The 144,179-nt window shown below is 39.9% G+C and overlaps 3 protein-coding genes across 3 annotated transcripts in view; all 3 read right to left on the minus strand.

Moving 5' to 3' along the window:
* Window positions 1-8,843: 8,843 nt before the first annotated feature.
* Window positions 8,844-89,098, minus strand: dysf (dysferlin, limb girdle muscular dystrophy 2B (autosomal recessive)). Its single transcript, XM_054601739.1, has 56 exons — window positions 88,901-89,098; window positions 83,603-83,658; window positions 83,004-83,095; window positions 81,920-82,025; window positions 76,902-77,028; window positions 76,540-76,796; window positions 75,131-75,259; window positions 74,978-75,040; window positions 74,840-74,890; window positions 74,184-74,214; window positions 73,908-74,023; window positions 72,908-73,034; window positions 72,728-72,831; window positions 72,562-72,630; window positions 72,400-72,443; window positions 71,589-71,671; window positions 69,870-69,985; window positions 68,930-69,043; window positions 68,658-68,835; window positions 67,618-67,742; window positions 67,389-67,492; window positions 66,254-66,449; window positions 65,569-65,715; window positions 65,158-65,289; window positions 64,636-64,802; window positions 63,677-63,791; window positions 63,483-63,588; window positions 62,787-62,929; window positions 62,008-62,181; window positions 61,489-61,573; window positions 61,230-61,307; window positions 57,514-57,695; window positions 57,046-57,186; window positions 56,712-56,741; window positions 56,550-56,585; window positions 55,804-55,845; window positions 55,046-55,147; window positions 54,147-54,308; window positions 49,576-49,750; window positions 49,407-49,480; window positions 41,455-41,514; window positions 32,572-32,670; window positions 25,246-25,374; window positions 24,501-24,656; window positions 24,166-24,257; window positions 21,865-22,035; window positions 21,538-21,680; window positions 17,787-17,926; window positions 17,562-17,650; window positions 16,692-16,787; window positions 16,454-16,595; window positions 11,996-12,095; window positions 9,848-10,020; window positions 9,644-9,753; window positions 9,399-9,546; window positions 8,844-9,187 (listed from the first exon to the last, which is right to left on the minus strand). The coding sequence occupies exons 1-56, from the start codon at window positions 88,971-88,973 to the stop codon at window positions 9,131-9,133; spliced, it is 6,357 nt and encodes a 2,118-aa protein (XP_054457714.1). The 5' UTR covers window positions 88,974-89,098; the 3' UTR covers window positions 8,844-9,130.
* Window positions 89,099-99,933: 10,835 nt separating this feature from the next.
* On the minus strand, window positions 99,934-125,820 carry LOC129093146 (uncharacterized). The gene is given in 36 exon segments (XM_054601064.1): window positions 99,934-100,415; window positions 100,516-100,637; window positions 100,741-100,857; window positions 100,987-101,310; window positions 101,424-101,537; window positions 101,724-101,832; window positions 101,956-105,333; window positions 105,622-105,684; window positions 106,205-106,715; window positions 107,655-107,678; window positions 107,827-107,918; window positions 108,460-108,600; window positions 108,693-108,731; window positions 109,019-109,153; window positions 109,253-109,411; window positions 110,416-110,450; window positions 110,580-110,750; window positions 111,329-111,458; window positions 111,579-111,704; window positions 112,052-112,090; window positions 112,418-112,546; window positions 112,811-112,963; window positions 113,432-113,466; window positions 113,557-113,661; window positions 113,901-114,625; window positions 114,941-114,978; window positions 115,323-115,421; window positions 115,934-116,068; window positions 116,629-116,807; window positions 117,399-117,664; window positions 117,813-118,022; window positions 118,438-118,470; window positions 118,694-118,755; window positions 120,843-121,549; window positions 121,552-123,215; window positions 125,753-125,820. Coding segments are annotated over 35 exon segments (10,149 nt in total). The 5' UTR covers window positions 122,921-123,215; window positions 125,753-125,820; the 3' UTR covers window positions 99,934-100,340.
* Window positions 125,821-141,045: 15,225 nt separating this feature from the next.
* The window catches only part of LOC129093334 (type I phosphatidylinositol 4,5-bisphosphate 4-phosphatase-A-like), an 8,736-nt gene continuing 5,602 nt past the window's right edge, over window positions 141,046-144,179 (minus strand). The window contains exon 7 of the mRNA XM_054601332.1: window positions 141,046-143,532. Within this exon, the coding sequence (XP_054457307.1) occupies window positions 143,389-143,532 (144 nt within the window). The 3' untranslated portion in view covers window positions 141,046-143,388. The remainder of the gene's footprint in view (window positions 143,533-144,179) is intronic.

A 144,179-nucleotide genomic window follows, 5' to 3' on the forward strand; every position in this document is an offset into this window, starting at 1 on the left:
GAACCAGGAGGATGAGGTAAAGATCAGACCCCCCCCCCCTCCTCCTCTACCTGCAGCTACACACACGGTGACTAAACACCTCAGCAATCTGGTGATTAGCATCTTGTTAAATTATATTGCTTTTTCCACTGAGCTGTTCAACTGCATTCCTTGCTGCTAGTTAACAGAGGGACTAATGAGAGGAGCATGGCGTGTAAAATGAGTTTACTGCCGTGTGTTGGTGGTATATGGACTGTAGAAAACAAACAACTGCGCCGATGCTCACACACACACACACACACACACACACACACACACACACACACACACACACACACACACACACACACACACACACACAAGAAGAAAGCTGTGCAGTATGTGGACGATGCAGATTCAAGATGATAAGGACAAACGAGCGTGTAAAATAAGTTCAATTGTGTTGTGTAAACGTAAAGAAAATTGACTTATTAATTAAAACTGAGTTTCTATACAAAAGCTACACTTTAAATATTGCAATTAACAGAGATGTGCTCGGAGGTTTCTTGGAAATAAGTAATTTAGCTTGAAAAAAAACAAATAATCGACTCAAGAAATCTTATTCAACTCAGACCAAAAGGCCAATTAGTCGACTAGTCGACAGCCCGAGAAGACACAATGGAGTCTGATGCTGTTGGGACCATTGTATTACATTCAACACAATGCAAACAAAAACATATTTTTCTACACATGAACCTTGACTAGATTATTCTTTTTATTTTTTTAAATGTATTTAAACAAAAAAAAAAAAAAAAATCACATGAAATCTGAATTATGAGATGTATTTTTAACTGTTTCACTAATGCAATAAATGCACAAAAATTTCCATAAAAAGCTTTAAAATCTGGAATGCATTACCAACTTAAATCAAATTTATTCCAGCTATAAAGTCCTTTACAATGAAGGTTTAGTGCTTGGTAAAAAACAAACCACAGCTGTGCCTCATTTTTAACTAATTGTCCTGTGACTTACCAACATGTAATGGTTTATATAGTTTGTGTATATTGGTGTGTGATTTTTTTATTTATTTTATATTTGGAGTGTATTGTGGTTTCATGAAATAGAAAGCTGTATATTTTAAATACACTGTTCATGTAAAAGCCCAATTAGTGAGTTGAAAATTAGTTTCATGCCCTCAAATGGAACTATGAAATTAAAATAAATTAATTTCAATGTCATTCTAACTATGAACTAATTGACAGTGATATTGAAGCTTTATCATAGACGTTTGAGTTTAACAGCGACAGTGACGTCAAATACCAACAACTACCGTGACGTCACATGTTCCTCGCTTAAAGGCCAACCGTTTACATTAGCCTTAAACTCTTTAAACATAAAAAACCTGAGTATTTATTTTGTGCTAAACAATAATGAGGTTGTAAATAACGTGTCCACAAGTTTTCATCGCTTTGTGGAGAGGAATGAATTACCTGGAGAGGTATCAGGAGACCAGCAGCACACCTGTAGCTGAGGGGAGGAGTCATTGGAGGCATTACCAACAGATCAACGCACGATTAAACCGCACAGAGGACGATCTACTGTCTGCCCTGGCTGCTTAAAGGTCTTAAAGGTCTTGTAAGAAAGGGAGTCTTGCTTTTTTTGAAGCCACTAGTTTGTCTACTCTTTTCACTTTCAAAATATTATTGCAATAATCCAGATGATTGGCGTTCTCAGACATTGATTTTGATTAATTTCAGTATTCTATATGCCATATTTTTCATTCACATTTTCTTACGTCATTTAGTTTGTACCTTTTACCTTCTTATTGAGTTGTCTACTCAACTCACTTATTTTACTAAACAACAGAAAAAATAATAGGCTATCTGAAAATGTGTTTATATATATATATATATATATATATATAGCCTAACCTATATATTATATATACTATGAAGATATATTGCCCAAATATTTTACAAAAAATAACTTTCATTTGGAAATGGAAGTTTTTTTCAAAAGAACATATTAATAATAAGAGCATATTGACACGCTGTCCTGAAACAAAAGAAAACTATCACTAGACACTAGATGCTGAGGGGCATTCACCAAGAGGCACTAGTTTATGAGTTGGGAGTAAGAATTTGTTTACGATATCATTATCCCAATATTCATCAAAATATGCTTAAAACTCTTAAAATGCCACAAAAACACACTGAAATCTCAGTTCTCGTGTTATTTAACGGCATATTTACGTTACGGCGCGCTAGCAACACTTCAATGGCGTTCTGTCGACAGTAGCAGGCCATTTTGTCTGTTCTGTTGCATTCTCTCCAACATAATGGGACTTTATGGGAAAAGCGGGGAAAAAAAACGTGACTCTTTCCAGAAAGATAATCCACAGCATGTTTCACGTTGGAACTTTTTTCGTTCTCCCAACCTACTTTTACTTGTAGAGTAGTTTCACAGCGTGTATTCGTACTTTAGTAAAATATCTGAGTACTCTAAACACAATGAAGTCATTTATTTTTCCTGCATTTCATCCCACAAAAATACACTTAACCCGAGTTAGAGGCGGTGAACATCAGCGCTCACTGACAGACAGCTTCATCGAGTCGAAAGGGATCTGGGCCGTGGACGACCTCAGATGTGTCAGTGCTTAACGAACATCTGTGCACATGTGAGCATTTGAGTGGGTGTATGTGTGTGCGGTGAGTGTTTGCAAGCTGATATCATATGTCTGTGTGTGTGTGTGTGTGTGTGTGTGTGTGTGTGTGTGTGTGTGTGTGTGTGTGTGTGTGTGTGTGTGTGTGTGAGAGAGTCTGTAAGCCGATATCAGCGGACTGAACTTTGGCAGTGTGAAGGATAGACTCACAGGTACAGATGGGGCTACTGTGGTTTTACTCGCTGCAAGTGTTTGATGTTGTAGGCCTCCTCGCCGCTACACATGTGTGTGTGTGCGTGCGTGTGTGTGTGTGTGTGTGTGTGTGTGTGTGTGTGTGTGTGTGTGTGTGTGTGTGTGAGGTGATAATGAAACAACTAGAATCCTGTTTGCCAGGCTGCCCCTCGGGTCATTTTCCATCACGTCTGGTGAATGAGGTGCACTTTGACCCTGTCCATGTTCAAAGCAGCCCTAAACACACACACACACACACACACACAAACACACACACACACACACACACACACACACACACACACACACACACACACACACACACACACACACACACACACACACACACACACACACACATAACATACCTTTGTAGGTTGGCTGTAAAAACAAAACAACAAAACATTTATTTCATCAGTGGGTCAAATTAACATAGCAGTGAGATGAGGCAACAGGATGAGGAGACGTTAGGAGGAGGGTGGGAAAGGCTGGTGATGGAGAGGTGGATGTGATGGAGGCTTCAGGGCACAGAAGGATTTGGGTGGAAGAAAACGAAAGAAAAAAAGAAAAGGAAAGCTGATTCTACGGATGTATTCTCACTAAAATGCTGCTACATAATGAGACCAGAAAACAAGTGCAACATGAAGCAGAAGAAACAGTCCCAAAATGAATAAAAAAAAGAAACAAATAAGTAATAATAGTAGAGAGATTCCTGATAAGAGTTGCATTAAAGCGCAACACTGTTATCAACCTTTATGTTTCACAAGGTTTTATTCACAAGGATATCTATATATCTATAAGAACAGCTCCAGTTAGTCTCATTAACTTTCACATCAACATTTTGTGAGAAAAAATTGTTGGCAATGTACGTTTCTGCAAACCTTTGATACGTTAAATGAACCAAATATACGTTTCATGAATACGTTTCATATCAACCTTAATATCAAGCTTGCAGTAACGCACGATGCTACGTGGATAATGTTGTGTTAGGCATGAAAACGATTAAACAATAATGTAACAACGTAAAATATCGATGTAACAAATTATCTTAACTTATGTAACAAGCGTAAAGTCAACATTTACTTTTGGTGTCACATGGGACACAAACACTGGTCTCCTGGGTGAAAGTCCTGCAACCCCTTGGTGGACTTTTTTGATATTTAAAAATATTACTATACAACCTATCATCTTTCATTAACCATCGCTCCATATACTATGTCACTTGCTCCAACTGAATGTAAAAAAGCGTTATTATACTTACCTTTGTGCAATGCCAACATTTTATGGTTGCGACTGGGCTTTTCACATTCTAGCTGGGACACAAATAACGGAAATATAACACTGATCGATAATAAATGTTTCACTGTTTTTGTCTCTTGAACTCATCATACAATATAAAGATATTTTTTAAAATCTAAATACAACTGCACCACCACTTCCACTGTTTATTATGCACTAAATTATTAATTGTTATTATTGTTAAGCCAAACAATGGTGTATAAAAACACAAAGAAACAGTTCAAAACCTTTCTCAAAGTAACTTTAATGTTTTATTCAGATTTAAACGCAGCTTTGCAGATTAGAAACTATCCAAACTTTCAGGGAAATAAATACATATGGGACACTTTCAGCTGCAGTGTGAACAACGCCAAAGAATACAACATGAGCAATTTGTGTTACGGAGGAAGTAATAAGCAGCAAAAAAAAATACCGGAGGAGCTGAAAACGGAGGGATGAGGAGGAGAAGGAGAGGGAGGTCAGGGCGGGGTGAGGAGGAGGTAGACGGCGAAGGTCAAAGAGAATGAGAGAGAGAGAGAGAGAGAGAGAGAGAGAGAGAGAGAAGACAGACCACCCACACTGCGAAAGACTCAACACACTCTGTGGTCAGAAAGTTCACCTGCAGTTCACGTTGACCATAACAACACCCCTGAGAGAGAGAGAGAGAGAGAGAGAGAGAGAGAAAGAGAGAGAGAGGTTACCGGACGGAGCGACGTGGTATCAGGAGTAACGGACGGGAGGAAGGAGCAGATGGAGGGAGGAGAGGTGGGAAAGCAAAAGCAGTAATTTAAGGTTGCGGGAACTCGAGAGAGGAATCCGTCAGAGCGAGTTTTCAGTCAAACTTCTGTCGACGCTGCAAGTTCGCTCCAAGGTCACGGAGCTTATCCCACTCGTCTTACATTTTAATCCTCTTACTTTCCTACTGCACTGTTAATACTCAGGAAACATACCTTGAACACACACAGACGGGCTGCATCAGCGATGTATCTTGGCCAAAAACCCATAACCGACAAAACCAAAATGAATGATCGTACAACAATAGTTCAATTTGACCTTGAAGATAATTTCCATATAAAAAGAAACTTGAGTTCTAAGAGTTTTTTATTGGGAGTTCAAGCCTCTGATTGGCTGGGGAGCTTGCATTATTTTCCGATAACCACGCAGCTCCGACGCAATGACCTCACAGATGTCGTTCCTTATTGTTTTACTGTAAATATTTGACCAAATACAAAAAAAGGAAAAGGAGACAGAAAATAATCCCAACTAAAAATAAATGTGGCAAGCAAAGATGGGGCTTAAAACAGTCCAACCGCCAGAAAAAAATGATTTAATCGTACTTTTCTACTTATTAAACGTACATTGAATGTAGACATTTTTGCATTCCGTCTGAGCAAATAACGTAGTGTATGTGGGGAGTGTTATTCAAAGTAACGGTGGCATAATAACGAGCATAAACAGCTAAAAACTCCACTGAGTGGCGATGGGACTTTCACCTAGGAGACCTCTGTTAGTGTCTCGTGTGAAACCGAAAGTTATTTATACTTGTTGTAACGTACTACTTTATATTTTTTACGTTTGTTGCATAAAGTTACATAAGAAAGTCTGCTAAGGGCGGTTTACTTTTATTCATAGTATATATTTTCACATTTTTGGTTCAGAAACGTGGACATTCAAAGTGTCCTGCTTACGTATAAGTGGCAAGATGTTTTCGGGCAACCTGGTTAGCTGTTCAACATGCAGATACTGTGAAGTTTGAACTCAGGAAACTAAAATATATGAATTTACACCTACTGATAACTACCTTATATGTGACATAAAGAAACACTCACACTGATCAGAATTGCAGTTTTATTGATAATATTGACATAATGCAGTGCACACAGTATTGCTTTTTGTAGATATGAGTTCAAATACACGTCATGTTTTGGAATACATTCAGTCCGTTTCTCCCAGAATACATTAAAATATCATCAATACTGTCGATCATGTTTAACCACCTTTTACAGTTAGAACAGCAGGGTTTTTTATGGCGCGAAAACTGGAAACAAAACCAGTTTTTGTATCAAGTCTCTACATGTCATTGCTCTGCAGCGTGCATCCAGTTAAGCATTCTGTTTCAACAACTTTATTAACAGAAATAATGAGCTTTAATCTTTCTTTCTTTCTGCTTTCATATTTCAGTGTCTAGTCTAACTTTAAGCATTAAAAAAAAACACTTTAAGATGAGCAAACATGCATTTTTTTGCAGATTTAAAGCTGAATTTGGAGATTTTCCTTTTTCTTCAGAGGGACTACATTTTCTCATCTTCTAGAGAAAAGTTTGACATTTTGTCAAATAAACCGATCCTGTCCAGAGGTAACATATTCAACTCATCACTACTTCTATAACTCAATAATTAACATTGTAAATATGGCTTGATGAATACATTTAAAGCTGCAGGCGTGAAGATATCAAGTTATGCTAAGCTAACAGGAGCTCAATATTTATGAAAGTGGGATCGATCCTCGATCCAACTTTTATAAAATTCAGCGAATAAGTGTATTTTCCAAAATGTCAAACTATTCCTTTGAGAGTAATTTACACAATTTAAACTTCATATCATCGCTTGGATAGCAACGACCTTAATAAAGGCAACTGGAAGTCGGAACTAATAAAAAAAGCCCATTTCAGTTGATTGAGGTCTCTGCTGAGGCACGAGTTAGTATTATCGTATGTCAGGACAGCAAAGCTAAAGGCTAAAGGCACGTTGCATTTACTGACAGGAATAACATCGGGAAAATACAGTCCAGAGTTAACGCTTTAAAGACAAAACTTTGTGGTATTATGGCATCATAATGAGCTAGTAATAAAAGAATCAAGACCATTTCAACAAAAATGGCAGGATTGTCAAATAAATGTTTTCAATGTCGAGGCTCGTGGATTTATAACAGCATTACATTTAAAGCTCTTTTAAATACATGACGATATTTGTAGATACTAACAGAAGTAATACACAAAATCATTTTTTCCAGGCAAACAACCTGACATAACTCTAAATATAATTATATATCTGGTGCTTTCATTCACTTGGCTTTCATTTAAGTGCAGCGTGCAAATGTCTCGACCAGGCGGAACCACTTTCAATTCAAATTGTCACCTTTTTGTATCATCTAAAGTGAAGACGAACAAACGTATGATTTCTTGTTTGTGCCTTGACTTTGAGGACACATTTTCAGCAGGACAACATCCAACTTCAAGGTCATTTTTTTCTTTTCATGTAAACACTTCTTTTTTGGTGATGATAACCTGAACCAAAGGACGCCAAACAGAAAAAAAAACCCAACCATAACCCAACAACAGCTTAAATTCCTGAGGTTCTAACACGAATAATACTGATGGTGCAATGAAAGCAGAGGCTATCAAACACTTCCCACAAGAACTAGTTTTACAGTTTACGGGTACAAGGAGACAAATGACATCTGATAGCGAGCGAGTCCCTCGTGTCTGGAGAGCCGAGCAGAAACGAGCTGGATTGCGGAGTAAAAGTTTGGACCGGAGCTCACGTTTAGACGTTTTTGCGATGTGATTTTTAAAGGTTAATCACCGTGATATAAATGCAGAACTGCTAAACCCTCTCAGACCTGGCAGGGCGAGCCGAACTCCGTCCAACAAAATGAGCTGCTTGTGAGTCCGTGTGACTGTTTGTTTACAAGGCCTGGTTGACTCGTAATTTGGTTGGTGTGAACAAAAAAAAAAAAAAAAACAGGAACCAAATGGGACAAAGTCAGCTTTTCCACTCCGGTGCGGACCAAAGAAAACTAACCGAACATGTGATCGCGCCCAACATTTGAGCTTTAGAAAGTAAAAAAAAAACACTGAGAAGAGTAATAAATAAGAGAAGAAGAGAGTGGAGTTCAACATTGTGTGTGTGTGTGATGCAGGAGGATGCAAAGAGATGAGGAGAAAAGGGAAGGTGGGAAGAAGAGGAGGCGAAAGAAGTGTAGAAGGAGAAGCAAGAAGAACCAGGAAGTCAAGGAGACGCAGAGGAAATAAGGAGGAGGAGAAGGAAAGATGGAGGATGATGAAGAGCATAATGAGAAAAAAGGGGGGGTCGAATGAGGAGAACAAAGGAGATGAGAAGGATGAAAAAGGGAAAGAGGAAGAACAGGAGGGAAAGAAAGTGCTGTCAGAGGAGGGAGGAGGAAATGAGGAGGAAGGAGGAACATCAATAAATGAAGACGAGGCTGAGGAGGAAGTGGAGAAGAAGGAAGCAAATATATAAAAAGGCAGGTTAACACCACTTTTCCAATAATACAGCTTTGATTTCTGATTGCACTTGAAGGCAGCACGCGTGGCAAAGAGAGTGTTTCTTTGAGCTTCTGAATTTTTAAAGAAGCTAAAAGTTTGACGGTTTGAAGATGTTCGGTCTCCGCCGCCTGACCCGAATTTGCCGCAACGACTCCGCCGCCGGGGGAAACAGCAGGCGGTAAACACACACTCACACACACACACACACACACACACACACACACACACACACACACACACACACACACACACACACACACACACACTGGTGTCAGAGCCGCTTGTGAACCTCAGAGCGCTATTGCTAATCAGGTCTATCCGTACAAAAAGAGGATAAACTTATCTGGACACACACACACACACACACACACACACGGACACACACACACACACAGACACACACACACACACACACACACACACACACACACACACACACACACACACACACACACACACAGAGTCAGATGAAGTTCATCACTGAAGTTATCACTCACAACTTTAACAAGATGACAGAATGCGTTCAAAGACTCAAGAAGAAGAAGAAGAAGAAGAAGAAGAAGAAGAAGAAGAAGAAGCAAAAGAAAAAGAAGAAGAACATCATTTAACATCATCCTCGTTTCACTTTTAGAAACTGGATGTGTTCTGTAACTTGTCTCTGTTTTCTTTCCACTTTCCTCGTCTCTCCATCATCATCATCATCATCATCATCTTCACTCTGCTTCCTTCACTGGCCCGAAAGGTTTCACCCACTTCATGGCTAAGTAGTTCTGGAGGACACACAGAAAGATGGATGCCGGAATGTTACTATTTGATCACTTCTCTTTTCTTCAGGCTAACGACAAAGATTTCCATTGGATGTCTCACTCTCTGTCTTGATCAACCACGTACTATCTTCTTTATATGAGAATATGCCAAAAAAAAATCTTTAAATGACAGGCTTAAATTGAAGCAATTCAAACACTTTTAAAATAAACTTGCCGGGAAGGAGTAGAGGAAGACGCATGCGAAGAGGACGAGGATGAAGACGAGGAGGAGGAGGAGGATGAGCCACTTGTACCGCCTCCAAAGGATGAACTTGAGGGTCTTAAAGGGGGAGGAGAACCACAGGAAGGAGGTCTCTGGACGCCTGGGAGGAGAGAGGAGGATGAGAGGCCGTGTGTGTGTGTTTAAGTGTGTGTGTGTGTGTGTGTGTGTGTGTGTGTGTGTGTGTGTGTGACACTCACTGAGGCTCCTCCAGGTGAGGGTTCATGTTGGGTTCGTCCCTGCCGAGGCCCGCCGGTCTCTCGTCGTGCTCCTGCTCCGTCATGATCTCCAGAGACATCTCCACCTTCCCCTGAGGGAGAGACGACAGCGTTTATAGTCCAAACAGGAAGTAGCTGCTAACACACGAGCCATCCCAAAGTGCTTTTTGGGGTTTTTTTTCTCACCGCGATGATCTTCTCTCCGTTTTGCTCACAGGTGCAGGGCCACCAGCCTTTCACCGTCTTCTGTTCGAACAGAGACACCAGTTTGTCCGTCGGCTGGTCCAGCATCTGAAGGTCACACTTCTCTGGAGACTTGGACGGACGCAGCATTTTGTTCAGGTCCATCACCAGGTGACCTAAAGAAACATTTAGGGTGCATTTCACAGGGTTGGAAGCATAAAAAAACCCATCAATAAACATATTTTCTGTATGAAAAACTGTCTTAATCCAACTTAGTGTGTTGTTCAGTGTTTCCTAAACTGTATCAGCACAAGTTGGAGGGGAGAATTAGTGATCCCTCTCTGTTTTTGGAGGGAAAAAATCTGCTTTGGTAAGTGCAAACATAATAAATATAAATAGACTGGCCTATTTAGGGTTGGTAGAGCAAATCTCTTTAATTATAGTGGAAGCGTAGTGTTGCATTAGCCGCCAATGGTCCGCAGGCGTTCGAAGTAGCCTTTGGGAGTAATTATTTTTATTCCAAACAAACATGGAATGAATCAGATCTGGATGGATGCTGTTCCCATGGACACAACCGTGAATGTCAAAGCTTTAATGAATGAATACTTCCTGAAACTGGACGTTGAGATCTTTAAAAATGTTAAAATTTGCTACTTTTTGACAAATTGGTTTAAATATGATTTGTTAACGGAAAGAATATCAAACTACTAGTTTGTAGGTTAAACTATGATGCTTTTGGGAAACACGTCTTAAGCTTAAGTAGGTTTGAATGATGGATATCACTTTAAGAAGCCAGTTTTCCTCCCTTTCTAATTACAGAGTGTGCTGTGAGTGAATAATGGCCGATCCAGTGGCGACGGGTCGTTAGTAGAGTTTTGATCCTCGTTGACACTAAGTACGGAGGGATTGTGGGTTGACAAATGGCCGCCGGGGAGACTAGATGTCCACTGGAAGTGTTTTTCCAGAGAGTTTGACAGTGCGGCGGTATAGGAAAAATAAAAAAAACGGCTCGTGTCTGACCCTCACACACCGTGCAGGAAGATTAACAGTCAGCGGTCTGTGCTGACGAGCTGGAGACAGGCAGGAATGGAAGAAATGCTTTGAGGTGGCCACACACCCGCAGAATAAAGTCAAAGGGAGGAAGAAAAAAAAAAAAAAAAAGATGGTGACAGACAGGAAGAGATCTGGATTCCTCATCCTCCTCCTCCTCCTCTCGCACCGCAGACGGACATTCAGCCTAAAGACCATCATCCACCCTTCCTTAGCAAAGTTGAAACGAAGCAGGAGATGGAGGGGGAGTGAAAGAGGAGAGGAGTTATTTCAAGGTGACGAGGGGGTGGGGGGGGGGGGGAGCGTCAAGGGTGAAGGAAAAGGCAGAATTTTGACAGCTTGACTTCTCGAGAAGCAAAAATAAAAACTGCCCTTTCCTTCTCCCTGAAATGTGCCAACACAGTGGAAATGGAAGAGCGTTAATTCTAAAGATAAATGTTATCGCAGTCGTTTGTCCGTACGCACATGTGGAGGCCTGGATGGATTTACCGCCCGAGGCCTCGGCCCAGAAACTGTTTAAACGTCAGCTCACCCCCAAATGAATTAAGTGTATTTGTACAACCAAAAGGCGTGTACTGTATGTGTCGGGATTGCTTATACGGTAAGCCTTTAAGAGAGGGATGCATTTGAATATCTTCTGTCAGTCCTTTAAGAGCAAATAAAAGCAAAGTTTGATCATTTAAGTATGTTTTTGTTGAAGATTTAACTGGATGATTAAAAAAAAAAAGCCAACATTGTGCTTAAAATATATTTTTATGGGAAATACTATCAATAAATGTGTAAAAGTACATTATATTAGCCATGTTTGTGCTCATTTATCATGAAAAGAAGCATTAAAAGCTAAAGATTAGATGAAAGAAGTGTATAAAAATGTGATTGGCTCAAAAAAATCATGAAAAAACATACAAACTTTATAAAAAATAAGAAAGCGACGCTATGCCCATCGTCACCAAATCAATAACCAGTGGAAACACACACACACACACACACACACACACACACACACACACACACACACACACACACACACACACACACACACACACACACACACACACACACACAGACACACACACACACACAGACAGCCGTGTGTTTTACCGAGGTAGTCGTCGAAGGAGAACTTGTCGTTGTCCCAGATCTGGATGGTCAGTTTAGGAGCCAGTTTAGTCTCGGCTTTATCAATACTCCAGAAATGTTCCTGCAGAAACACACAGAGACCAGAGGGAAATAAAAGACTACAATTTTCCAATACATTTTGTTTTTCTATGACTTATATTCAATCCATTTGCGTTTCCAATGCCTTAATATTTGTTATATTTAAAGTAACACTTTTATTCTGAACGAGAAGTAGATTTTTTGATATACTGTGTATAACAGGGGCATCCTGAGGAATTCTTTAAAATGAGCATGACAAGTTGAAATACAAAAGTTGTGCATGAGAAGAAGAAAAAAAAGTCCCCATCTAGAAACAATTAAGGAGGGAGAAACAGAAAGAATAATTTGTCTTATTAGCCTTTAAATTCAATCCTGATATAATCAGTTTTATTATATTTTTAATGTCACGTCTTGTCAATTTTATTTCCAAAAGCCTTGACAATCTGCACAGCATACGACACCATTTCTTCCAAGTTAATCTTGACCAAAGTTTTAACATATAAGGTTAAAAAAATGTGTTTAAACTGGGTAAACTTTCATCTCAAAAGACTGCTAAAGATACTTTAAATTGGAGTAGATTTTTATCTGTAGATAAAAAGTATTTTTCTTGTCCTCAATCCTTCATCACGCGTTTATTCAGACAAAAACATTCTGTTTCCTGCAGCTTTTTCTAAAATTTCGTCTGAAACCATTTGTTCATCTCTTCTTCTACTGTTTATGTCAACCTGGTGCTACAATACTATAATAAATAATTATACATTTTATTAAAAAACTTTGAACAAAACTGTGCTGGATGATGAGACAGAAGAGAGACGCTCTAGCAGACATGATGGAAGGCTCCCTTCCGTTTGGAGAAGCACTCCATCGACACATCTCTCACCACTCACCACTTCCACACTGGTGCACTTTCTATCTGCACACACACACACACACACACACACACACACACACACACACACTCGTCTCGCTGTGTGTGTGTGTATTATACCTATTATCGCCTCTGGTAAATTCACACTGAACTGCCAGACAGTATCTGATCCCGTCTCACCTCTGTGCTAATGGGCTTCACTCTGCAGCTGGTGCACGCAGAGTTTCCTCCCGTTCTCTTTCCATTTCCTCACTCGCTCTTTTTTTAATCTCTGCGTGTGACACTTTGGCTGTTGTAATGTCGATAAAAAAAAAAAAAAAAAAAAAAAAAAAAGAAGGTGCTTTTCACACCTGAAATAAACCTCGGCCCCCTGTGATACGCAGCAAATGTCAGGGATTTTCCACAAACTTCACAGAGTTCTGGATTTTATAGACTTTACTAATAAGCAGGACAGGTGATGATCGATTTAAAGCAAAGTGAGGAGAGAGAGAGGCTTTAGGCAGGACTTTAAAAAGTGAGTTTCCGATTCTTTTTACAGCCTCTGTTCTTCGTAAGAATCTTCATTGGATCTAATCCTGCACACTATAAACTTTAGATCTGTGAAGACCCTATTGTCTGAAAGGACTTTCACCCAGGAGACCGCTGTTAGTGTGAAACAAAAGAAATAAAGGTTGACTTTCCATTTGTTGCGCAATGTTACGAGGGAAAGTCCTTTAAAGGTGTTTGTTCTTTATTAACGCTAGCTACGTTGTTAGGTTACACTATTACGTTGTTTTTGTTATTATTTGAACACAAACCGCGATCTAACCCCGAAAAAACCTTCTCTAACCTTCACAAATGAGGTTTTAGTTGTTGCCTAAACTTAACCAAACATTGTGCGTTTCTGCAAGCTTATGAATTAAACAAACTTATGAAACATATTTTTGGTTCAGAACGTCAGCATTGCAAAAATAATTCTGGTTTCTTGGTTCCAATGCCACGTTGTATGTCATTTATTTCTGTCAAATCGTTGCCATGTATTTAGTGTCTGTTACAGTGGTATACATTGGTGTATGTGTGTACTGTATTCTAGGGGAATTACTGTAAATGTGCAATTGATTGACATATCCATAGTTTGGTTTCTTGAATGAAGACAAACTTGGTCGTTAATACAAGACATTAAGTGAATGCAGTGAACTAAATTAACAACCATCATTTTACTTTGTCGACGGACTTTTGCTTAAATTAAATGTTTTTTTTTATTGTTATATTGTTATCTAAAATGCAGAGGTGATTGAAACCCAGTGGTAAGTATACATAACGATGTGATTCTATGATAAACTTACTGTTTGATAGAGATGTTTTCATTTATTTGCACTATGTAAGACCGTAGTCTAGACACTAATAATGTGACAGATGTTATATGCTGAGCCACAGCTGGAAATATTGTAACTTCAGGTGTGAAATCAAGTGAAAAAACAGCACTTTCTATTATTTTTAAACTATTCCTGTTATGTGTGATTCTCTGGATAAACCCGATAATTTAACCTCCCAATTTAGACTTTTTCCTCAGAGGTCTGGGACTCAAGTCTCTCCTGATCTTCCTCTGAATATTATGCTCACAATGTCAGCGATGCTTGGCTTTGAAAAAAGTGGGCAAACAGTGAAGTGTTTCTGATTTTTGCATTAAAAAAGATTTTTCTCTCAGTGTCTGTGTGTTTAAATGACTCCTCTCTGCTGTCTGTGTTATGACTTCACACCCACTCTCTAAATCAGAGTCCAAATCCACATCATGCGCTCACACTTCATAACAACACACACAAACACTGAGAGTAAACACACTACACCCTGAGTGTGTGTGCGTGTGTGTGTCTGACTTTATCCCCAAACTCTGTCCAAGTACATTAAGTTATCACTCCACAGCTGTCAAAAGCAGGGGTGGGACGCTGTACACGAGTGTGTGTGTGTGTGTGTGTGTGTGTGTGTGTGTGTGTGTGTGTGTGTGTGTGTGTGTGTGTGTGTGTGTGTGTGTGTGTGTGTGTGTGTGTGTGTGTGTGACTGCTCTCTGCAATATCTAACAACATCAATCAGCTTCCTTTTTGTTGCCAGACTGCTAAGTACAGAGTCTTGTTCAGACTTCTCCCTCATTTCCTTCATCCCTCTTTCACACTCTATCTCTTCTCATAAACTCTATTAAGTAGTTTTATTGCCAAAGATAAATTATATTCAGTTTGATTAAATACATTTTGATTTTTAGCAAGTTTAGCAATCACAAGGAAAGAATTATTCTCAGATTATTTGCGGCGTTTTCTGATGGATTGTGTAATAAAATATGTTTTACTCAATCCCAGCAGCTTAATCACATAATTAAACATATATGTCATGAAAAAAATAACAAAAGTGACTTTAAAAAAAGTTTTAAATGTTAGAATGTTTTTATCGAATTTGCACTTAAATTGAGAGCACAGTTTCATCTTGTATTTTGTTTAGTTTCACTTGTTTGTTTAGGGAAAATGCACTGAAATCTAGCCAATATATATATATATATATATATATATATATATATATATATATATATATATATATATATATATATATATATATATATATATATATATATATATATATATATATGCGTGGATGGTGTTGCTCATCAGCCCTCTGACTCACTGATTATATCACCAACCGCTGAAGTTTCTGGCTTCATGAACTACATTTCTGGCTCCAGCTCTGTTTTGGAATGAAAGCTCTCCACCCAGTCGTGATTTTTTTTTTTTTTAATACAATTTAAAACTCCCTCTTGTCTTTTCAGCTGCTCGCTGATTGAGGATGCTGCTCCGAGCGAGCGAACGCCGTCGTAAAACATGTCGGCCGCGGACGGCTAAAGAGGCCTCGGCGCTCTCGCCAAGTAAAGCAAACGACAGCCGTGTTGTTATTCCAGTTGTTGCAGCGTGCTGTTATTGTAGCGCGCTTCGCTGGATGTTTCTGTTGAGTCTCAGTGATTCAGTAACATCTGATTCACTCCTCCTTCTCGTAAAAAGGTCCCTTCATTATTTTTGTTAATTGTAGATTAGTCAAGGGTGGAGGGGAAATACAATGAATTGATTAATCAGTTTCAACCGGGTTAAATAAACACAGAAAAATAAGAAGAAAACAGCATTAGAAATGGCATAAAATAACACTAGTAACTGGTGTTATATAACAAAAAATTGGTTCCTAATGAAGACATAAATCTTTTACAAATAGATTGTTGTTTAAAAATGACTCAGTTATTCCCTTAAACAGCAGGGCACTGTTGTTTTTATCAAATGTTACTCAAACAGGAATCTGTTGGGGACTATTTTCAGTGGCGGATTAATCCACATTTGGTGCTTTAGTGAGGATTTGTTGCAGCAGAAAGGTGTATTTATGGAACTAGATGACCCAGAGGACAACAAATACTTAAAAAACTCAAGATTCCTGAATATTTGTATGAATCAACTTCTCTGTTTAGCTGTCGCGTTGCGTCCGCGGAGTGATCTACCACATGACAGACGACAGGCTTCCTCTCTCACCTTCCTGTCGATGACGCACTGCTGCTCTGCGAGCAAGTAGTGGAAGGGGAACAGGAATCTGTAGTTGAAGTTTCCCTCTCCGCCCAGCGAGCGGTAGTGGACGTCGGTCTTCTGCTTGTTGTGTTCGTGACCGTCGAGCCAGCTGGGAGATTTTCAAAATGAAACATGCGACTGGGGTCACGTTATTATTCTTTGTTTGAGAGAAATGAAGTGTTGACGAACTTCGTGATTGGTTCACCTTTTGACGTAGATGTCGCTCATCTTCTCCCCGCTGATGCTGACGTCGTCCAGGATGACGTCACTGGTGTTCCAGATGATGCAGCGCAGGAAGAACCTGAACGAGAACCAGAACTATTGATACGCGTATTGATCACATGTTGTTATTTTATTATTATGTGACTGAGAGAATTGATTGACTGGATGACCAATTCATTGATGGATTCTAAGACATAGTGATAGACCAATTAACTCTGGATTGATTGATTGATTGATTGATTGATTGATTGATTGATTGATTGATTGATTGACTGACTTACTGATCAAAGACTGATTGACTGATCGATTCACATCTTAATTGATTGATTGACTGAGTAACAAGCTGTTTAACCAAATAACTTTTTTGCACTGATTGATTCACTTACTGAGTGATGTTCTGACTCATTTATATTCTAATTGATTGACACATTGATTAACATACTTATTGTTAAACTGACTGATTGATTGAAATACTACCTGATAGATTGACTGACTGATTGGCACTCTCATGTATTGACTGACTGAAGAAGAAACTGACTAACTGATTGATTGATTGATTGATTGACTGATTGATCAACATATTTATTGATTGACAGACTGATTGGAATAATAACTGATTGATTGACTCTCCTACTGACATTCTAATTAACTGAGCGAATAACTGATCGACATACCTATTGATTGACTGACTGATTGACTGACTGACTGACTGATCAACATACTGACATTGTGACTGACTGAAGGAAAGAACTGATTGATTAACTGACCGGTTGATCAGAGTGTGTCAGTCATAGAAGTCTATGTCTAATTCCCTCTTAAGCCAGAGTTTGCATATCTTAACATGTGCTCCTACTTCTTAGCCTTGCGTGGCGTCACGTTGAACGGGGGTCGGGGGGTTCCCAGGGATTTTGGGAACAGGTCCACCCACATCATCAGCCGCCCCTGATGGACAGCGCCAAATGGCCAATCAGAGGACGGAAAAATGACAAAGAAGAACCAAAGAGAAGCTGAAGATGTAGAAAAGGCTGACAGGCAGACTGTGTTTGTGTGTGTGATGATCACAGTGAGAGTGTGTTACCTGCTCTATGTCGGGCTGAAGTGGGCTGTATAGACGTCTGGTCTCCACGTGTTCAGGTACAAATCCCATCTTCCTCAAGATGAGGAGGGACAGTTGCTCCTTCATTGGACCGAGGTGATGTTTGCACACACTTTTGTCTTCTAAAAACACACACACACACATAAACGCACACACACACACATAGATGGAGGTTTAAAGCCACGGCGCTCTTTAAATGTCTCTCTGAGTGGAGAGTGGAAACACAGGATACTGGGTGGACTGGGAGGAGAGCGGTCCACAGAGGTATTATTCATTATTCATACACTCACGCAAATACACTCCAAACTGTTCATTGGTCTCTGCATCACAAATGAACGAGGAAAGTCTGTGTGGCTTCCAACTCAAATATCAAAAGTTTACGACTGTAAACTCAGAGTCACCTCGACTCTGAGAGGAGAGGAGAGGAGTGAGGAGAGGAGATAAAGAAGGAGAGGGGGAGAGGAGAGGAGGAGACTAAAGACCAGAGGAGAGGAGGAGACAGAGGAGGAGAGGGAAAAGAGACTGAGGATGAGACAAGTAGACCACGGAGGAGAGGGGAGGGGAGGAGGAGACTAAGGAGAGAGAGAGAGAGAGGAAGGAAAGACTGAGGAGAGGAGACAAGGGGACAAATAAGGAGAGGAGAGGGGAGGGGAGGAGGAAAGAACACTGAGGGCGAAACAAGGATACAAAGGAGGAGAGGAGGAGGAGACAAGGTAGGAGAGAGGAGAGGGGAGGGGAGAAAGGAGGAGAAGAGAGAAGAGGAAACAGAGACGGATAGGAGAAGAGGAAAAGACTAAGGGCTGAGGAGCTGGGGAGGAGAACAAGGAGGAGAGGAGAATAGATAATGATAAGACTGAGGGGAGAAGACAAGGGGACAAATGAGGAGAGGATAAGGGAAGGGGGGAGGAGACAAAGAAAGAGAGGAGAGGACAGGAGAGAAGGGGGAGGGGAATGGGGGGACTGGGGAGAGGAGAGGTTAGATACACGAGAAGTGGATCGGAGAGAAGAGGAGGAGACAAATGAGGATAGGGGATGAGCATAGGGGAAACAAAGGAGAGGAGGGGGGAGAAGAGAAGAGGAAACAAGGAAACCACACAAGGTGAGAGATAAGGAGGAACGGAAGTATGGAAAGTTGAAATTGAAGAAGGAAATGGAAGAGGAAAAGTGAAAATAACAGATATGATGAAGGAAGGAGAGAAGAGAGGAAAGGAAATGAAAAGGCAGCAGAGAAGGAAAGGTGAAGAGAGAGTGACGAGTAGTGAAGAGAAGAAAAGGAAACCAAAAAGTAGAGAGCAAAGCGAGTGAAGGAGAGATGTTAGAAGAGAGGAGTAGAGGCTTGTATAAAGGAGGGAAAAGACACAAGGTGAAACAAAAAGAAGGAGAAGAAGAAAAAGGGAAGTGATAGAAAAGAGGAGTGAGGAGAGAAGGAAGGAAAGAAGAAGTCCAGACCAAACTAAAGTAAGGAAGAGAGGAAAGAAGCCAGAGGAGTGAAGAACGAAATCAAAAGAGAACGAAGGGAAGGAGGTAAAAAAGTGATAGAGGAAGAAAAGTAGAAAACTAAAATCAGAGAGGAAGAGGAGAACGGCCTCTCGGCCAATTAGCGACCACTCTTGACGGACAGCAGGCTGACGCACGGTTACCGCGGCGACTGTGGAAAGAGAACGCGGCCGGCGCTCCACGCTAACCTAAAGACGACCACGATGTTGACGTTGGCTTGGACACACACACACACACACACACACACACACACACACACACACACACACACACACACACACACACACACACACACACACACACACACACACACACACACAGTGTTAAATCACCAAAACGACAACCATGACCTTCAACGCAGCAGCCGTGTGTGTGTGTGTGTGTGTGTGTGTGTGTGTGTGTGTGTGTGTGTGTGTGTGTGTGTGTGTGCAAATGAATCTTGAATATTTATCTCATCACTCCACTCTTCAGGTGGTCCTGTGGTTTAACTCCCCCTCTCTCTCTGTCCTCCTTTCCTCCCCCCATCCGCTCTCCCAAGTTAGGAAGTGTAAGGGACAGAAGGAGCAACAGAGGGGGGGAGGATGGAGGAGAAAACAGGAAGGAGAAATGTAGGAAGAAATAAGGAAAGGAAGGAAAGAGGAGAGAAGCGGTATAAGCAGAATGAAGGATGAAGGAGACAAAATGAAGGGGAAGCTAAGGAGTCATAGTGAAGACAAGGAGAAGACAGGGGAAATATGGAAGGAGAGAAGGAAGGAAAAGAGGGGGAAAAGAAAAAGTAGACAAAGGTCAGAAAGAGAGGACAGAGGAGAGAACAGGTAGAGAAATGTGGGAAGAAAGGAAAGGAAGGGAGGAAAAGGGAGAAACCTGTTCAGAAAGGAAAGGAGGAAATAAAAAAAAGAGACATTGGTGATGGAGGGAGGATGAAAGAGAGAAAGTGAAAAGGGAGCTAAGGAGACAGAGAAGCGAGGGGAAAGAAAGGGGCATGTGGAAGAAAGAAACGGAAGGAGGGGAAATGTGGAAGGCAATAAGGGAAAAAGAAAAAGGAGGCAAGGGTAAAAAGGAGAGGACAGAGGAGATGATAAAGGAGCAGACTAGGAAATAGAGAAGAAAGAAGTAAGGAAAGGAGGGTAAAAGAAAAGAAAAAGGTTAAAAAAGAGAGGATGAAGGAGATAATAAAGGAGAAATACTGGCAAAGAAAAGGAAAAAAGGTGAGAAAGAGAGAACAGTAAAATAGAATACAATAGAAATGTGGGACGAAAGGAGGAGAGAGGAGTAGAGAGAGATTGGAGATAGGCTGATGAGAGAATTTGAAGGGGAAGGAAAGGTGGCATAGAAGGGGAGAAAAAAGGGAGGAGACAGAGGGAATAGAAAAAAAAGAAAGGACAGAGGAGACAATAAAGGACATATTGGAACAAGGAAAGAAAGATGGTTGAAAAGGACGGATGTCGGGATGGAGAAATCAAAATAATTCATCGCAAATATGCTTTTTATGTACGCATCACTAAAGCGCACTATAAACTGAAATCATTGGGTCCATTGGGCTCCAAGTTTCCCCTCATGTAATTCAGGTCAAAACATATAGGTGTTTCTTTGCATACAGTTATGTCATACATATAGAGAAGTGCAGCGCCGTTGTAGAGACAGTCAAAAGACACACAGTTAGATAACTAAATCAATACAATGATCATGTGAATCCCAATAAACATGACTTCATATCGTCTAATAAGAAATTAAAAGAAAGCAAAAAGAAGGAGAAAGTGTGAAAGAGAGGGAAACGGAAGGAGTTAAATATGAGAGAGAGAGAGAGAGAGAGAGAGAGGAGGGATGGGTGGAGTTCAGTGCAGAGTGATTTATTTGCTGTGAATTTACTGAAGTGGATGATATAAATGTGTGTATTTCCATTAAAGTGGCTCTTTTTTAATGGTGGAAGGTCTGATGGAGTCAATCAGTAATTTACTGAAGGGCGTTTGTGTGTGTGTGTGTGTGTGTGTGTGTGTGTGTGTGTGTGTGTGTGTGTGTGTGTGTGTGTGTGTGTTTGTTTTCAGTGGCGCCAATGATGCCCTAATCAAACTACACTGCTAGCTTTCACAGCCTTATACTCTCTCTGACGCTCTCAACACAGACACGCACACACACACACACACACACACACACACACACACACACACACACACACACACACACACACACACACACACACACACACACACACACACACACACCGTTTGTCACTCACCCAGGTCTGCAGCGGTGTACCGGACTCCTCTGAAGTTGACTACGTCGTCTTGGTAGACGGGCCTTTTCAGGTTTCGGCGCTCACACACTCTGTACAGCAGCTGACTGGGGGTCAGCTGGTCCCGCCACTGGTTTACCCCCGACCTAATGGGCGAGAGACATAGAAAGAGAGTGGGTTAGATGGAGAGAGGGATAGAAAAAGAGACTGAAAGGTTGTTGTTTTTTTTCTTTTACAGTGATATTTGAAAAAAATGTTTTAAAGAAAACTCTGAATCTTAGTTATACATGATAAATAATAATAAATAAACTCCATTAAGAGGCTGCTCACACGCTGTAGGACTGCGGCAGGCCACACATGGCTCCGTATTTGGACAGGAAGCGGTTCTCCAGGTCGATGACCGTCTCTCCGATCTTCTCGTCTTTGGTCAGCATGTCGTGGTCGTACAGCATCACCCGGAGGTCCTTCTCCAGCGGGAGAGAACAGGTGAGCTCGAACATCCTGCAGAGAAAAGAAGGGAGAACAAAAAAAAACAGTCTGAGATCAGATTTAAGCTTTAAAGGCTTCTTGGTGGCGTCTTCAACCTTCCAGTGACCACAACTGGTATCTGGACATCAGACTGGAAATCAAGTTGTAATGCTCAAAAATGGACAAGATGCAACAGATGGCGTTATGTTACATTATTTTTGTGACATGATCATTTCTTATTTGTGAAGTGAGGCTGCAACGTTCGGGTCTGAAAAGTGAAGCCAATGCGGATGTTCCTTAGTACTGCATTCTTTCTAATGGCCACCAGGGGGCGACTCCTCCGGTTGCAAAAACAAGTCAGATTGTATAGAAGTCTATGGGGAAATTACCCTACTTCTAACTTGATTTTTTCCATCAGTAAACATTGTAAACATGAGTTTATGGTCTCAGTCTCTAGTTTCGAGTCTTCTTCAATACAGCATGATGTTCATTTAGTAAATTATGCTCCATTTAGAATCAAACAGACCATAAAGGATGGTATGCTTCTACCTTGTGATTGACAAGTCGCTACTACGGCGTTGACCAGTCTGGGAGTTGTCATTTTTTTCCTCTTATAACTTTAACCCCGTCACAGTGTGTTTTCAATTCACGATGATGAGTTAACTCAAACATTTTGAACGCATAAAAATGTCTTATTCGGCGTTTGGTTGTATTTAGCTGCATCCTCTTGTCTCACTTCTGGTTGCAAAACAACCAAGATGGTGACAGCCGAAATGCTGAACTCCAGGCATCAAAACTCTTGTAGAAACATTTTGGGATGTGCCCTAATGTTGCCAAAGAGTGTAATGAGGTAGAACTCTATCAATTCAGTCCTGATATCATGCACAGTGACGGAGAACAGAGAAGAAAAATCATCACCTTTATGTCCAGGTGAAAGAACTTTGAATTTGACCTCTGATTATTGAACTTTAACAAACTTCATTGACGTTTAATAACGCTACATAAAATGTCATGTCAGTAGTACTGTTTCAAGAGCTGCACTAATTTTCTATCCTCTGTCCAGACACTGGGATTGGTGTGTGTGTAGCGACCCCTACTGGTCTGAAAAGGAAGAGAAAAAGAGGAAACTAAGAGGGAAAAGTGATCAGACTGTGACTAACATATTTAAAGAGTAAAGATAAATCCGTCGACCTGTTGAATTCAAGCATGCAGTCAATTATGCTCTAACTCTTTGCGATGTCTTCATGGAAAGGGTTGCCTTAGTTTCAATCTGAGTAATGCGTTTGGGCTGAAAACAGCAAATCCACCCATCATTTAACATGTTAAATGAGGATAGAATAGAGTTTTCCTGCAGTGTAGCAGCCTGATTTTCTGTTTTCAGAGTCACCAACTTAAACCTTAATCACACGACGGTTAAACTGAGTGGGAAGCCGAAATGCTGCAAAGTAACAGGTGGTTTTCTTTGGGGCAACTGACTCATCGGGGGCCGGTAAAGCAGCCTGTAAACTGAAATGATAAAGGCCTTAAATCAACTTAACACCTGGTTTTAGCCTGAACATGACCTCCTCACATACTCAAAATGAACCCAAAACATGTGACAAGAAAGGCAAAGTTCAGAAAGTACTGTTTTAAAACGTTGTGTTTGACATTATGGCGGTCGCCATCTTTGTTTTTTGGAACCAGAAGTGACACAAAAGGGGGAAGTTTTAGGCGACCTAAATGTTACAATTAACTATCATGGAGTGAAATCACACTGTGAAAGGAGTCAAGTTGTAAGATAAAAACACAACTCCCAGACCGGACTACACCGCGTTAGCGACTTGTCAATCACAAGGTAGCCCCGCCCTAAAGCATACCCTGCTTTATGGTCTGTTTGACTCTAAATGGACCATCATTTACTAAATGAACATCATGCTGTATTGAAGAAGACTTGAAACTAGAGATTGAGACCATAAACTCTGATAAATCAAGTGAGAAGTAGAGTCATTTTCTCATAGAGCTCTATACAATCAGACTTCTTTTTGCAACTAGAGGAGTCGCCCCCTGCTGGCCATTAGAAATAATGCATGTTTAAGACACTTCATTAGCTTCACTTTTCAGAACTGGAGATTGCCATCTAGGACTTGGTTCGAGAAAGTGAGGGCTTAAATGGACGTCACATACTTTCCAAAGACAGGGTCCAGTGTACATGGGATGTAGTTTTCATGGTCGCTGATGGTCTTTTTCGCCAAAGCGATCTTCACGTAGGGGTCACACTGGAAACAAAAAAACGTTCTATTAACTCATTTGTTCTCCCATTATTCCATCCTTCATTTGATTATTTAATTAAAGAGGTATCACTTTTATTTTAGTGCCACTGAGCACCTCAAATAGTTACAAGTTAAATGCATAATATCTGTATCCATCCTTGGGTTCTCATTTTAGCGTCCACAGATCTTATTCCGTTAAATAGTATAATAAAAACAATAATCGGATCAGTTTCTCCTCTCTCTTCTTACCTTCCCGTTGGTGTCTTTGGGCTGCAGTCCTTTGGCCTGGATGACGTAGATTCGGACCAAACACTCCTCGATGCCGTTGGGAGGAAGCTTTCTGAACTGTCTGGGGGGAACGGAGACGGAAGGGTCGTCGGGCAGTTCGTAGATCTTGAACATTCCCTAGTTGAGATAAGAGGGGAAATGAAACATCGCTCAGTCTTTAATCTGCCTTTTGGCTGCAGATTCGTGGTGTGTTCATGTCTCTGCATCATCCAGACAACGACATGAAGTCATGGGGAAGTTGTTGAGTGGTTGTTGTCAATGATCATTGGGATTGGCTCTGTAGTTTCAGCGCTATGAGACCAGTGATGTGACCCGGACCGTTTGCACTTTAACCAAAACAGCAGGTGCAATTTGAAGACGCCCCTACACACATCTAGCACTGAGCACGTGATGACACACGTGCAATTAAAATATGGCGCATTCACATGTGCAATACGTGGCATTATGTGACTTAAACTTGATGTACAGGACAGGATAGAACAAACAGCTACTTATGTACTTACGTAATTAATGCAGCAAACAGTCACAGAATGGAACATAATGTATTTTTCAGACTAAATAAAATAGGAAAACGTAACAAACTTCACTAAAAATGACCGAAACGAAACAGAAAAGAACAAAATAAAAACTGGTAAACTGGCAGAATGTAATTGAACAAAATCAAAGTAATACAGTGTAGCAGTTTTCTTTCTTTTTTTTTTTTTACCTTGAACTCTCCCACCACTGAAGGATCTTCTCCTTCATCCTGCGTCTTTCCTCTTTGCAGCTTGAAAGTCTGACAGAAATCTGAGAGACCTTCAAAACCCTCGACCTTCTCCAACTCACCGCCATACACCTGAGGAAGAGGAGGAGAGGGGTTTGTCACATTTTAGTACTTTGTTTTTACATGTGTCGGTAGTGTTGTTCACGTGACACTCAAAGAATAAATAGGAGATGGAGAGATGGATGGAAGGAGAGTGCAAAAGAGGTAAGAACGAGAAGATAGAGAGAGATAAAGAGGGGTGGAAGAGGAATAAAGGGGTCGAGGAGAAAAGGACTGACGAGTGTGGATGAGGGAAAAGGAAGGAGGATAAGAAAAAGGAAAGAAGCGAAGGAAATAGCATCATAGCTGAGTACATGGGACCAGTGTAATTCAAACTTGAGCCAGAAGCTACTCAACAGCATGTTACAGTCACACATGTGTACTGTACATACTGTATCTAGGCAGGGACGACTATGTGTCAGAAGCACAAAAAGATTCATTTGTTATCATTAGTAAAGTTTGTCTACATCAGTCACACACGCTTTCCTCTCATTCTTTTCTCATCACGGAGGAACGGCAGTGGCTGAAAAGAAGGACTCATAGAGAGCGAGCTGGAAACAGTGGATCACTTCAAGGGACCAAAAATATACACAAAACGACTACAAACCACCCAAATGACTACAAAGAGACACAAAACAAACAGGGATGACCACAAGGAGATGCTTACGACTAAAATAGACAAAAAGCGACCACAAAATGTTGCTGGAAAAAAACACAAAATGATCACAAAGAGGCTCTAAGGGAAAAAAACATTCACAAAACGACTACAAATGGAAAACGTCTCAAAATAGACGCCAAACGACTACAATTAGACGTAAAATGACCAAATTTGGATGTAAACGAATCACAAAGAAATGTAAAAGTTCTAAAAATGGATTCAAACGGACAACAAACCACCCAAAATGATTATACAAATGCAAAACGTGACTTTAAATAAGTGTAAATAGTTCAAACTACAAACAAATGACCTCTATAAATGACCCAAGAGGACTAAAGAGAGACACAAAACAACCAGAAATGACCACAAGGTGTAAAGCAACCAAAATTAGATCTCAAAGAGACACAAAACAACTTCAAACAACTACAGAGGGACATCAAACGACCACATAGAAATGTCAAACCGCTAAAATTAGATGCAGAACAAGCACAAAGACATGCAAAAGTGCTAAAAGATGGATGCACAAAGACTGCAAATGACCTAAACTGACTACAGAGATGCAAAACAAGACACTAAATTACTTATAATAGACACAAAACGTCCAAAAAAGGACTACAAAGAGACCAAAAACAACCACACAATGACATCAAGGAGCTGCAGTATGACTAACCACAAAAAATGGACTACAAATGACACATACTGACTACAAAGAGATGCAAATAAACTGACTGAGATGTGAACATTGTTGGACAGCTATTGACTGGACACAAATTGTCATATTTGTATTTTTAGATTGTTCATTTTTACATAAATTAATTGTGCACTTCAGTTTGGAGGCTTGCTTGCCTAGAGGGCCAAATAAAGTGAAATAAATCGAATTGAAAATTTTGCAGAGCACAAAATAGAGCTGACATTTCTTATATGATGTCCAATTTGTGGTTCTGGAAAGTTGCGAACATACCAGAGATACTGGCCTTTCATCCTCCATCTGCTGTAACTTCTGTCTAATTAAACAAAGAGGGTTAGTTGCGAAAGAGGAACGAAGGGTGTACGTGGTCGGAGACTTGGGTGGAGATGGGTTGAGAGAGTTTGAAAAGCAGGGTGAGGATGGAGGGGGGAGGAACAAGAGAGAGAGAGAGAGAGAGAGTGATGAGGGGGGATGATGTAAACGAGAGAGAGGCTGGAAAACAGCGGCTCATTTCACTGGTGGAGCACCAAACCCAGTACCAGGGGAGAGGGGAGACGAAGAGAGAGGCTTCAGACCAAGAAGCAGGGTTTGTAGGGTTGATATATACGACACATACATGCATCCGTCACACAAACTTATTTAAATATAAATGTATCTATCGTTTAAATCACAATCCCATAAAAAAAAAATGAAATTTGCTGGAAAAGAATGATGCCAGTGTCTCATTGCTAACGTAGCATAGCACAAAGACAACCAGTTATATTTCAAAGTTTTGTTCTACGATATAAATACGTCAGTTAATACCTCTCTGGTGAATTTTGAAGCTTTTACTGTCTTAAAAAAAGGCTAAATTAAACTACAAAATGGCATCTGTCGACTAGTCCGCCTTCACAGTCTCGTTTTGACAGTGTCATAGTTTGTTTATAGCCCAACGTTAGCTTATATCTTCTGCTGATGCGTTTACGCTTCAAAGGTCATAAAAGTGGTTTTCATTTTTGAAGATTATCATGCTGAATAAAATCTGTAAATGTAACAAACGAGCTTGTTTCCTGCAATAATCCAAAATCCAACGGACAGTTCTCATTTGGCTTTTGGCCTACGAAAATACGTCAACCCTGCGGCACTCCATTAGACCACCAATAAAAAACAGAAAGGACGACTTGAACTGCAGACAAGGTTAATTATCACTCTTTTTTTGATACATGAAGGTTTTGAATTTGTTAAACTACCCCAGAGTCTAGAAAACTGGAACATGGAAGCAAACTTGGAAGCTTTTGTAGCTTTATGACATCAAGTTCTTATGAAATCTGCTCACCAGCAAGCTCACAATAAAGTATTTTATTTGTTAAATCCGTACAGAAAAGTGTGAAAAAATGGCAATTTAGCGTTTTGACAGGGGTTTGTTTCTCAGTTTTCATATGTTGCATCCACTGACTGACGTGAAATAGATGAATTAATCTTTTTTCTCTTTGATGTTGGAGGTGAAACGGAAGGATTAAACAATAATCAAGCTCGATAATCAAACCATAACTGACAAAACCAACGTTATTTTATTACCTCCCGTATGCTCATTAGGTCTTTTCGTTCTCTTAAAGATTCAACAAAGTTAATCATCGGAAATAGCTTACTCATCCTCACTATGACCATTTAAGGAAGTTTAACTGTCATGTATTTGAAAGCAAAACAAGACTTTGCTTTATATTTTAATATTTGTGTGAAGGTGAAGCTGAGTTTTGAGGAGGTCAGAGGTGAGAAAGCCTTGTAGAAAGCTGAGATGATGCAAATGAAAGACAAAGTCTGGAAACACTGGCTTCACTGTAATACAACAAAATCCTCCTGCACCAAACCCAGTACCAGGGGAGAAGGTGAAAGGAGGGAGGAGGCGAAAAGGGAAGGAGAGAGGTGAACGGAGTCATAACGAGGACGGAAAACAGTGGCGTCTTTATGACTGACGAAAATAAAAAGCCAAACCAAAACTACTGTCAGAGAATAAAGGAGAGAGAGAGGAGGAGAGGAGGGAGACTGAAGGAAAGAAAGAGGAAGAGAGAAGAGGAGGAAAGGAGTGGAGTGAGAAAATGACAGAGTTTACTGAAGGTAGAGGTGGAGACTTGTTTTTTATCTGAATGAATGAATGATACATTTATTCGATTTTAAGTTTTAGAGAGAGCTTGTCTTCTCAGACTGATAACCCAGTCAAATCTGATCAAACATTTATTAATCTTAGTGTGACTTAAACTTTTAAAGGATAATATGTGTGACTTCTACTGCAAATAAAACACCAATTAGCAGTTAGAATTTCCAGAAAAGAAAAAAAAACTTCCCTGAGAATCTTCACGTTATTAAGTTTTCTTCAATATCGAGCTTTTATATTAATAGTTGTCTGTACATCCATGGGTACACTCCAAACAGCAATTGCTAATATCTAATTTGGCATACTTACATACATGTATAGAGGTGTTTGGGGAGCAAAGTTGTATCCATTTTGTCTGACTTATAAAAGCTCTACGAGCTGGTTTATTATTTTGCACTTTTAGGTTGCAACTTTATAGATTTTTCAAAACTGTAATTTTGCTCCAGAGGAGAAAATCTTTGTTCTTTCAGCGTTAAAACAAAGGTCTTCTGTTGTGATGAGCTCAATTCATTTTGACCAGAATCAATACTATAACAAAGTGAATCCGCATATAAAGATCAGGTTAAAAAGAGTTAATTCCTTGCTTTATTTCCACAGCTCGTTTTCTAGAGGACCTCCGTGACGGCGCCAGATGAAAGTGCTAAGTTGATGATGCAACCGCAGGAGCAGACGGAAACAGAAAGGTGACAGAAAAGGAGGCCGTGAGGTAAAGGTGAGGCAAGAGTTTCTCTCGGGTCAAAGCGAGGCTGGAAAGTGTGTCTCAGCCCGACAGTAGCAGCAGAACAGAGGAGGGCAAGGAGAAAGGAGGTGGCAGCGCGGGGTGACAGGAAGGTAAAGGGGGTTTGGAAAGGTTGGAAACAGCGGCTCATTTCCCCGTGACAGTAGCCGATCCGACTGAACGGGGGTTGTCAAAGGAAAGAAAGCAACAGGAGGAGAGAAGAGGAAGGAGGGAGTAAATAAAAAAAGGAGGCGTTGGCACAGAGGAGGAGTGAGGAGAGGATGAAAGAAACGACGGAACCAGCGGCTCATTCTGTCTTTTTAGCTAGTTTCCATCCAACTGTCAAGTGAAGTTTGAGCAAAGTTTTGAAATGTCGCAAAACAAAAACTCAAAGGCGACTTAGATGTGTTTCCATCTGGGTGAAACCGTTTAATAGGCTTCCTGAATGAACAAAAAATAAAAAAAATTACGCCCAGTTGAAAAATGGAAAGAGGCGTTCAAGGGTCAACGACTATTAGGAAAGCAGTTATTGTTCTCTGCTGTGTCGTTTGGTTTGAGCCATGTTTTAAAGTTTTTTTAATGACATTCTGGAACATTTCTGCTACTTTGAGGATCATTTTCAAATACTTTTGCGTGAATTTGATGGATATGTCGGCTATTCATTTCACTGACGCTTCAAAAAATGTTCAGAAAAGGAATTAAAAGGCACAATTAAATTCATTTTCTTAACAAAAAAACAATGTATAGATCACCTAAATCCCTCTAAATGATCTCTCATGAGCCACTAGAAGTTTCTTTTCTTATTTTGCTGAGTTCAGGAGGTTTCTGGGCGTCCACCTAAAAAACAACCAACAGATTGGAATCCAAGAGTGAGCTTCAAAAATGGCAGATAAGGCGCCCGAAAAAACCCCAAATATAGCAAACGAAAGCTTGTTCCGAAACAAGAGAGAATCTGTTGATGTCAAAGCTTTTTCATCATGTAAACATTGCTTTCACTCTCTCTGCATCACATGTATGTCAGGTTACATGCAGAAAACAGATATTACAGCTGCAAAACCAGCCGAAAGCTCCATGAAGGAAGAGAGAGGACAGAATTAAAGCTTTCAAGGGAGAGGTTAGAGGTCTCATTTAAAAGCTATAAAAAAAAAAAGCCCAAATCCTGACGTGATTAGTCATTTGTTTTGGGCATCAGACAAGAAGACTGACGTGTGCTTCGAGTCCCGCTGGAGGAAAAGGTCGACGTTTGGGCCGAGAGAAATGGGGATAAGGGTTGAAGAGACAGCGTGGGCGATGGTGGACTCTGAAAAGAGACGAGACCAAAGACGGACGGCTGACGTGATCCGTCGTCTCGGACCGGCCAAACATCGGAGAGCGGGCCTGTTGCTCTGAATCCGGCCCACCGCGGCGATCCCAAGGAGAATTACGACGGGGATGAGTCATCGGAATCGTTTTGGAAAAAACGGCGGGAATGTCACGGTGCAGGGACGTGAGGACGGGGCATGAGAAGAGAGGGGGAGGACGGGGGAGGACGGGATTGACGGAGGGAGAACTGGCAGGAGCGCAAAAATGTGATTTAAATGGTGAAGTTTAGAGCAAAACATTTTTTGGAGAAAATGGAACAAAGGGCTGCCCTGTCTCCATCTTCTTCACTCGCTTTCTTTTCCTTTGAGATGTCCTCATCTTCTTCTTCTGTCAGTGTTTTTTTTTTTCTCCCTTTTCTGTGATTTTCTTCTCCCCAGACAGACATAAATCTGAATTTGCATTTACAGACACACACACACACCTATTCATTTCTATTTTTTTTACCCCCTAGACAATGAATGATCAAATTATTAGAAAAGCGGAAGCAGTACTTATTACATAATATAGACTGAAGTATGTAAATGAAAATAATAAATAAATACAAAAAAAACAATAAATGTAAACCAGAATGACCTAACGTGTGAAGTTACACCTCCGTTACCTCAAGGTGAACAATTAGCTGTTAGCATCTAGCGATCTGTTGTTGAAGAGATTAACAGGACCATACACCAGAAGTCAGTGTAAACCAGGTGTTAGCGGTATCACTGCTATTAGCTATTTCTCACTGGAATTCCCCATGTAAATACTAATAGGAAATGGACTTGTACTTGTACTGTTAGCTAGATGCTAACAATTAGCTGTTAGCATCTAGCGATCTGTTGTTGAAGAGATTAACAGGACCATACACCAGAAGTCAGTGTAAACCAGGTGTTAGCGGTATCACTGCTATTAGCTATTTCTCACTGGAATTCCCCATGTAAATACTAATAGGAAATGGACTTGTACTTGTACTTGTACTTGTATAGCGCTTTTCTAGCCTTCTGACCACTCATAGCGCTTTAACGCATGTTGCATGTAGCTACCTAATAATTACAATCCCGCCCCAAAAAAATGACTTGTGGATTACACTTAAAGGGAAACGTATTTTGTTGTGGATTTCGTTCACTTCCAAATAATTTTGAAATGAGTAGGCGTAAGGAGGAAGTAGAGGTGGTGGTCCAGTCAACCAGTAGACTGCTCTCTGTGCTCTGCTAGAACCAAGTACTTTTGTTGCTTTACTTTGGGTTTTAAATCTGTTTGAATCAGCAAGCGGAGAAAATACTCTAGAAACATAATTGAGAATGCAGCTTTGTTGTATGCAAATGTATTTTTGTGAGAGATTGGGTTGGTATAACGTGTATTAAAATCTGAGGATCAGTGCAAAGATATTTTTCGATGGTTTTCAGCTAGTTGTTTTATTTCTGAATACCAAAAATATGGGCATACTGTGCAAGTTATCATGACATTTGGTCCCAAAAAGACGTTTAACCCACCAAAGTGTTTTATCTGATAATTAACTGAAAACACAGAATATCAAACAAACCTTGGTTATTTTCTATCTATTGATAAGTCAGCTCACCCTGTGGATGCACACTAACACTACACTACTACTACTAAAAGCATTACACTCACGTTATAGATTTGTTTTTTTTATGGACGGAACATTTTAAATGGAGCTTTAATTTCAGTCTTACCTGCAGCGTGTCTAAGCCTTTCTCCAGGTAGGGCCCGTACTTGTTTTTCTCTCCGATCGAGGCGTAGAACTTACTCCACCAGTCCAGGAACTCCTCACCCTGTTGGTCACATATTCAGAAGTCAGAGGTTGGCCGGTTAAAATTTAACACGAGGAGCTGAATCCAAATGTACCGTTAAAAGTTTGTAATGATTTTAAAAAGCACTTTGATTTCCAAAAATCAGGGTTTCTCAACTGTTCATAGATCCAAACTGGCTATTTTTTATTTCTTACAATTCAAATTCTCTTACTTTGTGCAAAGTTTCCTCGCATTAAACTCCACATATTTTCTTGCAAATTGAGAAAAATGACCTCAGAGTTCATGTCTTACAGCACCAAACTGTCCTGCTCCTTAAATGAACCCTACATCATTGACTCTACTAAACATCTGAACTCCTGTGATGACCTTTAACCTTTTAAACACTTATTTTTTTTTTTTTAAAGCCCCGCAGTGAGTGCTGTTTGCCTTTGTGTAGAGCAGTGCACCACGGGGCTCAGAAATAACCCCATTTTCATGATTTTTCCAATGATCGCATGGCCATGTGGAGTTAGCCAAGTCACGTCAACGCGAGTAAAAAATGCCTCTGGTGGCTCCGCGGCATTAAGGTCACCGTATATGGGCGATCTGAGGCAATGGAAACGGGCAACATCAGGATGCAGAGGCACAAAGTGGACAAAACCCAACAAGGACATCAGCAGAAACATGTTATGGCAAAAAAAAAAAGGGTTTATGTAGTAAAATGTATGTTTATGTATGAATGAAAATAATCCTCCTGCTGCTGCTTTTCCATCTCTGATACACATGTTGGCCTTTCCACTTGTTATATATTTATTAAACCGGGGCAGATGGGAAAAATCTCGACTGAACTTATTGACTGCGTTCAAATTAAGCAATTTTTCTTTTTTTGGGCACAGAAGCTACTCAAACAATGCTTGATAACTTGCAAAAAAAATGGCAGTTTTAATGAAAACAATAACTTTGCATTGCAGTTTTGTTCGTCATATACTTTCTTATATATGATTTGCCAAACTTGCACACAAACTTACCCATTCCAACATCTAGCGTCAGCATTAACAGTAAGAAGAAACAAGTCACTTCACACTCTTAATCAATGCAGACACACAAACGCTGACAAAATGCAACCAAACACTAAAATAACAGGATTAAACACATTTAAAGCAGCTTTTCAACACATTTCATGATACTTATTCTCATTACACGTTTAGGTGTTTCATTCCAAAATGAAACATACACCACTTTAAAAAAAAAAAAAAAAAAAAAAAAAAAAAAAAAAAAAAAGAGAGAAAGAAATCCCTCTGTAACAAAACGACTGCTGGCATGAAGGTAAAGGCCGTTAAAGTCTTACTATTACAGCTATGAGTCATCTTAAGGCGCTCACAATGTCGTTCTGTTTTGGGAGAATAATATTTTGAAATGTTGACTGATGGCGTTTTGTGGTTTGGATACCAGTTATTTTGATTTATATAATATGATTTTATTTTTTGAGAGGGGGGGTTGGTTGGTGTATAACATCTTTGAATGAAACCCTGTTTTGTGTTTTTTATCAAGCATGAAGCTGCCTCATCCATCAAATTTACAAAAACTCTGTTCACATTGGCAACATCTTTTTAAATGTCCATTTCTGAGGATTTTCTCACAGAAATAAAAACTCTGTCTGAGTGCATTTTTTGTGTGTGTGTGTGTGTGTGTGTGTGTGTGTGTGTGTGTGTGTTGATGGCAGCCCGTTGGCCCTGACGCAACAGGGGAAACAACGACTACAAAGATGGGGAATACCGAGGGGACAGATCAAACTACCAGCCCCTACCCTTTCACACACACACACACACACACACACACACACACACACACACACACACACACACACACACACACACACACACACACACACACACACACACACACACACACACACACACACACACACACACACACACACACACACACACCCCCGCCCTGCAACCTTCAACCCTCCCAGGACCACTCCAGCTTAAAACACACTCATGACGCATGCACCACTTTTTCCTTTGTGTGTGTTTTAGTGTGTTTTAGTGTGTGTGTCAAGGCATGAACAAAAGTGCTCTTATGGCACTGGGTTGGTGTGGAATCCCCTTTCTCCTACTTCCCACAGACACACACAAAAACACACACACACACACACAAATCGAAGGGGGAAAACTATGGAGTTCCTCATTTTTCCAAAGTGGCAGCATGGCATGGAAAAGGGCAGCACGTGGAGGACACACACACACACACACACACACACACACACACACACACACACACACACACACACACACACACACACACACACACACACACACACACACACACACACACACACACACACACACACTGCGTCTCAGGCGTGAAGTGTCTGGTGTGTGTTAACGTGCCCTCAGTGTGCAGCCGGTGCCAAGCATTGATGACAGAGGCGCCAGGAATTGTGTGTCAAGGTGTGTCCACTCCAGTCGGCGGCTCCCGATTCAGACAGATTAAGGCCGCCGGGGGAGCGCTCCAGACTGCGACGGGTATTTAGGATTTAGTGTAACATGCGGCGGTCTGTTCGGGGTGTCGGTGCGGTTTGCAGGCTATCATTACGCCCTGCAGGGAGAGCCAGGCTAACCAAAAGCCGGGGGAACTGGCACTGCCAAGAAAACTCCACGAGCAGAGAGACTGGGTTTACGTAAGAGCTGTGGGCCGCTGCATGAATGCTTTTGGAAGGGGAAATCCCATGCACAGCGGTTGACAAGGTCAGAGGTCAAAGCAACAAACCCTCAAGCTGGAAGAGTCTCTTGAAAAGGTGAAAAACAAGACTCGTAAAAAACAAAACTGATGGAGAGCTTGGGAGCTTTTTGTTCACAATTCATCACCATGAAGTTGCTCTCAAACAGCCAACAAAATGTAAGTAAAAGTGATAATGATAAGTGACGAGTTTCAGGATAACTAAGTTTACAATATGAGCTGAACGAATTTAACATGCTGTACAACTGCTAAACTGTTTGCAAAGTTATTGTTAATTATGCGTGGGAGGATAATTTAAGGAAAAGTGTCGCCACAACAGCTTTGTTGGTCCTTGTCATGGATTCAAGATATTGCCTCATTTGGTGTTTTGATTAACCACAAATTCTATATTGTTCGTCCCCTTAACGACGACAAGCAGAGTATTATGATTAGACATCATTTTTTTCTGATCCCTCCAGGACTGTTACAAATCATTGTTGACAAAATACTGTTGTCAGTTGAAAACTCGATAATTAAAGTTTAGTCGAGGCACAAAAACGAGAGAAACATTGTGGTTTGAGTTAAATTATTACTTCGTTGAGGTAAGGGGTCGTAGTCGCCATGGTTACAATAATACCTACGGAACAGTCATGGTTGTGCAGGAAATGCTAAGGGAACAGCTGTCTTTGTTGTCACCTCCATCCACCCTGATCTCCTCCTCATGCAGACCTTGAGGTCACCTGACTTCCTACTTTTTAGCAACCAATAGAACGCGCCGTCACTTGAACTGGAACATACTGTTCGTCGTTTTGAACATACAGTTCGACTGTCGTTCTTTGGAGGACAGTCTATTTTGACGAAGGTGTTGGAGTTGACCATATTGCTCCAAAATCTCCAATAATTGTTCAAGTGGGTTGAGGTCTGGTGGTCCTGTCGTTGGGGGAATTGGTCAGGTCTTCACTTTAATTTGTCACCCATCTGTAGAACCATGCATCCTCTGTTTTACAACACAATCTAAAGTGAAGGATTTAAAAGTAACGGGCGGCCACCTGGATTCAAATACCTGGTGGATACTTGACAATAGTTGACAAGGATCACCTGAAAGCTACACCAACTATATCGTGCACAGGGGATTATAGCAGGGATGGCCAATCATGTGCTACGGAGTCGGCATGTTTTAATTACTAAACAAAGACTCCACAAACTGACCAGCGCTCTTTTCTGTCTTGGTGAAGGCATAAGAAAGCCGGCAGTATGTTGGCCCTCCATGGTTTAAGGCCAGGCTTTCCTAATACATCATTTGTAGCTATACCTATGAAAATGAAAGCGCTTTAATTGGTAGGTATCCCAAAAAAATCAATTCATATGCAACTCATGTAATCATTAATCAGGAAGTATAAAGAGTGCAAAAAAAGCCACAAATGACTGATGGGAAGGGCGGGGTTGGATCAAATAACGCTACTCTGGTAGTTATTTTAACCCAAGCCACAATATTTTCCAGAACATAATCAAGTAATATTGTTGCCTTAACCTAAGCAAATATTTCATGACTTTACTTCACCTAACCAAGTACTTTCGTTCCCAAATCCTGCACTGATTTTCTTTGACCCGATTCTGTATATCCAAAATAAACTGGTCAATGTGAAGAATGTGGAAAAGACTGGGATAGATGTTTCAGCAGAGCTGTTTGTGTGTGTTTGTTATTCCCTCCGCTGTGGTGTTTTTAAAGGCACACCACCAAACCTCAAGAAAAAATCTGTGGCATTTTCACATGAATAAATGTCTTCTTTTCAATCACTGATTGACGTTACACAGCAGTGACTCCATCTTTATCCAGTCCCTCAAAGCTTTTCCATTCGCCGTCCTACACTCGTGGTGCACAGCAGCTCTTTTATTTGAAAATTCTTGCAGCAAATGATGCATGTCAGATTTCTGGCTAAGTTTGGAATAAGCTAAATAACAACTGGGTTTTAGCATTAGCAACGATAGCCACCATCGAATAATGCATGGATATACCATTTTGAGACTGTTCGGTTTACTTAAAAAGCTTTAATTTGACAAGATGATATCCGGCATTGATGATTCTTGCTACTTATCCAAATCTGAGAGTTGTTGATTTTTTTCTTAGTAGGTGAAAATGTTTTAGGTGTCTAGGTTGCATTAAGCCAATGGACCTCATACAAAAACATTGTTGCGTTCTTATCTTAACTTTCTCCTTACGAGTAAGCCAGGCAAGTTTCAGTAAATGCTTCGTACTTCAAATAACTGTAAATTACGTCAAAATGATGAATGCCACCTGTACGTAAATTGGCGCACGTTCATGCAAATTAGCATAATTAACGACCCGCTAAAAAAATATAAGGTTGTGAGTCTTCCCAAATATATGTCCTCTTCTGAAAACCTGCTTTCGGAGTTAAATAAAGGACAGTCTATCATTTTAACAGCAGAATGAATGGATCTGCTTCAGCCAAGAAATGGGGGAAATAATGAGTGCTGTTAATGTCGCGTCAACTGAGGGTCACACTGAAATAAAGAAGACATTGGTCCATATGAAAAACATCTCAGCAAGGCGGCCAATGATTGCAACGGAAGAGGGTCAAATCGTTTTGTCGTTTTACACCTTTAGACTTTCACATTGATGTTGTAGAGCCATGCAAAAGCATCAACAGCTAATCAAAATCAATTGTTATATCGTTATGCTATGTGATTACATTTAGAATGATATTGTAATTTGAATTGCAGAGTCAAAAAGGATAACGTCAACATATTTATGAAGCGTGATGTATTAGTATTAGCCCCTTAGTATTCTTGGCAAGTACAAAAACCTGGTGACTGCATTACCCAAAGTGCAACTTGACTGCCAACAAGTCAGTTGGAGATTTGGATGTATTATGATGGATTTCTTCAGTGGTTCATCGCTAGGATGAACTCATGTATATATATATCATCTGATTCTTAGTTAGTATACAAATAATATTCATTACAGCAGCTTTAGAAATATTTTAACGAAATTTAACCAGAATAAAAGACTTTAACTTGCAAATAGCCAAATGATCATTTGACAGATTGACGTAACAGATACCTAAGCAGAGTCGTCTGTTTTTGCCTGACATTTAGGGATTGTAAATTCTCAAGTTTCCGATATGCTATAGTCTAACTGGTGAACTTATAAAAGCAATACACCCATGTCCTCCAGAAGTGCACGGACGCTTTTGGACGACATTCTGGGCAGCAAACTATGTGCAGCATCCAGATTCTGGAGGTGAACAGCAGCTTACATCAGTCTGCGGTTGAAATTAGCAGAACAAGAGAAACAACAATGATTTAGTGAGCTATTTTGACATCTTGTTTCTGGTCACAGTGTCACTATAGGGCCATAAATGTGTGTTTCATAAACCCCCCCCAAAAAATGCCACAAAGTCACCTGGCATGAAGCCATTCCAGTTAGTTTGTCTGGTTTCTAAAAAGCAGGCATGAAGGATTTATGGAACGAGAGGCAAACGACAACGTCTTCAGAGTGGGATTGTTAACCGAACTTGACTGTTTTTTGGCGATGAACGGGGATAGGTTTGATGAGAATTAATGGTAAAGCAAAGACGCAGCACAACCGCAATGTTTGACGGGGCACAAACTTGGAAAATAAGGACCCAAAAACCAAACGAATCACCTAAAAGAAGGAGTGAAAGAAAAAAGAAAAAAGGGAGGCTGGTTTGATGCTTGGCAAATACGCTCATCGAGTCTGGATACCGCGGATGAAACGTGACACACAATGTTCATTTTCCATCTGAGCGCCGTTAGATCAAAAAACATCTCGAAGGGGGGTCGGTGCCTCCGAGGGGGTTTTGAGGAGCCATGACGCTACCGACAACCGATCTTCTTAAACTTTTCCAAACTCTGAAACCGAATCCGACTGATCCGCCTTGGAAGCCGCTCGGCTGCAGTAATCTGGTAATCATCAGACGTACGCCCATGACCCGTTTTTTGGTCGCGACCCAGAGATTAAGAAAGCCAGGATTTACAGCACATGAGAGAGCGAGCGTTCGTTCTCCGGTGCCATGAGATATTAGCCCGCCCTCTTTTCTTTTTTTTTTCTTCCTAATTTCAGTCAAACTGATTCTTTTCATTCCCTCTGCTTCTCTTTAAGTCACTTTCTCCCTCTTTAACCCTCTCTCATTTATCCATCCCTCCCTCGGCTCTTTAGTAACTGTCTGCTTACGGAGAGTTGTGGTATAGAGGATCTATAGCAGCTCTGTTGACTTTGGCCCCGGCCAGACAGAAAGCCGAGCCTTTAATTTGACTGGTTTCAATATCTGACCCTTAATAAAACAAATATCTATGTTTGGAAAGAAAGAACCCCCCCCCCAATTACTGTCGAGCGAGCACTACTGGATGTGTGTATTTGTGTGCGCAGTCTGGTCCGGGTCAGGCTAAGTCTTCAAATTGACCTGGCTTAGATAAATAAAACGGGAGAATGTAACGAGGAGCGTGGTCTCGACCGTTCAAACCTGGGATCGGGTTTCTTCTGTAACCACACGGATCGGCGTGTGTGTGGCTTTGTAAAAAAAAAACAGGATTTCTTAAGTAGGGAGTCTTTTTTTCCTGAGTGGCGACCAAAAAAAAGCCAAAATTTAAAAAGTTTCTTGTTTCATCCCGGAGTGAAAGCGCAAATTTTTTCATTTTCTTTATCTCATTCCTTCCACATCGACCCTCATCTCTGTGCAGCCAGAGTTATCCATCAGTGTCTGACTTTAAATAAACTTCATCAATAAAAGGGCTTTCAACCATAAAATATGATAAACTGCTGCTGCTACTGCCTTGCAAGTAAAACACAGAAAATGAGGAATTATTTCAATGCATCATAGTGTTTGAATGCCTTATGCAGAATATCTCTTTGACAACTGTTTTCACTGTCATCATGCATGCAACACAGTTAAAGATTTCTGTATGTATTTTTACCACAGTTCCTGTAAAGGCAATCATTGGTCATTTACCATGTTTGTTGCAGGGCATCTGGAATCCTTAAATGGCTCTATAGGGATCAATATGATTATTTAAAGGGGGGGGTTGTATGAGATTCTTATCAATAATAATATAGCGTATTACTTAAAGTAGATGGAGTTTTTTGAAGCAGACAGGAGTACCAGCTCAGGAGTAAAGCATTGTACTGTTATAGATGTATTCTAGACAGCTAGAAACATCATTATAAGTGTACGCTAAATTTTAAATATTTGCACAGCTCTACCTTGCAGTCAGACAGAAGCTGTTATCTATGCTTTCTTCAAAGCCACCGGACTCCATTGACAAAACAGTCATTTCACATCGCAGAACACAGGAATTGCTGGTCTACTGTTGCCTCGATCAGTTAGTTAGTTTGTGTTATTGTGTGACTTTGGTGTTTTAAATGGTGTAAAGCGGTAGACCAGCAACTCCTTTGTTCCGAGAGGTAAAATTACTGTTTTTGTCAAAGGAGTCTTCGAAGAGTGAATAGATAACAGCTTTAGTTCCCCATCGGAAACGGCTGTCTGACAGCAAGGTAAATTGGTGAAAATATCTTAAATATAGTGTACACTTAAACTGATTGAAATTGATTTTTTTCTGCGTAATTTACTATGTGCAATAAACTGACTAATAGGGACCTCATAAAACCCCACTTCAAATAATCGAACTATCTCTTACCTTATGATTTTGTAAATGTAAGGTCAAGAAATGTTTTGATAAGTCTTATATGTAATCATGAAAGTCTTACATTTTGAGATGATGTCTTTGAGAAATAACATTGACTCACTAGGATTAAATGTTGCATATTTAAATATATTCCTGTTGTTCGTTGGTGTTGCTCCGTGTTTTATTACTTTAGACATGTTTTTATGTTACCAATGTGAACAGATATATAACGAGTATCAACTTGACTCTCTTACTAACATCACCAGCATTTAGATGAAAAATGGGAGAAGAGAAAGAAAGTAGTACCGTATCGGTGAATTTGATGGATGGCAACATACCAAGGAATAAAACAAGTACATGGACAGTACGTTTGACAAACTGGTTAAGCGTTTGAACATGAATGAATGAAAGGAGTTAAAAGATGAGTTTGTTACCTACATGAAGGCTGGTACTAGAGGCGGAAAGGTTAATGATAGCAGAGCCGGATCCATCTGCGAGCTACAAAAACACGTGCACATGTGTAAAAACATACATACTTTCAGGTTAGCTGGTTAGCGTTAGCGACAATATTAGCATCAAATATCAGTGTTTTATGCTGAAAAAAAAGTTGGTTTGTAATGGTTGACATACACATTAAACACACTATTCTTTGACGCTAACATTATTAGACATTTCATACTAACATCACCGGACATATTAGTGACTCAGACACACAGAAACATCGTTGTCACCATCATGTGTTCCCCCAAACAGCAACAATTAATCAAAAAACCTTTTTCTGTGAAGGAAAATCTGACTTAAATCAAACATTTTCTTTCTCTGGGAGGTCTGGTGGAGACAACAGCGTTGGGTAAACACTGATTGGGCACGACAGAGGCCAAGATTAGAAAGACAAAGTGTTTATATGAGGTCACGGAGGAGCTGAGCTCATAGAGGAGCAGAAGTTTGAGCCCAAATGATGCAAGGAGCAAACTTGGAATAAAGACTTTTTGGGGCTGTTTACTGCAGATGCTCGCAATATCCTAATATCAGCAGTTGGATTTAGGATCCAGAATATTGGGAGCTCCACTCATACTGGAGACTCAAACTCAGCGTATTTCAAGGCCAATGTGATCTCATGGGAAGGTGTATGAATAACATTGATATTTTAGGGACTTTTAGGATGTCATGTGCTCTAAATAAAAGCTTTTCACTTGTCATTAAACAACTCTCTCTCATTCCCAAGTCGTCACATAAACATGCATGGTAGCAGTTTTAAACACGTGGGTAACTTTGTTAATTAAAACAAACTACATGGTTATTTATAAGAAATAATCATGGTTTGTAAGGATGTTTGTTAGGTATATACAGTTACGTAACCAAGTAAAATAGTAAATAGGCCAATAGCTGACTTTTGGTTTGACATGGGACATGAACCAAGGTGAAAGTCCTGTGTTTGTAAGGACATTTGTCGGGTATATGTATCATAGGGACGTTGCTTATGGATATGATTTAAAAGAACATTTGTTATGTACAAGGGCATTTGTTATGTATACAGTTTTTAAAGGACGTTTCTACATATATTAAGTTAGGTAAGCAAGTAGTCAATGTAAATAAGTTACAAGGTACAGCGTTCTCCTTGGTGAAAGTCTTGTGTTTGTAAGGATGTTTGTTGCGTATTTGGTTTGTAAGGACGTTTGTTTATTATATTAAGTTACGTACGGAAGTTAAGTATTCAAATTATTAAGTCAAGGGTTGACTTTTGGTTTCACACGGAACACGAAACAGTGTTCTCCTGGGTGAAAGTCATGTGTTTGTTTAAACGTTTGTGATGTATATTTCTTTTTGAAATTTCTAGTGTTTAGTTCTTGATGACTTTATAGCCATTGGGTGGGTAGAATTTTGTACTGACAGTCTTTTAATATTTTAAGTCAATCTTCATTGAAATTAAGGAAAACATTTTTAAAAAAAAAAATGTATGTAAAGTACGAGTATCAATCAATATAAGTTTATTTAGAGCATGATAATATTCGTTTCTTATTTGCTCAGAATCTGCAAACGATTTGGGCCGTCTACCGTGCCGAACTTTTAGCTGCCACCGCAAATGTATCCAATCGGTTGCATCACTGGTGTTGTGTCCCCGCAGAGATGTTTTGATGTCAAAGCACTTTAATTGGACGTGGGCGTTAATGACAGGGTCCGTGCACTAATTTCAACACCCCCACATAGATATTAGCTTAGCTCATACTCATACATAATTTCTGGACCTCACTTGTCACCAAACATTTTATCCCGCCTCCCACAAACACAACAAGACAATTGAGATTTTGCATCAGTCTAAGAGAATGGAAAAAACAATGTGTGTGTGTGTGTGTGTGTGTGTGTGTGGGTGGTTGTGGAGTGGGGGTCGGTGTCGTAAGTATGAGGTAACAGCAGTATATTAGAGACAGTCCCATGATGTCTTTCCTAATGTTAAATTAAGAGTGGAACAGAGAAAGAGAAACAGCTTTTGACCTCGTCGATATTAAATTGTTTTTGATTTAAAATGCTTTGTGTGTGCGTGTGTGTGTGTGTGTGTGTGTGTGTGTGTGTGTGTGTGTGTGTGTGTGTGTGTGTGTGTGTGTGTGTGTGAAGCTGTCGTGGCGCCTGTGGGTAACGGGATAACAAAGATGGACACACAAATAAATTAAAGACCAGAGAGGATTGAAAGATGATGGAGGGATCACAGAGGGGACGAGTGGTTGATGAACCACAACAATGAAGGAAAAGAAGAAGAAAAGAGAAGGAGGGTAAGATGCCCTTTAATGAGCTACCACATTAAAACCGACTGTCAACTTGATAGATATGGAAGGATAGAAGGAAGGGGAGAACGAGTTAAAGGGAGGAAGGGGGAGAGAAATGAAAAAGAAATGTGGTAAGTGGACAGACATGGCACAAAGGAGTGAAAGAGGAGTGAAATGGGAAAGAGAGTGATGGAGGTACATAAAGATGCAGATAAAGAGATTAAGAAGAGCGATAAGGGGAAGGAAACTAAGACAAAAGATGAAGTGGGTAAAGAAAAGTATAGAAAAGATAAAAAGATGAACGAAAAGATGAAGGCAGTAGGAGAAAAGGTCACAAGAGGGACAGAGAAAAAGAGGTAGAGAGTGGAGGAAGTAGTAGGATGTGAAAGAGGAAGGGGAAGCGGGAGGACACAAAGCAGAGCAGGGAGGATGAATGAAAGGAGGGATGGAGAGAATAAAGTGAGGAGGAAGGGAAGGTTTGAAGGGAGACAGAAGGTGATGCAGGGAGGAAAGGAAGGAGAGGAGTAGAGATGTGCGTAAAGGACAAAAAGGTGTGAGGAAGAAGTGAAAGGAAGGAGGAGGCATAGGGCAAGGAAAAGATTAAGGAAGGAAGGAAAGTAAGAAGAAAGTAAGAAACGATGGAGGTAAGAAAGGAAGCATTGAAAGAGGAAGAACCGTGAAAAAAATAAGCGAGATAAAAAATAAATAGGGAAAGAAAGAGAATGGAGTCGAGGTGGTTTTGCAGGAGTAAAGGTGGGAAGAAATAGAGTGGAAGGAAGGAAGGAAGGAAGGAAGGAAGGAAGGAAGGAAGGAAGGAAGGAAGGAAGGAAGGAAGGAAGGAAGGAAGGAAGGAAGGACTGAAGAGAGAAGGGAACAGGAGTTGCAAAGGAAATGGTGAAGGGGATAAGGTAAGAAAGAGGTTATAAGTTATGCAAGGAAGAAGGAATGGAGTAAAGGGAAGAATGAAGGAGGTAAAGAAGGATGAAGAGGGATGTGAGGAGTGGCGAAGGAAGGAAGGAAGGACGGAAGGACGGGGAAAAGGAAGAAGTGAAAAGGCAAAGACAAAAGAAGATGTACAAGAGGGATGGAGACACTTGTGCAAGAGAAAGAGTTTGAAAGAAGTAAAGAAGAAGCCAAGGAGAGAAAATGAATGAAGGCAGCGAGGGAAGGAAGGAAGGAAGGAAGGAAGGAGATGAGGCAGGAAGGTGCAGATGAAAAAAAGGATGGAGGGAGAGTTCCAGTGCGGTCCTGTGGGGGTAATGAGACAGGAGACAACTAACAAGGAACAGACTCCCTCTGTTTGTTTAGACACACACACACACACACACACACACACACACACACACACACACACACACACACACACACACACACACACACACACACACACACACACACACACACACACACACACACACACAGAGAGAGAGAGAGAAACCACAGGCTGTCTGGTATATCATCGAGGGTCACATTTTCCCCTTCAGTGATCACCAGGAGGAAGACTTAACTGAGACAAAGGAGAGAGGGAGGAGAAAGAGGAGGAAGAAGAAGAGAAGGAGGAGGAGGAGGAGGAGAGATGTAAAGGAAAGAGGAAGCCGACAAGAAGAAGGAGAGACGAGGAGGACCACGATGAGATGGTAAGAAAGAGAAGTAGAAGAAGAAGAAGGCAGGAGGAGAGGAGGACAGAAGGAGGAGAGGAAAATGAGAGAGTAGGGAGATGAGAGGAGGAGGAGAATAGATGAGGGGGGTAGAAAGTAGGAGATATGGGAGTAAGAGGGAGGATGGAGAGGCAAAGGATCAGGAGAAAGATGTGGAGGAGATGGGGAGAGGGGGGCAGAGGAGGAGGTGCAGGGCTGAGGATGCAAGAAAAGAGAGGAGGAATAAGATGAAGAATAGAAAGGGAGGAGTGGGAACTAAAAATAGGGGAGACGAGAGAAGAGAAGGACGATAAGGAAAGAGGAGGAGGGCGAAGAGACAAAAGGAGGAGATGAAAAGAGGAAAGCAAAAATGGAGAGGAGTGGAAAAGGAAAGGAGAGGAGGAGATGGGTGGGTAAGAAAAGGAGGGGAAACGAGAAAAGGGGAAGCAAGAAGAGAAAGAGTAGAGGACAAAAAAGGGAAGAAAGGGTAAAAGGAGTAAAGGACAGGATAGAAAAGAGGAAGAGAGAAAGTACATGTGACAAGGAGGGAAGACAAGAGAGAGGAAAACGGGACGAGGAGAGGAGATAAGGGGGGGATGAAGACTAGGTGAGAAGAGGAAAGAGGGATGAAACAAAACAGGAAAGGAGTTGAGAGGAAAAAAAGGAGAGGAGAAAAAGAAAGTGGAGGACGTAGAAATAAGGAGACAAGAGAAAAGAACCAAGAAGGTGAAGGGGGGATGAGGAGAGAAGAAGAGGAAAGGAGACAAGAAAACAAGAATAAAAAAGGAAAGGGAACAAGGAGAGGAGATAAAAGAGCAAGGAGATGTGACAAGGAGGGAGGGGAGGAGAGGAGATAAAAGAGCAAGGAGATGTGACAAGGAGGGAGGGGAGGGAGAGGAGAGGAAACAAGGAGATGGGGGAGGAAGAAGGAATGCAAGGAACAGAAGAATGAAAGAGAAAGAAGAAAGAGGAGATGTTTTAGAAAGGGCAAAGAAATCGATGACAGGAGAGAGGAAAAAGGGAGGAGAAGAGAAGGAGAAGAAAAAGTGAAGGAACGTCAAAGAGAAGCTGCAGGAATCCAGAACAGAAGTCCTGAATCATCGGATCCACAGACTCCAGGCCGACAGGAATCACGAGCTCGGAATTCTTTCCCGAATAAATCACGACTTCTCCACAGAATCCCCGTCTCTGAATGTTACCTCAATGTTCTTTAAAAACAAAGAGCCAATCCAGTGGTTTTCCATGTTGGAGACCATTAACTTCAAATCCTGCTCACTTTAACGGAACATTTTCCAACATCTAACACGCTGATGTCTTTACTGATTTCTTAGAAATATGACAGTGTTCAGAAAAGATTGAAACGTTTAAAAAACTAAAGAAAGTTCTGGCTCTGTCCACCAAGTCTCTCAAATTGACATATTATATCTGTATCTGTAATACAAATGTAAAAGCAAAAAGTGTAGAAATTACAATTCACTGTATACAGGGAGTTTTTCTGTTATTATTTCTACACTAAGTCCCTAAAAAAAAGTGTCTTTAAATCGTACACATTGATTTTTAATAACTTTATAAGCAACGATTAACCTAATAAAAAAAATGTGAACATTTTCATAACAGCTTTATGTATTATTTTTTTAGGAGTTCAACACTCAAAAGTCAAACAAAAGGCACTATCATATTTAGATCAGTATATTATGAATGGATTCCCTGCTAAGCTCCGCCCCCTGCTGCTTCTCCACCAATCGATCAGAGCTATACGTTAACATGGAGCCCACACTGTCACTAACTGCACTACCTGCTGAAATATCATCACATTTTTGGATAAACCAGACAGCGATTTCAAATGGATGCAAACAGAAGGGTCTACTATATACATTTTAAGGATATATATTAGTGTAAACATGTAAAAAAAAAAAAAAGATAAAGATAGATGGATCACATGTTGTTGTCATCCAAAAAAACAATAAAAGCAATAACTTTCTGATGCCAAAATAGAGAAAAAGAAACTTGGTTACAGAATACTTTCCTTGGAGAGAGTCCATCTTTCACTCAACTCTCTAACATTTACTCCCAGAACTCCGTCTCTTGTCCTCGTACTATTTTTAGTAAACGCAACAACAATATTATAAACACAATAATTGTTTGGTATTTTTATGTTGTTGTTTTTTTTTATAGACTTCTGGGACCACAGTCGGTTTGATGACAGTGCATTCCTCAGCTCCCTTCAGTCCTTGTTGGTACGAACATGATTACACAAGGAAAGTTGCGGTCTGTTGTGTGTGTGTGTGTGTGTGTGTGTGTGTTGTGTGTGTGTGTGTGTGTGTGTGTGTGTGTGTGTGTGTGTTGTGTGTGTGTGTGTGTGTGTGTTATTTATGCAACAAAGAATATGAAATTCTGCCGAACCAATAAAATCAAATTATGTCCCCTGATGCTATACAATTTATAATACTATTTGCTAATATACACTGATACCATTTAATAGACGACAGTAGTGTGTGTGTGTGTGTGGTGTGTGTGTGTGTGTGTGTGTGTGTGTGTGTGTGTGTGTGTGTGTGTGTGTGTGTCAGGCAATAAGAGGTTGTTTCGTGTGTTTTAAGACACAACAGGCTGGCCTCTGTGTGTGTGATTTTGAATCTGAGGTTTTGTCTGTTGGTTTGAATATGTGCATATAGAGTGTGTGCGTGATATAATGTCAATCGTGTGTCTGAAACTAGAGACATTTGAACAGGGATTAGCTTGATTAGAAAATAGTTTCCATGTTCCCCCATTAACAGTGAAATAAATAAAGAAACTAAATGTCTTAAACTTGGAGAAAAGCGACGGAGGGAAAGGGAGAGAGAATGTTAATGATTGGTGACGAGTGCTGGGTCTCGCGGTCACCACGGTAACCACCGACCACAGAGACGGTTGCCATGTCATCATGTCAGAACATGTTTATTTATGCTGCTGGTACCACTTGACACACACACACACAGAGGGAAAAGTGAGTGTTTCATACTTGCCCTTTACACCCCGCTCACCAAAAAGCACACGTTTACACACTAATACAAAGATGCACATATATAAAAAAAAAAGCAGCAACAGAAATGTCAGGACACGCACACACATTCCTCAAACATGCTTTAGGAAAATTGCTGGATCATTGGGTATTAAACCGCTTACAGTCAGTTCAGCTGTAATTAAGAGCAACTGGAGAGCAAAAGTTCAGCTTCTGAGTTTCTTTCACTAAATAAATGCGAGCAGAAGCATCTTTTTTTCTGGATCTAGTAGTCATACTTTGGTTGTTTCAAACTTCATTTTTAGTACTAATTATGGTCAGCGAGCTTTTATTGTGACGTTGCGACAGGAAAAGATTCTTTTCTGAGTCTTTGCTGAATTTATAACGTTGCATCGCAATTCTTTAAAAACAAAGTTCCTAAATTTAAAATAAGTTGTCCAGCAAGAAAACATCCTCACTTTTAATACAAACGCTGAAAGCTTTTAGCTCTGTGTTTGTGCCGTACAGCCACAGATTTCCTTTAGAAAATAAAGATCCTACTAACAAGTATTAACAGTTAATCCAAAGCCTGGTATCTGATCCTCCTCTGTGCCATAGAGCTCCATTAAAAACACATCAATGAACCTCACTGTTGCACTGGGTGACATTTTCCCTTCATTACCATGAACAGTTTATTTAGACTCAATCCCACATTCACTGTCATGCTGCCACAAATACTCCCAAGTGTGGATCAATCCGCTGCTGAAAATAGTCCCCAATAAATGCACAATTGGTTGTTTTTTTTCTATTTGTGACTTCGTTTTAAGGATTTGGGTTTCATTTGGACACAACGGCCATAGAGAAGGTAGGTATTAGTCCAAGTATTAACTCATTGATGGTCTTTTCATGGGATACACTGTGCAAAGCCAATTATGATCTTTTTCATTCATGATAAAAGCACTTATTGCTCTTTTGTTCTCAACTCCAACCAACAAACTGACTGGATGGCTTTACCTGGTCGTGCATGAGTGGCTCCTCGTCATCGATGTCAATGAAAACATCCCCACTGATTAACTGCGGCGTCACACCTGCACGCACAAACGCACAGCAGAAAGTATATTTTAACATCGATCACCCCAGTTCAGCTCTTTGCGAGATTTGTTCGTATCCATCCACGTCTTACGTCTCCATTCATCATCCTCTTCCTCCTCCAACGCTCCTTCCTCCTCCGGTCTGCACCGGTACTCCTCCAGGGACCGGATGGTGCACTGACCGACCACCGGCTTCCTCCCGAACTGACGGTTGTCGATGACTTTGATGACGATCGGCGGCATGTAGAGCTCCTCGCAGGGAAGTCTCTGTGGATGGGTGGAGGTAATAAAAAGGAAGAGGGGTTAAACAAAGAGAAAAGGGTTGTAGAGGAATAAACAACATGGGAAATGACATCAAAAAGAAAGAATACAAGATGTATTAAAACAGACAAGATGAGTAAAAGAGACCTAGACTTGACTCTAATTGGTTATGCCACCTGCCCGCCTGATGCTGATTGGCTATGGCTGCTGACTGTCTGAAGTTGATTGGTCACGCCTTGGTGACGGTCCAATCCGGACGTTAAGGACGAAATTACTGAGCTTCAGGGTTTTGATCTTTGTTTATGTGTAAAGTGACACCATGCAAATCCACCATAATATGAATTATCATTATCTCTGCCAGGAGGATCATGAGATCAGTTGCTTGTGAGCGTGCGTTTGGGCGTCCGTGAGTGAGTGAGTGAGTGAGTGAGTGAGTGTGCACCTCTGTGTCTGTCCAAGGCGAATCCTGATTTCTGCTGCAGCAAACTGCATACTATTTTGAGTGAATAGTTATGGCTGAATGATCAAGGACCACTCGTTGTTGAAGTGAGTCACACTTTTGTGTAAAACAGGCACCTTTTATTGCTTTTATACTTCCATTGACTGCCTGCTGATTCCTTTCTATTGTATATTTATTGTCTTCATTCAATCACACAATACAGCAGTGATCTATGCAGACACACCTGACAGAGATCTAAATCCTATTGAGTGCACCTTTTTAGCTATTATTATTATTATTATTATTATTATTATTATTATATTATTATTTAAGAGTGCAATATGTGCACCTTATCCGAACCTCAATTTGCCAGGCCGACTCAAGGAAAAAGAAATTCAAATAGTTGGTAACTTTAATCCATTTGACCTCTCTGGCCTTAAAAAAGCTTAAGTGTGACTCATGATGCTAAACTGACACAATAAACTGAGGGAGCTAACATTAGGCGGTTAGACACTTCAAAGAGCTGCGTTTAAGGAAACTATGCACATGACATTTTCTTCTTATGCCCCCGTGGCAGACGAAAAAACACTTACGCAATCAACTTAAGGCCCTAATATTGTTAACATTATATACTTGGACTCGGTTCAGGGGGCTGAATTTAAGGGAAAAATATGTGCATATTTCCAGAGTCCGCTTGAGGCCGTCACACTCTCGCCGTGGTCAACACGGGACCTTAATCTTGTTAACATTAAGGCGCACGAGCAAAAGCAAGGACGTATATTTGAGGGGAAAAATATGTGAATATTTCCACCCACCAATTAAAGCTGTCATAATAAAACAGTGAGGTGATCAACTTCAGACCTTAACATCGTTAACATTAAAACTCTCTGAGCCTGTTCTGGAGCCGCCGTTAGGAAAAAATGCGTGTGTAATATTTCCATATTTCAGTTTAGGTTTTTATACGAAAACACTTGCAGGTTGAATGTAACGGCATCGATGTAAGCTCTGTGGAACTATATTCACGGAAGACAGAATATTTACAGGCTTAGATGGACCGTAGATGCTTTTAAGAGACTATAAATAAGAGACATTTAGTTTAAGAAGTGTTTGACTGCTAAAGATAAAAAGCCAGTACAATGTATAGAAAGCTTAAACCTTGCAAGTAGACTGGATATGTCCAGTGAAGAATAATTAGTGATGCAATGATCTCATTAGTAAGAATATTATATTATTTTGATCTGTAGCTCTGGGGCGTACTTGTCCTTGTGTTGTGTATTTGTGTTGTTTGTATTTGTTCTTTTTGTTTCTTTTTTGTTTTGTAATCAAAATGCAAATATATAGTTGATGGATTAATAATGACTGCTGAGGGTTCTTCTTTGCTTTAAATATTGTAAGTTTTGTGTAAATATAAATAAATTACTGACTCGAGACACATGTATACTTTGATCGCGTTCTGCACCTTTAAAATTATATATTGTAAAATTAGCTTTAGATTTATTACGCTTTAAATTCTCTCTTTTGCTTTCAAGCAACAATAGTACATTTTCTAGAAAGCCCCGTACTGTTGGTGTCAGAGAGTAAAATGTAATAAATATTTTTTCCTAAAACAGGGAAGTAAGTGTATACTTAAGTAAAACGTTAAGGTACTTGTACTTAACTTGAGGCTACTTCTTACATTTTAGAGTAAAATATTGGGCTTTTTACTCCACTGCTGAAGTTTTCATTATAATAAGATTTTACACTAAAAACAAATGATAAGCTTATTAAAAAAAACAAAATGCATTACCAAATTTTGGGGGGATATTTAGCCTCTTAACTTCTCACATGGTTTCATTTATACACAGTAACTGTTTGAGACCCTAATTGAGGGAATAAAATGTTAATATTGAGCCATTTAAGAACAAATATTTCCCCAAAATATTCCACCCTGCACAACTATTTGATTACTTCACTTAGTGATCAGACTCTCAAAGTAATTGATTCCCACTAAAAATTATGATTCTGGGATAAAATTCAGCATCAAAAGATATTTGTGACCACAGAATAACTACCCGGGTAAAAGATACCACATGTCCAGTTGTTTACTTTCTTTAACAATAAAGCAATAAACCCTCTCACTACATGCAAAGTCTGGTTGCATAAAGGCAACAGAAGACAGCAGCGGTTCTTGCAGTAACATTTTTTATTTTTTTTTAAACTTTGCATGAGTAAGCTTTGACCTATTCTTTCCCCTCTTGAAAGATTGACCACAGCTTGAGCCTTTTGGGTGCCACGTAAACTGCCGTCTTTAATTGCAGCTTCCTGTGGTTTAATCTGTCGTAAAAAGTAGAGAAGCCAATTATTTCTTCGTGAGTCACACAAGTACGGTAAGAACTGAGAAACATCGGCACAAGTTTAAGAGAGCATGTAGGCCGATAAGTCGCTCATATCAGCTTCCTGAAAGTGGAATCTCCCACCAAGATCCACTGGCATCGTAAGCTTCAGCTCTGAATACTAAAATCCCCATCGTTCAGTTAAAGGAGTCTTGGCAAAGCGGTTTTTCTTTTCCTGCAACTAGTATGTGAAACATTAACTCCTAGCCAAACCTTTCTGGGTCTCTGTTGTAACTGACTTAATGTTTGTGGTGAAATTACAGGCCAGTAAAAATGTTGGCGACTTTGCCACGGATTAGATAAACAGTCATTTAAATAAAGGTTATCAAAAGTTGAGGTAGGGCTGCACGGTGGTGTAGTGGTTAACACTGTCGCCTCACAGCAAGAGGGGCCGGGGTTCAATTCCCGGGCCGGACAACCTTCTGTGTGGAGTTTGCATGTTCTCCCCGTGTCAGCGTGGGTTCTCTCCGGGTTCTCCGGCTTCCTCCCACAGTCCAAAGACATGCAGCTTAGGTGCATTGAAGACTCTACATTGCCCGTAGGTGTGGATGTGAGTGTGAATGGTTGTCTGTCTCTATATGTCAGCCCTGTGATAGGCTGGCGACCTGTCCAGGGTGAACCCTGCCTTCACCCATTGACAGCTGGGATCGGCTCCAGCACCCCCGCGACCCTTAACTGGATAAGCGGTTATGGAATGGATGGATGGATGGATGGAAAAGTTGAGGTGACATTTGCCTTCATTCGTCCTGCAATATAAAACTATATCCTGACACAGGTCTGATTGTGCCTTACTCAACATTGTCAATAAAAGCTTTTGGTTTGTTTTATATATTAAGATGTGAATGTATGTGCACAGTGATGAACATTAACTTCAATATAAGATAAGATAAGATAATCCTTTATTTTTCTTTAAGTGAATTTTGATGCAAATGTGACGACTATGAAATCTCAATTTCCTGTGTTCTGTCAGGTGCCATTGTAGGTTTAAAAAAATAATAGTTATGGAGCGGTGATAGGGGGGAATAATCATCGAAAACACTCTGCGATTAAAGTCTTAAATGTAATGTTGTGTTGTTTATGAGGCATCCGATTCATTGACATGTATCACCTCCTTCTGCAGCAACATCCACTTTAAAGGCATCTAGTCAGCAATTGTGCCACAATCACATCCATGTTAAAGATCTCCACCCTGCATTTACCCAGCATTAGTAATGTTTACACTGGTAGCCGTAGTAGAAGTCTCCCACCCTGCAGAAATGTTCCCTTCCTGGTGGAAAAACAGCCAAAGCTGGAAGCGTCTCCAACATGTGACTCCTACAACCTCCACACTCAGAATCACTGCTTTCATGCTAACAGGAGAAGGAACAGAGTCCATTATTGCGGCTTCACTGATGAAGATAAATGATGCAATAAACCACATCACTGCAGAGCTCTCATTAGCCATTTAAGCAGCGAGCCTCTGCACTGATTGCATCTGCGTAGGCCCGTGTGCCTGTGTGTGTGTGTGTGTGTGTGTGTGTGTGTGTGTGTGTGTGTGTGTGTGTGTGTGTGTGTGTGTGTGTGCACGTCCAGCATGTCTCCGCGCCCTCACCACATCAAGGACGAGCGTGTTGACGTCAAAGTTGGGCTTCTTCTTCATGCTGCGGATGACGCAGCTCTGCACCGTGACGCCTCCGCACTCCACCTGCAGGCTCGGGGAGGTGATACTGGCCAACTGGAAGCTCTTCAGGTTGCGAACGCCCCACGCTAAGATCTGACAGAGGAGACAGGAAGATGAGTTTACGATTCAAATGTTGAAACAATAAAAAGAAATGGAAATTCTCCGAGAGTCCTGAATTTAGTTGTTCTGTTTGACAAACTGATATCAACCAGAGAAAAGCAGCAAATTTTCACAGCAGATGTTTTGGATTATGAAAGATCTTGCAAATGCCTAAGGGGCCCCTTTTAGAGCTGAAACAATTAGTCAATTAATCAATTGGTAGATTGTCTGAAAAATGACTTTAATAATCCATAAATGAATCTCTTAGTTGAAGCAATTCTTCAAGCAGCAATGTAAAAATATTTCCGAGAACCAGCTCCTGAAATAAAAAGATTTGCTGCATTATTTTAGCCTTTTGAACCAGGCTAGCTGTTTCCCCCTGTTTCAAGTCTTTATGCTAAGCTAAGCACACCTAACCGTCTATGGCTGTAGCTTCATATTGAATGGCAATCTTCTTCTTTAAGTTTTGGCAAAAAGGCACATCATTTTCCCAGATTGTCAAACTGTTCATTCAAGCAATTCTGTGGACGTTTGGATAAGACGTGTTGACTTTGGGTCTCCATTGTTGCCATCCTCCACAAAAGGAGCAAGCTACGCCATCTTACAAGCCCACAGGAGGTTAATAAAATGTAATCTAAGTACATTTTAAAGGTGAGATGCTTCAAATGAACTGAGAAGTTCCACAGAAAAATAAAGCACATTGTAGCAGTTGTAGTAGGTCTTATCGATACCTCGATGGCGGTTCTCTGCAGAACAGGTTTGATCCCCTCAGGAACCATGAAGACGTTGGCTTCTCTCTGAGGGGGCATGTGAGGAAGGTCGGACTCCTCCGGCTGCCAATAGGAACGCAGGACAGTGGTGAGTCAGAGACAGGTCATCAACAGAAAACATGACAAAAACGCATAAAAAAGCCACACTGTTTGCTGCCAGGCAAACGGAGTTTTCTTCAAAGTGACATAAATAAATGTTAAGTGTTAACATTTCAAATGAGTTGTTAAAACCACTAAAAAACTACAAACAATGTAGGTTAATTATGTTACTGGTAACAAAAAGACATGCTTTATTTATCTTTTTTTTGTTATGTAACAGTGTATTTTCTCCTGGTTATTAATTATCAAACACAAAACAATTATTTACAAAGACATAATATTTGATGCAGATGTAATGATGAAATACTTGTGATCACATGATCACGAGAAAGAATGGGAGGATGGTAACCATTTCTGCACAAAATCAACAAAGTGCATTACAGAAAACAAAATGTTGTTAGTGGATTTTTGGATTATTAAAGAATGAAAAAATGACAAAAAGTTGGGAACAAGGAAAAAAGGAATAGTTTTACAGAAAGGGAGATTAGTTGAGGTCAGTTACACACATGTATGATGAAGTTATCTCTGTTTGCTGGACAGTACACGACCATGCAGACATGAAACAGGTTGGATGGTTTTGTATTCATATTTTATATTTTATGTGTGTTTGAATATTGTACCCATTGCTCCAGGTTTTCAGAGAGGAATCCTGGAAACATCAACTGAAGAAGTGACATTGAAGAAACAAAGATGAAGAAATAAAAGAAAGGAGAATTTGTAGAAGATAAATCATCAGAGGAGATATTAAAGACTTCATTTTTCATATTTAAGAGGAAATTAACAATGACCAGAGACATTTATGACATTTTTGATTAATTTAAAAGCAGGATTTTTATGTTAATGTTATTCAGCGTTTCTTAACTAGACAAAGATGCTTGTTAGACCCACAGATGTGTCGCTAAAATAATATCTCATTTCACAGGATTTTGTTGCTTGTGAAGCTTAATTTGGATTTCTAATAATCATAATCAGAGATAATTCATTATTGGATGGGAACCGCTAGTTCCCATACAGCGTTCGTAGATCTACCTACAAAAATGATTGGTAGATATCCCACAAAATCAATTTGTATGTAATCTTTTTAATCATGAACCAAGAAGTATAAAGACGCCTAACATGCACGAAGAATGAAGGCTAACTTCTTCATAAAATATTATATGAACTGAGAATACGTTCACTTTTATCCTTTAATGAATGCAAAATGGGTGAAATAGCATCTACGATACTTCCTGTTCCAGCAAGGTTCCTTTTCCAACCTTTGTGGAAGTCAAACCTGTTCCCTCTCTTTATTTACATCTTAATTATAATTATCGGATAAATTTGTATTTGAATGTTGTTTGTGACAACTCTGTTGAAGAGGTTTTACCTCGTCAAGAACGTGGGTGGAGGTCATCATGTCTCCCTGCAGGTGAGACAGGAAAAAAAACTGGTTTAATTTTAAAGTAAACCAGTTAAAATAAATAAAATAAAAAAGTTAAGAAAGAGAACTAGTTGGAAAGGTAAAATTTAAAGAAAATGATAAACCTACCTCTTGACCTGGAATATGATGAACAGCTGGCTGTAGACACAAAATGGAATTTATGTTATAAAATGATTGAATTTGTAAATAAGTGTGAATAAATCATGTTGTAAGTTGTTGAATTAAGGCCAGAATTAAACAAAATATATTATTCAACATTTGTTTTGATAGTTTTTTTCAGCTTACACATTTATATTATATTATTATATTAGTATTCATATTCCAAAAACCCTTAAACACAACATACATTCTTTATAAATTGAAGTGGAGGAAAAGGACAATAAAGACACTGGAAGGAAAGATGAGTAGAAGATGAAGTAAGCGCTGATGGTTGACCTCTGACCTTTTCTCTGCGTATGAGCTCAAAGGCGGCCAGCAGCTCGCCGGCGCTCTTGTCCCCTCTGCGGATCGGGAACCAGGCCAGATGTGGGGAGGAACTCATGGAGGGCTGACACACACAGCGGCCCATGTACTCATCCGCACCCTGGACATTAAAAACACACTCAGATATATACAGTCTTTATACAAAGAAAATGATTATTTAAAGCTACAACGAGGAACTTTCAGTTTGTGTTGATTTTGGCGCCCCCTGTGGACAAAAGCAGTAGCGTTTTCAGCACCAGAGTCCCTTTAAAAAAAACTCAAATTTTACCGCCCACAGTTTCAGATGACAAGCAGTAAGTTCTTATTTTGTACATGTATCATCATCATCATCATCATCATCATCCCAATATTAACATGCAAAGCTGGTATTAAATCTAATAAAAAAATATACATAAAAATATGATATTCACAGACTTCAAACACTCACGTATGTGTCCTGGTCGTACAGCTCCACCGTGACATTGGGCGGAGCGGCCATCGTGGCCTCGAGCTCGCCGAAGATCTCCACCTCGTAGAAGATGAGCGTCTGGTCCCAGGTGGGATTCAAGGTGTTGCGCACCGTCACTGTTTTCTGGGACTGATGGAGGAAGGACACGATGGCGTAGGGGTCTGGGGAGAGGAAACAGAAATAAATAATTTTACATTATTTTCTGGGTTGCAAATGTGTTAGTTGCCCTGTTTTTCCAGATCCGCTTCAATTTATTGGGTTGTTTCTTGGGCCGTGCTGTTCCCTTCCACCAAGTTTCATGAGTTTTTTCAGTAATGCTGCTGAAAATCAAACATCTTGGCGGAGGTGATAAACTCACAGCGAAACGATCCTATCAGGTTTTTATCAGGCGCTCGGTTGAAGCTGAAGGTTATAGTTGGAGTGAGGGAATGCCTTCTTAATGAGGGTCCTCACAAGTATACTAGTACAAACTAAGATATGTGTGTGTGTGTGTGTGTGTGTGTGTGTGTGTGTGTGTGTGTGTGTGTGTGTGTGTGTGTGTGTGTGTGTGTGTGTGTGTGTCTCCAAACTATCCCGGGGTCCCACACGGTGACATCAGCAGCTTGGGAATGCCGAGCTCGAGAGCTAAGAGAAGTTTGTTATTCCAGATCACAACCACTCTCCTCCACATTAACACACACACACACACACACACACACACACACATCTTACAATGTGGATACATGCATAAAACCCACACATATGTACAGTTATAGACACACACACACACACACACACACACACACACACACACAGTGAATAGTTTGTTATTTCAGGCCCAGTAAAGAGTCTCTATGGAGCCGTTAGCGATAGAGTAAACAGAAGCTAAGTTGCATTTTCCCACCAGCCCTCAATTAACCTTGGAAGTTACACACACACACACACACACAACACACACACACACACACACACACACACACACACACACACACACACTGTACAGACACACCACCCATGGTGACCCATTCAATTACCGTCCATTCCCAACAGCCCATTAGCTCATGTAAACAGCAACACAAACAGCCCAGGGGGGTTATGTAAGTCTGTGTGATGGAGGGGAAACAGTATAGAACCCAGTGGGAGACAACGGGGGGGACATGAACACAACGGAGACTAGAGAGACAGAGAGACGGAGAGAGAGGAGGGTGAGGAGGAGAAAGGACAGGGAGAGACAGACAGAACTGATGGGGGGGGGGGGGAGATGGAGGGGAAAAGGGAGGAAGAGAGAAAAGATCATCACCAAAACACACCCACAAAAAGACAGACGGAAAGAGTAAAGAAAGACGGACAGGAAGGATGAAAGGATGAAATAAAGACATTTAGACAAAGACAGACAGATGGACAGAAAGACAGAGATAAAGATAAGGAAAGAGAGATTTAGAAAAAGAAAGTCAGAAAGACAAAAAGACATATGGAAGGAAAAAAAACAAGACAAAGACAGACTGAACGACAAACAGACAGAAAGAAAGAAAGAAATAGAGAGACTAAGATAAGACAGACAGAAAAACAGAAATAAAAAAGAATCAGACAAAGACAGACAGAGAGACAAGCAGATAGAAAGAAAGATATTTAGAAAAAGAAAGACAAATAGACAGACGGAAGGAAAGACACTGAAACCACTGAGACCGAGAAAGAGGGGAACACAGGTAGAAAAAAAAGATTCAGACAAAGACCGAAATACAGAGATGAGGAAAAAGAACAACGGTAAGACATTTAGACATAGACAGATATAAAGAGATTAGGTCAAAGAAAGACATAAAAGAAGGAAAGAGATTCACACAAAGACAGAAAAAAAGACAGACAGAAGAAATTTAGACAAAAACACACAGAGACAGACAGAAAAAAAAACAGATTTAGACAAAGACAGACGGGAAGAACAAACAAGAAAGAAAGAATGAAAGAAGAATTTAAGGCCTGGACACACCAGGATTTAAAACGTGAAAAATAAAGTTTAACTTTGCTGAACTTTGACCTGAGAATCTGCGTCATCGACCAATAACAAGCCGTCTTGACAGAGGTGACGTTTGAGAGGACGGGGAGCCGGAGAGTCCAAAATAGCGGCCATTTTTTATTTAACCTCCTCCATCGGAGTATAAACTTCTCCACAGAGGAGGAACAGTTTGCAGAAAGAGAGGAGAAACAAAAGAAAGAAACAAAGACAGAAAGATAGATCTCCCTCTTTGATAGCTGATGTTCTTTAATCATGGCCGCCCAGACGCCATGTAACACCAGATTAACACACAACAGAAGCCCATCCATCAACTCTGCTCACCCGTTACACTGTGTGTGTGTGTGTGTGTGTGTGTGTGTGTGTGTGTGTGTGTGTGTGTGTGTGTGTGTGCGCTTCTCTCTCACCCTCTTTATCCTCCCTCCCTCCATCATCTATCATTCCTCCCTCCCTCTGTCTATTCATCCCTCTGTTATTCAAAGCCTCGTCTCTGTTTTTACATCTGAGTCTGCGATGGGTTTCTGATTAACACACACACACACACACACACACACACACACACACACACACACACACACACACACACACACACACACACACACACACACACACACACACACACACACACACACACACACACACACACACACAGTAGCCGTAGTTTCCATGACCTTCTTCAGATAATAACTTCACTGTCCTCTCTTTCTCTCCCTCAGTTTGTTTTCAGGGCTACAGTGCAGCTACACCAAAACTCTATTCATAATCTGACCTTTAAAAAAAAAATTAAAATAACATTACATTACGTTTTTGGTGATTTGCCCCAAATAATGAGTATTAAACACTCTCTCTCTCTCTCTCTCTCCTTGTCCGACTGAGGCTTTATAAAAGCAGAAAAACACTTCTTGATATTAATGCTTGATGCTTATTTTTAGAGTTTAAAGACACACTTTTGTATTTGGAAAGGCGATGACCTGAGTTTGGGAGTTTCCTCGAGTGTGATAGCAAAACGTCACCCACAGACATGAAACTAATGACTATTAAACCTGTATTTACTGATTTTTTTGGCCACTTAATTGAATCAAAACTATCATATATATGACATATTCTCAACTCAAACTACATTCAGAAAACAAGCGTTTCAAAAGTTTTCTTATGGAGAGACCTGACAAAGCATTAATTCAGACTTTTTACAAATCGGCATCAGGATGTAGTTATTTCGGCATCCCTTTGATCTGTTTATTGCAACTAAATCGAAGCAAAAATCAGTTTACTTTGGGTTCATATAGTCTTGAATAAATTCAAATAAATTCCAGCGGTCAAGCTCGCACAAGTAACGCAAGGCAAAAATGTGTTCACGTTTTGGTGTGAGAGCAGCATAATGCCACAGTGTCAGCGGGGAACAGAGAAGAAATGTTACTAGGAGCTCTAAGAGGGCAAAGGTCAACGTGTGAAGACCTGAAAGTTTGAAGTCATCATCAAATCCAACCCAAATGTATTTTTTTTTTTTTAGTTATCTTGATTGCAAAGCAGCAGGTTTTGGAAAATCAAACTCAGGTGATAAACAATAAATACACATGGATGCTGTGAAAAGACATCATTTTTTTGGCCTTCTCACTTTTTAACTCACTTATGAAACTTTCCAGCCACCAGATGGCACTGAAGTAATAAATGCATCACAGCTGATATATGACAGATCACTGCACAGTACCTGAGAAGCTGTCTTTGTCCATCGCCGGCAGGTCTCTGGCCTGGTACAGGTAGCAGCGCAGGTGGTAGCGGGTGCCGCCTAAACACACACACACACACACACACACACACACACACACACACACACACACACACACACACAACACACACACACACACACACACACACACACACACACACACACACACATTGTGTTGACACAATAAGAGATAGATGAAAAAATGGATGGGAGGCCAAAACTGTGTTGAGCGTCGTCTTACGGTCAAAGAAACAGGAAATGGTCGGTCTGTTGACTCCGAACGTGGTCGTGATGGACTTGTCTTCGTTCTTGTCCTCTATGCTGCTCTGTGGGAGGAAGAGGAGGAGGAAGAGGAAGATCACATTCAGAAAGAAAAGAAGACAAGAAGCTGCTGTGAAATATTAATAAAACACATATTAATGAAACAGAGCATGGCCTTCAAAATAAAAGTCTTTATACTTTTGGCACCACATGGCAATGGACACATACGTTTGTGTACTTTTGATCTTGGGCAGTTTTATCATAGTTTGGGCCACGAAATTTTAAAGTTGTATAGAATATTTTCTTCAAAATAAAGTGTGCTTTCAACTTTGTGTTTGTCTCTTGTCTCTCCCCTGTCCACAAAGCCAGCTCCATGAAGAAATTGTCTTCCCAGTTTGGTGTGGAGGAACGTGACTGGTCTGCACAGACCCCTGACCTCAACCCCCCATCCAACACCTTTGGGATGAACTGGACTACCGGCCTTCTCTCTGTCTCTCACCAGAGAACACTCCAGAGCAAAGATGGCCGCCGCTCCAGTCTTCTCCAGCGGCTCCATGCGGTACCTCCACCTGCGCCTCCTGAAGCTGTCCGTCTTCCTCGGCTTCAGGTGGAACCTCCAGCCGAACAGCGAGGCGTACTCCCACCCCTCCCTCTCCGCCTCATCTGGACGCTGCTATTAACACACACACAAACACAAACACACACACACACACACACACACACACACACACACACACACACACACACACACACACACACAGACACACAATAACCACTCTGAACATCTGTGTGTTTCATCTTCTATCTTACTCATTTGTGCCACTAGACCACCATCTAGTGGCTCGAAGAGGAAACATCAACTGATCACATCAGAAGATGAACTTAATGTTCATTGGATGAAATCGGAAAGAAATGATCCAGATATATATGAAAATAAAAAGGAGAGGAAAATCTTGAATTCTCGGGAAAATTTGGGAAAATTGTCATATCAACTTCCAAATTGCCTTATTTAACACTGTTTGAAGTAGGATTACACTTTGTTGGGTTCAATAGTATTTTATAAAATCGGATTCCTTTATTATCCCTAAATAATCTATTTAGGTTTAGCTTTCCAAAGCCATAAGTATCTCAATATTTAAAATGATAAGTCAGTGTTCTACATTAATCATATGTAGTGATCCAACTAACAAGTATCGTATGTGTATCACATCCTGATATCTCTTCTTCCTCTGATGCCATAGAGCTCCATTCAATAATGTGTCTTTTTTTTCTCGCTACCTTTCTGAGAGCTTCCATCTTCTGCTGGTCTCTCTGTCTCAGTCGTATCCATCGCCGTCTTCGGTTGGTGTGGTACATCTTCTCTGCCGGCACCCATGACTTGGGGCGGCGGTCTGGAGGGATGGGGATGCCGTACTCCCAGCCTGGTGGAGGAAGAAGTATTCCAACTCTTTATTTAACTAAAACTTCTAATACAACAATTTAAAAGTACTTGATAATAAGTAAAAATGAAATTAACAAAGTACAAAAGTATTATCAGCAAAATGTAGACATCATTATAGTGTTAATACTGACGCATCAGCTGTTTAAGGTTTTAATTACTATTACATGAGGGTTGTGAGATGATTAAGAAAAAGAAAAAAGAAAAATTTCAGGACATTGGCAAGAGCATCAGACACTGAATTTTTTATTTAATTAAAATTAAAATGAAAATTAATTCAAGTGTAATTCAAATTAAATCAAAATTAAAATTAAGTCTATTTATGACTTTTCTCCAAGTTCTCTAAAGTCAAAGTATAAAAGAGCAGTAGTTCTTCAAAATTGTACTCAAATACAGTACTTATTATTGTTGTGTATGATTTAGCCTTAGTTGTTTTCTGTGTGTGTGTGTGTGTGTGTGTGTGTGTGTGTGTGTGTGTGTGTGTGTGTGTGTGTGTGTGTGTGTGTGTGTGTGTGTGTGTGTGTGTGTCTGTGCACCTTGATCACCCACAGCCCTGTTGAGATCTTCGCTCCACTCCTCGTCCCCCCAAACCCAACCTGGAGGACACTCCACCTCGTCCTTTGGCACCGCCTTCTCACCATTCTGACACAAACACACACATTTGTTTAGATGAACAACACATATACCACACACACACACACACACACATTTACAGTATTTATACACGTACCACGTCAGTGTAGCCCTCCGGCATGCCAATCCACTGTCCGCCCGGTAACCTCATCTGGTTCTCAAACACTTCCTCTGTGAAGGTCATGTGACCGGCGTCCACGTCAAACAGCAGCCTGAGGGTTTGTCATCACAGATGTTTGTACAGTACACATGAAGACACACAGACAAAAGCTAAATTAATGCTAAGAAGTATTGACTGTCCCCTGTGGGCCACTGTAGTTTTGTATGACCAGGTGATTTTCCAGAAACAACTTTTTTATCCAGTAAACTATTGGGTTCTTTTTCCTTTTGTGTCTTTATTTAACAATCAAACAAAATAGGAATGGGAGCTAAACTTTCCACACTGCAATTGAAAAAAATGTTTGAATGCAGATGACATAAACTTTGCTTTTCCAAAAGTTTTCTTTGCTGTTGAGCTGTATCTCGTGGACGGGAGACGCTGAAAGATATAAGACACGTCTCTATTGGCCGGTCACGATCAGAGCGACTACTTGGCAATATTTAATGGATAATGAAGGACTGGGAGATAATTCAACATAATTTAGTTTTTCAGTACAGTATCATACATCAAGATATCGTGATACACAATTACGTCGCCGATATTGATCCTGACTAATTCAGATTACTCGGTATATTGTTCTTAAATTCTTAATTAAATTAGAAAATACTTTAATTTGTGAATTATTTTACTTGCATGATGACTTGGAACTAAACTTTTTGATTTGAATTAGTTTTTTTTTTTATCAAATACTAATATGTAATAAAAATAAATACACTTTACTTGCAATAAAATGTTTTTTTTTTAATTGCAGTGTGGAAAATAGTTTGATTGCTTAATAAAGACACAGAAGTAAATCAATACAAAACACTGAATTGTAGTTATTAAAGTTGCACCAAAAAGTTAAAATAGGCACAAAATGCAGTTTAAAAAAAATACTTAGCACCATCAGCACTTACGTCTTCTCGGGGCTGATGTACCAGTCTCCGGTCCAGGTCCAGCCCGGAGAGGGTTTGAAGCTCTCTTTGGGCAGTCGGACTCGTCCAGTGACGTCGCTGAACTTCGGGTAGGTCAGACCTGTAGTTCCCCAGCTGCCCACCAGGGCGAGTCGGGTCTGGTTCTCATACTGCAGAGAGAGAGAGAGAGAGAGAGAGAGACTTCACTGTGATGCCTTTTTATGAGATTAAAGCATTTTCTAATTATTATGATGCAACATTTGGGGGTTAGCGAACAATTAAACATTTCCCGGCTAAAATCAGTACTTTGTGTTTTAGGTAGAAGCCATCATAAATGTCTAAATCCTGAACACATAGGAGCATCTGTGTAATAGTAATTGTTCTACAGGATAACTGATCTGGTTGCAATAGAGGTATTTTTTGGAGCAGTAAGTTTTAGCAGTAGAAGTCCTGATAATAGCAGTAGTAACAGTAAACATATCAGTAGTACCAGCAGTAACATTTGAAGTATGACGAGCATCTTACCGTCTCAGCAAAGACCGACAGTTTCCCTTCAGCGTATTGGTTGAAGTGTTTGACGTCAGCGGCCAATCCGAACCAGACTTTGACCCTCAGCTGACCCGGAAGTTTGGCCTCTCTGCCGCTGTACTGTGGGTTCTGCACAACACACATGGACGGGCAGTAAAACTTTATTCTAGAGGACGAAATGTGTGTGTATTGCCATCGGTGTGGACTGGATGTTGCATGAATGTTAGTTAGAGTCTGATGGTGGCACCTTGCATGGTAGCCTGTCATCAGTGTGTGAATGGGTGAATGATATGTAATATACTACTGATTGTAAGTCGCTTTGGATAAAAGCGTCTGCTAAATGACTGTAATGTAATGTAATGTAATGTGTGTATGTGTGTGTGTGAGAGTGTGTGTGTGTGTTTGCACCTTGAGGAAGACGGTCTGCAGCTGTCCGCAGTGTTTCCCACAGTGCTGCTGGGAGAAGATCACGGTGTGTGCTGGGATGCGGTGGTACGCCACCCTGCGGTCGCCCTGCAGCATCCATATCACGATGTCTGGGAGACTGTTCTGAGGCTGGGCGAGAGACATAGAGAGGGAGGGAGAGAGAAAGCGTATTAGTATTTTCTTTGACTTTTATGCCGTCTCTTTTTGTGCTATAGGATACAATTCCCCGTTTACAGCCTCAGACATAAAACATATAAATACTACGGCTTCTCCCAAACTCACTCAAGACTTTTATTTATTTATTAATAACAATTATTATTACAACCCATCTCTGCTACTCCTCCTTTTTGTGCAATAGATAGAATAAAACAGATGTTTTTCCAAAGTTTTTTCATGCAAATGTTGAAGTTTTATACAAATTCTGCACAAAACTAAAACTTAATCACGTCACAACTTTTTTTACTTATGCTTGAGATGCTTTTAGGTAGAATTAGAGTCCCAAAAATGTGTTTGAGGTTCTTCTTCTTCTTGACCTATCTATCTTCTTCTTCTTCTTCTTCTTCTTCTTCTTCTTCTTCTTCTTCTTCTTCTTCTTCTTCAGCCCAGCTAATGTCCACACCTCTAAAACCTCAGGAGAACATAATGGGTACTTAAAAAACAGTCTCACCTCCTCGGCCATTGTCCTCAGCCTGCTGGCCCAGTCCTCGACCTGCTCCAGCACCGTGGACAGCTCGGTGGCGGTTCCGTGCTTGAGAGACTCCGCCGCCGCTACGATCTGCTGCAGGTGGAGGGTACGAATGTGCCTCAGCGAGCGGTCCAGAGGGGTCGCACACTGCCACTGGTCGATCGAGGGCAGCTCTTCACTGGAGAGAGAGAGAGAGAAGTGTCAGAAGGTCTGAAGTCATCGGCTTAAAAAGGGAAGAGCAAATATCAAACAAAGCAACAAAAAAAATTTAAAAAAATAAATCATACATAATTTGTCAAGCAAGATAACACTTCAAAGAACTACAACACTGTACGATTTTCTGTCCAGTTTGTAGTCCATCAAACAGAAATTATGTTGAGGACAGTGATACAAAGAGAGTCTTGTTGTTGATACATGAGCATCAAGTTTTAGGAATTGTGTGCATAGTTTCATTTTTTGTGTGTACAATGGTGAAAGTCTGTAAATGAACATTTTTCCTGGGATTGTCACCACAGACATTTTTAATACTGAAAATATATAAATACTGTAATATTTTCATCAGTGGTCCATATAATCAATCACAACTGTGTTTCCTCCTTCGGTGATGAGATAATAACATCATTATTTTATTTTATTACATTTAAATCTTCGAAATTCTCACCGCGGTCCCTTGAAAAAAACATTTGCCCTATATCCTGAATTATTGAGATTATTATCTACGTAATTATGAGAAATAAAATGGAAAGAAAAATGTCTGCTCTGTTTTCAAAATCCTGCAGGAAGCTCTCATTTACTTGAAAGCTTGATTTTATGAAAGCAGAAATGTCCCACCTGTTGTAAATGTATTTGTTATGCAGAAAAATGGCCCCTGTGACTGTGATACTACATTATATAATGTTGGGTACTTTAATCTGTAACAGCGTGTCGTATTTAATAAAATGATTATATGTTTTCAAGGTAAACTAATTATATCTGTAAAATAGGTGCAGAAGAGAAAACAGTTCAATATTTCCCTCTGAGATGTACTGTAGTGGAATAGAAGTATAAAGTAACACAGTACTTGAGTAAATGTACTTAAATCCCACAGTACTTGTCAGTGACATTACACAGTGTTTACCTGCAGTCTATAATGACCTGATCCAACAGCTCCACCACTCGGAGCTCCACCTCCTCCAGATCACTGACCTTCACCTCCAGATGCACCCGCTGCAGGTTCACCTCCTGGACACACACACACACACACACACACACACACACACAAACACGCACACATGTTTAGATGGTAGATGCTCTAGATTCATCCCAAACTATTTCTAGTTTATTTTAAAGTAAAATACAACCCCCACCAGTCTCTCGATGATCCCCAGCAGCATGTTGAGAGCCTCGATCCTCGGCTTGATATCTTCCCACTCTGAAGACAGAACCACTACTGGTTTAACGTTTCCCCAGGGGAGGTAGTAGTAGTGGCAACCTGGAACAAACACACACACAAATAAAAACAACAAGAGGATGATACAGCTGGCAACGGTACACTCAATTATAATTTAATATAAGTAAAATAGATGCTTTTTTAGCCACAATGCAATAAGGTCGTCTTATTTAGTTTTATTTGGCAGGATGATTTGTTTAAGACCGATCGGTGAAATAACCTGTAATATTATTATTGAATTAAATGTTTGAGCAGTGCAGCTGTATCTTTTGTGTCTTATAAACCCATGACGGTTGGACTGGTTGTGTGCATGACACGAAAAAAAAAGAAGTCATGTAAAATAATCAAATTTAAACCAGTGGATAGTTTGTCTTCTCTTTTGGAAGCTGAAAACATTATTGTGGAAACTAGCATAAAAATAATTACTGCCATCATTAATTAATTTAATGCACATTTATATCTGTATATTTATTTGCTGCAAACGTACACCAAAATGCAACTAAAACTAATAAACATATCTTTGTTTGTTTTGTTCACATACATAATAATAACAAATCTTAACTTATTGCACATTTACACAGTTGGTTTTTGAATTTATTGCACATATAAAGTAGTTTTGCTGCTTTGCTATCAATATGAGTATAAGTGTGTAGGATTTAGTGGCATCTAGTGGTGAGGTTGCAGATTGCAACCAACTGAATGGTTTGTCCATTCTGGGCTACTGTAGAAACATGGCATTGCAACTTGACCAGCTCCCTATATGGATATGATTTTAAGATAATGAAAACAAAACTTTTCTTAGCTTGAGGTGTTTATACACTATTAAAAACATAGTTATGAATATTATATTACATTTCTGATAATATATCCCCTAAAATTCTACATTCTGGCCCTTTAAATGTCTGTTGGTTTCACCTGGACTACAGTGCACCACTTGCAACATGACCTTTGACCTACCGTCGAACACAGCCCTGCTGAACTGGGTGGTGGAGGCCAGAGGGAGGCAGGTGTAGTCGAACTTGTTGCCGTAGTTACCGATGCTGACCTCGAACTGGATGGCGTCGTCGACGTCCTGGAGGAGCGTGGCCGAGTAAAACGCCACGAAGAGAGAGAACTTCCGCTTCCTTAGAAATTTCTGTTGGACGGACATGAAGAAAGAGAAAAAAGGGAAAGATGGATGATGCATTTCTTTGTTTTGTTCAGCTGTTTATAACCTTCCTCCCTCTCACCTCCACCACCAGCAGGTCATCTGATGGTATTTCTTCATTTTTCTGCTCCGGCTTGTCTGCCAGTTTCGTAGTTAGCTCCATTAAAACTCGGCCTCGGTACGCCACGCCCTCACCCTGACAAACAGAAAGAGATCTTTACAAGGTGCAATATTTATTTAAACGGTGACAGACAATCAGTTAAAGACACAGGTGTAATAAAAATTGAACTAGTGACAGCCTTTACTCGTCTACCCACAGACATTTGGAAGGATATATAGGCTTCCTTACAGCGCAAGACATGAAAATGGCGACATTATTCAAAAGAGCAATTCTAATAAAATTTAGAAAGTAGGGCTGTACCGAATAGCTCAAAGCTTTGGGGCTTTGTTCATAAAGCTGACATTCAAATTCTAAATCAACATTTGAAAACTGCACAACTATTTTACATGTGTATTCAAGTGTTTAAAGCTGGTATTTTAACACAGTTGCAGATATCAGGCTACACTTATATTATTAGTATGATATTAATTTGTAAAATTGTCTTTTTTTGTCTTATGTGTAAGTAAAGTGTCTTTGGGCAAACTATTACTTACAAAAAACAAGTAAATATCACAATTTATAGATTACAGTAGGCAAATCTATGGATTCTTATTTTTGCACATGTTGTTTTTTTCTTTATACTGCAAACATTTGCAAATTCTATCGCACATTCTTTTTGCACAGAATAGATTATTTTATGTAAATTTCAATTTTAACAACAATTCCAATAAAACCATAAGCTGAAGAAATAAAAAAGTTGATGTGCATCACAATAAAAACACATTAAAAAGTCAAACATTCAGAATGGAAAGCCGTTTATCTCAAAGATACTTTCATGCAAAAATCAGGTTCTGGATGGTTTCATTTTATCATTTTCTACTGATTGTATTTAAAAGTGAAAAAAAAACAAATGTGGAGTTACTTTTCCGAGGTTGAGCGCTTCGTGCGGATCGTTGAAGGCGGTGAACTCTCTGGGGCTGCCATACATGTTGACGAAACAGGGACCGAACGTTGGCAGGAAACCAAGACTGTCATCAACTGCAGTGATACAAAATGGCAAATAGATAATTATAAAAAGAATGTGTAACGGTGAAAAGAAAAGAAAATGAAAAAAAGACTGATTGATTTATTGACTGATGAAATTTTGGGCGCCTGACAAAATAGATTCATCAGAATTAAGCAGAGATGGAAGCAGTTATGAGTTGAAAGGAAAAGGACATTTTAATAAAACAAAATCAAGAAGTGGTGTAGGAAGGATGGGTGGACATACTGCCAGAGAGGACGGTCCGTGGAGTCAAGTCATCTGCATGCGTGGAGAGGAAGTGTGGTTCAGAATCACAGACAGAGGTTCAGATTCAGACAGGAAAGGAAACGGATGTCTTTGAACGCCACGCAAACCCAATCAAATGCACTTGACCACAATGCAAAGAAAACCTTAATACTCAAAGCAAAATCATTTGGCTTGTTTCAAGCACATAACTTGAAACAATGCTCTTTTAAAGTGAATTATTCGCTCTGTTATTGACATTAAACGGCTATATGCTGATGATTCATTATTATTCACACATGTTGTCAAAATGAAAAAGACAAAAGTACAAATGGCACACACAGTGAGAAAAACTCATGCATGTCGTCTTCATCTAGGACAAGGACAAGACAACTGTGAGGCACGTCAGGGACCGGAGACTAAAACAAAATCAGTATTCAGCACGCAATCAATACAAAGTTAGTCTTCATGCCTGTCACTTAACCAAATGTACATGCTCTATTATGTTCAAAAAACGACGATTAATCTGGGGGTTCAAGACTTGAAATTCAAAATCAACCCTCAAAAGAACTCCAAACTCTTCTCCAATACAACATAATGTTAATTTAGTACATTTTGGTCCATTTAGAGTCAAATAGACTAGACAGGATGGGCAACAGCAAAAGAGCAAGATGTTGACAGCCAAGATGCAGAACTCTAATTCTTGGCTTCCAAATACGAAGTCCACAAACCAATGGGTGGCATCACGGTGATAACTTCCACTCCTTATATACAGTCTTAGATTCCATGCCAGTGCAGTCCTGAGCTATGAGCTGAACTGAGTCAGACCAATATGTAGACCAGACAATCTAAACAGCTAAAATCAAATCACGTGGTCTGTATTTTCACAATGTAAACACTTTACACAAAGTGCAAAAACAAAAATTCAAGTGAATCAAATCAATTCTATATATGGCCCAAACCTGGCACGATCCCACTTCACCTCGTCAATAATTTATAATCCAGATTACACCAATTAGGTACAACCGGGTCCTGTTCCGTCATGTTAAAATCTAGTCTGGATGAGGAACCATAGCGCCATATAAACCCAAAGTGTTCCAGATTACTTACCATCCAGTCTGGAGGAACATTCACCTGAACTTTCCAATGTAAATTTATACATTTAAACTGGACCTTTTGATTCTTGTGACCTTGATTTGTTTTAAGGCAGTGTAAAGTGCAACAATGTGTCAATTTGATGCAAACAAACCAAACCAAACCAGACTAGAAGGGTTAAGTATAAGCAATCCGATGCAGTCAAAGCCAGACAGTTCCAGTCTAAACCAGTCCAAACCAAACTGGTCAGGTCTAGTCCAGTTCAGACCAGTTACCTACCATCTATCTCCCCACCGGGGGCGGAGATCTTAGACATACAGAGGTGGGTGGTGCCAATGACATCATTGTGACTTGCTCTGTCCCTGTAATGAGAAAGTGAGAGAAAGAATTATCGCTGAAGCATAACTTTAAAAGCCAAATGATGACATGATTTAAAATGTATTACTAAACCAGATGGTTTCAAACTGTGGGGGGGCGCTTCTTCAGGGGTTTGCGGGAGAGTTGAAGGGGGAGTACGAAAGGAGAGATGTGAGGTAAAGATGCTCCTTGAGATGAAATACAATTGAGGTATGCTAAAACCCCTATTGGCCAATTTGGCAGAAAAATGTGTACTCTTTGTGTGAGAAATATCTCAAATCTGAACACCCAGAAATGAAACATATTTTGGATTGAGTGGGACCTACACTCCTCGAGGATATCATATCATACCAATATTATCTGATGTCCATTGCAAATAAATGTTCAGAAATCCTCCTAGATATCAGAGTAAAAAGATGCTTTGTATAACTGCAGAACTTGCCTGAGAATAACAACGTTTTAAAGTTTTCTTCAGTATCAAAGTAGCCCAGTGATACATGTCTGACATCCATGGATACATTGTAAAAAGGGAATGCTAATTTGACATACTTTTAATGGTGCCAATTTCCCAAAAATGTAAATAAACATGGGTTAAAACTAGCCTCAAGTGTCACACAGTTTATTCAATCTTATCTGAGGGGAGGCCACAGTGTTTGACTTTCAAAATGTAAAGCAAAAAGCAACTTTTTGACAATATGTTAAAGAATATATTAACATATGAGCTATGATTCACCAGTCCAGAATTCTGATCCTCATCTTCTCGCACATGGAGGGAAACTGGAAGAGAAAAAGAAAGCAAACACCGTATAATGATAATGTTGAGTACACTAATCTTGGAAGCACAATAAAGTTGCATAATAATGTGTGTTTGCAATGTTTTCTGTTTGTGTCTCACCCTAATCGGCATAGCCAGACTCTGGTTCCATTGTGGATTGGCGTTCTTCTCCAGAATCTTAGTGCAGACCTGAAGAACAAAGAAAATACAACGCACATTAAATGTTTAGGTTTTGCGTTAAATGTTGGGTTTTTGGATACCAAATGTTCAGCTCAAAATGACGCACAGTTTTTCCAGCAAAGTGGATCTCCACCAGAGGATCCACCAGGTTCTTCCTGTTGCTGTCAAACCCCATAATCTGCCTCATTCCATCCATGAAGGCATCGTCCACTGAAGACAGAAAAAAGAGATGGAAATTAGAAATCTATCCGATGCATAAATCAATAAACTCACATGAGAGACTCACTTTGTGGCAGATCTTCAGCTCTGAAGATCCTCAGGTTGAAAGTGGCTCCTCTCAGAGACAGACCAGCCGGTCTCAGCAGGTTTCCTTCTATGTCTTCTTTATCTTCAACATACTCCCGTTTATCAGCCTGGAGGAGACACACAGATACAAATACACACATATGGTAATACATTAATAAAAACCTGCATTAATTAAAAGCAGGACACACCGACTTGGAATAAACAATAAAAAAACTAATTTGGGAGACAAAATGTTTATCGGATAATTATCATGGTTGTACGAGGATTTATATTTATATTTTCCTTGTGAGAATAACAGAGATTTAAGCACTGTAGTTTCATTTTGCATACTTTACTACTTTACTTGAGTATCTCAATTGTATGCTACTTTATACTTCTACTCCATTACATTTCAATAGGAAACTTTTTACACCACTACACTTGTTTTACACTGCATGTTTCTTTTTACAGAAAGAAACATGTAAAATTGTCTCCACAGTGACAAAATGCACCATTAAAATGCCTTAACATGCATGATCAGTGATTAAAACAGAAAAATATAGTAGTCATTCTGCAGAGTGAGTACTTCTATACTGATACTTAAAATGCATTTCCTGATAATACTTCTGTAATTTTACTGAAGTAACATTTTCAATTCAGGACATGTAATGAAGTATTTTTAGACTGTGGTTCAGTATTTCTTCCTTTACTTAAGTAAAGGATGTGAGTACTTTTTCCACCTCTGGAACTTTACATATTAAAACATTTGAGAGACTGGAATTATCATTAAAACCTAGATATTAGTAAGATAATGTTTAGCATGCAATGTTCAACACCTTAACATGCATACAATTAGCAAGGAAACAAGCTAACAAATGCTAATATGCAAAAAAGGGCCGTGCTGTTGTAACATGCTAGCATGTTAGCAGTATTTTAACATTATCTGGTCCTTAGTTTGATGTTGTAATTTTGTGAATCTTCTTTCACCCAATCAGACTCACCGGTGGCTCATCTCCAGCTGCCAAAACCAACAGGCTGACCTTCAGGTAACCTTTGACCCCAGCAGAGAGGTCGTCGGGGTCACACAGCAGCAGCCATTTCCTCAAGAAGCAGTGTCCTACAGACAGAGAGAGAGAGTATGGTAGTTAACCAATAATATACCGGGACAAAGACCTATAAAATAAGAACCAGGAACTAAATAGACTTCCTGCTCCTTAGTGACAAGTTTCATGAAATATAACCCAAAAAACATATAGTCCAAATAAACGTGTACTCACTGTGCTCATTGTAGACGGTGCCCACATCCAACTGTAAGAAATATCAAAATATTTTACATGTTTTTGCTTCTCACTGAGCCAGAACACGGTGCACTATATACTCAAAGGAATGCAACCATGTACATTTACTCAAGTACTGTACTTAAGGACAAATTTGATGTATTGTACCTGAGAATTTCCATTTTATTTTACTTTATACTTCCCCTCCACTACATCTCAGAGGTAAATATTGCACTTTTTACTCCACTACATTCATCTGACAGCTTTAGTTTCTTTTCATAAGACTGTCCAGTGAAAATCAACATATCTACAGATGTGTTGCTGTTGAAAGCCTCTTGGATCAGCTGGAAAATGCATCGTCACAAAGCTGTTTTTCTTTTTAGAGACAAGATGTTCTCACAAGACAGTGACGCTACAAACATGATGATCTAATAGAATAAGATGTAGATTAAACTAGCCAACAGTATATATAAAATGTAAAATGCAACATACACATTAATGCAGCAGTAATATTAATCCAGAAACATCAGATATAATAGTAGGAGTTTACTGCACTATCAATGATGTTTAATTCAAGTACTTTAAGTACATTTAGCTGATAATACTGACTTAAGTGAGGTTTTAAATGCAGGAATATTACTTGTAGTGAAGTTTACCTTAAATTCACCGATCACAGCATCAGTTCTGAGTGAGCGGGAGTCACACACCTGTAGGGCAGGTTAAGAGAGTTACATTTCTGACAATGACTGACATGAAAATACCTTTTATTAAATAAACAAAACAAAAAATCTTACAGTGATGAAGATGGGTTCATCGAACAAGTCTGATGGAGTCTCGAAGAAGTTCAGGAAGAACGTCTGTCGAAAGGAAAACACTTAAGTTGCAGTTTGACAGTCACAGATATTTATTGTTTCCTGGTACATCATTTAAAACCTTTTTCTGTTCACCTCATCAAAGACGGGGTTGTTGCCCTTTCTGATGCGGGTCCTCTTGGTCTGCCCGGCTACCGTTACCTTGACAACAGGCTTGATGTTGATGCCAGGCAACTGTCGGCCCTCGATGACCTGCACACGGACCTGGACAGGAAGACACATGAGCCTTTTGATTGGTACAATTTAAAACTTTAAATTCTACAAATGCATATATATATATATATATATATTATATATTTATTTTATTTATTTATTTTATTATGATAAATTATCTGCAAAAATCATCAGTTAACAGTTTTGATTGGTACAATTTAAAACTTTAAACTATACAAATGCATATATATAGTTATTTATTTTTATTTATTTTATTTTTATACAAATGCATATATATATATATGTATATAGTTATTTATTTTATTTATTTTTTTATTATGATAAATTATCTGCAAGAATCATCAGTTAACAGTGTGTTCAAAGGCCAATGTTTGTCATATATTCAGTATTGTCAGTGGTGCAATGTTCTTAAGTACATTTACTCAAGTACAAATTGAAAGTACTTGAGTTACTGTGCTTTTTTACTTCATTACATTTATCTGATAACTTTAGTTTTAGGTGCTGTACACTTTTCATATAATAATCAGCAGATGAAACCGTAATGAAAATAATCATAAGTAAATAGTTTAAAATGAACTCCACCTCAACCAACTTCAACAGTAAAATCCTGTTTTTACTTTAATGCATGAGTATTTATTGTCTAATGATAGATTGTATAATAGTGATAATTTCTTATAATCTCCTAATTTACATACTTTTTTTACATTTTAAATGCAGGACTTTTGCTTTTATTAGCATTGTTTCAGTGTGGTATTAATATGTTTACCTAAGTAAAAGATCTGAACACTTTGTATCGTCTTCTTCACAAAGATATTGTGACCATAATGTAAGTTCCGTCTTGTATTCCTTGTGTAATATTCCTAAACCACCTCATGGTGGAGCTGTGAGCAAATACTGATGATCCAACACATTACAGAATTGTACATAGCTTGAAGCAAAAGCATTAATCTGCCATATATATTTATTTGTGTCTTTAAAAATTATAAATATATATCAATCCAAACGTATATCCCTATATCTACCATGAACAATGAGTGCCAATAAATTCATCAACATCAAAACTACTAATTATTATAACATTAATATACATTACCATCAACTCTGTTTAAAAAGACCAGCTTTTTTTGCTTCCATTTGTATGATTTTTAATAAATAAATTATACTTTATTCATGTTTTTTAAGAAATGTGCCCGGAAATGATGGCAGTGTTACTAATTACATTTCTAATGAAACCAGGCAAAATAACACTTTTATAAAAGAAACAGCTGTAGTACTCATTACCTCCATATTTCTAAAATATCTATATTTACCTGTAAGTCCTGAGGTTTGTTGGGCAGTGTTTTTTGCTGACTGCTGGCTCCTCTCCTCCTCTTCCTCAGCCCTCCCTGGGTGTTGTAGGACGGCGGAGAGCGCTTAGGCGTCTGGGCGGTGGGGGACTCCTGACCCGAGGGCCCCTGAGGGCCGATGATGACCATGGAGCGCCCGTCGTCGGGCCCCTGGTCCTCTGTCGGCTCCACCATGATCATACTCTCTGTATCCTCCTCGCCCAGCGTGTCCAGAGAAATCACTACAAAGGCAGAATGATCGACAGAGAATGTCACATGTAGAAAAGTCAATAAATATGAGACACAGGACTTTACTTATTCAATAAGTATATGACAGATTATATTACTTGTGACTGTGTCCATCTCCACATTGGGGTTGTTGTTATGGGACAGAGCGTCAGGCTGAGGAGGATGATGAAACATTGGAGCCGATCCTGGAGGAGGGACGTAGGAAACCTGCAGGGTCAGCGTGGCCTAGTGGAAACACAGAAAGCACAGGTACATGCTTTAATGAGTGATGGTGAAAAGTAAAGAGGGGAAACATGAGATTAACATCCAAGTATAGTTCATCATAATGAACGTAAACACATCATAATGACAGCAAACGCATCATAATTAAAGTTAATACATCATATTGACTGTAAAGGCAACATGATGAAAGCAAATGAATCATAATGAGCTTAAACGCATCATATGACCGCAAAGACATCATAATAAAAGCAAACACATCACAATTAATGTAAAGACATCATTATGAACTTAAATGCATCACAATGAAGACAAATGCATCATAATGAAAACAAAGGCTTTACAATCGATGGATACGTATAAATAAATAAATTATACTTTATTCATGTTTTTTAAGAAATGTGCCCGGAAATGATGGCAGTGTTGCTAATTACATTTCTAATGAAACCAGGCAAAATAACACTTTCATAAAAGAAACAGCTGTAGTACTCATTACCTCCATATTTCTAAAATATCTATATTTACCTGTAAGTCCTGAGAAGTCCAGTGTATTTGACTTCTGGAGGGATACTGAACTACTTGATTCTGCTAGGATAGACTAAGTATATTGTTCTTGCTTTCATAATTTGCTCTTAACTGTACCAAGCCTGCTTAAAAGTGTTAGTGTTTGTTGCTGATTCTGTTGTCTGTGCTGTTGCTGTAATTAGGAACTGCTTTGAGAGGTGTGGTTCAGTTTCAATAGGTCAATTGTCCTCTTAACTGCTAGGGGGAGTGGCTTACACTCCTGGCAGACAATGAGCAATCAGTAGGTAGGTCCTTAACCACTGCTGGTGGCTGGAAGCGTCGGGCAAACGAAGGCTAGGGCGAACGAAGGCAACAGGGCGACTTTTTCAAGCCAGACTTCGTCAAGCAATGACTTCTCGAGCGTGTACTTGTACGGGTCAGTAATTTGTTTATATTGACTACCATGTGTTTGCATCCTATTTCTGTCTGTTCCTCTGTCCGGTGGTCACGTAGACAGTGGGTCACTCCCAGGTGCCGTGACCCCACTAATCTCATCTATCCCACTCTCTCAGCCCATGGTGAGCAGGCGGTGTCGGGGGGGCTTTGGAACTGCCAGTCGGCAGTGCCGAAAGCTGAGTTCATCTCAGGCTACGCATCCTTGCTCTCCCTCAACTTTCTTGCTCTAACTGAGACCTGGATCACACCAGAAAACACCACCACACCCGCAGCTCTGTCAGCTTCGCCAACTTCTTTGACAAGAAGGTAAACGATATCAGATCCTCCTTCTCTCAGCCCCCCTCTCCCTGTCCACCCTCTCCCTCTCTACCCTCTTCCCCCTCAGCTCCCCCTTCCCTCTCCACACCCCATCTTACCCTATTTTGCTCCCCTCTCCCCTAACGAGGTCCTCGACCTTGTTACATCTAACCGCCCCACCACGTGCTCCCTTGACCCGATCCCCTCCCCTCTTCTTCAGTCTATTGCGACTGAACTCCTTCCTTTCCTCACCCACCTCATCAACACATCTCTCGTCTCGGGATGCTTTCCCTCGGCTTTCAAGACTGCCAGAGTCACCCCCCTTCTGAAAAAACCATCACTTGACCCCTCTGATGTCAAGAACTTCAGACCGGTTTCTCTTCTACCCTTTCTATCCAAAACGCTTGAGCGCGCTGTCTCTAAACAACTGTCTTCCTACCTCCACCAGAACAACCTCTTGGACCCCCACCAGTCCGGGTTCAAGGTGGGTCACTCATCAGAGAGCAAACTCTCTCTCCTCTGTCCTGATTCTCCTGGACCTGTCAGCGGCGTTTGACACGGTGAACCACCAGATCCTCCTCTCCACCCTCGAGGGGATGGGCGTCTCAGGCTCTGCACTCTCCCTGTTTGCATCCTACCTGACAGGCCGATCCTACCAGGTGACATGGAGGGGGCCGTGTCGGAACCACGCATGCTGACTACGGGGGTTCCACAAGGTTCAGTTCTGGGCCCCCTTCTCTTCTCGCTCTACACAACATCTCTGGGTTCTGTTATTCGCTCGCATGACTTCTCTTACCATTGTTATGCCGATGACACCCAGCTGGTCTTGTCATTTCCCCCCGGTGACACCCAAGTGGAGGCACGCATTGCTGCGTGCTTGGCTGACATCTCGAAGTGGATGGCGACACACCACCTGAAGCTCAACCTGGACAAAACCGAGCTACTGTTCCTCCCGGGGAAGGGTTGCCCGCACCGAGACCTGTCCATCACCATTGATGATGCCGTGGTGACGCCAACTCGGACTGTGAGGAATCTGGGTGTGACCCTGGACGACCAACTGTCGTTCTCAGCAAACATTGCATCGGTCACACGCTCCTGCAGATTCCTCCTCTACAACATCAGGAGGATTCGCCCCTTCCTCACTGAGGAGACGGCGCAGGTGCTCATCCAGGCTCTGGTCATCTCCCGCCTGGACTACTGCAACTCACTACTTGCCGGAGCCCCGGCGTCGGCCATCAGACCTCTGGAGCTTGTCCAGAAAGCTGCAGCACGTCTGGTGTTCAATCGCCCCAAGTTCTCCCACACAACTTCCCTTCTCCGTTCTCTACACTGGCTCCCTGTAAGAGCTCGCATCCAGTTTAAGACTCTGGTGCTAGCCTACAGGGCAGTGAAAGGAACAGCTCCTTCCTATCTCCAGGCCATGGTCAAGACCTACACCCCCGCCCGACCACTTCGCTCTGCTGCCTCGGGCGACTGGTTGCCCCGTCGCTCAGAGGTCCCTGCGGCCGATCCACCCGGTCACAGCTTTTTCTGTCCTGGCCCCTCAGTGGTGGAATGAACTCCCCACTGACGTCAGGACAGCAGAGTCGCTGCCCATCTTTAGACGCAGGCTGAAAACTCACCTCTTCAAGAAGTACTACCCTGAGCCTTCCTCGTAGCACTTATTGCATTCGTATTAGTTGTTGCACTTATTGTATTCGTATCAGTTCGCTGCACTTATTGTATTCATATTTGGCTGTGGCGTAGTGGAGAGCAAGGTAGTTTTCCAATCAGAGGGTCGGTGGTTCGATACCCGGCTTCGGCAGTTGATGTTTCCTTGGGCAAGACACTTAACCCCAAGTTGCTCCCGAAGGCTTGCCATCGGTGTGGACTGGATGTTGTATGAATGTTAGTTAGTCTGATGGTGGCACCTTGCATGGTAGCCTGTCATCAGTGTGTGAATGGGTGAATGATATGTAATATACTACTGATTGTAAGTCGCTTTGGATAAAAGCGTCTGCTAAAATGACTGTAATGTAATGTAATGTTTATTGCACTTATCCTATTCGTATTAGTCTGTTGCAATTATTGTTTTCGTAGTAATTTGCTTCTGCACTATACTTTTGCTCTGGTTTATGCTTTTAGATGCTTGTTTAAGAAAGGAGATGCACTTATGACTTCTGGTGACTAGTAGTTCTCTTGAATACCTATGTTGAATACACTTATTGTAAGTCGCTTAGGATAAAAGCGTCTGCTAAATGACTGTAATGTAATGTAATGTAATGTAATGTACGCATCGTAACACAATGTAAAAGCATCATAATGACGTTTACTCATCATGATTGACGTAAATGCATCATAATAAACATAAACGCATTATAATGAACGGAAAACACATCATAATGATGTAAACACAATATAATGAAACTATTTGCATCATAATGAACATAAACGCATCACAGTGAATGTAAACATATCATAATTATAGCAAGAGCATCATAATCAAAACTTTAAACTAAATCTAAACTGAAATATAAATCTCCAACAAATCTGTACTTTTGTTCCATCCATTTAGGCAACGTGCATAGCAATATTTTTTATAAAACTCAAACTTTTTGCCACCGAATGCTGCATGTGCAGAGTTATGGGACCTTTTTATTTACATTTCAAGCACTCTGCGTTATCACAAATGAATGCAAACGACACTCCAAAGCGCTGACATTTCTATTTTACAAAAGAACAGCTGATTGATAATGAACAACTAAAGCTTTGTGCATGAGGGGATGAGCGTTTCAGTGTAAATACTCAAAACTTCATGTTTTCCTTTACCTTATACAAGGATGTTTAAGGGATGTAAGGTGTGTTATTGTATAAAACAAAAGAGGTCTTTTCAGCATAAGTTATGCTGCCCCTGCCGGGTGTGAGGAACAGTTAAAGGTGTAGTCGTCTGCAGTTTCCTTTAACAGGAAAAAGCAGCTTAAGTGATAAGCTGTAGTGTTTCTGTAAACAAGGATATCAGGGTGTGTGTGTGTGTGTGTGTGTGTGTGTGTGTGTGTGTGTGTGTGTGTGTGTGTGTGTGTGTGTGTGTGTGTGTGTGGTGTGTGTGTGTGTGTGTGTGCAATGGCAACATCATTCGATTCTGTCATTTAGTTAGTTATAGAATCTTCATCTCCTTAAAACAACAAGAACAAAACTGTGTGGTGACATTAGTTCACCTGTTTCCAACAAATAATTCCAAACATTTTTGTCCAAACATTTTGTTTCGTTCGGAACAAGTTGTTTTTTAATTCTAAACTCTAAAACAAGGTCCACAAACTGCACTGGGAACAAGTTGAATAATCCCACCCGGTTGGCAATTAGACTGCATCACTTAGGACTGATACATCTTCAAATTTAATAGGATTAAAAAGAGGTAAATGGTCGTTATTCTGCTCTGACTCAGGAAAGTCTCTCTCTATGTTTAGACCCAGACAGGAAACTCAGAGTGATTTATGATTTGTCATTGCTTCACGATACAATGAGACTGTAAATTAATCAGTCTGTGCTTCATTCGGTGTGTGTGTGTGTGTGTGTGTGTGTGTGTGTGTGTGTGTGTGTGTGTGTGTGTGTGTGTGTGTGTGTGTGTGTGTGTGTGTGTGTGTGTGTGTGTGTGTGTGCTCACCCCTGTGTTGTTTCTCTTGGTGTCAAGCAGGGAGACGGTGAAGGTGGCGGCCAGGTTGGGGGAGTTGAGAACGTCTCTGAGAGCCAGCCGGGTTTCCCCCAGAAACCTGAACAGAACCCACACATATATATCTTTAACAGTACTGCATTTGGTACACGATTAAAAGGACCAGTGCTATTAACATCGGGCTCTAGGCATATGGGTATAAAATAGGCTTATTTCTGTACAATAATGTGGTAAAAATTGAGCACAATGCTGGAAAAGTTGTGTTAGAACATGTATTCGGTCCCTTGTTTTTTTATGTAATAATTCAGCATTATATTTCAGTATCAAATACATTTTATGAACCTCATTTTTCTGGTTTCTGAATCTGTGTGTTTTAAAAAAAGGCGGTTGCTAACAAGTTGCTAAATAAGACGACTAAACCGTGGTGTAGCTTGTTCATAGCCTAGTGTTAGCTTTTTACTTCTGGCATTGCATTCACACTTCAAAAATCATAAAATTGGTGTTTATTTGTGAAGATTATCTTACTGAACGAAACATGCATGTGTCCTAAATATCGTTTTCTTCTGCAATAATCCAAAATCCAATGGAAAAATATCATTGGCTTTTTGTCAAGTGAACCAGTGCGATGATAACATCCTGGTTGGCCTACAAAAATACTTCATCTTTGCACCAATCCATTAACCTCATATATACAATATTTACAAATGAATGCTTGTGCTGCAAACATTCAGATAAATGCAACCTTTGGTACGACCAAACAAAAGCAGAGAGGTCATGGTCTGAACGTCCCGTGAGAAGCGGATGAATGGATCCCTGAATCAATCAACACAACAGTTGGTGAATGGGTGGAAATATGAGTGAATAAATACTCGACGACCACAATGAGAGGATGACCCGATTCTTTCAAGCCTGACCCCTTCGCCTCCGACACACTCGACGTCTTGATGGAACGGAACGGTCCAAAAATAACCAACTATGAGGGGTGTTTTTTTGTAAAACAAAACCAGTCTTATTTCTATTCCTGTACTATGTGAAGGGTTCAACTAGATGCACACATTTCACACACAATAGTCAGTACCTGTTTCTCCCCATCTTCTCATGGTCTTTGACGACACAGTGCACCTCTGCACCGGAGTCCAGAGGGATCCCCTTCAGATCCCATTCGAAACCCTGACAGAGAAAACAGCGAACAATATAAGAAGACAATGAAAGAAAGCGTGAAAATGGGATCTCATGACAAATAAAACTTGTTTGTTGTGAGGTTCAGGTATCGAAATAGAGACAAACTGCTCAAAATGTTTGAGAGAGTTAACGTTAGTATCCAGAAATGCTGGAATATGTTGTAAGTGAGTTATGTATTCGTATCTGAAAGAGGTTCAAGCATTGTTTGTGAGTTCAGCCTCGTCTGGAATGCTCCTCAACTGTTGATTCTTCACTTCCTGTTGATGTTACAATTTCTGGAGACTAGAGTTTAGTCTGGGGAAAAAGAGTGAACCTATGTCTCTTTTCTGTAGCATCTCCACTCATGATTAAGGCTGATAAGATGGCCAGTATTTTCAAACTAAAAGCTCCCTCTTGCAGCTTTATGATCAATACAATCCACCAGGAGCAACAAGAAGGATACCGGTCGTAGCCCAAATAGCATATAATGAATTTGAGGTTGTGTACATGACGTACCTCGTTCCAAACAGGGTTGCAGTTGTTCTTGATGACCTTTGTCTTCTTCTTGGACCCTAAAGAAAATGGAGAAACAGGATCATTAATAGTTAGCTTATGATACACTTTTTATGGTCCAATATGTATGTTCCTATGACATTGATGTGTATGTGCATATGTGTGTGTGTGTGTGTGTGTGTGTGCGCGTTATCTTTCTGTGGCTTCCTGTAACATGGAGTTCTGAGCTTTGATTTCCTGTCTGTCTGGCACTCTTGACAGGAAGTGGGGCAGAAGACGGACCGATAAACAGCCGGGATTCATCGTTATCATAAAATGAATGTGACGTGAATAATGAAACTGGTGTGACAGTCATGATTTCCATTTGTTTTTTGGTCAAAAAGAGGAACAGGAGACAGATAAAGATGTTCTTTCCAGATGAAAGGAAACAGAGACAATAACTATTGTCTGATTTTAGAAGCTACTAATTAATTTCCAGAGACTGGACTACGGATAAAGCCTGGACCAGATGAATATGATAATATAATAAATAATTTTACTTTAATTTATGTTGTTTTCTTAACTTTCTTCAAGCTCATTTGTAAAGTACTTTGAATTGAATTTGATTTGCTTGAAATGTGTTATAAATATAATACTTTTTGATTGACTGATTGATTGATCAATTAATGAACTATATAATGGGGGTTATTATACGTGTGAAATAATCAGTTTAGTTCATGTTTACTTTTAAAAGAAAAGTTGTGTGAGACAATAAAATCACAACCAAGAAGTCTTGATTGACTCTGGTTAGCCACACATCAGTGGTGATGCACTCCTTTCACTCATTTTTTTAATTAATTTGGTAATTAATAGAAAAATGTACAACAAAAAAGCACAACGGATGGCCTTGATTTCAGTACAGTTCAGGTTCACAGTGCATGTTCTCTTAAAGACAAATTCTTCCTCTCCATACACACACCCATGGCTGTTTGCTTTCCTGTTTTCCCCACAGTCATCACCTAATGTGAGAACACACACACACACACACACACACACACACACACACACACACACACACACACACACACACACACACACACACCAATGTACCTTCACAGATACACAATTCTTATGTAAATACACCCACTCAACTACCTACGTAAGTGTACCTCCGTTCTTGGAAGATATCGTGAAAAACACCTCCACCCTTCAATAAGGGGTCAAGAGGTGACGTTGTAATTGTGTGTGTGTGTGTGTGTGTGTGTGTGTGTGTGTGTGTGTGTGTGTGTGTGTGTGTGTGTGTGTGTGTGTGTGGTTGTGTGTGTTTGTCCCAAGGGCTGATATCTGAGCTAGCATCTCAGAGACAGGAAGTGGGGCACAGCATTAACTTCCTGGTTGGTTCAGCTTGGCACAGTTTCTGTCATGAGCCGAGAATAGACAGAACTGTGACCCACAGGGCTCTGAGTTACGTGTGGGGAAAGCTAAGTTTAGACACGGGCTTTGTGTGTGAGTGTGTTAGTTGTGTGTGTTGATGTGTCTGAGGCTAGTTCAAAAGGGAAAAAATATGAAGAGATTTTATGGCTGTTTCCTACTTTAAAAAAAAATAGATTTTCTTAGGAAACAAAAGTATAAAAGTATTAATCCGCTAGCTGTGTTCCCAAACTATAATCATTACCACATCTGAAATGAATGGAGGGCTCTGTCCCTGCTTGGACACAACTGCTTCAATTAGAGCCATCGTTTGGACTAAAGTTAACGACTTTATTAAGAAGAATCAGAAACAGACAGATAGGTACGGTACGGTATGTAACGCTAGCATTCACATTATTCATAACCTTATTGATTAGCTCACTTTGTTAACTTTCATCACTGCTTTTTGCTAACAGCTTAGTGTCCAGCGCTAACCTCCTGTTCTGAAGAGCAAACCAATGCCGTAGTGCCTTAAACCTGCATTATTTTTAATGGCCTTCAGGGGGCGACTCCTCTGGTTGTATAGAAGTCTATGAGAAAATGACTCTACTTCTCTCTTGATTTATTCCCTCTGTAAACATTGTAAACATGAGTTTATGGTCTCAATCTCTAGTTTCAAGTCTTCTTCAATACAGCATGATGTTCATTTAGTAAATGATGCTCCATTTAGAGTCAAACAGACCATAAAGCAGGGTATGCTTTAGGGCGGGGCTACCTTGTGATTGACAGGTCGCTACCACGGCATTGTCCGGTTTCGGAGTAGTCTGTGTTTTTGTCTCACAACTTTAACCCTTTGACAGTGTGTTTTCAGTTGTACTTAGCTCCACCCTCTCGTGTCACTTCTGGCTGCAAAAAAAAGCCAAGATGGCGACGGCCAGAAACCAAGATGGCGACGGCCAAAATGCCAAACTCAAGGCTTCAAATCTGTAGTCCACAAACCAATGGATGACATCACAGTGACTAAATCCTTTACTTTATCTGGGATATTTCAACTACTGAAAGTTGTTTGATACAGGCAGACTACAACTACACACAGTTTGTTTGTTGAAGTTATTTAAACAGAGTCCTTAAGAGTCCATATTACAGCAGTTATCTACAGCATTATCACTTATTTAACAAGTCAAGTGTCTTGAGGAACAAATAAGAGACTGCAGTGTGTCAGTGTGTCTCCAGGCTTTAATTAGCAGAGGACCAGGATGAAGTAGCAGGGCTGCCAGTTTTTATATCTGGTTTGACGGTTAACAACACTTATTGTTCCAAAAACAACACTTTGACAGGAAATCCTGCCTTCAGTACACAAACATAAGCACATGTTGTCACATTTAATCACATATTCACACGCTGTATAACCTAAGCCTGCAGACAAATACAAAAAACATGATGTAAATGAAAAAGAGATTCATGCAACAATCATGACATCTCTGTTATAAGGAGAAATCAGCTCAAACAATCCAATCTTTCCAACAAACAAAGGAATTGCTGCTAAAAAAATAGGATGCACAAATGCTCTTAGATATTATTGCAGTTTGTCAGAAAATATTTTGGGTTACAACAAGTATAGCAAAAGTCTATCCCATCCTCTATTTCAATTGGAAACGTTTTTTCTCTCACACATTCTGTCTTTTCTCTCTCCTCCCACAGCTTCCTTGCTTTTTTATTATCATCTGTTATTTCTATAAATGGACATGGTATCTGTTTTCTGGAGAGGAGGGGACTCTCTCTCTCTCTCTCTCTCTCTCTCTCTCTCTCTCTCTCTCGGTCTGCTGTAAAACTGTTGCTACCCAGACACATTTGACAATTCATTACTTACCCCTTAAACAAATAAAGCCGATTCATGGTAATCTCCGGACCAACCTCACATCACAAGTCATTTTAAGCAAGTCCAAAGTCTCAAGACTCCCATCTGCTTAATACACAGCACTATATCTAAGCAATTCAAAGCATTAACTGAATCATCACTCCTTTATCTTTTAGCATACAGTATCAACACGTATTAGCTGTTTGGTATATGAGCACTTTAAACAGACCATCGCAATGCAAAATGAAAGATATCACACTAAAAACTTTCCTTTAATGTAAATTACTATAATTTGCACTAAAATAATTAATACAGACTAATGTTGGATACAGACTAATGTTACTTAGGGTAAGAGGAAAATATTGGTTATATTATTAAGCATGCAATAATTGTAAATATTTTTTTAACAGCAGTTAGAGTACAACTGTACTGTATAGTCATATTTTGCAAGTCCAAGTCTTTGAGGGGTAATACCAAGTCAAGTCTCAAGTCTTTGAGGAAAGTTCAAGTCAAGTCTCAAGTTTTTAAGAAGCAAGTCCAAGTCAAGTCTATGAGGAGGAAGTCCAAGTACGTTTGCTGATAATACTTAATAACAAAAAATTGTAATCCATTACTTTTTACTTGTAATGTAATGTAGTAATTTTAGACTTTAGGTATATGGATCTGAGTATTCCTTCCACCACTGCCTGCTGATGATGGCACCAGGAAACAGTTTCAGAACAAAGGCAGGAAGTCAACAGCAGAGCTCACCTCATTAAGAAGGCACTGACACTAACTCGTGGAAAGAACAAACAACAAACTCATGGAAAAACAGGCCAGGTAGCCAAGACACCTTCACTGGTGCCATTTGGCATCCCGCCATGAGTTTAACCAGATTCTTATTCTTCTGTTAAATACTGCTCGCTAGTTACAACATGTAACAACACAATGGGTCCTCCTAAATGCTGAGTATTAAGGGACAGATGTATCTTAAACAATAGACTATACAAGGCTATGACGTGCTTCAGTCGGAAGTTTACAGCTTGTCACCTAGCAAACGGGCAACCAGATTCCTTAAGCTTAGACGATGTTACCGCAAATTTGTCTCAACGCGGTTTTATTCTCTCTTGATAAAATGGAAAAATGTGCAGTGCACAAGTACCCTGCAGTGATAAAGTTTATATTTTCTTGGACAGGAAGTGAGGAGAATTCATTTTTCAACTTGACGTCACAGCAATTAAGACTTAAGACTTGAATTGGACACGAGTGCTACTCGACTTAATTGCGATTTCACTTGCAAGAAAGTCTCAGATTTTGATCTGGAACAGATACATAAGACAGCTTCAGTTAGAAAAGGTCTTATCTTACAATTTGCTCATGAAGGTGGGATTTAACTTTGCCTCAATGACCTTAAACGTGGCTTACGAACAGTCTTGACTTCGCCTTGCCTTAAAATACTAGAGACTTAAGACTTGCCCCCGAAAGCCCCCAACATTTACATTTTTTGTTGGAGGTGTCTACTAGAGAGTGATATTTCTGCAACAATTGCTACATTTCCATGCACAATAAGATTCCACTGTTATTCTGAATATGACAATATTCCATGTTTGATACGGGTCACGATAACAGCATATTCCATTTTGGTTATTTCGAATTATACCCAACGTAGCATTGTTTTAATGTGGTTTTAGGAGAGCTAGAGACAAGTATAGAGTGCATTTGGAATATGCTTCTCAACTGTGTTGTACACAAACCAACTGACAGCAATGGTCACACCACTGGAGCAAACCAACTGCAATTGGGAAAGGAGGGAAATTTAAGTTATGTATAGTGTACAGCTGTATGACATAAGTCATGGAGACTTTAAACCTTATTTATACCATGCAATGCTGCATTTAAATGGGAATATTTGTGGAAGATTCATTTTCATTAGCCATGTAAACAGCTTAGGAGGAATTTTGTCTTTTTTACAGAATAAACACAAGAAACTAAATATTTTTGTGCATCAGTAAATGAGTTTACAATGCAATCCATCATCGTCCTACCGATCCCTGAACTTCCCATGATCCTCTTACCTCTGAATGTGACACTAGCCAGAGGGTGAGAGTGTCTCAGGTTGTTGGCTCGCTGAAGAACGCAACGTAACATGGCTGAAACCTCGGCAGAGTCTTTGAAAACCTGCGAGGCTCAAGCGAGGGATTTGCTTCTGTTTAGTGACTTAGGTGATTCAGTTCACCAGGTGAGAAGGATCCAGGAAACAAGGAGACACGGTTGCTTACATGTCTCCCGGGAGTTTCAATAATGATAATGACAACCCGGAATCCAGGGCCAAAACTAACAAACAAAAGACCAACTGGTGGTAAAAAAAAAAAGAGAAAAAGTGTGAAAGAAAATAACTTCCTAGTGAAAAAAAGATCCACAACTTGGCTTCAACTCAGTCAAATAAAGTTTAAAGGCATTTTCTAAAAGATTGTCAGTAACTTAAGTCCTTGTTTGGCAAAATTAAAGTCCCAGCCACGCAAAAACATGTTGAAAAACTACTTATCCACTGATTGTTTTCCAGATACAACTACAAAATCAAAGTTCTTTTCCCCAAGGAAAGACGTGCCTCCACAAAGCCAGCTTCTTTCTCTTTCTGACTCTCTCTAACCCAGTCATGTAGTGAAAGAGGGACAGAAACCAGCCCACACCTTACATCCAGAGGAAATCTCAACATTTCCTGTTCTCCTTTCCTCTCTTGTCTCCTGGTTTGTTTTCTTATCTTGCCCACATCTTTGCCATGTACATTCTCCACCACCGCCCTCCACCTCTCTCTGTCCTCAAATCCCTGTAATCTCTGTTTGTGAAGGATTTATTTTCAATCTGGTGTTTTCAGTAAACTGTCAAAGCATCTCAAACCCCCCCAAAATAATGAATTTTAATCCCATTCTTGTGGATAAAACGAGACTGTTAAAACTTTTGTACAACCGGCCTCACAATTTATCCATCGCACACTCAACTTGGGCTTTGAATTGAAAGGCTTTTCTTTTATGTAGTTAAAATTGGGGTCTCAAAAAGTCAGAATGATCATTTAGGCCCGGTTGTCTCATTCAAGCAGACATCCGAAGTTTATTTTGAAACTGAAAGAGCTTTTATTTTGAAAAAATATCTGAATTGAAAGCTACAATATGGGCCAATGGCTTGTCCTAAAATATGTTTTATTATTTTATTAGACCTGTCACTGATCGTCTTTTGGGTCTCTGCTGTTATTTAAAATAATTAGGAATACAAAAAGTCAAAATCAGGAGCCAATGAGGAGGGGCCAAAAAGGCTGCACACAGTTCATTAACAACAACACGTGCACAATGAGAGAGCGCCACCTGCAGACCAAACCAGGACGAACACACTCATACTGTCAGAAGTGAGGTAAAAGGCTTTGAACCATTATAAAAAATGTACCTCTCTCTCTAATAAGACTTTATAAATGGTAACTAAAACATTTATATTACCAATGCAGGGTAAAGAAAAGTAAATAAATACATATGTGGATTTATTTATCCATTCATTCATTTATTTTTTTATATGGTTATGTTATCATGTCATCATATTGTCTGGGGTAGCCATGTTTGACAATCCCTTGTGCTAGTGTTCATCATTTCTATTTAGTAAGAAAGCAGTTATAAATTATTAATAATAAACATAGTTATCATTTTTTCATAATTTATTTATGAACCAAAGTTGTTAATGGATTATGGTCCAGATCCACGGCAGCGGTTTTCTGAAAGGCAAGTAGTCGAACAGTCCATTCATTCAAATTGTTATTAATGTTTTTTAACTGAGCAAATATAGCTTTTAGTCTATTAGTATTATTATAAAATATATACTATTAGTAGTTTATAAAAGGGTGCATTGTTACAAAATTATTATTGCTAATCATTAACTACCTACAAACTATTTTTCTGCCTTTAAACTTTTATTGTTTTTACAGTACAGTTTTTATTCTCAAAAACTAATCTAATAAAAATGTTGCTATTTCTTTCTATAAATGATAATCTCATAATAAAAAATGCAAAATCAATAAAAAAGTCAAAAGAAATAATATTTTTTGGAGGGGTAAGTTCCCACTGATATATGTTTGTATTTTACATTTTCATCCATAAATGTAATACATTTAATTGAGGAAAAGGCTCTTAAAGACTGCAATTTGTCAATTTTTCTAAATATACTCAGACCTGAACTCCATCACCCACAAATCCTGTAATGTTAGATCAGTACACTGCACACAACGGACACACATTTACAAAGTTCCCCAAAGGAGACAAAGGACACTAAAGAGGAAACGTTGATAAGCTGAACTTTCTTTAAAAACGGATGTATTGTTCGTCTGTTCCTGTTATTCTTCAAATCAACCAATGAGATTTTAATCCGCCAACATCTGGTCAAATCTTCCTCTTTCATCTTCTGTCATCTGAAGCTACCGTTTCCAATTATTGCCCTCCAATATTCCATTACGTAAACAACTTAAAAGTTAGGTTTCAAATCCATCTTTCTCAGCTGCACCCTTACATCAAATGGAAAGTTCTAGATAAATCTAAATTATACATATCATACTGTAATACAGCCTGCAATGTAAGGACCATATCTTTAGAAATCGTGTGATTGCAACTAGAGTTCATTAGGTTTCTACAGTTTGAAGAAAATTGATTTTCAGAAGGTTTTATCCTCGGTCTGATCTGAGCTGCAGGCTTGTTAACCAATTATCTCTGCTGTATGTATATCTCTCCCTCAGTAACCCGGCCAACAGCACATGGGAGTTACATGAATATACTTCAAGCAAATAATGTGCACTGATGCTTCATATCATATGAGCTCTGTTCATTTGATCCTGACAAAAACATGTTTACTCTTCTTAAATCGCTGGACTTTCAATGCAGTGAACAGCGGAGATGTCAAAAGTTATTTACAGAGTAGGAAAATAATAGAAAAAAACATTTATTTTAGTTTTGTTAATGTCAGTTCTGGTCTTCCCTTTAAAAATGTCTCCAAAAATAAAATTCTGTGTTTGATAAATTTGCTGATATGTGTCTAATTCTGGCTGCAAACCAGAGTTGAAATGTTTAAAGAATTTAACTTAGAATGCAACAATGTATAAACACAAAGTGATACATTTGAGGTTGAGGATTATTCGTTAGGCCTTTAATGAACGTCTGCCTAAAAAGTAAAACAGTAAACAAATGTTTTGGGGCAGAATGACGGACAAAATAAATGGACAAGACAATAAAACAACATTTAGAGGAAGAAAATTCAACTTATATAAAGCTTATTTATAATTATTTGTATTTTGAAAACAGTTCCCTTCAAATCTAATGACCATTTTAACATCTATTATCTATTATCATCCATGTAAGCGTGAAGCAGGAAGTGTGAAGAGAGCAAAAACCCACACAGTGTGTTTCGGGATGGAGGTCAAACAGAAACCCAGGAGACTGGTGTTTGTCCCCCGTGGGAAACGAGAAGTAAATGTTGATTTATATGTCACGTAACTTCCCTATTTAGGTTATGCCACTTGACCCAAACCAAAAACTTTACCTAAACCTAACTAAGCAGTTTTGTTCTTGCCAGTGTAGACCGTGAATAAAACTCTTCCCTCCATCCTTTCATTGATGAAGTGCCTTTAAAGGAACAACACAAATATTTCTAAAAACCGAGAGAAATGGCTGTCGCAGGTTTAACGACAGCGACAGGCATGACGAGGCAATTTCGGGATTTATGGTCGAGTCAGAGTAAAGGCAGCAAACTACATTAAGAAACAACTAAACAATGAACGATTTCTCCTTTAAATGTAATGAGCTCTGGGTGGAAGAAATGATGCAGCAGTTCTTTTCGAGGCAGCGTTCAGGTTCCAGAGTTCAAACTAATTAGATATCAGATATCAGCCAGAGAAGAGAGGCTGCATGTAGAGTATTCAGCTGCCCTGTGAAGCTTTTTACACTACTGGATACTCATGTTTTCAGCCTGAAATGTTCTTAGTATGTTGCAGTTATTTCAATCAGAGTTGAGCAATAAAGAGTGAAGGAAACATTGATAGAAAAAGAGGAGTCGACATGTAATAAAGATATTGGTACATTTTGTAAGCTCTAGACTTGTGAATAGAGCTTTAATGAGAGACTTATTTCCCTTTTTGTTTTGATGAAATAATCCAAGAAAAGATGTGCAGTTATTGAAATATAAAACCAAACGCAGAGGCTAGTTACGCTGCAAATTACGGGTGTATTATTGCTTACGGGAACATTATTCCACCTATACCGTGGCTATTAGTTAGTCAATGGAGTTTGATGCTAGCTTACTTCCAGCTGCATTGTTTATGCATATTACTGATTTCATATACAACCTTCAACTATTCAGAAATATCCATTCAGCTATTCATAAAATGTACTGAAATGTCCCCATCCCAATTGTACATTTTCTGTGTGTGTGTGTGTGTGTGTGTGTGTAGACACACTGCAGGCGCTGCCCTACATTACACAGGGAAACTGTTGTGCAGCAAAATAGACAAAGTGTCATGAGTTCATGACACACTTGCTGTTATTTAGAAAAATCATCTCTTCCATACACACACACGCTGCGCTCTACTGTTGCACTCTACTGTTGCACTCTACTGTTGTACTCTACTGTTGCACTCTACTGTTGTACTCTACTGTTGTACTCTACTGTTGTACTCTACTGTTGCACTCTACTGTTGTACTCTACTGTTGCACTCTACTGTTGTACTCTACTGTTGCACTCTACTGTTGTACTCTACTGTTGCACTCTACTGTTGTACTCTACTGTTGTACTCTACTGTTGTACTCTACTGTTGTTGTTACTCTACTGTTGCACTCTACTGTTGTACTCTACTGTTGTACTCTACTGTTGCACTCTACTGTTGCACTCTACTGTTGTACTCTACTGTTGCACTCTACTGTTGTACTCTACTGTTGTACTCTACTGTTGCACTCTACTGTTGTACTCTACTGTTGCACTCTACTGTTGTACTCTACTGTTGCACTCTACTGTTGCACTCTACTGTTTGTTACTCTACTGTTGCACTCTACTGTTGTACTCTATTGTTGTACTCTACTGTTGCACTCTACTGTTGTACTCTACTGTTGCACTCTACTGTTGCACTCTACTGTTGTACTCTACTGTTGTACTCTACTGTTGTACTCTACTGTTGTACTCTACTGTTGTACTCTACTGTTGTACTCTACTGTTGCACTCTACTGTTGCACTCTACTGTTGTACTCTACTGTTGCTCTACTGTTGCACTCTACTGTTGTACTCTACTGTTGCACTCTACTGTTGTACTCTACTGTTGCACTCTACTGTTGCACTCTACTGTTGCACTCTACTGTTGCACTCTACTGTTGTACTCTACTGTTGCACTCTACTGTTGTACTCTACTGTTGTACTCTACTGTTGTACTCTACTGTTGTACTCTACTGTTGCACTCTACTGTTGTACTCTACTGTTGCACTCTACTGTTGTACTCTACTGTTGTACTCTACTGTTGTACTCTACTGTTGCACTCTACTGTTGCACTCTACTGTTGTACTCTACTGTTGTACTCTACTGTTGCTCTACTGTTGTACTCTACTGTTGCTCTACTGTTGTACTCTACTGTTGTACTCTACTGTTGTACTCTACTGTTGCACTCTACTGTTGTACTCTACTGTTGCACTCTACTGTTGCACTCTACTGTTGCACTCTACTGTTGCTCTACTGTTGTACTCTACTGTTGTACTCTACTGTTGCACTCTACTGTTGTACTCTACTGTTGTACTCTACTGTTGCACTCTACTGTTGTACTCTACTGTTGCACTCTACTGTTGTACTCTACTGTTGTACTCTACTGTTGCACTCTACTGTTGCACTCTACTGTAGTCTAAAAGAAAGACGAAAAAACAGACAGAGACTAAAAGTTAACTGGAACTACAGGAAATCCCTGATCTCCCTCTGTTCCCTTCATGCTAACATCAGTATGCGTGTTAACATGCTAACAGTTGTTAATAGAACTGAACAGAACATAGTGTAAGTGTTGTTAGGCCTGTGACTCTGAAGCGGTCGTCATGTATATAGTCACGTTAACGCCAACCACACTTTTTACCTGAACATAGCAAAGTGTTTTCGTTGCCTCAACCTAACTTCCTGTTGAGGTTTATTTTGAACAGACGCTGTGAAAGTTACTGCGAATACCGAAAGGTCGTGCAGAAGTGATACCTGAGGGGTATGTAGAGCGTCCTCGTTTCAAACCAAAGTATCCAACAAAACCAAAACTTTGCACAGCTGTTGGCGCTAGAATAAGAGTCAGAGGATCAAATATAAAATACCAAATCTGTGACTATCCTTCTAATATATATATTCTATAATAAGATTATTATTACTCATGCATTAATGTAAAAGCAGGATTTTACTTTTGTAGTTGGTTGAGCTGGAGCTCATTTTGATTTATTAATTCATGATTATTTTCAATATGGATTAATCTTCTGAATATTTCCTCCATTCATTTATTCATTGTTTGGTTTGTTAAAAGAGTTAAAATAGTGAGCAGTGTTACAATTACCCAGAACTTGTTGAAATTACCCAGAGACCAAAAGTGAAAGTGATCAACATTAATAAAAAAGTCTTCACATTTCAGAAGGTGGAACTATGATGAAATTAAAATAGAGGTCAGTCAATTATTGACTTATTGTTTCAATTCTACACTATCACGTTTTTTAATTCAGAAATCTTAAATAGTAACGCATCGAAAGCTGTCAGATAAGTGTAACGTAATAACAAGTACAATATATCTAATGAATTGTTGTGGAGTAGAAGTAAAAAAAACTGCGTTAAAGGAAATTACTCAAGTAAAAAAACCTAATTTTGATGAATTAGTTTCACCCCATCATCACATCTCTTTCTTCTTCTATCCTTGTCTCTTCTTCTCTCTGCGCCCCACCCCAAAACAGACTGGAAGCCATGGAAGACGACTGGTGGAGGTTTTCCCATAATAACCTCAGCTGTTAGAGAGCTGAGCTGAGGTTGAGTGTTTGGATCAATGACTGTGCCATCCCAGTCTTACGCATTACACTCTGTACTTTTATCCTTTCTTGTTTATTCCCACCCAAATGTCTCTCTCAACCTCCGTCTCACACACACCGTCCCTACCTTCATAGGTGACTCTGCAGTAGGAGTCGCTGACGTCGTCGTCCGGCGTTTGCAGGCGCTCCGCACACAGTATAAACACACGCAGCATGCCTCACACACACACACACACACACATAAAGAAGAGCTCTGTCAGGTGCCTCAGGCAGAAACAGTGAGGTCCATATATGGGCATCAGTTTATCCAGAAAATATCCTCAAAATGAGAGAGAGAGAGAGAGAGGAAAAACAGTAGAGAGACACTGAGGACGAATAGGGACTGAGAGGCCAGAGCTGCAGCTCTCAGCTGTCTCGCTCGACCCCCGACTCCCTCTCTCTCACACACACACACACACACACACACACACACAGAGCAAGCATGGTGCACTGGCTGACTCATGCACACACACATACACACACACTGTCCTTTCAATCACAGCCGGTTTAAAGGGCCAGCAAAAACCCCCCACACACACACACACACACACACACACACACACACACACAGAGCAAGCATGGTGTACTGGCTGACTCATGCACACACACATACACACATACTGTCCTTTCAATCACAGCCGGTTTAAAGGGCCAGCAAAAAAAAAAACACACACACACACACACACACACACACACACACACAGACACAGAGACACACACACACACACACACACACACAGTGGCCTTTATTTTTCAGGTCACACAGGCCTGCACACAATCAACAATCCAAACTCCGCCAACTTAAACCAACACAACACGTGGGGAGCTCTGTCTCTCTCTCTCTCTCTCACACACACACACACACACACACACACACACACACACACACACAGAGAGACAAAGGGTAAGAGTGTGTTGGGTGAAATGCGCTTGTTGCAACAGAGTACAGGGTACAGAGTTATCTTAAGGGGTTTATGGGAAATTATGAATGAATGAATGAATGAATCAGCAGTGTGAGCTGATTGGACGGTTTTTGTTTGTTGTAGGTTTACTTATACGTTTCATGCATCAACCCTTTTTCTTAAATTTACATTATTCATGGCACTATTCCAACTGGGGCAAAAAATGATTTGTCTCTCTCCCTTGATAATTGCACATATTTTCTACAGATATAAAGTCCAATGGTGGTTCTCCAGAAAGGGCGGGGTTTCATCTATTAATATCAAAGTTTAACAGCAGAGGAGAAGGTTGATTTGAAGCAGCAGCTTGCTCAACTGTTATTGGAGCAAAAAGGGGGCAAGGCAGAAAACAGAAAAAAGCAATAAAAATCTTAGATCTGCGGCTCGCTCCATGAATGCTCATTGAATGTTTTAAAAATGAAATCAAGTATAAAATTCAAATCTAAAATATAGTAATTATGTATTAATTATATAAAATATTATATAAATATAGGGCTGCACGGCGGTGTAGTGGTTAGCACTGTCGCCTCACAGCAAGAGGGGCCGGGTTCAATTCCCGGGCCGGACAACCTTCTGTGTGGAGTTTGCATGTTCTCCCTGTGTCAGCGTGGGTTCTCTCCGGGTTCTCCGGCTTCCTCCCACAGTCCAAAGACATGCAGCTTAGGTGCATTGAAGACTCTAAATTGCCCGTAGGTGTGGATGTGAGTGTGAATGGTTGTTTGTCTCTATATGTCAGCCCTGTGATAGGCTGGCGACCTGTCCAGGGTGAACCCTGCCTTCACCCATTGACAGCTGGGATCAGCTCCAGCACCCCTGCGACCCTTAACTGGATAAGCGGTAACGGAAGATGGATGGATTATATAAATATATAAAATTAAATAATATATCAGCTATTTGTGATAGACAGTCATTGGAAAATCTATAAAATGCAATGCAAAGGTTGCCTTTATGCTGAATGATAAGTAATAAACATATAAAAAGAGAAACAGGTAGTAAAACTATAAGTAAAAATTTGAGTCCACTACTAACTGAATTAACTCGATTTCTAAAATAAGAAATAAGTTCAAATAGTCGATTTAAAAGACGTATTTCAACCATTGACTTCCGTCTCATAACTGTCTGCAATTTGTTCTTCTTTTGTTGAACAATCTGACAATAGAGGTCAATTAAAGTTGATGGTGCAGCAAAGTTATTAAGCTACAAAAAGGCCATATTTGGGTATTTTTAATTGCTCAGTCAGAGTTCGACTCTGTGGGAACCTGCAAACACAACTAAAAACCCGATATTTAAAGTGACTCAGCGTTCCGCATGAATAAAGGTGTTAACGAAAGTGTGTGAAGGACACAAGAAAGAAAAAGTTGTTAGGGTCAAACTCATGTGACTCTCTGATCCAGTTCCTCTTTATCTTCACACCTACCAAAGCAGAAGAGAAACCAACGCGAGGCGATGGAATAATTAAATGGGCATACGAGATACATCGAACTTGTTCAGTAACAGGGGCAGACTGTGAGCAGACGTAGGGGGGAGGGGGCATTTCTGTTGCCCCGCTATTATTAGTGCCCACTGGGCTTCAGTCATGTCATCTACATATTTAAGGAGTGTGTGTGTGCGCTTACGGGAAGTATGCTAACTTCACTTCGCCATGGGAGGGGGAGATAAAAATAAGAAAGTTGCCCCTGATTGTGCTCCAAATTTATATTTTCACTTTTAAATGTTTATGTAAGCTGCCATATAAATTTTTCCTTGTTTTTTTTTTTTACAAACAATTAGACCGTCATTTTGTGATAATTTGTTAGATATGTGCATTGGCAGTTTCTCCTACGTGTGAAAGTGTTAAACGACAGCTTTTCAGACAAAGTTATTAAAGCGAAATAGCAGGAGTCAGCCTTTAACATTTGATTTCCAGCAGTGAGACTTTAATCAGGGGGCAGAAAAAAAATGTTGGCATTGTATCTTAACGCAAAGTGACGTAGTATATCGGGCAACCGTTATTGAAACTTGCATGGTATGAAAATAAAAACTGTAAGAAGCGAGGGGTCCCACAAAGAGCAGGAGGATCAAACAAACACAGGACTTTCACACAGGAGACTGCTGATCATGTCCTGTGTGAAAGCAAAAGTAAATACTGACTTTCACGTCGTTGTATGTTACTTCGTTTGTACGTTACTTCTTTGTATGTTACTTCGTTGTACGTTACTTCGTTGTACGTTACTTCTTTGTACGTTACTTCGTTGTATGTTACTTCGTTGTACGTTACTTCTTTATCGTTATTTACGTTACGTTCGTTGTACGTTATTTTATTTGCGTTACTTTTTACGTTACTTCTTTGACGTTACTTCGTTTATCGTTACTTCGTTGTACGCGTTGTCGTTACTTAAACATCGTATCGTAAACGTTTAACGCATCGTTGTCATTAGGTATCGTTACTTCTTTATGCGTTACTTGATGTATGCGTTGTCATGTATCGTGAAATTGTCAAAATAAACATCGAACAAAACATCGTTGTCGTAGGTATCGTTGACGTACGTATCATTGTTGTACGTATCGTTGGCGTACGCATTGTTGTTTTACGCATCGTTGTTGAACATCGTTGTTGAACATCGTTGTGTACGTATCGTTGTGTACGCATCGTTGTTGTACGTATCGTTGTTGTACGTTCCTTCGATGTAATGTTGTCGTACGCTACTTTGTTGTACGCTACTTTGTTGTAACGTTATTCTTTTGTAACGTTGTCGTACGTACCATCTTTGTAAGTAACTTTGTTGTAACGCAGTATACATGACGTCGTTGTACATGACTTCGCAAAATGCGCTACACGTTGCATTAGAAATGTCAAATGTGATTTAATTTAAGTATGTAATAAGATTTTACCTTTATTACCGAAATGAGGCAGGATGACGTTGATGTATTTTACTACTGTGAGAAAAAGAAACTGGAGCATTTTCCCTCAATCACCAGCCAAGATCACTGCCAAGTATAGCAGACATTTTTAACAAATTTCCAGAAAATTTGCAGAACAAAATGCAAACCAACTCTGTATATACTATAAATAATGTAGTGATAATTTATTGATGAGTCAATGAGTTCATGTGGCATCTTGTTAAATTCCAAACTTTATAATGACGTGTTTCGGGATTTTCAACAACACAACTGATAAATGTAACAGTGTAACTAAAGACAGAGCAAGGCACCAGAACTGTAGAGTTGAGTAGAATAAGTTTGAAATGAGACAACAGATGCTAAAATATACATTTAGTATTATGGTTGATGTTATATTTAGACATTTAATATGAAAAAGAGGTGCCAAACAGCAGTAAGTTATGACCAACATTGATTATTATACAATTGATATGTCAACTAAACTCCTCTGCAGAGGTTTGTAAAGCTGCAGATGTTTCACCGGTCCAGCTTTACATTTTGCCACATTTTTGACAAGAAAATAAAAATAAAACAAGAGTTAGATGTCAGAGTTGGAATCAATCAGAAACGGAGCCTTGAGAACTTTGTGTGGAACTTCTTGATGGTTTCTGTCGAAGCTTCTGGAAATGTTTCTATAAAAAAGAAAAAAGGTGGGGGGGGGGGAGACACAAATAATGAAAGGCCAAGTGTGCGTTTTATTGTGTATATTTGTGTGTATGCGTCTGTGCGTACCTGCAGGTTGTCATAGTGTCTCTGGCTGCTGCAGTGGAGGTCCCTGGCGGCGCTCTCGTTCAGGTAGAAAACAGAGCACAGATTACAGAAATACCCCGACTTGGGGACGACAAACTCCTGACCTGAAGAGGGAGAACATCAAAGTGAAACAGGAGGACAAAACATCTGCAACTTGTGTTGATTTTCACAATAAAGTGGGAGTGTGATAATATGTTCGTGTCTCACCGAGGGGGTTGTTGGGTTGGAATGGCGGCAGTTTGACGTCGGCGGCGACACGCGGAGACTGAGAGCGAGATCGCTTCGCTTCAGGTCCGACAGGCTCCCTCCTCTGTTTGCTCAAAACTAAAGAAGAGAAGGAATGAACGATGTATAAATGATTGAAAAAGACATCTGTGGATTATCTTGAGCAACGGGTCACGATTTCTGGAAAGGGACAAGGCCTTAGTCCATCATTCTATTAAATCTTTGTACCTTTAATGTCCTCCCTGCTCCATCCTTCCTTCTCCTCCTCTCCTTCCTCCACACCTCCCTCCAGTGTCTGGTTCTCAGGATGCTCCTCCAGCTGCTGCATCTCCTGTCCAGCAGAGGTAGCTTCAACGTCGGCTTGGTGGGCTTCTTCCACCTCGGCCTTCTGGATCTCCGACTGGCCGAGACTTGACGACGTAGACGGATCTTTGTCTCGTGACGAGGAGGCATCGGGTGCGGTTGGAGGCAGAACATCGGTTCCAGCTGGCTCCATTTCTTCCTCTCTCTCTTCTTCTGCCGTCACTTTTTTCCCTCTGGTAGATTTCCTCACTGTGGTAAAAGACAATGAGTCGGTTAAGCAAACAAGTGAAAGGGATTCAGATCCAGTCTGCCAAGAGAGACAACAATAAGAAAAGATGAGAACATAAACGTGTGTGTGTTACCAGGGGCTTGTCTGGTTCTCTTCTTGGGCCGTCCTCTTGTCTTGGTTTTTACCGCTTCCTTTTCCTCTTCCTCCTCTCCCACCTCGTCAACCGTCACAAAGTTCATACTTTCTTCTAAAAGTGGACAAAAAAAATAAAGGAAAACATGTTTTAATTGTCTTACAATATTGAATCAACTTAGATTTGATTGTGGCTTTTCTAACACTGATTAACCAAATATATTAAAAAGATAACAGGTCTCTACAAAGTAGGGGACTTTTATATAATACTGTACTACGTAGTGACTAGAATAACACGTACCTGTGTCATCGTCGTTTCTGCGTTTGGCAGATCTCGGGGTTTTCTCAGCTTGATCTTCGTCAGGCTTCTCTTCCTCATCATCGCCGGCTTCATCCAACGTCACCAGAGTCTAAAAACAGACACAGGACATGTTTACCGCCTGTATGTTGAGCTTCTTCTAAACGTGCTCTTCACAGTAGTCTCCAAAATGGACGAAAATGAAACTTCTATGTTTTCAAATCTTGATTTTTACCTCTGGGTTTAAGAAGTCCACTGATTCGTCCTCCTGGCTGGGTGGGACGGTCTCTCCCCTGCTTGGCTCCGCCTTCCCGTCGTCCTCCTCCTCCTCCTCTTCTTCTATGAACTCATCCAGAGTGACGAGTGTCTGCAGCTCTCCCTCCGTGATCTCCCCGTCTGACTCTTTGCCGTCCGCCGCTCTTTCCTCTCCGGCATCATCCGCTCCCACCTCATCCAGAGTCACCAGCTTCTTTGGGTCTACTACCGCCACCGTCTCCTCCTCCTTTTCCCTCCCCCTCCTCGTACCTCCACCTCCTCCTCCTCCTCCTCTACTGCTGCTACTGCTGCTCCGGCTCCTTCGCTCCCTCTGCTCGGTGTCCCTGGACCTCCTTTCCTCCCGCTCCCTGGTCCTCCTCGTTTCTCGCTCCCTGGCGGACTGCTTCTCTTTTGCCGCGGCTTGTCGCTTCCTCAGCTCTTCCTCCTCGGCCGCGTCGTCGGGGTAATCCTCCTCCTCCTCGCTCACCTCGTCCAGGTTCACCAGAGGGCTCATTGTTGTCTCCTCTTTCTCGGGCGATTTTTGTTTGTTCTCCGTTTGCAGCAGGGCGGTGTCACTCTTTAGTAATTTACTTGTTGATTTGTCCTCCTTCTGAACATCTGCTCTGGTTGTACTTTCCTTATTTTCCGCACCAGACCCGTCTGCAGCAGGTGGATCATTGGACTCGACAGCCACTTCATCGGTCCCTTCCACAACTGTGCTAACACATGTTGGTTTGTCGTCTTTTCCAGCTGATAACTCTTCTTTTGCCCTGTCCTCTACGGGCGTCAGCTGTTCCTGAACTTGATCGTCATCCAGGGAATCTATGATGTGATACATCGGCTCATCGTCCTCCTCATTTTTGGGTGATCCCGGGGGAGTTTCACTTTTCTTGGTTTGCTGGTCGATGCTTTCGAAAGGTTTCTCTTTTGACTCGTCGACCGTCTCGCCCTCCACAGAATCAAGAATCTGATATGTCGCCTCTTCTTCCTCAGTCACTTTTATCGATGCGTCTTTTTCACCCTTCGTCAACGTCAAGCCAACATCTTTTTTAGTTGTTTTAACGTCTTTCTTTGGTCTTCCCCTTCCTCCTTTTCTTCTTGGAGCAGGTTGATCATCTGGAACAAGCTCGTCCTCGATGGAGTCGATTACCTCACCGGTCGCATCCTCCTCGCTTAACTCACCGACAACAGTATCGCTCTTCTTTGAAGGCGTGCTCTCTTTTGGAGGAGCTTTCTCTTCTTTCTTTGGTGTTTTTTCCCTGTTGCGTTCCTGTGACTCTCTGACAGGAGTTTGCCTCCGTCTTGTTGGCGTATCTTCTGTTTTGGTTTTCTCATTTGAAGCATCTTTCTTAGCTGGTCTTCCCCTTTTTCCTCTGGTAGGTCTCGTCGTGACCGCCGGTTCATCATTGGCAGTTTCGTCGTCCACAGAGTCTAAAATCTCGTACGTTGCTTCTTCTGTTTTTTCAGGCGTTTTATCCTCTTTCTTTCCTCTTGCACTCCTTCTTCTTCTTCCAGACATTTCTGTGGTGGCAGCATCCTGAACCGGTTCTTCTTCAACAGAATCGACTATCTTATACACCACGTCCTCAGTGACGAAGAGGTCTCTTGCGGTGAGGTCCATCATCGTCCGTGTCTCGTATTTTGCAACCGTCCTCTCCGGTTTCTTTGGCGATTTCTCCTTCTCTTCGCTTTTGGATGCTGTGCTTGTGGGAGTGCCACTCCTCTTTGTTGGGCGTTCATCCTTTCTAGCAGTCGCCTTCCCTCTCATGTTTCTCTTTCCTTTGCTGCCAGTCTCCGACTCTGTAGTCATCGGCTGATCTTCCACAGAATCAATTACCTGATAGGTGTCTTCCTCTTCCTCCATGGGCTTAATGTCTCCTTTAGAGATGTGTTCACTGGGAGTTTCGAGGTTCTGGTTGTCATCTTCTGCTGAAGTGAGATCATCAATTGAATCCAATATCTCAAAGGTTTCCTGTTCAGCAACATCACTCTCTGGGTCTTTTAAAATGTCTTTGTTGTTGGGGTCTTGAAGAGGCTGCTCTTCATTTGGAACTTGGCTATCAGGATTATCCACATCTTTGAAGGTTTTGCAGGACTCTGCAGGAAGCATTTTGCCTTCGACTTCCTCATCTTTTCCCTTCTCCCCATCTCCCATGTCCGTTGGAGTATGAACACCGGTATCTAACACCTGGAAAGTATCTACATTACTTGTCTCGTGATCCTCAGACAGTGGCTTTACTGTGGACCCGTCATCTTGATCCAGGCGACTTTCCTCTTGACCTGTAGCTGCCTCGCCTTCGGTAACACTGTCCAACATTTGGAGAGAACCGTCCATTTCATTGCACTCCGGTTTGCAGGCTTTGACTTCATCGTCCACACTGTCCGAGACCTGAAAGCTTTCCTCATGCAAAGCCTGGTCTCCTTTAGGTCCACTTAGCTGGGCTTCAGAGCTGCTGGCATGGACCCCATCATCCATCGGTTCATCCGTTTGGTCATCAAGCGAATCAAGAATTTGGTAACTTTTATCCTCTTGTTTGTCAACATCATCTTCTTTGCTTTTCTTCTGCTCTTCAAGTGCGTTGACATTGATAGCAATCTCAGGACTCTGAGCTTGGCTCAACTCCAACCCAAGTTCCTGTTGAGGTGGATGAATCTCTGATGAGCTTTCCATTTTTGTCTCTGACTCAACAGTTTCTGCAGTAATGCCTTCTTCTGACACTTTGTGGTCAGACGTTGCCTCAGTGCACTCTGTGTCTTTTTCTTCTTTAGGCAGCTCAGAACGATCTCCCATTGAGATTGTTGCTGCTGATGTTACATTTTTTGTTTCACGTGCAGCGGAGGAGGAGCGGGTAGTTGAACCAGAGGATGCGGTATTGGATGCTTTGGCTGGAGATGGTGTTTTGCTCTGTTGTGTTTTCTGACCAGGGGCAGAAGGGGTTTCAGTAGAGAGTGGAGAAGAAGAGGGGGAGGCCTTACCGGCACTGGCAGAGGCCGAGGGTTTGGTAGGGGATTTGGTAGGCTCAAATGAGTACTTGGACTTTTTTGGTGACGCAGAGCCCGAAGAGCTTAAGTCTTTAATCGACTTGGATGAGTAGGATGAGGAAGAGACTGTGGTCTTAGAGTCTTTTGAAGACCTCGTTGAGATCCGTTTCCCAGCAGGCAACACTCCTGAGCTTCGGCTCTTTCTTCTCGCTCTGGAGGACGGCTTGGATGAGGAGGAGCTATGCGGCTTGGGGGTTGCGTCACCCAGGTCATCACCGACTTCGTCGACGGTGACAAAGTCATCCATGTTGAAATTTAGCTCATCAAAACGACAAGCATCTGATAAGACGACGTCTTTTGTAAAATCTTCCTGACCCTGAGCAGAGAACAAAGACGGAATCAATCATTGAAACAATAAATCAGCTTTTTAATAAAGACGAACAAGACGCAATGAAATAATTGATGACCCAATCATTTTACTCCTAGAATTGTTTATCTTACAAGGACTGTTGAAAAGGACTAGGGAGAATTTACATAGATACATTTTGACAGATTAATATCATTAGGTTTGAAAGGTCTCATCCTCTGCGTAGATGAAAGGTTAAAGAAATGGGCACAAGGAAGATAAGGTTTTTGGGAATAAAACAAAAACCACAACAGTTACCTTTCTTTGCGGTGCGTGTTCAGCCGTTGCAGGTCCAGAGCTTGTGGTGCTTTTGCTGGGAATCTAAAAAAAGTTTCCCCAGATTACTTTTGTGATACATTGGAAGACATAGTAACAGTTTTGTTAAAAATCATTGTTTCTCTAATCTAAAACAACACTCTACAGGGTTTGAAGAGACCCGGGGTAATGCTATATTTTCCTGTTTGGTCCTATTTTGTGTCACTGTTTCTAAGAACAGCAATTTAAAGCTTGACTACAACATTTTTCCATCAATTCATTATCTTTCCTTTATCTAGGGCCAGTAGGCGTTCCAAGACGTTCTGGGTCTACCCCAGGGACATGTCTGGAAGCCCTCTTAAACAAGGCATCCAGTAGGTATCCTGATCAGATGCTCGTACCCCCTCAACTAGCATGCCTGCTGCCCATCTCACAATGCACCTGACCCCAATGCCTTCTCAAGGTTTAGCTCCAGTAGGGGGCTCCTGTTTCCCTTTTCTGGACGAGGTGCTACAACTCTTTACGGCAAAATTCATATGGGGTCAAACTACATTTTTGCACTGATAGAATCTACAATTGCCCTCACCTCCTTCTCCTCACTCTTGGAACTGCTCTCTCGGGTGAGCCTGTGGCTACGAACTGCCGCCGTGATGGCCTTGAAAATGTCAGCGTCAATCTGAGGAAGTGCTGCAAACTTCTTTTCAGGCACGAGCCCTGTGGCCGATGGGGCCGGACTGGAAGCAGCTGGGACTGCGTTTCCACCGCTGACTGCAGAGGAAGGGGTCACATCTTCATTTGCCTCAGGGCCAGATGTGGAGTCCGTGGGAAACTCTGTTCCTGGTTTCTCGTCGTCCTTCTTTATTGCCACGTCACTCGCAGCACTAGCACTTGGTGCTGCTGTGATGGGCTCAGTAATGGTGGATCCACCAGAGCCACTGGTTTGCTGATCAGGTTGTGACCCGTTATCTGGGAGTTCCGATAAAGAGGGCTGTGTTGGACATTTCACAGCTGGGGGCTTGGCTTTGACATTGATGTTGATGGCGTCCAAGTTTTTGATCTCACTAGAATCTTGGAGACGCTGTTTTAGGCTCTTCAAACTAAAATCACAAACAAAAGGGATCGTCAGTCAAACATGACATCAGGGTTGTTATCGCAATATGGCTTAGTTAATCTTGTTTTATGCCAAACATATGTCCGTGAGTGGAGTGTTTTTAATGTAAAAACTAACGATTATCTTCTGTATATGTTTCTAAAGTAAATGTAATGCTTCATCCTAAGGCTGTTGATGATTCTTCAACTGCAGGTCACGCCTGTTTATTCAAGAGACACATTGTAGTGTGGCTAAAGCACCACATGCTTTATTTGGCATCAGTCTATGATCAAATGTGGTCGCAAACCCGAAGCAGTAAACACTCTTTAGCCTCAGTTATTGCTTTTTTTTAGCGCTGTGTGAATCGGACCAGGGTTAGATTCAAACAACGTTCAGATTTAAGTTGAACAATGTCGGCATACAGATGGACACAAATTGTTGTCCACTGAGCTTGACTAATTAAGCTGTGATGGCTAGTACGCTACGGCACTGCTAAAGCTGTCTAAACTTTCCAGGTACATTTCTCTCTAGAATATCTGTTCCGCATGTGCAAGTAGCAGAAATAAACAGCTGTTTTGATCACATGGTATTGAAGAAAAAAAAAAAAGAGAAAAGGATGTTGCATGCCGAACCACACTGTGTGGGATCTATTTCTGTACAGTTCCATCCCTAGTTGCCAATTCATTTTTTGTCGCCTGACTAATTGCCTAAACATTGCAGCTAATTACACTCGCATAACATTGCAATATTTTTTGATGAGTCATTTTGAACTCAAGGACATATGTATACATTTATGCAATGAAATGTGCCACCAGAAAACATCATATAAATTCATAAAAGCCATCACATTAATCATTGTCATGCTTTGTCTCTTTCTTAACCTGCAAGAATCAGTTACAAAGTGATTTATATGTATGTATATATATATATATATATATATACTCACGGCTCAAAATGTTGAACTTTACTCCTGGAGAGAGAAAAAGAAGGAGTTGATGAGTTTAGGTGGGAGGATAGGGGATTCAAATGTTTAATATACAGTAACACATACAGAGGCAACCTAAAAAACTATTTCAATCCCATTTCATACTCTTAATCTTTTTAGGAGAAACACTTACCAAGCTTCTTGACTTTCCGAGTCTGGTAAGAAACTGTTGTATTTCTCCACCACCTTGGTTACAGCGCTGGAGTCAGTCATCTCAATGCATATCTGAGGTAGAACGACAGCCATGGACAAAAAGAAAAAGAAAAAAGACAGAGAGGAAGGAGAGATGAAGAAATTAACGAGACAAACGCAAAAGAAAGAGAACAGCAACACGCCAGAAAAATAATGTTTAGTTACAGTATATTTAAGTAAAACTGTTATTCTGAAAAGGTCAAACAAACTCAAAATAATTTGTTTTAATGTGACAGAAAGATCTAGGCAGTAGTAATCCACTGTAGCCAGCAGCAGCCTGTTCTTTAGTCTGATGCTGCCGACTGAAAGTCCACAAAAAACTCCCACTTTTAGTTTACAGGTATAGAAATGAATCAATCTCGTCAGTCCGCAATCACATACAACAAAAAGTTATGACTAAACATTTTAAAGAAAACATATTTAAGACGTTTGAATACTGTTTAATGTTTCTTTTTAATTGTTGAGGAAACTGAATTCAAGACTTTTAAAGACTCTCAAGGCCTGCAGATACCCTGACATGGGGGTTCTCTGGACACTTCAATGTGAGAAGTTGTAAATGTTTGTGTTCTCGTACCCTGTTGGCGAGCGGCAGGAAGCCGACAAAGGACGCAGTGGACGCCACCGCTTCCATGACCATCCCGACGACAGCCAGAGACGTCTCAGAAGTCGTCACACACAGCAACCGCTCCTCCAGAGACTTCTGCTCTGGAACTCCCTGAAGAGCAAGAAATAGTTTGGAGTTAATGACCAGCGATCCAAAGACAACATGAGAAAACAAACAAGTTACATAAGTGATAATTGACTTACAGCGTTGCTCCACTTCATCAGAGTTGTGTACATCATCTCCTGCAAAAAGAAAAGTCATGTTGTCGAAAAATAAGATCTGCATTTAAAACATTTTGTATGTCAATAGGGTTGCACAGTACACCAATACTAGAAAGGTGTCACAATCAGAACTATACCCCATGTTATTCGTATCAATACTTAAAGATACAATACGATATATATATACGATAGGTATCGTATCGAGGTCTTAATTTTGGTATTGTGAGAACCCTTTATTTCACACAAAAGCATTACTTAAAGGCTGCGGGGTTACATATGTTCCATGTGAAATCTCGAAAAATCCATACCTCACTGGATGCGGGATGTATGTGTTCCAAGACGAAGTGAACACTGAGCGGGCAGGATTGTACAGAAACTGGATCCAGGATGTGATTTTGGACAAAATTGCAGCACGAAGTCCAATCGGCGAAAAACACGAAGGCCTGGAGATGAAGAGAGGAGATATAAAGAGAATTAAATTAAAACAATTGCTATTACAATACTGTTTGTTCCTGTTAAAGGGTGCAGTTTGTACTCCTTACCCTCCTCTGCAGAGGTAAGACCGCCACGTTGTAGTACAGGGAGTGGAGGTTCTGTTTGGGGAAATAATGCCAGACCAGCTTGGCCACGTCCTCGTGCTTGTAGTCCCCTGGCAAACCGGTCAACATGATGGTTGGGAACTTGGAGCCACGATTGGCCTCCTAGGAAACACAACGGATTGGAATTTAAAGACACAGATCAAAAAAACACCGATCATATAACAGAATGTATTGTATGATTAAATGTGAACAAGAAGAGTGAGATTTTCAGGCAGATATGTGGTTGAACATGTGTGTAAAAATGTACAATTTAGTCCGGCAGATCTGATGATTTCGCAACAGTTTGAACTGCAGAGAGCTACTTTAGGTGTAACTTCAACCCAAATTCTGAGCTCAACTAATCAAATTTCATGACGTAGATAACTCCCAAACAGTCCACTCCCTCTCAGCAGTGGCCTTTGAAGTTTCTGGGCTGATTTAAAACATTAGACGCCATGTGTTGATCCATTTTAAACCCACGAAACCAAGATGATTGATGGGTTTCATCAAATACAGTCATATCATTCAGTTGGCCTGAAGCAAAGCATACGAACGGTGATCCAACGAGCTTCTTTGTCTTAAAAGCTCTGGATTTGGCTTGTGTTTCAAAATAAAAGCCCTCAACGACACAGTCACTGTGTGTCAAAATAAAAGGGCTTATATTTCACGGCTCAGACCTCAGAAGATGTTTTAACTTCATTCCAACAAAGACGATTAAAGGAAACTTCAACTTATTGCTTCAGCTGCTTTTCCATTCAAATGAATGCCAATAATCCAGTTTATCATCAGCCTTTCAACAACCAGCATTCACACTAGAATTTCTTCAGATGTTGTCTTTTCAAGTTATAATTAGTGATGTCCCACTTTATTTTTTTTTGGCTATGATTCAAATCTGACTCCCTTAAGAAATCTGCCAATACAAAGTGCAATATGATACTTTTTATTCACCAAAATGTTGATTTATGTGGAGTCACACAATTCTAAACACTTCTTAATTTGGCACACCTTATTTTTCACAAGCTACTTGATCCAAAAACTGAAGGTCTTTAAACAAAAAGATAAAGTTGATAAACTTTCCCATTTTATGTATCATATCAATAATTTAAGCTTAACTGAAATGGGCTTACCTCAATATCATCGGGTCCTTCGACTGTCAGGTAATCTTGAAGTTAAACGTGAACATAAACAAATACAATTACTTTACTGGAAAAGTTGTAACAATACATTTGGAAGTATCAAACATTTAATTTAGATTTCAAAATCTAACGTGTTGGAAGACTCGCTCACTTACTTGGGATGATGAACCAAGGAGACCTGGTCGGGAAAATGAAGGGATGAGATCTCAGCGTGACCCAGAATGGTCCAATGCTGTCCGGTGGTATGCCAAACTCCATTGATGGGATAGTTGCCCCGGTAACAGCATCCTTGCTGTGAGGCAGAGCGTTCTCAGGAACTCTTGGTTCTGCAGAACAAAAAAACGAGCAAAGTGTCAAATTTGAAGATTGACAAAACAGAGACGTGAAGTCGTTTTTTTAAATCTCTATCTTTGGAACTATTTGAGTGTACAGTTCAACAGGAAGTACTTTCATTTTCTAGCAAAGAATGAATGAATGAATCTGAAACCAGGCAACGCCAATGAACCTCTTGCTTCAAGATATTTTTCCAAACTTCATAAAAATGTTCGCCTTCCAAATGCATTCATTTGCCAATCAATCAAATTGCAGTTTACCATAACGTCTGTGCAAAATTGCATCACTTCATCATTTTAGCTTTTCAATGAATTTGTCATAATGAGCATGTGAATTCTTTACGTTTTTTTGGTCAGGTCACAGTGACCGTCACCTTTGACAACCAAAATCGTATCCGTTCATTCTTGAGTTCGAGTGGATGATAGCGGCAAATTTGAAGAAGTTCGAGGTATTTGTGATATATGTTGTTCACAAGAATTGGGACGGACGGACAACATGAAAGCACAATGGCAAACAATAATAAGAATTAAAAAAAAACAACATTATTTTATTTCCCAAAACAGACACTTACGTTGTAGTACAACATGACCAATGAATGGTATCTTCAGCCTGTAGATTTTGTGATCGGGGGGGTGTTTCAGGAAACTGTACCAGACTCCGAGTCGATCAGCATGGCAAACAGATGCAAATTCTACAAATGCCTGCAACACACACACACACACACACACACACACACACACACACACACACGTGACAGGTTAGAATAACGGGAAGTCTTTTTTAAAGCCACTTAAAACAGACATGCATGTGTTTTGTTCTACCTTGTTGAGGAGAGGAAAGAAGTTCTTGACAGATTGGATTTTGTTCAAAGAGTTTCTGAGCTCGCTGGTCTCACTCCATGAAATGTTCTTGATGAAGATTGTTTTTGCTCCGTCATCCATCACCCGCTGAATCAAGAGCAGGAAGCGAACATCCAAACCAAAAAAGTTAAAAAAAATTAATTAAAAAGAGTACAGAGACAGACACAGAAACTCATTTTGCACACAGTTTTTCAAAGTAAAAGACAATATCTTAAATAAGTTTAAATTGTAATCCTGTCACTGTTTTACGTAACTGTTGACAGTTTCCAGTAGTTAAATATGTTTTATATACTTTTTGGTAAGTCAAGCGCAGGAATTAAGATCTGAACACAAAAAAATGACATTAAGAACTTATTTTAAAGTCCAATTGTAGCTTATAAAAAGGAGATGGTAATGAGTGTGTGTGTGTGTGTGTGTGTGCGCATATTACTTACATAACGCAGCAGCCTCATCATTGCTTTATAAAACCAGAACTAAAACAGAAACATCAGAGAAGACATTTTTAGAATACATAGATACTTTTCCACCACCCAGTGTCTTTCTCTCATAGACTTCAATACAACAGGATTCTTTCCAGAGGATTCTTCACTTGCGATCCATTTGAAAGATTTCCAGTTTTAAAAAAACTCATCATTGGCTTTACTTTCAGACCCAGAGGTCGCTTCATGCTTTTAGTCAATTTGCTGGTGTTAATAAATATGTATGTTTTCTCTATTATTTCTCTAGTATTGAATTTACTTATTCTATTTATAAAAAATAAAAAAAACAGTCAGTAAAAACAGAATAGTGTACGTGCTTACCGGTGACAATTTAAAGCTGTGAGCTAAAATACGGAAAGATAGTTTCGACTCTATCAAAAAAATGCCCTTCCTCAAGGAGGCTTTCAGTACGTTGAACGCCTCCTCCACTGATGGCATGAAGACGAAGGCCTAAGGGGAAACCAGAGACAAACATGTATGAATACTTCTATTTACTTGTTCTAGGTACTTTTTCATTATTATTTAACATATTACAATTCAATTTAAAAAAAAAAAATCTCAAGAAAAATGATCCAAATGATGTTTAACTGCAAGTGTGAGTTCACAAATTAACTTAAAAAATTGAAAGATTGCACAAAAAAAAAGACTGAAACACAAACTATTCGACTAAAAAGCAACAGCAGAAATATGTGATTAATGAAACCTGGTGCCTACCATGCACGACTGAGGAATAACATAGATGCTGTCTTCTGCATATTCAAACCCAAAGGGTATGAGCAGTCTGGCGAGGTCTTCCTCTGTGTAGCAGCCGTCGTGATACTCCGGCAGGTTGGTTATTAACATCTGCTTCTGACCAAGTAACATAAACTGGGGAAATGAAGGAGAATAAAAAAAAAAGGAGGGAGAAGGGGAATAATTAAAGGGGGTAATGGTTTTGGGTTTGTGGATTAATAAAGATTCATCATTGCAGAAAGAACACTGGTTATTCACTACACTGGGAAAAACATAACAAACAGCTGTGAAAAAGCAAAGATGAAGATTATGCAAACAATTTAACAGTCCAGTATATAGCAGAGGAGGAAAAGGAACATATCAATGCACACTGCACTTCAAGGTATTTTAATACCAGCAGACTCCTTGTACATATTACGTCCCATAACCGTTCATTCAGGACATTTTAATGCTTATTTGTGCATCATCTGAGGGCAAAACCAAACCAAAACCTACTTTTTTTTATTGATCTTCTTTTAACCTGTGTCCTAGTTTAAATTATATCTTTAGGAAAACTACATGTCTAGATACTGCACTTCATACAGTTGATTTGAGGAAACTTACCTTTGGAGAAAAGCAGGTTTTCAGCTTGAGGCACGCTGTGAAGGAAAGACAAAGTAAATGTGAGACAAAATAGAGAAGGACTGTAAACTGATGATCACGTGCAGACATTGTCTTGGATTCCTTACGTATTCTGGATTGATGCAGGGTCTTCTCTGCCGTCTCCCCAACAGTCGGACGAGTGGCAGGCGCCTTGTTGCTTCTGGAAGCCTCCTTGGCTGATTCTGCATCTGCTGTTTTCAGAAAACATACCCACAAAAAATGCACGACTGTGAGGTTATTTTACTTTGCTAATGAAAGTTGACTCTTTGGAGATTTACAGTTTTGACAAGACAACATCTGGTAATCTGGTTTTGGTGTTTTTAATGGGATTTGTTTCCAATAACAAACAAAGAATCCATTCTACCTACATTATAGGCCACACTTCCAACAAATATTTGCCATCCATCCATTCAAAACTTTCCCAACATACCTTTTTGCATTGTTTCAGTCGAGCTTCCTGCAGCCTGCTGTGTCATGTGTGAAGCCTCCATCTTGGTCTCCAGTCCCTTTGCAGTGGACTCTTGTTCTTTCAAGGTGCTTTGCTGGCCATGAGGTGAAGCTTTGACAGAGCTTCCTGTTAGACCTGTATCCATTTTACTGGTTGGTGGTTGACCTTCACTGGATTTGTCTGCTGAACTTCCTGGTGCAGCCTCCGTAGATGTCCGTTTTTCTCCTTCCCAAGCACAACTTCCAGCTTTCATGGGCTCCAACGCTTGAACTCCCATTACGCCAATCTCCATTGGTTCAGCGTCATTTGCTTTGTCATGCACCTTAGCTGTGTCTTTCAGCGCAGCTTGAACCTTGGTTTCAGTCGTGGACTTGGATCGTGGTGATGTTTTTTGCTTTATCGCAGGCTTTTTTATGGGTTTTCTCATGTTCTTTCTCACAGGTCCCTTCACAGGCAGCTTCCCTGTTTTACCCATTTTATTTGCCTGCTTGGCCGAGACGTTTTTCGCTTTTGAAACCAAGACTTTTGCGGAGCCTTTCGCTGCACTTTTCTGGAATTTGCCTGTTGTAGCTTTTTTGGCTCCAGGAGCTGAAAATGGAGGCCTTTTGGGACATTCAAGTGGAGGCATGTCAGGTGTAGGGAGAAGAACCTTTCTTGTGGTAGTGGAAGTGTTTGGAGGTGTGGAAACGCTGGACGTGGCAGGTTTTCTGTGAACAAAAGAGGTTTACAGGGGTCATGTAGGAGAAAATGGAGAAATTTAAGGTGCAAGGCAGAAAGTCAATGTCATGGTTTCAAATTGTCTTCACTATAAAATAGAGCTATACGTCACAGGTTGAAATCCTTGAAGGACTTTTACTCAATTCCCACATAAAGCGACGCTAATTTTTGGTAACTTTCCCCTATTAGTCACATTTTCCCCACTGAGGTCACACATTTCGGCAGGAACTGAACATGTATGGCAAATATATTGACAAAACAAAATCATAACTGTTAAAAAGAGGTCTGTTTGAAACACATCTTACTTCTGGGGAGGCTTCTTTTGGTCCTTGGGAACAGTCTCCTGTAAACAAAAACAAATTTTGGGAGTTGAATGTCATTTGAAAAGTAAAAAAAAAGTTATCACCAAATGTGTATTGGTAAAGTTGTCATGCTCTCTAGTGGACAGAGTTTATAACAAGTGGAACTGGCAATGCATAAGCCTGTGTACACATAGTAAATATCAATAAGAGACTCATTTTCAGCATTAATAATGTTATAATGATTTGAATATAAAAAATGATAAGGAATGAAATTCAAATAGGAATATAGAGGAAGGTTGACAGTCCCGGTGACCACACTACAGCTGACAAATATGAGTATGTATATTTCCCAGACACAGAAGAAGAAATACAAAAAGTGCAATACCCTTTCTCTGGCAACGGGGAGCATTGCTCCTTTCACATCGAGGTTCTTTAGGCTCTTCAGTTTCTTTGCATCTTCTTCTTTCTCGAATCTCACGATTGCCTACATGTGCACACAGAAAAAAAAACGCACATATCCATGCGTTACTACAACCATCGGGACTATATTGTTCCCGTCCAGATTTGCGTGCCGATTAAACATTACAGCACTGTTCATTCATGTTGAAATGACTTAAATCATGTATTTTAACTGATCACTTATAGTTTCCATACATTGGGCGGCTTTATTGTAAACATTAGAGCAATGTGCTTCACAACAGGAATTAACGTACACCGAGGGCCTTGTTGTAAATTGCACAAAATTTCAAAAAAGGCATTTCCAGGCAATCTACTCAGTGCACTTTTTTTTTTTTTGTTACATTTGATCTAAACCGACTACAAGAAGTGACTTCAGGAGTGTGCAAAGAGTACTGATGCATCATGTTCTCAGTGAACATAAGAATGTGTCTGGGCATGCAACAGTTTTCTGGGCCTGATGGTTTGATTTACAAGAAAAAACGTAGTATCAAAAGGCAAAGCATTAGCAAACATAAGCCTCTCTCTCTCTGTACGTACCCCCTGTATGGACCGGAAGAGTACAACGGACTCGGTTTTTCCAATGCTCTCCACAGCAGCCAACACGTCATTGTGAGAGATATAACTATGAACCCCTTCCAGTTTCACCTCGGTTGGTAGCGAAGACTTAGCGGACTGAGAAGAGAGAGAGAAAAAAAAACACTAAATATAACGCATCTGTGTTTTAAGTGTCCAATCCAACCTTTATGACATCTGTTATTTTAGGCAACAACATTTTTTGTTTCGTGTATTTAGTCTATTTACATAAGGGACAAAGTATAAAAATACATTAATCTAAAAAAAAAAAAAAGAGAAGTGGTGTTTTGTACCAGATTTAGCTACAAGCTAATTTCAATCTGCAGTCCCTGGGCAGGTTAGAGGACACAATACAACACAGAGCATACCTATCATGTCCACTACAACTGGACCAGCCACCTAGTGATGGAGCAACAAAGTATATGTTTTTTTTTTTTTTTTTTAATCAAAGTGTTATGTGGTTAAGGTTTCAATGAAAGAACGAGATAGAGACACAAGAAGGCAAAGAGAAATAAATACCTTACCAAATAATAATCTGTATGTTGCCAAATTTCCTTCGTGAATCTTACACACACACACACACACAATCGCACACACACACACACACACACACACACACACACACACACCAACTTTAGTCTTTTTTTCGAAGAACTTGCCTCGCTCTTCTGCAGGCTGGGACTCTGTTTAGAAGGCTTTTTGGTCGTCTCCTTATTCTTTGCTGAAGAGGATGAGGACGATGACGAGGACTTCATCTTGGATAGCTCGGCCATTAAGGCGGGAGCCAGAGATTTAACCATAGTCGCCAGGTCCGACTGTTTTGACAGAGACTGGACAGCTAGAGGGACAAAGACGAAAAGAAAAAAAAAAGTCAGACAAAATTGCAGTGTTTTGGTGGTTGCAAAGTCTCATACAGAGTCTCTATTGTAAGAAGGCATAAGTATGGAGTTAAAGATCATATATATATTCTTACTTCATGAGCTGTTGTCATCTTTACGCAGGAAAAAGTTTTCTACTTGGTTTACAAGTCAACATTTACATCTGAACTACTAGAAAAGGCAGTAAAAAAATGAAACAAAATACATATCTATACATTTGTAAGAAGCACTGGCTCTTCCTAATAGGCAAGTAAAAAGTTAATCCAGGAAAGGTCTCTGGTTATCTGCAGTAAAAATCTCACTTCTGTGGGCAGATTTTGAGTGTGGTATCGTTTTACTCATCTCAGTCTCAAAAGCAGGACAGCGATTAAGCGCATGTCGCAAAATGGTCCATAGGTATTCCTCGAATATATATAAAAACCACAAAAATAATAAGATGAATTGGTGGCATTCACCTTTACATTGCGTGTAATAGACGCAGGTACGTTCCCACACAAAACAAGTCTTTAAACATGGTGTTGAGTCGTTGAAATGTTTGCTGTTCCTCTAACCTGGTGTTTCCAGCAGTTTCTTAACCAGGCTCTCTGCACTGTTCGACTTCCGTTGGGGGGATCGTTTCTCGTCGCTCCTCCATGATGGCGAATGTCTCTCGTCGCTCCACCTCGGAGATGTTCGTCTCTCACGGCTCCTCCTCGGAGGTGACCATCGGTCGTCTCTTCTCCTTGGCGACGAGCGTCTCTCGGGGCTTCTTGAACGTGACCAATAGCGGGAGGAAGTAGGGCGGTCATACCATGGGGAGTGAGAACGAGACCGGGACCTGGTGAAAAGTTCAGATACAATGTCATGAAGGCATTTTACAGCAAGTATAGATTTGTCAAGGAAATCCAAAGAAGTTAAAATGCTGAAGTTGATGCAGATATTTCGAAGGTTCGCTCATTTCACTTTTTAATGAATGCGTCACAGACCTGCGAGTGTATCTGGAGGCGTACGGCGATCGTGATCGTGACCGCCGGCTGCGGTTCTCCCGTCTGCCATCTGAGCGATTGTACCGACGGGGACTGTGTGAGCGGGAGCGGGAGCTGGAACGGGAGCGGCTTCCATGCCTGGCCTTCTGGCGATGCTGGGAAGTCTGTGAAGAGGTTGAGGGCGAGGGCTTTGCATCTTTACCCGTAGAGCTGAAGAGAGCAATGGATGTGAAAAGCATAATGAAGGATAGGAATGGAAGGTTTTCCAAAATTAAAAGGGTACTGGTTCACAACTGATGTTTGATGGATTCTAATGGATTTAAGCACGGATTTGGTTGCATTGGGCAACATTTTGATTGGGGTCGTGACGCCTGAACAGTCACCTGAATGACTATTCGCAGTCCGTTTCCCGACATTGTTACTACAAACCACGTTATCCTTTCATGTCGTCTTACTATTCGTGCATAATAAAAAATTACCCAAAGTGACGCTGTCTTTCTCCATTTTTGTCAACTTGCAACCGTCTTTATTGAACTTTATTGAACATGCAGAAAGGCCAATTAAAATGTGTAGTGTGATTTAACGCAATGTAGATGAACAATAAAAAAAAGCTTATCAAATTTACCGGAGTGCAATTTCACCATCCCAACTAGGGTATCTGTTGAAAAAAAAAAAAAAAAAATTAAACACGGTTATTAAAACAGCAAAGAGGCAACATTTTGACAACACGTCAAGGTAGGCAATCATAAAGCAGTTGTATTCGGGGAATGTGATGAATTTTGGCATTCCCCAAGAACGTTCACAAGAAAAAAGGGCAATAGTTATCAAAAAAGTAACAAGATCTTTATATGGATAAGTCAAAAAAAAGAAAAAAGACTGACCGTGTACGGAGGAGTGTGCAGTTCTCAAGGTGAAGGGTGGTGTTCTGGTGGGAGATCCAATCCTACCAGTCAGAACAACAAACACAGCATTAGATAGGCCTCATTATCATCACAAATGCTATCAGATATCCATATATATTAACTGTCATTTCTGTGATTGACAACAAATATCTTTTATTCAACATTCCAGCAGCCATAAAGAAACAGCTCCTCCTCTTTGTCGGTCTGTTGAGTCTCTCGAGTCCCAGTGTCCACAGTTTGTGGTGATATGTGTTGATATTAAAAGAGTCTTGAAAAAGCAAAGTGTTTTTTAATGTGGTTTCTTTCAATCTTCAGTCAACAGCAGTCAAGTGAAGAGCTGAGAGCAGTGTTGAAATCATGGCTTTGATGTAAACCACTGAGTTGTAAGAAACACACGTGAAAACAAGTATCGCATGGGACATTAGGACATCAAGTCCTTCAGACATTTGTCAGCTCTTTCCTTTATAATTACAGCTGCCTTTTTACAACTTTGAGTTCAAGGGCAACAGTTCTCTATCATGAAATTTCACAAATACAAGAGCGCCAGTAACAAATAACCAAAATTAAGATTTCTTCTTGGGTTCTTGGTGGTGCGATGTCTGGTTCTTCAGTCTTGTGCTTTGTTGAAGGTCATCTCAGCAGAGGTCGCTATCAGGTATGGATCAGGGCAAAAACACACAGTCGAGACATCTGGAGTCGGCAGGAAGATGTGGAAACTGGCAAGGGGAGGGGGCTGGTGGGTCTTTTTCTAAATTTGACAAAATGTGAAATGCAATGCCCCAAAGGGACAGATGGGCAAACAAAATCTTGCTGATTGTGTGGTTGGTGGAGTATGATGCTGGTGACCTCAGGTTTGTGGCTGTGGTTGGAATTTTTTTGGGACACAAAAAGGGCGCTTGGCCCAATAATATATTTAAATATATACCAATATTACAAAAATTGATATGCACTGTTAGATATGAAGTGAAATCAAGTAACAAAGTGCATTACTGATGGCTCCAATAGAAAGAAAACAAGATACAAATTGTACAACTGGGGATGCACCGTGACTTTTTCAGTCCCACGACCGATACCTTGGATTTGGATATTGGCCGATACAGAATACCAATCCAATACAAATGTTTAATTAATAAAGTTGTTTGGCTCACTGTGGGGAGGTGTTTGGGATAAGGCAACATCAGGCTTGACTTAAACATTGCTTTCCTAAATGTGTTACATCTTGTTTTTCAAATACATAGATATACATGTTCTGTGATGTTATTTATAAAAAATAATGGTATTCAATGTATTCAAGATTGGCCCCATTGTCACCGATATCCAATCTAGCTATATGAGTCAGTATCAAGCCAATATCCAATATCAGTAAAGGCGTAAGTGCATTTCTATATACAACAACTAACAAATGTTTCATAGTATTTTAACTGAAAATACAATAAGGTGAAAAAAAGCCCAAAAATTAAGAAAAAGGGAAACAGTCCTCTTCCATCACGCTCTGATGCAATAGTTCTTCAGATGTGCAGGTTCTTGCAGCTCAGGTCTTCCAAGCCCTTGGTTCCATTTTCAACAACCGTCTCAGAAGTTGGTTGCATGTTGCAGAATTAAATTATGCTACAGTAATAGTCACTGTAAACGGTAATAGTTGTATAACAATGGCTTTGATCTTCATCTGGTTAAACTAGACAATGATGTTCTAACAACAGCTTTAAGTCAGTGAGATCACATGTAAATGTATGTAAAAAAAATAAAACATTGTAAAGCTGAATTACATATAACCAAAAAAACAGTTGTGACTGGCATCTTTGGAAAGAATATTTAGTTTGAAGTACATCCAAATCAGTTAATAACGTCCCAAAAAAAAGGTAAAAAAAAAAAAAATCCAAAATCCAAAAGTTTGCATCCAACCTTGTTTCTGTTTCAAAGATTATTTTACATAAATCCTTCACATAGGCTTGAAAGTATCGCCCTTAGATTTTCAAAAAACAAATCCTTCAGTTTACCCAAAAAGTAGAAAATTAACAATTTAAAAAAAGTCTTTCAGAATGAAAAAAGAACAAACATCTAAGACATTGCAATAAATAGCCCACAATTTCCTACAGGGAGAGAGAACAGAGTGCCGGCTTCCACTCACCTTCATACGAAGACATTCTCTTTTACACAGACAACAGGTATGTGGAAAGGCTCTGGGTGTGGCCGCTGCATAATCATGCATCATGGCCGCTGTTGGCAGACCCTTGGAGACTGCAGTCGATACCGGAGGCGGCTTGTTGGAAGGTGGCATCGTCAGATGAATGAGGTCCATCAGATCTGGAATGGGCCGAGGCAGAGCTGGAAGACCAACGGTGGGGGGAGGACCGCCCGGGATGAACACAGGACGTTGCATGGCGTCAGTGATGTTGGGCATGCGAGATGCAGGGGGAACCGGTTTTGCGGCAGAAAAAAATGGAGGCCACATGGCTTGCCCCATCTGCGATACTGGCTGCTTCGGAGTCTGTTGCTTCGGTTGCTGCTGCACCGGCTGCTTCTGCATCGGCTGGACCGGCTGTTTCTGAATCTGCTGCACCGGCTTCTTCTGCATCTGCTGCACCGGCTGTTTCTGAATCTGCTGCACCGGCTGCCTCTGCATCTGCTGCACCTGAATCTTCTGCACCGGCTGCGTCTGCATTTGCTGCACCGGCTGCTTCTGCATCTGCTGCTGCTGCGTCTGCTGCTTTGTCATCTGCTCGGCAACGGTTGACCCTTGTCCTGGAGTTTTACTCTGCTTCTTATTGCCACTGGTGTCATTGTTTCCAATGAGCACAAGGCCAGGTCTACCGGGATGCAAACCACGGTACAAAGTGGAGGGGGTTCGGTATTCGATGCTGACTGGCGATCTGCCGCTGGTTCTTTCGACGGAGCGGGTTTGGAGGCTTCAGACTTGACAACTCTGATGTCTGTGTCTTTCATATAGAAAGGGCTGATGATTGTTTGGGTTTGCAATCGTTTAGTCTGGTCAATGCTCGGGGGAGCCACAGAGCTCTGTGTGGAACTGTGCAAAGAGCTGAAACTGGAAACAGAACTCGCCTGCTCACGACAAAAACCCAAGGAACTGCTTTTCACCTCGGTTTTTTGCAGTGGTTCTCGGCCGTGTCTGCTACTATCGTAAGTGTCCATCAGCAACATACTTCCACTCCCACCACTGTTTTCTCTACCGCCACTGGTCCTTCCAAACACATCCCCAGCCCCTCCAGTATATTTCCCTGTATGTCCATAGTCAATCACATTGCCGGGCTGGAGAACAGCCGATGGCATTTCCTCCTGTCGCATCGCTGCCCCTCCGGAATGACTCATTCTGGTGGGTTGAGGTTCGGGGCAGGGTTTTGATTGAGCTGAAGTTGTATCTCGCTTGGTCTTCTCAATGCGGATTTGCCGCAAGATGAACGGCAGGTTCGCGGGGGTGATCTGGTCTTCGGGGAACGAGATGAGATGTTCCAAGTCCTCTTTTTCAAGTCCAAAATGCAGAAGGATGTTACAAGCTGATTCAGAGGTGTACTTGTTTCGGCTGGAGTCAGCAGGGGCCGCGGGCTTGTCCGGCGCTGGATTTTCAAAATCACCTAACCCTGGAATGGACGGCATCACACGTTCTCTTTCACTGGAAGCATTAAACCTACCATCGACCCCGCTGGCATAGCTAGATGAAGCAGACGATGAATAAAACTTAGAAGGTTCATCTGGAGTGGGCCTTTCGTAGTTCGATGACCAGTCAGAGGAGCTACTGCCACTTTCAACTCTCGGGTATCTGGGTCCTACAGAGGCAGGGGTTGAGGATATTGGGAAGGAGACCATCCCTGGGCCTGAGGAGGGAAACTCCCTTTGAGTGCTAGTAAATCGAGAGTCTATGGGCTGATGCATTGGTTTGCCAAGAAGCCTCACCTCCTCTCTGGCTCTACTAATATGCATGTCTATAGACCTCTCTAAGTTATCGTCCATTATGGCCCTACTCTGTTCAGGCCTGTAGCTCATTGACTGAGACAGCAGGGATGGAATTATTCCCCCAGGGTTGGCAGAAGTCACAGAAGAAGATCCAGAAGAGCTGAAGCTGGACCCGGGTCCAAGGTGAGAAGGTGCAGCCCGAGGGTCCCTCTCTGCCTGTCCACTGGAGAGTCCATACTGCCCCTGGGTGGGTCTTTGGTTCCCAGAGGCATAGGGGTTATACAGGGGATGGGACATGGTGTTTGCGATCTTCAGAAGGTTAAGGAGGTTGATGGCCGCAGCAGTTGGGCAGGGGGGTGTTGTGGGTATGTAGGCAGCAGAAGAGTTGGAGGTCAAAGTCGCGGCTCGGCTGCCAACAGCAAGAGCATTGTTTATCTGCGTCACAGCTAGCTGGGCTTTCAGTTGGGCCAGCCGCAAGGAGGCAGCCTGCTGGCCAAACAGGAGCGAGCTCCTGTGGAGCCCTCCAAGTAAGGGGCTTGTTAGGGGCCCTCGAGCGGGAGAAGGGGCACAACGCTCCGATAGCAATGCAAAGCTGAAAAGTAGAAAGAAAAAAACAACAAAAAAACAAACAAAGGATGGGGTTATTGAATGGGATTGAAGTTCAGCTTCGTGGATGGGTTAAATCCATCATCTGGATGGCCTTGTCTTGAGTCGTCCACTCTGGTGCTGTCGGACACGCGTTAATTCAGTCTATTTCACTTCTGAGTGTTCACTAGCAAGAAAGAACAGAGGAGGCAAAGGCAACAGTACATAGATAAAGATAGAAAACAAGGCCACTGCTATGAACAGGAAACATCCAGAACAGATACAAATTCTTTTTTTCCCATGTTTATCTCTGGTGGAAACAGTGGATTGAGACTGGCACCAGCAGAAAACGCACATTGCAAAATGTAACACACCAGAACCGCAATTTCCATTTCAGGAGGTGAAATGGAAATTGCTGATTCTGATTCTGACATTAGATCATACTGAAAGATTCAGACAATCCTGAAAACACTGCACTTAAAGCTGGTAGTTTAAGACTCACAATATAGTCCACTATATAGTGAGTAGTAAGTCATTTAGGACACAGCGTATGGCTTGCCCTTTATTGTTGCAATGATGTCTCAATGACAACTCATTTGCTCCAAACTAACACTGACCAAAGCCAGTTGTGAGTCGCCAAGAAACAAACAAACAAAAAGAAGTAGTGAGGCCTAGATTGAGGCTACATCCCCACTAGTACATTTCTGTTTTGAAACAAGGTTTTAAAATGAAAACGATCTGCGTCCACACCGGCGTTTCAGCATCGTTTCAGAAATGATTTCCGTCCATACTAACACGCCTGAAAACGAATATCACATGATTATTCATGTCCACTAGGCATGCGGTTGCCGGTGTAAACAGGAAGAAGATTGGATGCTTAGTTACAGAAAATAAGAAGAGTATTATTGTACTAATTAATAATAAAAGGCCAGGCTTGATACTTAAGATCATCCCCTTAACCTTCCTTTATATACTCAAACAGACAAAAAAAAACATGTCAAACTTGGTTACAAGGCTGCAGGGGTGCTAATGCAGAGGGCTACAGCAAAAAAAAAGCAGGATTGTGCACAAATAAAGTTGATTCTGGCTCAATATTTGCCAAACCAAAATGACAAGTCATCCATCAAAGAGCTGCAGGGACCCATCAAATGTATGTAAATCAACATTCCTGGTAGATTGGAGCAGAGGAGGACAGACGAGGAGAGAGGAGTCGAGGCAACAACATGAAATACAGTAAATTAGTGCTGAATGTAAAATAATGTTCTTATTGACATAACAATTTGACGTCAACAGCTGTTTGCACCTGTAAACATGATGTCAAATTGGATGTAGCCTACATTCAGTATAAAAACACAACTATCAGTATCTCGAAGTTGATGGACGATGTTTTCCTCACGTTAATGTGAAGATGTCGGCCATATTATCTCCACAGAGAATTGTTTTCGTGCTGCGGTTTACATTCATTAAAAATTAAAAATCCACAAAAAGGAATGTACTACGTTTTTGTGTGACAAATGGTCTAAAACAACATTTTGTTTATGCATCCTTGACGATACTGAAGTACTACCCTGAGCCTTCCTCGTAGCACTTTCGTACATAATACGAAAACATTCGTATTAGTTCGTTGCACTTATTGTATTCATTAGTTTGTTGCACTTATTGTATTCGTATTAGTTTGTTGCACTTATTGCATTCGTATCAGTTCGTTGCAATTATTGTATTCGTATTAGTTTGTTGCACTTATTGTATTCGTAGTAGTTTGTAGCACTTATTGTATTCGTATTAGTCTGTTGCAATTATTGTTTTCGTAGTATTTTGCTTCTGCACTATACTTTTGCTCTGGTTTATGCTTTAAGATGCTAGTTTAAGAAAGGAGATGCACTTATGACTTCTGGTGACTAGTAGTTCTCTTGAATACCTATGTTGAATACACTTCCTGTAAGTCGCTTTGGATAAAAGCGTCTACTAAACGACTGTAATGTAATGTAATGACAGAGTATCCTTGAAAGTCACTAAAAGTATTGTTAGAACAGAGCCTTAAGAGGAGCTGCATAAACTGTAAATAAATAAATAAAACAACTATAAATATAAAACTCTGATCCCTCATCTATAATAAACACAATTTATGAAAACAAAAATAAACTTTTAAATGTGTAGCAGTCACAGCCCTGGTTTGAGATCATTACACACTTCTATCTGTTTACGTGCTGCGTATCCTCGCTCGCAGCTCCTCGAACCTCGCGATGCATTCTGGGAATTGGGAGGAAATCGATTTCCGGGTTTCTTATGCAGATTTCTAAATGCGTATTGGCTCTCCACACAACAGCCCCAATCCATAAGAGCCCGCAGTGTGTGACACCACCCTGTATGCACACCTGTAAACCTTATCTGATGGACCACCTGTCCACGCAGGTCTTTAGGAAGGCCTGGAAAACAAACACACGTGTTCACGTTTTTCCACGTGGTAAATCCCTAATAAAAGCGACCGTATGCACGCGGGGTTTGGCTCTGTGTTTGGAAAAAGTGTTTTTTTTTATTGCATACCTTCGGTTATTTGTAAAAACGTCGCGTCTCTGCTGCGTTCAGGCTCATGTTCGGGATGTAAACAGGCAGGAAACTCCGGGAACGACTTCCGGGTTTACTGAGTATGGTCCTTCAGAGTAAAAGCACGAAGTGTATAGTGCCAGTCAAAAGTTTGGACACACCTTCTCATTCAATGGTTTTTCTTTATTTTTATTTTTTTCTACATTGTAGATTAATATTGAAGACATCCAAACTATGAAGGAACACATATGGAATTATGTGGTAAACAAACAAATGCTCAACAAACCAGAATATGTTTTATATTTTAGATTCTTCAAAGTAGTTGAATGAGAAGGTGTGTCCAAACTTTTGACTGGTACTATATATATATATATATATATATATATATATATATATATATATAAATAATATATATATAATATATATATATATATATATATATATATATATATATATATATATATATATATATATATATATATATATAATATATATATATATATATATATATATATATATATATATATAATATATATATATAAATAATATATATATATATAAATATATATATTAAATAATATATATATATATATATATATATATATATATATATATATAATATATATATATATATAATATATATTATATATATATATATATATATATAGTACCAGTCAAAAGTTTGGACACACCTTCTCATTCAACTACTTTGAAGAATCTAAAATATAAAACATATTCTGGTTTGTTGAGCATTTGTTTGTTTACCACATAATTCCATATGTGTTCCTTCATAGTTTGGAAATATTAATCTACAATGTAGAAAAAAAAAAAATAAAAATAAAGAAAAACCATTGAATGAAAGGTGTGTCCAAACTTTTGACTGGTTCTAATATACATCTACTATATTGATGATGGCCACCTGTTTTTAATCATTTTTCTGAAAGTAAATCTACATAACACTCATTTTTTCCCAGTTTGATTATTATGTACTGTATAATGTACCAGTCAAAAGTTTGGACACACCTTCTCATTCAACTTTTTGTTTTCTAAAATATAAAAATATTCTGGTTTGTTGAGCTTTTTATTTTACCACATAATTCCATATGTGTTCCTTCATAGTTTGGATGTCTTCAATATTAATCTACAATGTAGAAAAAAAATAAAAATTGAATGAGAAGGTGTGTCCAAACATTGAATAACTGTCCACACTTTTTGGTTTCATACCACAAAGTTTTTTTGTTTGTGACGTAGTACTTTAATGTTGACAATTTAGGCGCTTTTATTTTGAAGATACGGACCGGAATTATTATTTGTGACGTCACATCAGATTATATCAATTAGGGTGCTATTTAGGAGATTATATTTGTATTTTTTTTAACACTTAATAATTTTAACATAACTTCTTGTCCATAGATTTGGGCGGCAAAACTCCTGTTATGTAATCATTTAAATCTGGTAATATTTGGAAACCAAGGCCACAGAAATACAAACATTTTTGTTATATTTCCACAAGTTCATACTAATAAACATAGATGACTAATTCATTTCCTCATCAGATGAATAATGGTGGTAAAGCAGGATAATACGTGTATTATCATTATTCTGCCACACAGCGTCGCTATTCTCACAGAAATTTAGTTAATACATTTATTATAGCCTCCTAATGGTATTTAAAACCTGTTTGGTGATGATTAAAGTTTTTTGTCACTATTAATATTAATATTAATATAATTATATATATTAATACCCAGCCTCCCTCTCAAATCTGATAAATTCAAGAACACATGCATTGATAAGTAACTTAAAAAATACTATATTATTAACATCTATACAAATGAAAATGAAAATAAATTTGTTCTAAATGCTAAATACACCAAAAAATAAATAGAAACAACTGTATATTGTGTATTAAAACAAAAATTAACTGGGGGTGGGGGGACTTTTGTTGGCTAATCATAACATGGTAGTACCTTTTTTATTTTTTGCTAACCAGGTGTTTTAAATTATTTAAAACTGGACCGTAACCCGGAGGAAAATACAAAACATAACTAAGAAAGCAGTTTAGTTGTATAGGGACGTAATAAGTTGTAAGAGACTGGGCTGCAACCAGACGCATCCCATACTCAAGAGATCCTTTAGTCTTTGATAATAACACAAAAAATGACTAGGCAGACTGCTTTCAGCAGTGATTCAGCAGTTTATCAAAATGTGATGATAAATATTTTCATTAAAGGATCATTCTCTGTTGGGGATTGAATCAAATTAATAATATATCCCCTTTATCCCCTCCCCCGGACCACAGGGCTTTACACCTGACCACGACACAACAGCTGACTGCCGTTGCTCCAACCCTGTGAGTGTGTGTGTGTGTGTGTGTGTGTGTGTGTGTGTGTGTGTGTGTGTGTGTGTGTGTAAGGGGGGCTTGAGCCAAAAAATGTTTATTTTGGGCTGTCATCGCTACCCTGACGGAGGCTCATGGCGGTGACCTCACCATGGAGTACACACACACACACACACACACACACACACACACACACACACACACACACACACACACACACACACACACACCTCAGAGGTGAATACTGTACTTTTTACTCCAGTATATCTCCTCTTGGAGGCTGCATGCATCAGCTGAAAACCAGTTTTTTTTTTCTTTTAGAAATACGTGGTTCTCACAGGACAGCGAAGCTACAAACATATGATGATCTCATGTATTATGAGGCATTAATGTTGTTTAAACTATCCAACAGGGTATAAAGGAGTTAAAAGTCAACATACACATGAATGCAACAGTGATATTAATCCAGAAACATCTGATATATTACTAAAGCGATGTGAGGAAACAATTAACTGTACTATCAACACTTTAACTTTAAGTACAATTTTATGATAGTACTTACAAACTTTAACTTAAATGAGGGTCATCCTAAGGGATAAGTACATAAGATAGTATCCCAATATTTCAGACATATACCAGTTTATAGTATTTTATCAATGAATGAATCTGATAAATATAACTTGACCTAGAAAAAGTAACAAAAGTAGCAATACTGCAGTGTAAAAATCCTTTGTTACTAGTAAAAGTTTTACACCAAAGTTTCTACTCATGTAAAATTATAATCATCAAATATACATAAATTACCTAAAATGAAAGTACTCTTATTTGGTAATAATGGATATAACCTCACTGGATTATAATTATAGAAGCATCAGTGTGTTCATAGGTTCAATCATTTTAATTATTTCATATACGGCTGGGTATCTTGAGAATTTTCACACTGGGGATCAATAAAGTTTTGTTGCAATTAACCTACAATACAACATGTAATTTGTGTATTGAATACATTTTGTGACATTAATCTGACTCTGAGAAGTAATTAGTACAATATTTCTCTCTGAGATGTAATGGAGTATTAAGTCGCATAAAATAAAAATACTCAAGTAACGTACAAAAACTGTACTTAAGTGCAATACTTGAGTAAATGTTGCAAATGCGAAATGCTACATTCCAACACTGGAAATGCTAAAATATCCAGATCAACGCGAGACAATCCAAAAAACATTGAGGTGCCGAAAATGAAGTTGTTGCATCTCACATTGTACGAATAACACCAATTATGTTTAGCTGGGATGCTAATGATGATTACCCATGTCACACACACACACAGACACACACACACACACACACACACACACACACGTGTCCCCACACGAATGTGCAGCATCTGCCTCCCCTGCCGAATAACACAAGGTCAGGTCCTCTCTAATGATCTCAGAACTTCTGGCTGGAGGTAACCTGACTCCAGATCAGTGACGACGAGCAGCGGCCGCAGCCAAGACTGACGAGGAATGTGAAATCTCAAATTAGTATCTGTCTTCAACCAGGGGATGTTTCTATAAAAAAAACCAAAAAAAAACATGGTTCCTATTTCCTCAACTTGGCAAAATGAAAATCGAGGCGGGGAAGATGACTGAAGATGTTTTTAACCTCCCAATGTGATGGCTGTCAAGATGCTGTTGAGCAAGGCAGTCGTCATTCAGCCTACCAAACATAGCACACTGGTTGTATTTCATTTGTATGATTTGCATTAAAAGTTAATCATATTCAATTCTCAGTTATTGTTAATACTGATAGCTGACGTTTCCCACTAGAAGTCGATGTGTAATGCTGAAATGTCTTTGATTTGCATTCTCTCTAGTGTCCATCCGGGGGCGACTCCTCTGGTTGTAATAATAAGTCTGATTGTATAGAAGTCTATGAGAAAATGACTCTACTTCTCACTTGATTTCTTACCACAGTAAACATTGTAAACAATCTCTAGTTCTCTCTGTAAGTCTTCTTCAATACAGCATGATGTTCTTTTAGTAAATGATGGTCCCATTTGGAGAAAAAGCAGACGATAAGGAAAGGTATGCTTAAGGGCGGGGCTACCTTGTGATTGACAGTTCGCTACCCCGGCGTTGGGCAGCGTTCAATGCCAACATTTTTATCTGGCAACTGGGTTGTTTTAGGCCACAGATGTGAAATTTAGGAACAACGTGATATTTACATGTTTTATTTCCTACATTTTGTGTAATTATTTGGTCCTTTTTTCAGTGTGTCCCTGTGATTGGCCAATCAACCAGTTAATAGCCTACTCATACTGATTTTAAGGTGAGATTTTGTAACTTTTTATAGACATCATAGCCACAAGTGGTATTAACAGAATGCTAAAACATAGTGTAGCAAAAGTAGAGAAGAGTCATAAGGTCAGTGGTCTGTTATACAAAAAAATACACTAGCTAACATGTACAGAATTAAAGCAAAGGTGTCTTATATCTTCTTTCAAAAGATTTATTCGCTCTTTGTTCTGAGCGACACAAATGTTAGTTTGACTTTCACATGTGTTTCAATCGACTTTCTGTTTCAGGTTTTTTTTTTCCCCCCCATGCTTGGGCATCTTATTTCCCCTATGTACAGGATTAAACCGATCCATCATCACTGTAGATGTTACCATAGTCATTATGAGCTGCTGTGCGGCACTTAAACCCTAATTACCACCACCTTTAGCCTCACACCCGGCCTCTTGGACCTCACAGCTCCCAGGTTCTGTGGTTACCGGCGTCACGCCCAGCGCCAGACAGACGGGTGTTAACCATCATACACCGGTGGGGGGGGAGGGCGCACACGGTAACCCACACCGGACAAACCCTGGAGCTGCACATGTCAGGGTCATAAATCTCTCTGCGGCGTCGGCGGCTTAATGTGTTAGATATTTTTGATGGATGATTGGAAGGAGGAGACGAAGACAGGGACGATTAATAGGATTAAAATTAATTCTTCAAGTCTTCAAGTAGATTTTAGCTTCTGTTTTAGGGTTTTCTTTCTTACATAATATTCACAAATCTTTCATCGCATGAATATATTGTTGTATAATTTAGGCAGAGTTCATATATCAGCTTCCGACTGCTTATTATATTAAATGTTATTTTTATTTCCTTCCAACATCTGTGCTTTCTGGGTCCAAGCTGCCAAAATGTAATGATCTAATCTAAGTATAGGCTTATTTGTAAAGCAGATTTTGGGAGGGACCAATCACTGGACATTTTCAGGGGCCCAGACATTTCTTTCTCTTGCTTCATTTAATTTGTCCACATGCTGTGTTAGCTGTGAATGTGTGTATTCTTGTATGGATACCGTTGGTGCAGCTGCCAACCTCTGAGGAGCAGTTATCAAGAGGGTCTAATAAGAGCTGATGAAAATAAATCAGCCGGCTTAGATAGATGCAGTCACTCAGCACCACAAGGCCTGGACATCTGTGTGTGTGTGTGTGTGTGTGTGTGTGTGTGTGTGTGTGTGTGTGTGTGTGTGTGTGTGTGTGTGTGTGTGTGTGTGTGTGTGTGTGTGTGTGTGTGTGTGTGTGTGTGAGAATGACTCAGGCAAATAGTTTATTGTGCGGAGATGTAATGACATGGCACTTCATGATTTTAAGTATGTTTCAGTGCCCTAGTTTAAGCATGTGTTGTGTTGGTGATGATTCCTGAACATTTATTCATTTATATAAAGTTGTTTGTAAGTATTTGGGGGAAAGTCCAAGTTAAATTTAAAGTTTAAGGTCTTTTTGCTCTGTTTCATTTGTTTATTTTTGTTATTCGAGGATCTCAACGAGTCAGATCATCAGGTGTTGCATGTTTTTTTCCTCTTTTGATGCACTGTAAGTTTAATGAATCCACACACAGTGGTGGAGGAAGTATCCTTATCACAAGTACTAATATCATACCACAATGTAAAATCTGCATTTATTTTTCAACATTAACTGACTTGATAGAAAAACCAGTGAGAAATATCGTCATAATTACCCAGAGCCCAAAGTGACACCTTCTTCTTTAGTCCAAACCTCAGCGTTATTACTAACACATCAACATTATCAACATTATTAAACTGAATCTTCACATTTCTGAAGCTGTAACCATGAAATTTGAAAACTGTTGAAAAGTTGAAATCACAACAAACATCATATTTTATAAGCTCTTCATACGTTTTGCGTGCAAAAATCTGACTTTGTTAAAGTAACCAAGGCTGTCAAATAAATAGTAGTGGAGTAAAAAGTATTCCGTCCGAGATGTAATGGAGTGGTATAATAAGACTCAAGTAAAGTACAAGTACCTAAAATTTACACTTCTAAGTAGATAGCCTTTCGCTGGAGCGTTCCTTTAAATGCCACTTGAGCAATTAAGAGAGAAACTACGTGACTACATGCAAATGTAGAATATCAAATCTCACAGTGAGCTCGAATGAGACGGACAGCTGAATGTGACAGTGATACTGCATCATGTAGAGCGCCGTGAATATGTGTGCGTGGCTCTGGTTCAAATTACATCATCGCAGCTCGGCTTCATTTACAGCTGAGGAGTGTTTTCATCACCATGGAGGTATGTGTCATTCTGTCTCAGACTCCACATTATACCTGACACCGGATCAACTGATATGGTGAGCTAGCTTCAAGAGTTTCACTATTTTAGGGGACTAACCCAGAAAAAAATGTTGGCATTGTACTTTTCTGCAACAGAGATATGTTGAATGTCAATGTTTCTGAACCAAATATTTCATGTTTCATAAAAGTGTTTTGTATCAGCCTCGTATCACGCTTGCAGAAAAGCACAATGCTAAATGGTTATATGTAGGCAACAATGTAACTGCAGTAGATAAATAACTACCACCCTCAGTGGATTTGCTTACGTAACGTTAGGTAACAAGTGTAACAGTATTTAAAACAACGGTGCGTTACAAGTGTTACGTTTTGGTTTCAAACGGGACACAAACAGTGGTCTCCTGGGTGAAAGTCCACTTTCACTGCAACAAGGCTGGATTCAATACATAGACTGCTTAAAAGAAGTACATAGACTGTTTATCCAAAGCGACTTACAGTAGAAGTAGTAGTCCAGTTTGTGGACCGCAGTCACCAGAAGTCATAAGCCTCTTTTGGCCGTCTTCATCTGTGTTTTATTGTACGGTTGCCATCTTGTTTTTTTACAACCAGAAGTGAAGGTTAAGCTTCCAAGACGAAAAAAAGGACAACGCCCAAACCGGACAACGTTGTGGTAGTGACCTGTCAATCACAAGGTAGCCCGCCCGTATGCCTACCCTGCTTTATGGTCTATTTGACTCTAAATGGTACCGTAATTTACTAAATGAACATCATGCTGTATTGAAGAAGTGTTGGAACTAGAGAATGAGATCATAAACTCATGTTTACAATGTTTACTGAATAAATCAAGAGAAGGAGAGTCATTTTCTCATAGACATCCATACAATCTGACTTCTTTTTGCAACCAGAGGAGTAGCTTAATATCAGCTGATTCAACATTTTAGAGAAAATATGAACAATAAATGAAACTGAGTTTAAAAAAAAAGGCAATACAGAGATAAGGAAGGACAATAATTTATTTTTTATAGTAGAAGATAAAGAAAAAATGACCTGTAAAAGTGTTAATAAGTGCCTCTTTTGAACTTGGGCAACAAAAACATGGAAGTACTTTATAATTTTGTGCCTTCTCCCTTCTATTCTCTCACACACACACACACACTTTTAAAAATCCTGTCACTGACTTGCGGCTTCGTACGATGACTTCCTGTCCACAGTCGTCACACTTAATAACCCGATTCTGAGGCTGGACTGGCTTGTTGACCCAGAAACTCTTTTCACAACTGGATGAGCTAATGGAGTCCAACACAAAGTGACCTGATCGCCAGGAGAGCGCTTGGTTTTCAAACACACAATGCTAACGGTTCAGGAGTGTGTGGTTTCTGAAACAAATCTGAACTGAAGTGACTTTATTTCCTAAACGCCAAACATGTAACCTGATGCTGTGGATGTTTAAGTTCACTGAATCATTTCAAATATCTGGAGTTTATACCGTCAACATGCTAACTAATTAACTAACTAAAGCTTTTTTTTTCAAGGGGGATATTCGTGTAATTGTACTTAATCAGCTGTAAACTTCTTGCGAACCAAATCAGTTCTATCATATTCATGTTTTGGGAAAGTGGTGAGCAAAGTATTTGAAAGAATAAACGGAGTTATAACGGTCATAGAGAATATGAATGGGCCATTTCTGACAAGTACATTTCTCTGGATCGCTTGTGACGCTGAACTTGAAACAGTGGAACCGGTAAAACCAGTGAGAATGGAGGAAGATGGCGTGGAGCGTCACGGTAACGGTCAACATAAAAAAAACCAAAGTAAGCGTAGAACAGAACACGGACAAAACAAGGCAGGAGTGTGTTTAAAGCAGCAGCTGCACTTTTCAATCCACCTGTTCTCTCTGTTTCTAACACACACCGTGTTAATCACACCTGTCACGTTGTAAAAAAACCAAACCCTCTCAGAAATTTACGAGTTGTTGGATCATGTGGTGAGTGTGTGTACTGAAGGCTAAATGTGTGTGAGAGACGTCGTCAAGGTCAGTGTGTGTTTGAACTGAAGGTGCTTTTAATGTCCACAGTGTCTCCTCCCAAAATCTCTCCTAACGGTGGCGTCAAGAACTGATTATGATCAGATCATTAAAAGCTTATAATAATAATAATGGATCATATTACTATGTGTAATGTGCAAAATGGTCTCTTGCAGTGAGAATCACACTCCCGCTGCAGTTCTCTTCCCCTTTAAGCAGCGTTTAAGCGTCTTTCAGCTCGTCGTTTTGGGGTTTTTTGCCTACAGATTTACTGTTTTGGTTCATTTTCACTGCTCTGTTAAAGCCACTGTGCATTACCTGCAGAGAGGCAGATTATCAGCTTGCTGGTGAACATGGTGGAGCGTTCGGCAGCTAAAGAGACCGAGTTGGTGGAAGACGTATGCCAAGGCCTTTGCTGGATCAGTTACTACAGTATTTATTGACTTGTTTGTCACATCTGATTACATGTCGGATGTCGTGTTCACAGTTTGCTCTGCTGCCCTCCCGAGTGTCAATATCAAATATTGCAACTTTATTTATTTGGCATATGCACTTAAAATAACTTGGGCTCAGTTATATATATATATATAGACACCATCTACGTAGGTTTTAAAAGAAAATGTACAAATGCCAAGTTGGACATGAAAGACCTATGAAGATTAGTGACCTTGACTTATCCTTAAGGATTTGGTAATATCACTTGTTTGAAAAAAAAAAAATGCAAGAAGTAGTTGTGTTGCCTAAATCTAACCAAGTACTTTTTTTGTGTTGTGTTTTTTGTTTTGTTTCCAATTTTTTTCTTTTTACGTTTTTGGTTTGTTTTCTTAAAATTTACAATGTTAACCATGTGTTTCAAACTGTGATCATAATTGCAATTAAGTTTCCCTTGAAACTTAATTGAGAGAGCAGTTAGGTTCCATGGGAAAGTCATTTTGAAGGAGACAAGGTGGCCCGTTTCCCCCAGATAGTCAATTGGTTTCCATTCACCTTTTTTTAATGCGCATTTTCAATTTTCAATTTGTGCATTCATTTTTTTTTTTTAAATGAAGCTTGGCTGAGGTGGAATAGTTGGTGTACTGATAAAAGTAATGGAAACAGATTTCATAAAGCATGAAGCTTAAACTTCCACTGAAGAGTCAAAAAAGTCTGAAGAGGATGTGATGATTAATGAGGAGTAACTGTATAGTCCTTTATATTAATACATATTAATGAACCTACTCCCAGTATTGGCATAGCAGTAGTGAATGGAAACACGCTTAAATTTGACTTTTCTTCAGTCATTTTTCTGAAAATTCTGGTAAACTTTGGGCAACATTTGGATGGAAACAAAGCTATAATTTGTATAATTTCCCTCCATAACTAAGCTGTTTTTGTGCCTAAATCTAACTGAACCTTAACAAAAGTGGTGTTAGTTCAGAAAGAGGCTAATGTGTGGTTCTGGAGGGTCAGTTACAAACAAGCTATTTTATCTTTTTGATGTTTTTTTATTTATAGAAAGGACTGCAGCACTGTGCCCAAGACAAATTCTCCTTTGGGAACAATAAAGGTTATCTATCTATATAATTTGGAGGAATCTGCTGGCGCTGTATCAAAATTACTTCATCACAGACAGAGAGGTGACGGCCGGAGATTCAAATAAGAAGCTCAAATATAGACGCAACTGGAATATAAATCTTAACAGAGCAATAGCAAGGGAATAGAAACACCAAAAAAACCCTGTGTGTGTGTGTGTGCGGCTTCGTATCGGGCTTTGTATGAATTGTGCAACAAGCATCAGATGACAGAGCTGTGATAAAAAAAAAAAAACTGAAAATAGAGACAAGGAGGACACGGAGGTAAATCAAATTTACGCGCACTATAAACACTCCTAAATCCAGCCGTCTGAATCCACAGTTACAGAGAGCTCAGAGCAAAGCCCGGCTTCAGACCGGAGCTATTTCACACCTCACATAAAAAAAACATCTCTCTCTCTGTCTCTCTACCACACAAACACACACACACACATATATATTATTCATCTTTTCTATCCATCTTTCTTGCTTGAATCACATTTCTCATCTCTTTTTCTTTAGCTCAGACACACCATAGTGGAGGTGGCGTTTACTTCCCTTTATACTTTCATCCCAATAAAACCCAGCCAAGGCCCATAATGGTCTCAAGGCATGGGATGGTTACACACACACACACTAACACACTAACACACACACTAACACACACAGTAATAAATGCCTCCCTAGCGTACCGGCTGTCCCGGAAAACTATTAAAAGCTTTTTTTGGAATTAACAGCTCAGGACAACCGACGAAACAATCGCTGTTAGTATTTAGTAAGTCTAAAAAAACATGACACTTTCAAAGCAATGGGACAGTAAAGTCTAAGTACTTTCTGGAAGACAACGTAGTTTGCAAAGTTGAATCCCTGAGTAACTTCACATTCAAAGACGGATATTATTAATTCAAATTCATTAATATGAGACTGTGTTGCTCTGCTCTGATTGTGTTTTGGAGAACAGATTAGAAAAGATGGTACTATAGGTGGAAGAAGTACTCAGATCTTTAGTAAAAGTAGTAATAACACAGTTTAGAAGTACTCGGTTACAAGTAAAAGCTCTAAAAGTTACTTTGGTAAAAGTGCAAAAGTATAAAAATCTAATATACTTAAAGTTCCAAAAGTAAAAGTACTTATTTTAGACAATGCATTATAATTATTGATACATTACTTTCATATAACTTTATAATAAGTGATGTTATAATAAGTTGTGATTGTCCTTCCTGGATAAATAAAGTGTTGTTGATGCAATAATAACACAATATATCTGTTGGTTGTATTTTGTATTATTAACGTGAATCTCAAAAGTAGGAACGTAGATGAGTGAATTCATGTATAGTATTATTATTAAAATTTTAGTGGAGTAAAGTAGTATAAAGTAGCAGAAAAGTAAAAATACTCATGTAACACAAAACTGTATTTAGGTATTTAAGTAAATGTACTTAGTTACTTTTCACCACTGCAACTATAAAGCGAGATATCGTCTGTTTGTCGGTGTGTGCTTTGCATTAAGCAAAAAAAGTTTGATTTACGAGTATAGAATTAAGATGAAAATGACCCAGATCTTCCGGATCGATGAGTCCATCCAGCATGCACACTAGCGTTTCCTTTAACCTCCGTCCAGCCTTGTTCTCATTCACATGAAAGGAGGAGAAAAAAAAACAACTTTTCTTTGGTGCAAATCAGAATCAGAAAAAAGGCTTGTCAACTTTTAGAATGTTGTCCCTCTGTGTCCGTTTTACTCCATTACGAATTCAAGGATTTGTAATCGAAGATAAACTTTTCTGTTGCTACCACTAGAAGAAGAAACTAAATATGGCATTTACGTTTCTGTGACATAGTTTGGATCACATTCACCTAAAAGCAATTATTTGTTTAGATGAAAGACTAGATTAATCAATAAATTAAAACTAAAAATCACTTCAGTCAACATCTAGAAACCTGTTCCCATCACGTACCGCCCATCAGACAAAATGTGTGTGATGGTATTTTGTGCCCGTTCAGTATGTTATGGCCTGCATTGATAAAGAAATCTTTTAAAGCCTCGGATTTAGACAAATGAGGCACCCACACATACATACACACATTACACACATTACACTCAAACACACAGTTGTCTTCTTGTTTTAGCCGACGGGTCAGCAGGGCGTGGTGGGGTTAATACCAGAGGACTATTTCACATGGGCTAATTGCCTCATATGCACACATGGCCATTCAAGAATGTGGTCACTGTTGATAGAAGATGACACAGATGTTTCCTGTCAACCCTGGCTGGAAAAATTTGTACAATTTGTAGCTGGACTTTAATAGTAATTGAGTTAATAAGTTAAAGTTAGGAGCATTTGTGTCCTTACCGGCCTGGAGGGTTGATGGGGTTGATGCTCTTTGAGACTTGGTTGGTTTCACCAGAGACCAAGTCACCGGTGCTGCTGTGGATCTTCGGCGTTTTTGGGCGACCCGCATCCGCCGAGCTCTGTTGCCAAGAAGCCCGGGCCTTTTTTTCTTCCAGCATGGCCAAAGATACACACAGACATATAAACAACACACACACTTACTTAAAAGGCTTTAATCACACACGTGCACACATAAACACGTCTACTTTTGAGTCTGATGTCTTTCGTTGGAAAGCATGTCACACTTCCAATATCCAAAGATAAATCCCAGAAATGAAGAAGTAAAGAGTGGAAAAAAAGAGGCTTTTTTTTATACAAGTTTTATACAAAAAAAAAAAAAGTATTCCAGGGGGAAGATATTCCTGATGTAACAAAATACATCCACAGTTCAATGGATTCGCTTTTAAGTGGTGCTTGCAATAGATCGACACTTAAAAGTATTCCGGAATTTCAACCCAGGTGTTCCGGAGCTTGAGCATTTTCTGAGGGCTTAAAGCCATCAGTGGGGATTTGAGCAGCGAGAGACTGGGAGGGCGAATCGGGAGAAACGCTGCACGGCACGACACACATTTCCCTCTGAGCCGGAGAGACCAGAGAGGGAGACGTACAGAGAGAGAGGGAGAGAGAGAGAGAGAGAGAGAAGCTAGTGAGAGTCTTGAGGGCAAAAAAAGAGAGAGAGAGAGAGAGCAAGGAAATTAGATGAGGGTGTCCTTAAGTTCCACTAATAAAAGGAGGGGTCATAAAATATCACTTACTACTAAAGTTAACGCTGATTCTTGTAAAAGATCATGTGCCAGCACAAGGAAGTGACCTGTCAGTAAAACCTCAACAGAACGCCTCAAAAAATTAAATGTGGTGGATTTTCAGTAAATATTTTAGGACCACAGCCATCAGTGTTTTCCTTAAACAAATTAAAAAACTGACCTAAAGTAGCAGTTTGTAGAATTAATTCAGATCTATTTGTAAAAATATAAGATTTTTAATAAAACAGGTAGCTCAAATCAAGCAATCTGATTGGTTCGTAGCCGTGATATAATACTGACACACCACTTCTATGACGTCGAATTCCTTCTCACTCAGTCTCATATAACATATGACAAAAAGAAATGTCAAGGTTACTTAGCAAAAAAGGTTAGCTGCTCTAAACCACTATAAAATTGAAAAAATGAGGGTTTACTATTATAAAATGCAGTGAGAAAATAAAAGCACTTTTATGATTTTTGAAGCTTTAATGCAGTAAGGACATCACGGTCAGATGAGCGCAAATTCAAAATTCAAGAGAAGGATTTTTACAGATTTTTTTTTTTTAATATCGTAGAACAAAACTTTAAATCTCTTAAGCTTGCATGAACCACAAACTTCAGGCCTTTAACCAAAAACCCATTCAAAAAAATCCATTAACTTTGAGAAAAGGTAACCAGAAGTGAAAAGATGCCGACTCACTCCTGCAGCACTCTATGGAGGAGTGGGTTGCCCATCTCCGCACGTGAGGAGGATATGCAAGCAAGCAGCAATGCAGCAGGAAATACACTTACCGATGTCTCCTTCACCACGACACCAGAGATTATGACTTTAAGAAGCTACAATTGTGAAACCTTTAAGGCACTTCTGCATCACTTGTTAGAACTGGAGGTTGCAGCCTGGGTTTTACATGTGGAAATGTTGTGGATCAGTTGCACCAGATCGTCCTGAGGATTGATACCGTGTGGACCATGACTGTCTGATAAAATGCCATTGCCATCAAGAAAGCTTTAGTCGTCGACAAAATATTTCAAGTCTAAGTGATGCTCACTTACCAATTGAATATCAACATCGTTCTTTTCTTCCCATTAAAAGTATTTTTTCTTTTCCGATGCAAAGATTTAAGCATAAAGGATGTCGTATTCTGAACAGTTTGTGAAGCCCTCTGAGGCAAATTTTGTGATATTGAGCTATACAAATATTTCCAGTATGTTTATATATCAGTATATGAGTAAGACCATAAGCCATGTACAGACAACAAAATCTTCAACGTGAAAAGATAATCTAAAATGTTCTGGTTGCTGTTGGTGTCCTCTCAATCACTGCCTGGCTCAATGGCAACCTCTAGTGGATATCAGTGGTAAGTACATATTAAGATAAATCTGCTTTACCAACTTCTTATACAACAAAATTCAAAATCATTTTAATGTTGTAAAGGTGGACAAAATAAGGCTAACTAATGTTGCATATAAAAACAAATACGTATCACCTTTAAGCGGTTTAAAATGAACTATTATTTGCATGTTTTACAGCCTCCAAATATTTCACATTATCATTAAAATAAAATGACGACGAATATTAAACACAAAATATTCAGTAATTAATTGGGACAAATGGCAAAACCCTGTCATACACATAACTTATTATTAAAAAATAAGAGACATTTGAGTCAGAGGACGTTGTTAAAAGTATTACCTTGTTTCACAATATACAAGAAAGAAAAATACAATCCACCCACCGGAATAATATTGACAAAAACATACAGTAGTAGTACATCAGTACAATGTAGTGCAACTTGTTTCACAGTCAGCGAGTACTTACATTAATCAGCCACAAGGGGGGGGAAGCGACAGCTCTCATAATTCTGTACAGTCCGATATAATCAACAAATATTTACACTTCAACAGAGAAAAAGTCACTTACTGGTTTTACTGGTTTGTCAACTCAATTTAGTTTGATTCAAGTCAGACAAAGGTGGATTAAAAAGAGAGAAAATCTTTAAATAAATCATTCAGTGTGAAGTCTTCAAGTGATTTCTTAAAGTGACTCAAACATGTAAAAACGGCACTTTTTTTAGTTAAAAGTTTAGCGGAATATGAAGAGTTTGATATGACTTTGATACGAAGAAGTATTTCAAACAAAACACAAGTACATTAAATCAAATGCCCCAAAAAATCCATGTGTGAGATGATGTAAACGCTGACATACTTCTAGACTGACTTTGAAAAAATGTAAAGAAACTGCTGTTAACTCTGAATTAATGCCAATTCATTTATGTACATCCTCTATTAATAACATTTCCCTCATCATATTATCTTGTGGTTATCTATTAATGCCCCAAAAAGCATAATATGTAATTGTTTTCCTTTCTCTTATAGAGAAATTGGATGTAACATGTTAAATAGTGCACTTTTATCCTCTGTTTCCATGTTAGCTTGCTAAGCTAAGCTTGCTAAGATAAGCTAACTGGCTGTACCTGCAAATGTACTGTACAGATGTGAGGTTATCTACCTTTTCTCATTTTTCTCAATCTCAAACCAATAATGGCATTTTCCCAAAATCCCAACAATATTTAATTACAAAAAAAAAGAAGTCATTTATTATATGTTGTACTATAGAGAGAATAACAGAATAAAAGTTATGGGTTAAATCATTTAAAGAATAACAAAAAAATAAGCGCATATTGTTTCTTCCCAGAAAAAGTACTTTTCTCGCCTATTTGGTATGATTAAACAGCCTAACGTCTAACTTCACTCCTTCCTCCTTCAATCCATCTTTAAATCAGGGCTAAACAGTTTTTTTATTTGCTATTATTGCATTTCTCTGAAAGAAACACTGATTTCATATAATTGTGGGGCACAAAAATGACACCCTGTTAACAATATATTGTTGTGAATTAAACAGCAGCACCAGGCTTTGAAACAACATATCAGTCCAACATTTAATAAGACTACCAGGTCAAAAACAAATAATTTAAACAAGTTTTTCTCCAGCTTTGCCCGTCTTTATCTCAAACTACCATCTTCCTTATTTCATTCAGCCTCTTTGCAAACAACCATCCCCAGTTTGTGATAAAAAAAAACAACATGTCATATGTATTAATGAAGATTTTTGACCCTTCGCTAAGCTCCGTCCCTCTAACGCAGACTGGCCAATCATAGCATAGCATCAGCCAGCTCTGACCAATGTCCAACAACTACCCGTCTGTACTCCATAAAAATCACATGCAATCGTTTAAAATTGTCTTCATTTTCAGGATGTTTTTGACAATGCTTTTGAGGGTTTGGTAATAGTCACGGTTAAACTTTGCGTAATAGTGACATTTTGAAGGAGAAACACGCTTCTAAAAAGTTATGTTTCTACGTAAAAACCTGTGGAGCTGACATTAGCAGAGTATGTTAGCATCAGCTAGCATTAGCACTTCTATGCTTAGCTAGATACTGAAGGTATACCAAATGTATACACATGCTTGTTTTGATTTTTAATGATTGTTACAGTGATTACAGACCTACCCGGCTTTACCGGAACAGTATTGTTCCTTTATTTTATGGTCTTCTCTCTCAATATCCAGATGATGTGGTGGTTTATATTTATACTTTGAGGGCTTAAGCTTCTATATCTATCTTTCGAATATGTTTTCTCTGCTGAATCAGTTTGACATCCTAGATACATCCTTCAAACACTTATTGCTTCGCTCAGAAATCCGCTTTTCTTAAAACTAGGACAGCTTGACGGAGTAGAAGTGGGGGGCGGGGCTTGGCAAAGGGGCCAATTGGTGGCGTCAATCCAATTTGGCATGAATGTTGAGTTTGATTTTTAATATCTTAAATGCATCTTCCCTCTTTGTCTTGTCTGTATCTTTTTTCCCTTGCTCTCCATTTTTCTAAAGTCTTTCCGTGATTCTCTTCATCCACCTGCCCTCTCATCTACCTACCTACCTACCTGACTTCCTACCTTCTTTCCTTCCTTCCTTCCTTCCTCCCCCCTGTTCTCTCTCTCTCTCTCTCTCTCTCACTCTCTACGTGACGTTGGATATGGGGTCGCTGATTTTCAGACACCTCCAGTAGATGGTTCTTGCCATGGTGAACAGAGCGACCAGGATCAGAAGCGCCCAGGAAACGTAGATCCCTTTAGAGTGCTGGGCGGGTTCCCACGTACCAGCCTGAACACAAAGACAGATTATTACACAAAATAATATTTACTTTTAACGACTTCGATCCATTTTCTGGTGGGTTTTTTTGTCGTGTGAAACACTTAATACAATACAAGAAGGCCAAAAAAACACTTTGGTTTAACTTCTCCTTTCTTTCATTGGGTCACAAGTAGACAATGCTCAACTTTGATGAGTCACAAGAAAAAAACCATTCATCTAATGACCAATTTCAAGATGACAGAAGACTATTTTTCTCTTCTAAGAATAGAGGGTGTCGTATGCTGAACAGATTGTAAACTTTACTTTTATTTATATACTGTATATAAAAAAATGGACTTGCGTAATTTATAAAGTTTTACGTGTTTAAACTGATTTAATGAAACAATGCTAATCATATTTCTGATATAGATATCCAGTGGAAAAATAAGTTTCAATCTAATTTTTAGAAGCAGATTGTTTTTAAACAAAACTGCCAGACTTCCAAAATTTTCATTCTCTCTGTTACAAATTAGTGCAAAACACAACGGCAGGAGCAACGTAGTGCTGCGTTATTTGATAGTTTTGGAGTAAACAAGTCAGGATGTGCTGATTCAAGGAGCACATGTGATAAAATTGCTGCTTGTCTTGAGTTGACGAGTCTTAACTCTTACATAGAA

This window comes from Anoplopoma fimbria, chromosome 7 (assembly GCF_027596085.1).
Source record: "Anoplopoma fimbria isolate UVic2021 breed Golden Eagle Sablefish chromosome 7, Afim_UVic_2022, whole genome shotgun sequence".
Classification (NCBI taxonomy): Eukaryota; Metazoa; Chordata; class Actinopteri; order Perciformes; family Anoplopomatidae; genus Anoplopoma; species Anoplopoma fimbria.

Bases quoted from the DNA above. Each gene is read 5' to 3' on its own strand.
- dysf (XM_054601739.1), bottom strand. From the start codon at position 88,973: ATGTTACGTTGCGTTCTTCAGCGAGCCAACAACCTGAGACACTCTCAC. The intron at 17,927-21,537 runs GTGAGTGACAAA...GTGTGTTTTTAG, and splicing joins GTACACCGCTGCAGACCTGG to AAGACAAAAGTGTGTGCAAA. The intron at 9,547-9,643 runs GTGAGTGTCACA...CTCTCCTCCCAG, and splicing joins CCTCACCTGGAGGAGCCTCA to GCGTCCAGAGACCTCCTTCC.